Source organism: Marmota flaviventris, chromosome 10, assembly GCF_047511675.1.
Source record: "Marmota flaviventris isolate mMarFla1 chromosome 10, mMarFla1.hap1, whole genome shotgun sequence".
NCBI classification, from domain to species: domain Eukaryota; kingdom Metazoa; phylum Chordata; class Mammalia; order Rodentia; family Sciuridae; genus Marmota; species Marmota flaviventris.
The window spans coordinates 11588538-11708394 of record NC_092507.1 but is presented as its reverse complement, the minus strand read 5'-3'; the positions used below and the strand labels follow the sequence as shown (position 1 = coordinate 11708394).

General features: G+C 47.3%; 5 protein-coding genes and 2 long non-coding RNA genes across 16 annotated transcripts in view; 3 read left to right on the top strand and 4 right to left on the bottom strand.

Annotated features, from left to right (window-relative positions):
• Positions 1 to 659: 659 nt before the first annotated feature.
• LOC139707435 (uncharacterized) lies at positions 660 to 5761 on the top strand. The gene is made up of 3 exons (XR_011709003.1): positions 660 to 763; positions 886 to 1057; positions 4909 to 5761. It is a non-coding gene; the product is annotated as an uncharacterized lncRNA (long non-coding RNA).
• Positions 5762 to 20638: 14877 nt separating this feature from the next.
• Agmat (agmatinase (putative)) lies at positions 20639 to 30522 on the top strand. Its single transcript, XM_027951965.2, has 7 exons — positions 20639 to 21090; positions 22992 to 23194; positions 25130 to 25178; positions 26649 to 26844; positions 27433 to 27612; positions 28454 to 28538; positions 30139 to 30522. The coding sequence occupies exons 1-7, from the start codon at positions 20819 to 20821 to the stop codon at positions 30210 to 30212; spliced, it is 1059 nt and encodes a 352-aa protein (XP_027807766.1). The 5' UTR covers positions 20639 to 20818; the 3' UTR covers positions 30213 to 30522.
• A 449-nt stretch (positions 30523 to 30971) lies between these two features.
• Positions 30972 to 70195, bottom strand: Dnajc16 (DnaJ heat shock protein family (Hsp40) member C16). 8 transcript variants are annotated; one of them, XR_011708763.1, is made up of 16 exons: positions 70102 to 70195; positions 68118 to 68302; positions 63734 to 63800; positions 60310 to 60646; positions 49616 to 49800; positions 47107 to 47211; positions 45936 to 46094; positions 42377 to 42507; positions 40270 to 40453; positions 39043 to 39225; positions 38804 to 38880; positions 37469 to 37549; positions 37211 to 37309; positions 35313 to 35483; positions 31894 to 34632; positions 30972 to 31038 (listed from the first exon to the last, which is right to left on the bottom strand). XR_011708763.1 is itself a non-coding variant. In XM_071617370.1 (15 exons), the coding sequence occupies exons 2-15, from the start codon at positions 68282 to 68284 to the stop codon at positions 34233 to 34235; spliced, it is 2346 nt and encodes a 781-aa protein (XP_071473471.1). In that variant the 5' UTR covers positions 68285 to 68302; positions 70102 to 70195; the 3' UTR covers positions 30972 to 34232. The 8 variants fall into 8 exon arrangements, 5 of the variants coding, with proteins under 5 accessions (XP_071473471.1, XP_071473473.1, XP_027807753.1 ...); XR_011708765.1 differs by having other exon boundaries at positions 33164 to 34632; XR_011708764.1 differs by having other exon boundaries at positions 30972 to 33373; positions 34178 to 34632.
• A 1720-nt stretch (positions 70196 to 71915) lies between these two features.
• On the bottom strand, positions 71916 to 75508 carry LOC139707212 (uncharacterized). The gene is made up of 3 exons (XR_011708766.1): positions 75421 to 75508; positions 72832 to 73038; positions 71916 to 72543 (listed from the first exon to the last, which is right to left on the bottom strand). It is a non-coding gene; the product is annotated as an uncharacterized lncRNA (long non-coding RNA).
• A 291-nt stretch (positions 75509 to 75799) lies between these two features.
• Positions 75800 to 103367, top strand: Casp9 (caspase 9). Of its 3 annotated transcripts, XR_011708762.1 has the most exons (10): positions 75800 to 75980; positions 79013 to 79364; positions 84510 to 84544; positions 85342 to 85518; positions 85920 to 86009; positions 87194 to 87341; positions 91500 to 91679; positions 92216 to 92325; positions 93317 to 94270; positions 101807 to 103367. XR_011708762.1 is itself a non-coding variant. In XM_027951880.2 (9 exons), the coding sequence occupies exons 1-9, from the start codon at positions 75849 to 75851 to the stop codon at positions 93404 to 93406; spliced, it is 1314 nt and encodes a 437-aa protein (XP_027807681.2). In that variant the 5' UTR covers positions 75800 to 75848; the 3' UTR covers positions 93407 to 96361. The 3 variants fall into 3 exon arrangements, 2 of the variants coding, with proteins under 2 accessions (XP_027807681.2, XP_027807680.2); XM_027951880.2 differs by lacking the exon at positions 101807 to 103367 and having other exon boundaries at positions 93317 to 96361; XM_027951879.2 differs by lacking the exons at positions 93317 to 94270; positions 101807 to 103367 and having other exon boundaries at positions 92216 to 93030.
• On the bottom strand, positions 94406 to 107493 carry LOC114105412 (chymotrypsin-like elastase family member 2A). Its single transcript, XM_071618579.1, has 8 exons — positions 107454 to 107493; positions 107079 to 107233; positions 102124 to 102221; positions 100890 to 101015; positions 100259 to 100395; positions 98299 to 98444; positions 97441 to 97593; positions 94406 to 94494 (listed from the first exon to the last, which is right to left on the bottom strand). Exons 1-8 carry the CDS (start codon positions 107491 to 107493, stop codon positions 94477 to 94479), a joined length of 873 nt encoding a protein of 290 aa, XP_071474680.1. The 3' UTR covers positions 94406 to 94476.
• Positions 107494 to 119669: 12176 nt separating this feature from the next.
• The window catches only part of LOC114084391 (chymotrypsin-C), a 5489-nt gene continuing 5301 nt past the window's right edge, over positions 119670 to 119857 (bottom strand). The window contains exon 8 of the mRNA XM_071618685.1: positions 119670 to 119703. Within this exon, the coding sequence (XP_071474786.1) occupies positions 119689 to 119703 (15 nt within the window). The 3' untranslated portion in view covers positions 119670 to 119688. The remainder of the gene's footprint in view (positions 119704 to 119857) is intronic.

Sequence of the window (119857 nt, the reverse complement as noted above, 5' to 3'; positions counted from 1 at the left end):
AATCTGTGTCTCCTGAGTTGGAATGCCAAAGACTGCAAATAAACTCCTTTTTACCTTTGCAGTTTCTAAGTTTGGATTGATCAGTAATATCACTGGCTTAAACAAATAAGTTTATTTTCTCATTGGGTAGTAGGCCTGTAGTTAGATAGCTGCATTGGTTCAGTGACTCAGTGATATCAGGGTGAATACTTCTACAATTTTTTTGGCTTCTCCCTGAGGGTTACAGTATGGCTGGCAGCCTCTAATCCATGCGTCATTTTACTTGTTCAATACAGGGGCTTGCCCAGAAGTAACTCAGCAGATTTTTGCTTGCCTCTCACTGAACAAAACTGTATTACATAGATGCAAGAGAGGCTAGGAAAATGAGTATTTTGCCTTTTCAACCTATGTCCCCCTTTTGTGGCACAGGGGATTAAACCCAGGGCCTTTGCACATGCCAGAAAGTACTTACCACTGAGCTCCATCCCCAGCCCCCTTTTCAACCTCTTCAATGGACATTGTCAAGAGAAAAAGGATTTGTGGGTACAGAAAAGATTGAAATGACCATTGTAAGTTGAAGTAAATTGAGCACAGAAATTATACAGGATTTCCAGGTGGTGTCAGCTGAAGTTGGAATAACAATTGATTGATTTCTCTATTGTGTTTTTTTCTAGTAGTGCTCAGGTTCCTAGCTCTGGCAGAATTAATTTTGCAGACAGGCACAACAGTATCTCCCATCCTGTGTGTTCTTCCTGTAACGTGGTGACATTCCTCCCATTTAGAGGTAAGGCTTATGTCCTTCCATTTAGATCATGACAGAGTGACCCTGGCATAAGTGACAATGTATGATTTCTGAGACTAAGTAATACATTTTCTCCTTGCTTCTTTTGGAACACTTGATCTCAGAACCAGAAGTTTTGCTGCGAGGGAACCCAAATTACTCCATGCAGTGAGACCACCGTGCACTGTGTATAGATATTCCAGAAAACAGCTCAGCTGAAGACAAAACAGGTTATGAGGAAAATCCACCAAGTCAAGTATATGAGTAAAGACACTCTCAGATGAATCAACCCCAGCGGTGAGTCATCTCCAGCCTTTGAGTCTTTCCGGTTGAGACTTCAAACATCATAAAGCTGCTTTCGGCTGTTCGCTCCTTCATATTCTGACCCGCAGAATTTGTGAGCATAAGAAAATGTAAATGCAAATTAAATCAACAGTAAGAGACTACTCAGTCCTATTAGGGTGACTATAATAAAGAAGTCAGATGATACAATGGTGGCGAGGACATGGGAGGTCTGGAACCCTAATACACTGCCACTGGGAATGTGAAATGGTGCAGCCACCTTGAGATACAGTTTGGCAGTTCCTCAAAATGTTAGCTAGTGGGGGTAGGCGGGGTGTGGCTTGCTAGCATGCTGGAAGCCCTCAGTGTAAACAACTCAAGCCCAGTTTGGTGGTGCACACCTGTCATCCCAGCAACTCGGGAGGCTGAGGCAGGAGGATCACAAGTGCCACATCAGCCTGAAACTCAAAAAACAATACCCAGTCAGCATGTCTCAGGAACCAAGATGTACTCTGTGTTAAAACAGGATACAGACCCAAGGTCCTAGTGTGTGGAAGCAGGGGTATATTCTACAAGCCTTCCTACCTAGATCCACCAAGCTCATGTGGCAGGGCCCTCTGCCAATAGCTCTGCTCACTGGTTTAATGGCCCTGAACTCCCTCTTACCTCTTAAGAGAGCTACTCTGGAGCACAGAGTTCCCTCAGCTCCTCACCAGTCAGCCCCTTTCCTATTTGGACTCTGATCAGTTGCCTCCTGGGATCTGGCTCGGAGTGTGAACTTTTCTCTCACTGCCCCTGAGATAGACTTCACACCTCTATTACCTGCAACCACTAATGGCTTGAGAAGTTTCTAGTACTTAATGCCAAATCAGGATGGGGTGGAGTGGGGTAGAGGTTAAGAGAAGGGAGGTCTCAGAATCTGAAATCCTGCTCTAGACCAGCAGGGCTACAAAGAATGGACCCTGTTAATTGCTCACTGCTGCCAGAGGCAGTGGTGCCTGCCTGGAATCCTAGTGACTTGGGAGTCTGAGATAGGAGGATCACAAGTTAAGGCCAGCCTCAGCGATTCAGGGTGACTTTCAGCGTCTTAGCAAGACCCTGTCTCACAAATTAAAAGGGCTGGGGATATATCTCATGGTAAAGCATCCCTGGTTCAATTTCCAGTACAAACAAAGCAAACAACAACAACAAAAACACCTCACTACTGTGTGTCAGGCACCTTGCCAATGATTGCTGACATTTACTGAATGCTGTCTTCTTTTCAAGCACTGTTCAAAGCACTTTGTGTTATTTAATCCTTGTAAAAATCCCATGAGGTAGTATTTCTATTTTACAGATTAAGAATCCAAGGCATAGAGAGGGGATAGTCACTTGCCCAAGGATCCAAAAGTAATAAAGGTCAGCTTCAGGAAATCTGACTGGAGCCCACAGACATTTTCCTTTCTTTTATTTGGGGGTGGTGATGCTGGGGATTGAACCCAGGGACACTCTACTACTGAGCTAGCCCTTTTTATTTTTATTTTGAGACAAAGATCTTGCCAAATTGCCCAGGCTGGCTCACGCTCCTGAGTAGATGGGATTACAGGCATGTGCCACTGCACCCAGAAAGCCCGCAGTTTTTGTTTGTTTATTATTTTGGTCCTGGGGATTGAACTCGGGGGCACTCAGCCACTGAGCCATATCCTCAGCCCTATTTTATATTTTATTTAGAGACAGGGTCTCACTGAGTTGCTTAGCGCCTCACCATTGCTGAGGCTGGCTTTGAACTCGCCATCCTCCTATCTCAGCCCTCCAAGCCACTGGGATTACAGGTGTGCGCCATCACACCTGCCAAAAGCCCACAGTCTGAACCACTTTGTTACACTGCTACCATGTAGGATCTCATGTTATTCTTTTAAATGCCCTCAGATGGCATTGTGTTCATCAGTTTGTGGTCGCTATGACCAAACTGCAAGATACAAGCTACTTAAAGGTGGAAAGATTCATGTTGGCTCACAGTTCCAGTTCATGGTCAATCCATTGCTTTGGGCCTGGGAAGAAGCAGAATGTCATGGCAGAGGGTGTGGTACAGGAAGGCAGCTCACCTCCTGACAACCAGGAAGTTGAGGGAGAAGAGGAGGGGGCCAGAGACAAGATCTAGTCCTGAAGGGCATGCTCCCAAGGACCCACTCCCTCCAACTGGGCTCTACCTCCTGCAGTCCTCACTACCATCCACTAATATCATCAGATGACTAATCTGTCAATGGACTAATCTGCTGAGAGCCCTCAGGATCCAATGAATTCTCCTAAATCTTGCATTGTGTTGGGGAACAAGCTTCCAGCAAGTGAGGCCTTGAGGGACATTTCAGATCCAAACTGATACGGGCATCCTTCCCATTTCATAGGTAAGGCAACTGAGGCCTGGGCATTTGGATCAATTTACCTGTGTTCACAGGGTCAGTGAGTGGCAGACTCCTCACACTGGAAACAACTTTAAGGGCATAAACATTTATTCCAACCTTTTATCTAGAACCCAAATGCTCTGCCTATGCATGTGTGTGGAGTCACCTTGTTCTGCTCCCAAACCCTTTCTCACCATGGTGACCACCCCAATCTTCCATCTCTGGGGTTCTTGCCTAATTCTTTTCTAGTTGAAAGAACACACGTCAAAAAGGCATCTACCTCAGTTGATTTTTAACATGCCTATAGTACTATAGTAGGACCTAAATCTCTCTAACATAGTCATACTTGGTTTGGTATTTGGGAACTGTTTTTTTTTTTCTTTAGGCAAGTATATATTGTGTAGAATTTCCCCTTATCATCATTTCCTGGTTATGTTGCTCAAAGAAGCCTCTCTCAACACTGTACTATTCCTAGCATATTAATTGACAGCATATAGAGCTTCATTTTACTGGTTTTACTCTAATGCAAAAACTTTCTGTTTCTTTGGCCAGAATCATGTGATTCTGTTTAAGGTGACATCTCCTCCCTTTCCTACTTATCTTTCTGAAGATCCAGTGGTGGTTTAGTCAGTTCCCAGGCAGCCCCTCCTTTCCAGTGTTCCTGGAATCATTTCTTATCAAAACATCTTGAGTAACTATGGACTTTTCTCACCTCTGAGTTCAGGTCCCATGATCTGCTGACTCACATGTTTGGGGCTAGAAATCAATATGTAGGATTGCGAGAATCCGCCCTGGGCAAAACGAGAAAATAGGCCAAAGTTTGTCCTTGCACGCTCAACTTTGTGCCCCCTCCCCCTCCCTGGACTGTCTCACCTATCAGTTTCTGAGTTCTTACTTTCTTCACTTTCATTTTCATTTTTTTTTTTTTTTAGTTGTAGGTGAACACAATTCCTTTATTTTATTTATTTATATGTGGTGCTGAGGATCGAACCCAGGGCCTCACACATCCTAGGCAAGCGCTCTACCTCTGAGCTCCAGCCCCAGCCCTGCTTTCATTTTCAAAAACTTCTCTTAAGAAAGGATCTGATCCTCAGCACCACGTACAAAGATGTTGTGTCTGCCGAAAACTAAAAAAATAAAATATAAAAAATTCTCTCTCTAAAAAAAAAAAAAAAAAAGGATCTAAAAAAAGAAAAAGAAAAGAAAGGATCTGAACTAACATTAGGGTATTAATGATTGCTGAAAATATGATTGCTCTTAGGTTACTTGTATTTTAATAGGGGATAAAGTTGTCGATCATAAGCTACAGATTTCTAGGTTTCAAGGAACTTGGGGAAGGTAAATTTTCCCGAGAACCTTCTGGATTGAACAAGCCTACTTCACTCACTCACTGTTCCTGAGAAGGGCTTTGTTGATCTATTATTGACACATCTAGTTCATACCTACCTTCATATTCAATTGTTCTTTTTCTTCTCTCTCTTCCAGAAACATTTCATTCTTTACACACAAAGAAAACCTTGGGTGTCCTCTTGGAACACCACGTCATAGTTATGGAGGAATATCAAGGCCAAGATTATAAAGAACCAGCTTTAAAGGTACAAAGTGGATACAGAACACTCTGAAGTGGACACTGCCAGTATTGTTGGAAGCCTTTTACCCACTTGGAACATGGGTCCACTCAACATAAGAAGTAACAGAACCATATTAGGTATAGAACATTTATGCATATCTTCAACAATGATTAACACCTACTACATGATAAACATTGTCCTAGGTACTAGTAGTTCAACAGGGAACAACTGTCTATTCAGGTGGAATTTACATTCTAGTAGGAGGTGATGGACAAAGAACATAAAAATGTGTCAGGTGGTGATTAAGTGCTATATACCAGGGGGAAAGCAAGGAGTGAAACGCGGCATGGAGGTGGGTTGACAAATGGAGGCAGTGGAGTAGTTGCTACTTGGTACAGGGTGGTCAGGGAAGGGTCCCTTATAAAGTGACATTCAAGCTGGGCACAGTGGTTCATGCCTATAATCCAAGCAACTCAGGAGGCTGAGGTAGGAGAATGGTAAGACCCTCAGCAATTTGGCAGTATCCTGTCTCAAAAATAAAAAGGGCTGGGGATTTAGCTCAGAGATAGGGTGCCCCTGGGTTCAATCCCCAGAACCATAAATAAATGAAAAATATTCAAGTAGGTGAGTGAAGTATAGTATAAGACAGGTGGACATCTGGGAAGATGTAAAAGTAAAAGTGAATGCAGAGACCTCATGGTGTTTGCCCTGTTTGAGAAACATCATCAAAGGCAGCACTTTTGGGAGAAATGAATTAAAAGGCAAGTGGATAGGAGTCTGTGGGACCAGATTACCATGTAAGTAATTGTGAGGACCCTGACTTATTGACTGAAATAAGAAGCCACTGGAGAGAATTTGTTGTTGTTTTGTTTTCTTGTGCAGAGGATCAAAACTAAGCAATGCTGTACCACTGAGCTACACCTCCCACCATTTCTGGAGGGTTTTGAGCAGAGAAGTGATATGATGTGGCTTGTGTACTAAAAAAGATCTCTTTTGGGTAGAGCATGGGCTTTGCATGGTTCAGTAACGAGCACCAAAAAAAAAGAGGATAAACCGGGCGCCACTGTGCTGGCCTGTAATCCCAGCTACTTGGGAGGCTGGCTGAGGGAGAAGGATCACAAGTTCTAGTTCAGCTTCTGCAATTTAGGGAGACACTGTCTCACAAGAAAAGATAAAAATAGCTGGAGATGTAGCTCAGTGGTAGAGCACCCCTAGGTTCAATCCCCAGTACTGAAACACCAAACACCAAATACTTCTCTTGCTCCAGGTGAATCTCTCTTCAGAGCTGAATAAACACTGCCCAATTCATTATCTTTAACTCCTTGTCTTGAAACATCGTATCACTTAACATTTGCGGCGTTGAACCCATTGGTCAGAACTTCCTCTGTTACTAGAGGAAGCCTCTGACATAGCTGTTTTTATTTTCTTTTTTCTTTTTCTTTCTTTCTTTCCTTTTTTTTTGGAGAGGGTTGCTCGGGATTGGACCCAGGAGTGCTTAACCATTGAGCTACATCCTCAGCCCTTTCTGTTTTTTAATTTTGCGAAAGTGTTTCACTAAGTTGCTGAGGCTGTCCTTGAACTTGAGATCCTCCTGCCTCAGCCTCCCCAGTCGCCAGGAGAACAAGGCGCCCACGCGCCTGGCAGAAGTCAAGTCTTATTCAGAGGAAATGCTCCTCCACGACCAATTCAGGACCCTTTCACGCCTAGCCACGGCGGGCGCATAAAGGCCTCGGTGGCCACGGCTGCTTCTCTGGTCCTATCAGCCGAGGCCTGGACTCTGTACCATGACAGGGCGAAACTGCACCAAGCAGCTTCTCTAAAGGACCTCGGCGATCGCGATGGGTGAGAGGTTGGCAGTGCCGCCTCACGTGACCGCCGCGCCCTCTCCTAGTGGACAGTGGTGCCTGCTCACGTGATGGGAACTGGCCAATGGCTGGCCTCTGCGTGCTTGGCTCCTGGTTGCTAGGCGACCCGGTGGCGGCCGGTCCTCCTCGGCTGCGGACGTGCTGCGGGAAGTTTTCGGTGGCTGTGGAAGTTCCTTGTGGCTGCCGCTTTCGCTCCCGCGGGAGTCCCGGGTGGCAGCCCCTTTCCAGGCTTGAGCCCAGGCTTCCCGCCTCCACCGTCAGGCGGGCGCTGGATCCTGGAGGCTGACCTGGCGGCCTGGGTGCTGCAGGGGCGGGGTAGCCAGGGTCCACCCTGGGCCTCTCAGCTCAAGGGAACGGGTCGCGCTCCACGTCCGGCAGGGACTTGGCGTAGGCACTGGCGGGCAGAAGTGCTAGGACTTGGTAGTAGCGCCAGGCGTGGCTTCCTGCGGCTTCCTTGTTGTGCAGGCCAGGGCTCTTGCCTGGGCTGGAGGAAGTGCGCGATGGGGACTCTACACAATGCTTCCATTAAAAAAAAAAAAAAAAAAAACCCAACTTGAACCCAGAGGTGTAGCTCAGTAGTAGAGTATTTGCTTAACATGTACAGGGCCCTGAGTTCCATCCCCAGCACGCAAAAATAAATAAAAATGAAAATAGTATTCAAAGCATCAGATAAGGGCAAATCTGATTTTCTTTTCTTTTTTAAAAATTTGTTCTTAGATTTACATTACAGCAGAGTGTATTTTGACATACACATACACGGAGTATAAATTCTCATTCTTTTACATAATGCCGAGTTACTGGTTCCGCTGGTCATGTATTCATATATGAACGTAGGAAAGTATGGGATTCATTCCACTGTCCTTCCTATTACCATCCCCTCGTCCTTCCCTTCATTCCCCTTTGTCTAATTCAATGAGCTCTATTCTCTGACCCCCACCCGTTATTGTGTGTTAGCATCCATATATGGAAACATTTGGCCTTCGGGTTTTTGAGGATTGGCTTATTTCCCTTTGTATAATAGTCTCCAGTTCCATCCATTTACCAGCAAATGTCATAATTTCATTTTTCTTTATGGCTGAGTAATTTTCTATTGTGCATATATACCACATTTTCTTTACCCAGTCATCTATTGAAGGACACCTAGGTTGGTTCCATAGCTTAGCTATTGTGAATTGAGCTGCTATGAACATTGATGTGGCTGCACCTCTATAGTATGCTGATTTTAAGTCCTTTGGATATATGCTGAGGAGTGGGTTAACCGGGTCAAATGGTGGCAAAATAGTTTCTGAATACAAAGACAGAGCAATGAAGGTTAGCACACTTTTGTTCTATTTACAAGAGAAGAAATTTCTCAAATTATATAGGAAACATTTGGGTATCCAGAAACCCAGTGTAATGATTTATAGGCTTGATGGGATTTCATTTATGTAAAAGTTTACTGGAAGGAAAGTGACCACAACACTCGGAGAGACCAAGAGATCTTTATTACAGCAGTGCAACAGAGGAGAAGAGAGAGAAAGAGAAGGAAAGAGAGAGAGAGAGAGAGAGAGAGAGAGAGGGAGAGAGAGAGAGAAAGAGAGATAGCAAGAGAGAAAGCAAGAGAGAGAGGGGGCCCGGCAAGAGGGAGTTTTTATAGCCCAAATCTAATGAGGTCTCTGGGTCTGCAAGCTGCCTGTTGGCACAAGGGGGGTTAAGTGTTCGGCCTTGAGAGGGGGCTTGGGCGTTTGGGCTTGAAGCAAATAGTTGATAAAGAACCAGACAGAGGGTTTGAGTGGCCAGGTCATCCTGCAGCTAACTTTGTTTGGCATGCCCTGCAGACAACTTACTCAGCCTGTCCTGCACCTAACATTTACAAAAATCATTATATTGGAATTATGAAATTCAAATGTCTCAAGTAAACTTTGACTCAGATAAAGAACTATGGTTTTCTTACAGTTTGTTGTTCTTGGAGTTCACTGAATTGTTTGAATTGCTGAGGTTTTAATTTTCATCAAGTTTGGGAGAAATTTGAGGTCTCCAATTGCACATGCATTAGGCCACTTGATCTGACCTTGAATTCAATGATGCTTTATTCTCCCTGCCTCCTCTTTCTTTTGTCACTCACCAACTCTTGGTATCCTCTATTACTGTGCTTTTCAAACTTAACTAATTTTATTTCTGTTTGTGGTGGGGTCTCTCCTGGGGCCTCATACATGCTACGCAAGAGCTCTCTCTCTCTCAGTCAGACTTACTGAATTTTATTTGGTTTTGTTCTGTTTTGTTTTTTCCTTTTGGTTGTGGGGTTGAACCTAGGGCTTTGCACATGCTAAGCATAGACTCTACTGATTCCCAGCCCAAACCTACAATTTTTGGGGGCAGTGTTTAATCTACCTTTAATCCTGTCTCTTGTGGTTTCAGATATTATAGTTTTCATCTATAGAAGTTCAATTTTATCTCTTATGTCTCTATTTAACATTTGGAACATGAAATATAGTTATGGTAACTTTCAATGTCATTGATGCTAATTCTAACATCTGTGTCACTTCTGGGTCTCTCTCTCTCTCTCTTTCTTTGATACCAGGAATTGAACTCAGGGGCGCTTAACCACTGAGCCATGCCCCCAGCCCTTTTTTATTTTTTTGACACAGGGTCTCACTAAGTTGCTTAGGGCCTCACTAAGTTGCTGAGACTGGCTTTGAACTTGGGATCCTCCTACCTTAGCTCCTGAGCCACTGGGATTACTAGCATGTACCACTGCACCTAGGGTGTTCTGGGTCAGTTTTAATTGATTGCCTTGTCTCTTCATTATGGGTTATATTTTCCTATCTCTTTGTTTGCCTGGTCATTTTTTATTAGTTGCCAGACATTTTGAGTTTTGAGTTGTTTGGTCCTGGGTATTTTTGTATTCCTGTAGATCTTCTTGGGGATGCCATTAAGTTACTTGGAAAATTTTTTACTCTTTTGAATCTTTTAAGATTTGTTAGGCAGAACCAAAGCAATTCAAATTATTTTCCTAAGGAAGACCTTCATAAGTATTTTTCCCAATGCCCCATAAATTATGGGATTTTTCCAGTTCAGCTGGTAGTAATAGGTGTGATCACCAGACACCCTTCCCTCTAATCCTATTATCTCCTCCTCCTCCCCCCCTCCTCCTCCTCTCCCTCCTCCTCCTCCTCCTCCCCCCTCTCCTCCTTTTACATGGTTCTTGTCTATTTTGCAGTGCTGGGATTGATCCCAGGGCTTTGTGCATGCCAAGCTCTTGCTTTCCCACTGAGCCCCACAGTAGCTCTTTCCCAAACCTCAGCTTGCTTGCTTGCTTGCTTCCTTCCTTCCTCTCTTTCTTTTCTTTCTCAGGATCTTGCCATGTCGCCTAGGCAGGCCTTGAACCCTCAGACTCCTGAGTGACTGGGATTGCTGTTGTGCACCACCATGCCTGCCTGCTGACAGCCATTGCCAAGTAGGAATGACGCATGGTAATTTCTTTGTCAGACTACCCCATGTTGCTTAGAGGAAGGACTCTCCATTGTGGACCTAGGTCATTTGCAGTGACATTGCATGTATGTTTGAGAAAGGTGACCTTGCTCAAGGACCAGGGCGGATCTGGGTTTAGGGAGGATCAGGGTTTAGGGAGCATCCTGCTCCTTGGGTTTAGGGCGGTTCCAGGTTTAAGGTGGACCCTGCTGGGAATAGGGCATATCCTGCTGCCTCAAGCGCCCTCCCGTGCCTTGAGTTCCCCTTGAGTTCTCGCGGGATTCAGAGAGTATTTGGGATTCAGACCACGGTGGAGAGGTGGATTTCCCCAGAACGTGCGTGTAGAGGGCCGGTGAGAGTTCGGGAATAAAGAATTGCTGTTTGAATCTACAAGGCTGTGAGTGGCTCGTGATTTTGTGCCCAGCCAGACTGCAGCACCTGCCCAAGGCGTTTTCTTACACACAGGTGCCCAGCAGTGGTCTGCTGAATTCTAGAGGCATGTACTTTACCCGCCTCTGGGGTTCTCTCCTGACCTCCTCCTCTCTGATGCTCTAGCTGCCTCTGCCTCCTTGGACTCTCAGCTCTGCTCAACTCAGGGATTCCACCGAGTTTGGCCTCGGTTTTCCTTCTCTGCACGGTAGCCTGGAAACTCTCAAGGCAGTGAACTGGGACAATAATCGCACTGATCTTATTTGTCATCCATTTTCAAAACATTACTTTCCTCTGTGGCCCAATGTCCAGTGGGTCTCTTTTTTTAATTGTCTTTTGTAGTTGTAGATGGACAGAATGCCTTTATTTTATTTGTTTATTTATGTGGTGCTGAGGATTGAACCCAGGGCCTTGATAGACCCAACCTGATCTTTTCTTAAAATTGGGCATCTCGCCTCAAAGCCATGAAAAGATAATTTCGGCTTTACTATAAATTACTGCAAATTCTGAACCTGCTTGGAATGCCTGCCCGTGCCTTGAACTCACCCATGCCTGGCTCTCTGACCAGATAGCAGCCCTCTCTGAAACTTTAGTGACGCCTCACAAATCTTGGCCTTCCCTGGCCAGACAACGACCCTCTCTGAGTCTCTAATGGTCCTCTTAAATTCTGATGTTGGGGCCAGCAAAAATTGTAAACTACCATTAGTGTGATGTTTGTCAGAGTTCTGTTATCTGTAACCCCCCCTTTGTGTAACTTTCTGGGCTATAAAGCTGGGCTGTAGGAAAGCTGGGGTGCTGTCTTGTTCCCGCCGTTTTGGGAGGGAGAGGCAGCCCGGCCGGTCGAAATAATAAGCTTGCTTTAATTTGATTTTTAATTGGAGTCAGTGGTCTTTTCTTGCGTCCTGGTCTAACAGCCTCACGCGTGCCAGGCAAGTGCTCTGCCCCTGAGCCCCAGCCCCAGCACCAATGTCCAGTGGGACTTGAAAACTTTTTTACCTTTCTTTCCTTTTTTTCCGTCCTTCTTTTCTTTGTTCTAGGCAGCAAAGTAAATAAAGTCTGTTTCTTTGTCTCTATTTCTAAAAGCAGAAGTCCAAATATCTTGCCCATCTGCAACACTTTGAACACCCCCAAATCACTGCATATTGAAATTTCTTTTTTTTGTTTAGTGTATCTTTATTTTATTTTATTGTTTTGTGGTACTGGGGATGGAACCCAGTGCCATCACACATGCTAGACAACTGTTCTACCACTAAGCTACATCACCAGTCTGTTTTTCTTTTGGTTTTGAGATAGGGTCTTTTTATGACACCCAGGCTGACCTCTAACTTGAGATTCTCCTGCCTCAGCTACTTGAGTAGCTGGGATTATAGGTGTGCAGCACTGCACCAGGCTGAAACTCTTTTTAAATTGGATTATATACTGTTGAATTTATAACCAGTTATTTCCAGGGGAAGAAAGCTTTTGTCCTGCTTTCTACCCCTGGCAGACTAAACCAATGCCTGGCACTTGGCTCATGCCCAGTGAGAGCTGGACTAGATGGATAAACTATTTTGAGCAAACAGCTGTTGATGAGCTTATGGTGTTTTCTTGCAACATTTGCTGATGGGCTTTTGCAATCTTCTTCTTGCCTGCCAGCAGAAGAATGAAAGCCAGGCAAAATGGAAATTTCTGAGATTTGTTATTCATGATTGTAATTATCTACAAAAATGTACCCTTTAAGAGCTGGGGCTGTAGTTCAGTGGTAGAATGTTGAGGGCCACAGCCTAGTTGGGATGACCATGGCGTTCTGCCAGAAGGGAGTGGTTGAGAGGTGACGCCAGGGAGCCATTGAGATGATGATGGTTATGTTAAGCTGTGTATTCAGTTGTATATGGACCCATGCTGTCTGGCCATAGGGTGGCTCCGGGTGGTTCCTGCTGCCTTGGGCGCCCCCTACTTTGGAGTTCTCCTGGAGGTCCGAGTGGGGTAGGCTCGGAGGCCGGGGGAATGTGCGTGAAGTGCTGGTGGAGTTCGGGCAATAAAGTTTCCTGTTTGAACATACAAGTGCTTTGTGGTGGCTCGGTGATTTGTGCCCAGCCAGACTGCAGCAGTAGAACTTTTGCCTACCATGTGCAAAGCCCTGGATCTGACCTCAGTACCTGCCCCCGCCCAAATAAAAAACCAACCCAATCAAAAACTGCTTCATTTTAGCTTGGTGCTGTAGCAGCTACTCAGGAGGCTGAGGCAGGAGGATGGATTGAGCCCAGAAATTCAAGGCCAGCCTGGGCAACATGGCAAGAGAAGTCTACAAAAAGAGCTCCAAAACAATTTTGATAGTAGCTTTGGGAAAGGTGTCAACACCGGGGATCCTTTTGTCCCCTTCTTAGTTCTTCAGTAAGTGATGAGGCTCCTTTTCTACCAATCACTCTGACCTAAATCAAACAGGTAAGGCCATCTCTAATTGTCCTGGTACAATAACATCATTGTCTTAGCATTTCAGTTTCTTATCAAACATAAATATTTTACAGGGTAATCGGAAGTACAAATGAAAGTATTGTAAGGGTAAGAGAAATTGAAGTTAAAGTGTAAAAGACTGGGTGTTGTAAAGTTTCTAAGCTGCAAGGCCTGAGTTAAAAAGTAAAGGACCAGGTATTGTTAAGTTCCTATGCTACACGCAAAACCTGAAATTCCTGTAGCTGTTAAGACAATACTCGGAACTGCCCAGTAAATATTCCCCCTGACCGCCTGGTTGTTTAATAACCTAGGACCCTGTGCGACCTTGCACGTAGACATCGCAGGGCCTAAACCAATCAGTTTGAATGTGTACCCTGCTTTAGAACTGACCTATCACCCCCGCCCGACCTGTTTCCGCCAATGAATGAACTAATCATGTTTAGGAGTTGTTGTTTGATTTTCCCGCGGTGTATGATGATTTGTTAAAGGAGACTGTGATGTATGTAAAGTCCCTGCCCTCCCCAAAAAGTGTACTTAAGCAGTGCTCAGCCCCTCCTCGGGGCTCTGGGCTGCTCTCCCTTCCTGAGTGAGCACGGAGCCCCAGCGCGCTGGATTGGATCCTCAATAAACCCCTTTTGCTGTTGCATGAGCCACGGTCTCTTGGTGGTCTCTTCCTCCAACGTTCGCTGGACCCTTACAATATGTCAACCGTTGAATTCAGAAGAAATTGAGATGTAAATGCAAGTCATAAAAGAGAACAAATATTTTATGGTCTCACTGATTTTATTAGGCCACAGGACACATTGTCTCACAGGCGCTTGATTTATGTGAACCCTCTATCTGAACTTCAAGCATTCTTATCCTCCAAGCACATACGATGTTTTCTTCCTTTTTATTGCTTAGCACACATTGGCTTAAAGAGGCATTTTTGTCTAAAACACAGTTTCCCATGTGTCCTTTAAGTTACAGTCCCTTTAATCATCAATTATTGAGTATTCAGTCTTACTAATAACTTGAGTCAGATCTATTTAGCCAGAGTATATAGTTTAAAATTAATAATCATCCTTTACATTTGTCTAATGCCTTTCTCTCTAAGGAGCAGGTTGATGGTGACAGTATGTCATCACTGGGCAGACAGGAAGGATAAGTGGCAGTTCTCACTCTGCAGACAAGAGGAGCTACTCAGAAGTAGCTAATTTAGGTGGGTGTGGTGGTGCATGCCTGTAATCCCAGCCATTTGGAAGGCGGAGGCAGAAGGATCCCAAGTTTGAGGCCAGCCTGGGCAACTTATCGAGACCATGTCTCAATAAACTCAGTGGTACAGCACACCTGGGTCCAATCCCTAGTACCAAGAGGGGGCAGGGAGAAGCAGCAACTGAAGTCCTTACACTCATGGAGTGCCATCTAAAGCAAATGTGTCTGAGACTGGCTGGAGCTTGGGAAAAAAAAATCTCAGTGTTTTCTTCAAGAAAACTTTGAGAGTGGGTGCAGGGGTGCACACCTGTAATCCCAGTGCCTTGGGAGCCTAAGACAAGAAGATGGCAAGTTTGAGGCTAGCCTGGGCAATTTAGATAGACCCTGTCTCAAAATAAAAAAAATAAAAAGGTCTGGGGATGTGAATCAGTGGTTAAATGCCCCTGGATTTTGTCCCTGGCTCCCCCCCCCCCAAAAAAAAAAAAAAAAAGAAAAAGAAAAATTAAGGAAGGAAGGAAGGATAAGCCTAATTCCAGCAAAGCAATAATAAACAAACAAACAAACAAATAAATAATAGTTAATTAAAATAAAATATTAAAAAAATAAAATTTTAAGTGGTGCAAAGACTACATTAAGATAGCCCAATGTGTAATAAAACTACCGAGGTGTCAGGATGAAGTCAGATGACTCCGTTATTTTTCTGGATGGTTTGAGAGGCGTCCAGTCTTTAGGGTCTCTCCTAAAGTTACCTTGTTACCATAATCTCAGGTGTCAGTTGAAGGGGACAGATGTAAATTGTGTCATAACTGTGATATAAACTGTCACCTGATTGAGTGAGGGAGAGCTCTATCCACTGTCTGAATTCCTCTCTTCCTCTCTGTTAGCAGATCAAGCAGAGGTTTTCTGGGCCCTCTCCTGGCTTGACATTGAAACTACGTAACAGTGATTTTTCCCCCCCTTCAGGGATGGGTCTTTAAATAAATCCATGTTCTTTCCTCCCTTTCTCTTGCTCTAGGAGGCTTATATTATTGTTACTTTGTGTTTTTTCTTTCTTTCTTTCTTTTTTTTTTTTTTTTTTTTTTTTTTGGTACTAGGGATAGAACCCAGGGGAGCTTAACACTGAGCCACATCCCCAGTCCCTTTTTATTTTTTCAATTTTGAGACAGGGTCTTGCTAAATTGCTGGCCTCTAACCTGGATCCTCCTCCTCAGCCTCCTAGGTGGCTACATTTACACATGTAAATGAATGGCAGGAGGCTCATTTTAGAGGATGAGGGATAGACAGGGCCAATTACTTAGTATCTGGAGAAAAGTGGTGAGATTAATCTGGTTTCAGATGTTCATGGGTCATGCTGAACTGAGACTGAATAACCAATCACATGTTCAAATAATGCACACTACTCACTACTCTCTCTCTCTCTCATATATATATCTTTTTTTTTTTTTTTTGTACCAGGGATTAAATTCAGGGGCACTCAACCACTGAGCCACACCCCCATCCCTCTTTTGTATTTTATTTAGAGACAGGGTCTCACTGAGTTGCTTAGCTCCTTGCCATTGCTGAGACTGGCTTTGAACTCGAGGTCCTCTTGTCTCAGCCTCTTGAGCCCCTGGGATTGCAGGTGTGCGCCACCATACCCGGCACACACTGCATTCTGTATTAAAAATGGTATTGTTGGAGGTAACCCCATGTGAGTTTGTGAACTATACCATGAGATGTATTATAGGCAAAATAAACAGCTTTGAATCCCAGACCTCACTCACGAATGCTAGGTAAGCACTCTATCACTGAGCTATATCCTCAGTCCTTCTTTAAAAATTTTTATTTTAGCCTGGTGTGGTAGCACATGCCTGTAATCCCAGCAACTATGGAGACCAAGATAGGTAGACCTCAAGTTCAAGGCCAGCCTTGGCAATCTAGCAAGACCCTATCTCAAAAAATAAAAAAGGACTGGATGAAAAGTGGTAAAGTTCGGTGGTAAAGTGCCCTTGGGTTCAATCCCTGTGGGAGACCAACCTCACATGTGATTAAGTTAACTCCCCTGCTGGGGGATGTGGTGTCAGGCACCCATGCTGCTAGACTGCCTGCTCTTCTAGGGTTCTAGTGACTGTCTTCTTGCCTGGGTGTGTCTTGCTACAGCCCCATGGGTGGAGCTACGCTCATCTGTTCCTTTGTAATATAACCCCTTGCCACGTTTAGGATAGAATCTTCCACGGAAGTGCCTTGTGTGTGTCCCCTTCTCTTACTGTGCCCTTGGGTGTGGCCTACCCAGGTGTCAGTCAACCTGCTGACAGTGGACATCATGAAGATACTCAGCCCCCGGAAACCTAACCCCTTGCCTCATTTGAACAGCTTCTCCTCAATAAAAGGGGTCAGCGCGAGCTCTCGCTCTCTCTTCCTGTGGACCCTTAAGGTCAGAGGAGCCATCACAGGGACCCCAAAGAAAAAGGTATTTGTGTCTCTTGTGTGGTTATTTTGCACAGCCCAGTCAGCCCAGTTCAACTGGAGTGACCCCTGAGCCTTTTAGTCGAGAACAGAAACCCTGCAAATCCCCAGTACCAATACAACCATAAACAAACAAACAAATAAATAACTTTGAGACAAGCTCTCACTTAAGTTTCCCAGCTAGCCTCAAACTTATGATCCTCCTGCCTCGGCCTTTTTTTTTTTTGGTGGTGCTGGGGATTGAACTCAGGGCCTCACACATGCTAGGCATTACCTTAACCTCTTGAGTCCCTGGGATTACCAGGTGTCCGCCACTGTGCCTGGCTGGATTTGGACACACTTGGATGTGACAGATTCTTTGCTTGGTCAAACTTTATTCAGGTTTCTGAATCATCTTCTGGGCCTTTTTGTGTATTTTCTTATAAAATCAAGTTTTAGCAAAGAACCCTACAAAGTCAATTTAGCAAGAACTCCATACTGTGGATATCTGATCATTCTCAGTATCCAATCAATTCCCACAGGTGAAGTCTGCTCTCCCCCTGCCTGTCTTCAGCGAACATCCAGCTAGGTCGAGTGAGCCAGGACACTCCTTACCCTTGGTAAAGAGCATTTCCTCTTGGTCACTCCATCGACTGTCCCCCATAACCCGCTCCTTGGCTATAGCCACTCACCATGCTGTATTGACTGGAGCGCGATCTCTGTCTCCTCTCTGCAGAACCCTATTGCAACAGTCCCGTACCCATTTCCACAATCCTAAGTGAAGTCTTCCTTCGCACGCCTTAGCAAGTGTGACTGAATTTTTTTTTCTTTAACATAGGCATGTATTCCAAATGGCATGGTTTGGATGTGGTTCATCCCTAAAGGTCTCCAGTGGCCATGTTAGAGGTGGCAGCAAAAAGGTGGGGGTGTATTGGGAGGTAATTAGGTCATTTGGGGTCACTGTGAGAAGGGATTAATGTAGTTCTGATGGGACCCAGTTTGTTCCCAAGAGAGTAGGTTGTTATAAAAGAGCAAGACTGGCTTCCTGTTTCTTGTTCTACCATTGCGATAGCAACCCCTGTGTAGCCCTCAGCACAGGGCTAACCAACAGGTATGTCCAAGCTGGTCTCTCAGCCTCCAAAACTGTGTGAGTTTTCTTATAAGTAGCCAGCTTCAGGCATTTTGATATGAGAAAATGAACTAATACACTAAACATGATAAAAAAAAATATCAATTTTTTTTTGGCCAAGGGTACAGTGGTACAGCACTTGCATAGCTCTATCAGGAGTAAGAACATGATACACTCAGGACAAACGATATGAAAGAAATAGTAGAATCTGTGTCTGGGATTGGGGTCTCTGGTAAACTGCCTGATTGTGGCCTGCTTGGTGACTAGGAAGTTTCTGTGCAAAGACACAGGATGCCTGGCTGCTATAGCAATGTACTTTACAAGGAAACTCTGTGTTGGAGTCTTATCAGTTTCGACCTTCACCTCAGGCACACAGCTCCTGGGAATATAGGGACCTGTAGGTATTCTGGCCGTGGAAATGTACAGGGAAGCGTTTCTCTGGTGAGCAAACTCCGGGGCTGGGGGGGAACAGGTGCTCTGTCCTCCACCCTCGGAATGCCCAGCAATTTCTCTTTGAAGCTAGTAAGATAACTCTACAGGTGCAGTATCTAGTTACTATGGTAATGTCCTTAGAGAAAAGGGGGCTGTCTTAAACAGCCCGGACTTTGGTCTCAATTATCCAGCACCTGGGATTAAAGGAATACTAAATAATAATGTAGTCACGGTACTAAGGAGCTATGGAACTTTTGATATAAAGAAACCTGGCTGCTTGGAGGGACAGCCACTCTTTTTCTCTTCTTCCTGCCTCTGCATCTCGTCTCTGTGTCTCTTTTTATTTGCCTTATGGAAAGAAAAATCAGGAGTAAGAAAATGATACACTTAGGACAAATGATATGAAACAAATAGTAGAATCTGAGTGTTGACAATAACAGAAATTGTTGAATTTGTTCTGGAAAATGGTCAGGACTCGCCAAAAGGTCTCTTGCAACAATGAACTCATTATTTACCACTAGAGAACTTTGTCCTGGTCCTGCAGAGTGGAGGCTGGGGTGATGTGGGTTCAATGTGTCATCTTTGTATAGAGGTTACAATTTAATTCAAACTTGGGCCATCCAATGTCAGAGATTAAAAAAAAAAAAAAAAACACTGAATGGGTCACATAATTCATCACAGTCACTCCTTTCCTTTCCTTCCCTGGTGTATTTTTCTTCTTAGAAATAAAGAGGATAGCAGATTAGTGGACTTTTGGTTCTGTGCCCTGTCCCAAGTCCTTTTAAATCTTTTAATTAATTAATTAATTTATTTATTTATGCGTATGTGGCACTGGGGATCAAGCCCAGGATTTTGTGAATACTAGGCAAATGCTTTATCACTGAGCTACACCCTCAGCCCTCGTTTTAAAAAACAAAGTTAGGGCTGGGCACGGTGGCACATGCCTGGTAATCCCAGTGGCTAGGGAGGTTGAGACAAGAGGATCACAAGGTCAAAGCCAGCCTCAGCCACAGCGAAGCGCTAAGCAACTCATTGAGATTCTGTCTCTAAATAAAATATGAAATTGGCTAGGCTGGGGCTGGGGCTCAGTGGCAGAGCGCTTGCCGAGCACTGGGTTCAATCCTCAGCACCACATAAAAATAAAACATATTTTAAAAATACAAAATAGGGCTGTGGATGCGGTTCAGTGGTCTGTGAACTTTGTCCAGAACTTTGTCCTGGTCCTGCAGAGTGGAGGCTGGGGTGATGTGGGGTTCAATGTGTCATCTTTGTATAGAGGTTACAATTTAATTCAAACTTGGACCATCCAATGTCAGAGATGAAAAAAATAAAACCACTGAATGGTTCACATAATCCCATCACAGTTAATTTTGGTACCAGTTCAATCTCTGGTACCAAAAAAAAAAAAAAAAAAAATTAGCTGGGCACTACCCTGCCTGTAATCCCAATGGGGCCCCGGAGGCTGAGGCAGAAGAAAAGAAAGTTCAACACCAGCCTCAGCAAAAAGGGAGGCACTAAGCAACTCAGTGAGACTCTGTCTCTAAATAAAATACAGAATAGGGCTGGGGATGTGGCTCAGTGGTCTAGTGTCCTTGAGTTCAATCCCCAATAACCACACCCCCTTGCCCCCCAAAAAAGTTAGCCAGGCATAGTGGCACACACCTGTAATCCCAGCAACTCCAATAACAAGTTTGAGGCCAGCCTCAGCAAATTAGCAGGACCACTCTCAAAAACTAAAAATATATAATGGCCTGGGGTTGTAGCTTAATAATACAGTGTCCCTGTGTGCAATCCCCAGTAAAAAATAAAAAAAAATAAAAAGTAAAGATTAGACTGCTTCCTGAGAATTCCTTCTTCTTTTTTTTTTTTGCCTGTACTGGGGATTGAACCCAGGTGTATTCTACCACTGAGCCACATCCCCAGCCTTTTTTATTTATTTCTTTATTTTTTCAGACAGGGTTTTGCTAAGTTGCTGAGGCTGGCCTCGAACTTGGATCTTCCTGCCTTGACCTCCCCTGTCGCTGGGATTACACGTGAGCGCCAAAGCAACCAGCTCAGACATGTCTTGATACATTATTGTTTAAAAAATGCATTTCCATTTCCATTGCTTAATGAAAGATCTCTTTTCCTTCAAACCTTTTGGGCTTTAAAAATAATACTCCGAATGGGAGAAGAGCCTGCCAGAGGCCAGGTGCGGGGGGGACGCAGGGCGCAGCTGGGGCAGGAACGGTGGCAGGAGCTGGGAGCCCTGCTGGCTGTTTACCGACGGAGCCAGAGGCTGAAGTTCAGCCTGCGCTGGGGGCAGAGACGCTGGTCCCGAGCCCTCCCCCGCCTTTGATCCGCAGGGCGCCCTGTCTTTTGAGCCCTGCGGCTCCCTCCGGGCTGGCACTCTCGCCTTGCGGGCTAGTGGGACCCTTCGGGGGCACTCTGGTCCGGTGGCCTCGCGGGCTCGGAAGCGGGCGGGCGACATGCTGCGTCTGCTGGCGACCCGCTGCACCCGGGGCCTGGGGTCCAGCGTGCCTGCGCGTCCTGCCACCGGGCTCTGCCTCCCGGGGCGCAGCCAGAGCCGCCGAGCCTCCGACATGCCCCGGAACCACCCGCCCAGCCCCGAGTTGGTGGCCCGGTCGGTGGGCATCTGCTCCATGATGCGCCTGCCCGTGCAGACGTCCCCGGAGGGGCTGGACGCTGCCTTCATTGGGGTGCCCCTGGACATTGGGACCTCCAACCGGCCCGGTGCGAGGTAAGGTCCCCGGCGTCGGGGTTGGGACGTTTTGGCTGGGACTGATTATGGAGCGTGGAAGGCGCGCGGACAGACACTTCCGCTCACCCTGGGTAGGTTGGAAGCTGGTGGCCGGCTCCAAAATGGTTTGAGAGACCTTTGATTCCCCTCCTTCCTCCACAAGCGGTCCAGGGCTCAACACGGGACTGGAGGGCTGGTCCTCTCGTGTCATCATTGGTCAGGAAGGGTTTCTGGAGCCCCCTCCTTGGACCTTGCTGGGATGGAGGATGTGGGTACCTTCTCTGCTCTCTCCACCCGGCCTTACAGTGGAAGGTGACATTTTGTTTGAGAACAGAAACTGGCTGCCCCTTCCCCAAATCTCTAAGTATAACTGACTGGGGGTGGCCGGGAAGCAAAGAAGCTCGAATTAAGGAAATTTTCTCAGGATTAAATTAGAGAAAGTAAAACTCCTTTTCCTAATTATTGAGCATCAGCAATTTCTAATTCAGCTCTTCGAATCTGATTGTAACTGTCTGAATGGTCAAAGCCTTATTTTATTTATTTTTGTAGGTACTGGGGATTGAATCCAGGGGCACTTTACCACTGAGTTACATCCCCAGCCCTTAATTGTTTGTTTTTTTGAGACAGTCTTGCTAAATTGCCAAGACTGGTTTTGAACTTGTGATCCTTCTGCCTTATTTTCCTGGGTCACTGGGATTACAGGTGTGGCCCATAGGCCCAGCTCCAAAGCCACCATTTATTATTTAAATGTATGTCCCCACCGGCAGGACACATCAACGTGGGCAGCGAACCTAGATGGGGAGGAATGAAGGGACAAGAGATACGAAAGGTGACAGCAAGACAGGAGTTCTGATCAAGCTGCAAACTTTTATTGTTCACACAGGGGTATTTATGGGCTGGGAATGGGGGAGCTCTCTTAACGGCAGTTGCTGGATGTCTTCACAAGGTGAGATAACGCAGGATGTTTCAGGAAGACAGATGGCCGCAGGATGTCTCAGGGAGATGGATGGCTGCAGGGTGTCTCCCAGGCAAGATGTCTCCCAGGGGGCTGTTTCTTGTAACTGTCAGGCTATTCTTTGAAGGAGAACTCCCTTCTAGTCCCTGGGACTGTCAGGCTATTCTTTGAAGGAGAACTCCCTTCTAGTCCCTGGCAAATGTAAGGCACTTTGCATAGATTACCTAATTTCTTAGAACAAGGATGTGAAGTAAATACCATTATTATCATATGGATTTGGAAACTGAGTCTTGGGGAGATTAAAATATTATCTAATGTCATTTAATAAGTGGTGATGAGTGGGCCCCTAACTCTGTGTTTTTATTTATTTGCAGAACTGGGAATTGGACCCAGAGATGCTCTACCACTGAGCTATATCCCCAGCCCCCCAGCCCCATTTTTTTGAGGCAGGGTCTTGTTTGATTGCCTAGGCTGATCTAGAATTTGTAATCCTCCTATCTCAGCCTCACCAAATTGATGAGCTTATAGGTTGCGCCGCCATGCCCAGCAAATTTGTGCCTTTAATTTCTTTAATATACAAACTAGGGCTGGGAGGTAGACAGCTTACTTAGCATGCACAAGACCCTGTGTTTGTTCCCAGCACCGCAAAAAGAAGAAAAAAAATTAAATATATATATATATGATCAGTGGTTCTCAGTAGGGGTGGGTTTGTACCCAGGGGACATCTGGCAATGCCTAGAAGTATTTTGCTTGTCACAACTTGGGGGAGAAAGTGCTACTGACATCTAGTGGGTACAGGCCAGAGAAGCTGTTAAACATCCTGCAAGGCAAAAACCCGCAGAAGAGACTACTTGAATGTCAGCAGACCCGAGCTGTTAAAGCCTGGCCTAGCAGAGAGAGCCTTCGCACCTGGGCATGGGGCTGACAGGTGATTCTTTTCCTCCAGATTCGGACCCCGACGCATCCGGGAAGAATCTGTGATGCTCCGGACAGTCAATCCTAGCACAGGGGCCCTGCCCTTCCAGTCCCTCACAGTAGCTGACCTGGGCGATGTGAATGTCAATCTTTACAACCTTCAGGACAGCTGCCGGCTAATTCAAGAAGCCTATCAGAAAATAGTAGCAGCTGGTTGTGTTCCTCTGACCTTGGGTAATGTCTGCTAGGGTGAGGGGAGTTCTCTGGGCTCATTTGTCATTCGCTTGAGTACTGCTACTTCTGCAGAAGATGGTAACAGTAGGAAAGAGAACACTCTAATTCCTTTATTTTAGTCCCTGGGGACAGGATATGTAAAATATTGGAGTAGTGTGGCCGGTAGGGCTGGTGGACTAGGGGAAGGCGGATGAGGCCTTTGCTTTGGTGTATAATTTAAAGGATGCAAAAAAAAAAAAAAAAAAAAAAAAAATCAGCAATCAAAATCAATATGGCAGGATAAATATTACCAATTTTTCTTTTTTGCCTTTGGCTCCAGCATGGCTGGAACAGCATGGTTACTGATCTTGTCTTTATTTTTATTTTTTGGTCATCACAGATTTTTTTTTTAAATCTATTGTAAGGTTAGGGGTGGAACCAAGGGCCTTGTCAATGCTTGGCTAGTGAGAGTTCTACCACTGAGCTATCTCTGCAGCCCTGCATTGATTTTGATCTTCAACAATACTGTGTTAAGCTTGGCATAATAGTGCACATTTATAATCCCAACAACTTGGGAGGCTGAGGCAGGAGGATTACAAGTTGGAAGCCGGCTTCAGTAACTTAGTGAGACCCTGTCTCAAAATTAAAAGTAAAAAAGACTGGAGGTATAGCTCAGTGGTGGAGCACTCCTGGTTTCAATCCTCAGTACAAAAATAAACAAGCAAACAAACAAACAAAAATCTGTGTTAAAATAGGGTCGCTCTTTTACTAAGTGCTATGGCTTCCTTTAAATGTTATACCCCAGTATGTGTCTCACCATCCCAGGCCCGGGGAAGGCTGCCAGTAGGGACTCCCTGTGACTTTCCAAGGATTTCAAAGACAATGTTCATCATGACTGTGGGGAGAGCTGCAAAGGGTGTCTGTCCTGGTCAGGATCCTAATCAACCCGTAGGGTAACTTTCCCTTCACCCTCCTCCACTCTCACTTTCTTATTTCTCTCTTCTCTGTTTTGTAAATAGTTAAAATGACCCAGAACTTTTTCTAAATATTCCAATTTATTTTTGCCAAATGAGAGGTCCTAGTCTGCACAGCATGGTGGTAGGGACCTTGGCTTCTTGGTGGAAGGTTTGAAATCTCAGCTCTACCTTTCACTAGCTGTGTTACTGTATCCACTGCTTGGTGCCTCATTTCCTCGTTGTGAAATGGGCATAGTAATAATGCCTACCCATTGTATTGTGGAAGAAGCATATAATGAATGGGCATACAAGATGCCCATCCTAGCTGGGCATGATGGGGCACACCTGTAGTCCCAGCGACTCAAGAGGCTGAGGCAGGATGATTGCACCTTGAAGACAGCCTCAGCAATGTAGTGAGGCCCTAAGTGACTTAGTGAGATTCTGTCTCAAAATGAAAGGGGCTAGGGGATGTGGCTCAGTAGTAGAGCACTTGCCTGGCATGTGAGAGGGTGTAGGCTTGATTTCTGCCACCACAAATGAACACACAAACTGCCCATCATTGTGCCTGGCCTATTTTAGGCTTAAATAAACGTTAACTATTGATTATTAATAATTATCAATAGTAATACTTTCCTAGGCCTGCACTGCTCAAAAGGGTAGCCATTAGCTACATGTTAAGTTTAAACTAATTAAAATATGCAGTTCCTCAGCCACCATATTGGCTAGCGCAGACAGAACATTTCCATTATCCCAGAAAGTTCTCTTGGACAGAGTTGTTCTAGGGAATTACTTGTAAGCAATTCAATTCATAGATTCATCTAATTTTCTCTTTTCAGTGACATGACATCTTAAGCATCCCTCTACTGACCAAGATCGCTCTTTGGCTGTGTTTTTAAACCTCTAGTCCAGCTGAAAGGGAGGCAGAATTGGCAAACTCGGGGTTGTTGCACATGATCATCTTACTCATGTTCCAGATGTTTCTCTATTTTATGCTTTGCAGGTGGAGATCACACAATCACGTATCCCATATTGCAAGCACTGGCAAAAAAGTAAGTCCCAAATGGCTTGGCCAAGTGAGGTTTCAAGATTCAGGAGCTAAGGAGCAGCGGTTTGCTGCCAGGTGGTATTGGGTGACTGCTGTGGACTCAGGTTATTGGGAGTGACAGGAAAATCCCAACCAACTTGCTTTTGAGATCAAAGTTAAGGCTGAGGGGCTGGGGCTGTAGCTCAGTGGCGGAGCGCTCACCTAGCTCGTGTGAGGCATTGGCTTTGATCCTCAGCACCACATAAAATAAGTAAATCAAATAAAGGTATCTACAACTAAAAAAATTTAAAAAAAATTAAGGCTGAGCTCCAGGTGTGTCTGTCAGTCTCTGGCCCTTCCCTTGGCCCAGACCTGCTCTGGTACGCACCCAGCCCTCTCCACTGGCCTGTTGGGGAAGGTGAGCCCCTCGTGAAATACACAACCCCAGTTCACTTTGGTTTCTGTTTCGCTTCAAGGGCTGAATCCAAATTGTGGCGGGCACAGCAGTGAAGGGCCCCTGTTTTCTCGTGCCAGGGCCCCTTTCCCAGGCAGTGTCGATGAACACACAGTGTCTTTATTTGTTTTTATGTGGTGCTGAGGATCGAACCCAGTGCCTCGTACATGTGAGGCAAGTGCTTTACCACTGAGCTACAGCCCCAGCCCTGACAGGCAGTGTCTTTTCAGGGATGAAGTCAACCAGGGACTGACCAGCTTTGGCTAATTTAGTTGGAGGAGGAAACAGAGGGCTGAGGCAGTGGGTGGCAGCTCCAGAATTAGTTTTTGGGAAGGGCGTATGGGCAGCTTTGCGGCTGGAGGTACATGGAGACAGATCCTGTCTCCAAGCCGCGCCTGCCTCCCACTGGCGGGGACCACATGTCCCCGTGGGGAGTCCTCAGGGTTGCTGGTGGTTCTGGAGAAGAGCCGGCTCACAGCTCCCTGTTGGTTCCGCAGTCGGAATCGCCGTGGCTGCTTGGTCTGGCCTTTAGCTGAGCTCTCTCCCGTCCTCCCGGCCTCTTTTATTTATCCATTTAATTTTGGTTGTGGAGGTTGAATCCAGGGTGCTTTACTACTGAGCCACACCCCCAGCCCTTTTACTTTTTCATTTTGAGTCAGGGCCTTGCTAACTTTCTTAGGGTCTTGCTAAGTGGCCAAGGTTGGCCTTGAACTTGCATTCCTCCCGCCCAGCCTCTGGAGTTGCTGGAATTACAACTGCCACCCTGTCCAGCCCTCCAGCCCTCTGAAGGTGCAGCAGTCCTGGATGGGAGACCCTGGGTGGTAGCCTAATTACATGTCTCTTTCTGCCTGGCTGCTCTCTGTTTACCGCTGCTCTGAGATGCTAAGTGATTTGAAGACACAAACCAGTTGGCATGTGGGTAGTTGAGGCCAAGTCTCTCCTCTGTGACTCTGAACTGTCATCAAGTTTTGGCGACCTGAAGGGTGGCTGTGCTTGGGCCCCACAGGGATGTTTGGCCTCTAACTGTCCTGGTGTCCTCAGGTATGGCCCTGTGGGGCTGCTGCATGTGGACGCCCACCTGGACACAGCCGACAAGGCCCTGGGGGAGAAGCTCTACCATGGGACACCCTTCCGGCGGTGCGTGGAGGAGGGCCTCCTGGACTGTCAGCGGGTGGTGCAGATTGGCATCCGGGGCTCTTCCATGACCCTGGATCCCTACAGATACAACAGGAACCAGGTGACAGACTGAATGCCCCCCAACTCCTCTCCGTTGCCTATCATGTGGCCAGGGCTTTGCTAATCAAGTTCAAGGTAGGGTCAAAGGGCTGATTTTCCTTCAAGAGGGTCATGTGGCAAAGAGGAGTGAGGGTGCTAGTAAGGCAGAGGAGGCCTGTTTGGGGGCTGGGGAGGCCAAAAGAAACAACCAACCTCTCAGAAAAGAGGTGGGGGTCCCAACACAAGGCAGGTTGCTTCCTTCTGAGTTCTCATCCTTACCACTTGGTAGAGTGGCTCTGGGGTCAACACAGGATAAAGATCCAAGTGGGAAGACACCTCCCTTGCTGTTGGGGCTTGCCAAGGCAGTGTTCTGGACAGAACCATCCAGAAGGGGCTCTTGTGGGCAGCCCAGGTTCCGTCTCTTGCCTTAGCAAAGCTTCCCTCTGCTCCCTGTTCAGTGCTTAGCTTTGACCCTGCTCCCTCCCCTTACCTGTGAGCTGGGGACAGCAGTTCCTCCCTGTGGAGGCTGAGGGTCGGATGTGATGTGCCCATGAAGAACTGAGCAAGGAGCTGGCCTTGACCTCCAGCTCTTCCATTGCCCCCTCCTCAGGGCTTCCGTGTGGTCCTGGCTGAAGACTGCTGGATGAAGTCGCTGGTCCCTCTGATGGCGGAGGTCCGGCAGCAGATGGGAGGCAAACCCCTTTACATCAGCTTTGATATTGACGCCTTGGATCCTGCCTATGCCCCGGGGACAGGGACGCCTGAAATTGCTGGTCTCACCCCTAGTCAGGTAAGGAGCCTTCCCCAGGAAGAGTCCTGGGCCAGGGGAAACTTGACACCCCACTCTTCTAGGACTTGTAGTCTTTAGTATCAGGAGAGGATTTCATGGAACTGGACTTGAATCCAGGGGTGCTCTACCACTGAGCTACATCCCAGTCCTTTTTATTTTTTGAGACAGGTCCTCACCAAGTTGACCAGGCTGGCCTTGAAATTGCCAGCCTCCTGTCTCAGCCTCCCCAGTAGCAGGGATTACAGACATGCAGCACTGTACCCTGGCTGCGGTACCCTTAGAATTCAGAAATTGGAAGGATTTCTGAAACAAAATCCTCACCCTCTGCAGATCCTCCTTCTGGGCTTCCTGCCTGCAGGATGGAAACCCTTTCCACGCCATCTTCCTACCTGCCCTCCCTTGTCCTGTCTTCAGACCACACCTCACTACCTGGGCTCCTCCCATCACGGTGTCTACCCCTTCTTTCCCTGGGCCTGGGATGTCCTTCTTTTCCACTTGAGCTTAGCCAAGGCCTTGAAATGTTTCCACATTTCGGAAGCCTTCCTCCTCCTCTCCTCTCCAGGCTGTTACTTGTGCTTTTTCTATTCTGGGCTTGCTTTTCTTAAAGCCCTTTCATACACGACATTGAACAGATTGGCCTGTCTCATCATCAGTGAAGTGCTCAGGAGCAGGGACCGGGCACTAGTTATTCGTGCCTCTGGGAGGCCACCGGTGTGGCTGCAGGAATTCTAAGGATGGGCATGTGCCCGGAGCAACCCACGGAATCTTCTCCACTGGTCATTTTTCTTCGTTAATGATTCCAGTAATGACAACTTACTAGTATGGTTCTCATCTTGGACAGGCTCTGGAGGTCATCCGGGGCTGTCAGGGCCTAAACGTGGTGGGCTGTGATCTTGTGGAGGTTTCCCCGCTGTACGATCTCTCTGGTGAGTAAGCAGGAAAACTGACCTGTGGGCAGCTGCTGGTTCACGTTTTCTTTGGCATGGAGGATTGAACCCAGGGGTGTTCCACCAAAGAGCTGCATTTCCTCAACACCCCACCCCCGGCCCTATTTTTTTTTTTTTTTTTTTTGAGAAAAAGAAAAAGAAGATTTACTACTTTGCTAGCAAAGGAGAAACACAGGAGACTTCTGTTCCAGAGGCTGATTCTGCCCATCAACAGGAAATGGGGAGGGGGTGGGTGGGAGGGTTTAAGGTGACTCTAAGGCTACAGTCCACTGGTCTGTTGAGTTGTAATCCACTTGTTGACTTGGGAGATAGTCATTTCTGAGATCTTCTGGTACCAGCCCCAAAGCCTAGATTACTTCCTTCCTATGGTGGGTGTGTACTCAGGGACAGAAAATTGTGCCTAAAATGGGGAAGAAAGGCAATCCCTTTTCCCCTGAGATTAGGGAGGAGCAGCGAGGGGAAGAGAACCACATCCATTTAAAAAATCAAGTTGCAGTGGCAGAGCAGCAAGGGCTGTATTCAGAGCATAAGATGGCCCACTGTGGCATCTCCGCATCTTGCCAGTTTCTACATTGCATTTCTATGGAAAAATGGGAGACTACGTCTCCAAGCTGCTTCTTGCTGAAAGAGGGTGAAGTTGGGGGAAGTACCCCAAAGTCCTTGTTCTCTATCAGTGGGGCACCTCCCTGCCTTTTTTGGAGTCAGGGTCTCATTAAATCACCCAGGCTGGCCTTGGACCTGTGAACCTTCTGCCTTAGCCTCTCGGGTAGCTGAGGTTAGAGGTGTGCACCACCACCTCCAGCCTGGGGAACCTGCTGAGTATGTCTGACAGGGGAGAAAATAAGCCTCTATAAATATGAGCAGCAACCCCGATAAAACTCTGGAGGTGCCAGGTATTAATAGCTTGCCCATATCAGGAGGAGATGGGTGCCATGATTTGTCCTCCTCTGATACTACACTTTTTTTTTGTGGCGCTGAGAATCAAACCCAGGGCCTCATACATGCCAGGCAAATGCTCTATCACTGAGCCACAGGCCACATCCCCAACCCTAAATTTTTTTTTTTTTTTTGTGGTGCTGGGGATTGAACCCAGGGCCTTATGCATGTGAGGCAAGCCCTCTACCAACGAGCTCTAAGTAAGTTCTCAAAGCATAATGTTTACACACAGTGGGGCGTTGTCTGGTTAAGATCTTCCAAGCAGGTGCTGTCCTAATAATTTTAATTTATTTTTGTTTTTTCTTTTGGCGCTGGGGACTAAACTCAGGCCCTCGTATGCACAGGCATGTGCTGTGCCACTGAGCTACACCCCCAGGCCAATAATTTTGATTTAGAAAAGCTCATAAAATTAGGCCTGTTAGCCTCAGAGGATAAATATAATATAGTACATGCCATTATTATAAAATTTCCTTTGGGGGAAAAAGATCTAAGTGTAAACCAAGAAGCTTCTGAATTTTCAAATACTATTTCTACTTGTTGCTTGAGGAGGGCAGAGCGCCAGGGGGGCACCCCCAGATGGGCAGCAGGGAGGGCGGCCATGTGCTCCACTCACCCGGGTCTCACTCTTCTGATTTTGTCCTAGGGAATACAGCCCTCCTGGCGGCTAACCTGCTGTTTGAGATGCTGTGTGTTCTCCCCAAAGTGGCAACTGCCTGAACCTTGTCTCTTCTAGACAAAATGGATGCACTGCCGACCACTCCTCAGGAGCTTACTAGCGAGCAGTACTGAAGAGGGTAGGCCAGGACAGCTTGCTGCTCAGGGTCGTTGGTGGCTATAGAACAAGGACATTCAGAATTCTAACCCAAACACATTTCTAAGGGTTTCAATTGACTTTAAAAACTGAGGCACTTGACACTGCTCAGATTTTTTTTTTCTTTGATGAAAGATGGAGGAGGAGAGGAAGTGGAGGGAGAATTTCACTCAAGGTCATCTAAAAATGGGATGAAGGAATAAAAAAAAATTATGAAAGGATAGTGCACAAAGACTCCACATTTCAATACTATCTTCCTTTAAGATAGAGCTCCTTTGAGGAGCTCAGAGCTGCATCTTGGTTTATTTATTTATTTGCGGTGCTGTGATTGAACTCAGGGCCTCACTCATGCCATCACTGAGCCACATTCCCAGCCCCGCATCTTGGTTTTAGGATCACTGAAAACATAAATGATCTTTGAAGAAAAACAACATGCAGTTCCTAATAAAGAAATGTCCCCAGAAGCCCAGATAACATCAGCTGAGCCCTTGATGAACCTTCTAATCCACTCTCTAGGAGACTCAATTTTGCATTATTTACTTTAAGGCAACACGCTCTTCTGGCCAGCAGTTCCTGAAATCTGCAGCTGGGCTGTGCTGATCCCAAGCGTTGCTGAGAGAAACTTCAAGATGATCATCTTGCAGTTCAAGAGCTACCCACAGTCATCACACATTAAAATAGTTTATTTGTTTCCAGTCTGTAATATTCTTAAAACAATATCAGCTTCAGTGCCTGTTCACAATACAAAAAACAAAACTTAAAAAACAACAAACAAAAAACCCTAAAACATAAAAAAGACACAATTTGCCAAATAAGTTATTCGTTCCTAAGGGTATCAAAAGTGCAAAATAGTCACCTTCTTAGATATGTCTCCCAAGTACCATCATCTTTCTGAATAAACTCAACAGGGTCAGCAGCTGCCATATGGCGTGTGTTTTTCAAGAGACAATGTAAGTTGAGGCTAAGAGTGTTTTGCATGTTTCTTTATTTTGCAGTGCTAGGGTTGTAGGCAGGTGTAGCCACTCCCCAGGCCCTGTATCAGCTTTAGTAGTTTTTTTTTTTTTTGTGTGTGTGTGTGGTGCTGAGGATTGAACCCAGGGCCTTCTGCACTAGATGCAAGCACTCTACCTACTGAGCTGTATCCCCGCCCCTGCATCAGCTTTTAAGGAGTTCTATTTTAAAGGGACCCAAAACAAAACAAGGCTGGGTGTTTGTTTCCAATTTCTATTCCCAAACAAAGCAAATCACTTAACAATAGTTCCCCTGTCTTTCTACACCAGGGGAACTCTTAAGCACTAATGGCAGCTGCAATAAGTAACAGGCTAGAGCAGAAGAGGATGTGAATCAGGAGGAGTTCCACCTATTTGAAAACCACAACCCAGCTCTCCTGGGAGACCAGGATGCCTCCCAGGCGGGGCAGTCCTGCTGGTGGAGAGGAAGGGCCAAGGACGTCAGTGTTAGACAAATACCTGAGCGATAAACAAGTATTTCTGAGATGGGAGAGTATTCTACAAAGACTCACTTCAGGCTAGTTCTCATTCCTCTGCTAAACATGATGCACAGTCTGTACAGACCAGAAATACCCACCTCTGAGAACCTCTGAGAACATCAGCGTTGATATTTGAAGACTAGAGAGTTACACCCCAACTGGGTTCGGTGATTACGTACATCAGAATGAGAAGTGGTGGCACTGGCTGAGTGTGACAACGGCTCATACATTTGACACAAAATAAAACTCATGGAAATAACATTCAGAAGGAAAGGCTTGCATGGTTAAGGATAAAATTCAATCTAAAAAGCTCCCTAGCGTCCTCGTGGAACACATCTATCAGCCCCTGACAGAGCTGCAGAATTTTTGGACTGAAATATTTGCCGGGATTATTGTCAACTCCAATCACCATTTTCCTTTCCTAGTGCAAATGGAAAGTGCAGTGGTCTGTAGGTTCTCTTCATTTTAATGGTACAAAAAGGGGGGAAAAATCGGGGGGAGTTTTTGGTTTTCCATTAGTACCAGACATTAAAAACAAAAGCCTGCCAATGGAACAAAGCACTGTTCACATGAGCAATAGGCCATAAAAAATCCAGACAACGGCAGGGCACAGCGCACCTGTGATCCCAGTGGCTCCAGAGGCGAAGGCAGGAGGATCACAAATTCAAAGCCAGCCTCAGCAACTTAGCGAGGCCCTAAGCAACTTAGCGAGACCCTGTCTCAAAAAATAAAAAGGGCTGGGAGTGTGGCTCAGTGGTAAAGTGTCCCTGGGTTCAGTCCCTAGTATCCAAACAAAACTCCAGAAATTAATTTTAAGGACTGGTGTATCAAAGAGTTAAGGAGCTCTCGGGGCTGGGTGCCACAAGACAGGGATTCCAGAGTGAGCATCCACTTCCAAAGGATCGTGGGAAGAATGAAGCCCTGGCAGTGATTTATTTATATTTAAATAAAGCTCTAGACTGACTCCATGAAGCTGTATGAATTCCTGGGCTCATATGATTTATTATTTACCACTGTAGCTCAAGGTTTAAATTATTCAGGATCCAAGTGGCTTGGTTTAAAGCAATTATGATTAAAGAAATACTAACTTAGTAAATGACCCATCCCTGATTTTTGCCCTTTACTCTACAAAAGGGCATTTGCTTTGACAGACAGACCACTTTTGGAAATTGTCCAAATTCCTGATGGTCTGGCCCTAAAAACAAAGGCCTGCCCTCAAGGGGCCCAGAGCCCGTGTAGAGTGTGCAGCAAACCCAGAGCTGACCGTCAAGGGAGAGGGTAACAGCGACAAAGCCGCAGTGCCAAAGCACAGCCAGAGGCGGAAGGCAGGCTGCTTGCAAAATGGGCCTACAGTCCGTCTGAGCTCACCTGTCACAAAAGACGACTTGAAGACAAAGCATTTTTTGTGTAACAGTGTTCAAAATACAGTTGTTGAGGGTTTAAGTTCCTTGATACAAAGATGTGTCTAGAGTGTTACTAGACAGACGCCACCGGAGTGAAGAGCTTCCTCCCCGACTCTGGCAGGCAGGAATAATCTGTTTTCAGTCTGACATCTACTGGCTTTATATAGCAGCTTATCTACGTTCAGAGAACAAGATCACAAGTTATGGCTCCTAATATCCACACCCTACAATCGACAGGCAGAAAGGCATCTGAGAACGTACAGGTCAACGGCTCAAAGTCATGACAGTGCTCTTGCTGGGCAGACTCCTCCCCGGGATGGAGGGGTGATGTGATGCTCACAAAGGATCCCTCCAGCCGCTGCCCAGACCTCCCTTCCCCTGGCTGGGGAGGAAACAGGCTCCTATGCGGAGACCCCACTAGACCCTTTCCTTTCAAAGCTGTGGCTGGCAAACTGCTGTGGGGGATCCCCCGCAAGATGCACTTCTTGCCACTGACTCCCAGAACCACCACTGTGCATGAGACTGCTTGGCACCAGGCCTCGTTCAAGGGGCAGGCCGAGAAGGCAAGGTGGTGGTCAGGGTGGGGAGCATGCGCCTGGGCAGAAGCTCAGCAGGGGCCAGCGTGGGCCTGAGGGTGCGCAGGGGCAAGTGACTGGACTTGTGGGACAGGCTCCTGAGGTTCCGTCTGGGTGCCGCTGTTTCTCCAATGAAGGGCCAGGAAGGGGCAGGTGGTGTGAGCCCGGGACAGGGGCAGCAAAGAGGAGGGAATGAGCAGTCTATTTAAATAGTGCGGCATTCAACTGAAGTCAAAAAACCCAAAGGGAAATATTTTGATCTAGAGAATTTGAACCTGTAGCGTGTTTCCCTCCCAGGTGAGGACGGGAGTGAGGGCCGGATGGAGAGGTTCTTCCCACCACTGTTCTAAAAGAGGAATCTAAAATCTATGCTTTGTCCGTGGTGACTGAGTCCTGAAAAATACCTGTTCCTGGGGCATGTTAAAAAGCTGGAGAGTTCACATCTCTTTTTGAAGCCTCTCAGTCTAGCTCGGGCCAGGAGGGGATGTAGAACCTCTGCAGGGACCCTTCCAACAGGCGCTCCATCCACAGGGACAACTTGCTCAGCTTTCCCTTGATGGGCCGGGGTCCCAGGCCGCAGGAGGGTCTCCCCCGAGACTCGCCCAGGGGGAGGGAGGGGTCGAGGTCACCGCAGGACCCCATGGCTTCCTCCTCTTCCACTGTTTTTTGGGGTTTGAAGAGGCAGAAGTATTTCTTGTGGCCGTTCAGGGCCAGGACGTAGCCAGTGTAGTCCCGCTCCAGGAAGTGCTTGTCATACTGGTTTGGGATCGGGGCTGCGTCTTGAGCAAATTCCAGTAAGTATTCCAGCCACTCTCTGTGCTTGTCCAGGCTCAGGAAGGAGAAGTGCAGGCAGCTGCTGCTGTGGGGAGAAGGGGCAGACTCAGGGCGCTTCCCACGCCAGTCAGACTGGAAAGGACAGGAAAAGGAGGGGCCTGGACACAGGAAGAAGCCGAGGGCCTGTGACAGTCCCTTGTCTCACTCACCCGCCCCGACCCATTGCTGGCTCAGAGAGTGGTGGGGACAGTCTGTTTTCTGAAGGGCTCAGGGAGCAGCATGGATTTCAAGCTCTGTTCTGAACAGAGAGATCATGAAAGTTGAGGGGGAAAAGAGGGCCCCCGTGATGGCCCGAAGTGTCCAAGACCTTGCTGCATGGATCAAGCCCACAGCCACAGAGGAGTGGGCACGGTGGTCCCCGGGGGCCCTTCACCCAAAGGTGCACACCTGCTCCCTCTCTCCCTGCCGCTTCCACACCCCCGCAGACTCCTTGAAGGCGGTAAACTTACAACCCCTCAGGAAAAAGGAAACTTAGGGCTCTGACCTCTCGTCATTTCCCAGATCTGCCCAGGTTCCCGTGACCCCCAAAAGTATCTGACCAACTCCTCCCCTGATAGGCGCTAATAAACCCTACACAGCTCGGCCCTTGGCCGTAGCCAGTGCCAGTTCCCTCTTGAAACTGTGCCCCTCCACCGCTTCACAAAGTATCTCTGATCCGCTGAGGTCTTTTCCTTTCTGGGTTCTCTTTCCTCACACCGCGCTTACCCAGTGAACGAGTACACCTCCAGGGCAAACTTCTGCAGCAGGCTGTTCTTGGTGGAATTGGACAGGATGAGGACCACGTTCATGTGGCCTGGCCTAAGGCGCACCAGGTTGCTGGTGTATGTCACATCCGTGAGTTCTGTTACCTCCACGAAGCCTTTCTTAGGAATCTTGCTGTGGGGAAACGGGGAGAAGTTAAGATGTTACCAGGGCAGCTGATGCCACTACTTTAAAAGGGAACAGGTTGAATGATACACTGTGTTCTTTTTTTTTTTTGTACCAGGGATTGAACCCAGGGGTGCTTAACTACTGAGCCACGTCCACAGCTCCCTTTATTCTATTTTTATTTTTAGACAGGGTCTTGCCAAGTTGCTTAGGGCTCACTAATTTGCTGAGGCTGGCTTTTGACCTTGGGATCCTCCTGCCTCCATCTCCTGAGCTGCTGGAATTACCGATGTGTGCCACTGCACTTGGCTGAGAGGCTGTATTTGAACCAGACCACGTTATTTAATAACGACTCTGATGTGGCAGGACAAGACGACCTTGATTTAGTAAGTAGCCCTTGGCCTACAGCAGCCCTTCTCCCGAGGCTGAAGGGTGGCGCTACGGAGGCAGCCATTGGTCTGCTTTGTCGCAGAGACCCAGGTCCCTCGATGTTGGTTGTGTGCTCTCAACAGATCAGTCATCCACACTGTTATGAATTATGGTGTCATGCCACTCTGCTTCTGGGTAATCTACCACCTTCCTGGTTGTGTGTACATGTGGGTTGCAGTTTTGGCCTCCCATGTGCTGGGCAAGCACTCCTACATCTCTGGTCCTTTTTACTTTCTGAGACAGGCCTCAAACCTATGAGGCCAGGAGGCTGGCCTCAGCCTCCTAAGTCACTGGGATTGCAGGTGTGCGCCACTGTACGTGGCCTGATGTGCTTTTTCACTTCCTGCCTTCATTATTACATCTGTGACTGAGAAAGCAAAGTCCCAGGGCATAAAGTAAGTAGGTCGTATGTCTAGATGCCTAGGAGGTCTTAGTGAACACGAGCCAGCAGCTGCCTTTCCCTGGATAGGCTGAGTATCCTCCATCTGAAATACTCAGGACGAAGCGTTTCAGGTTTTAGATTTTCCCATGTTTTATTTATTTGTTTGTTTGTTTATTTATTAAAGATAAACATCACATTAAAAAAAATTTTTTTTAGTTGTAGTTGGACACAACACCTTCATTTATTTATTTTATGTGGTGCTGAGGATCGAACCCAGGGCCCTGCATATGCCAGGCTAGTGCTCTACCACTGAGCCACAACCCCAGCCCTAGATTTTTCCATGTTTTAAAATATTTGCATACATATAATGAGATATCGTAGGGCAAGCTCCCAAATCTGCTTTTTTTTTTTTTTAATACTAGGGATTAAACCTAGAGGTGCTTTACCACTGATACACATCCCCAATCCTTTATACTGTTTGAGACAGGGTCTCACTAAGTTGCCGAAGCTGGCCTTAAACTTGGGATCCTCCTGCCTCAGCCTCCCGGGCAGCTGGGATTACAGGCGTGTGCCACTGTGCCCAGTTACACCCAAATCCAAACATGGAATTAACCTATGTTCTGTGTACCCCTTACCCACACAACCCAGAGGGAACGTCACACTGTGTGTCTGGTGCACCCGCATTTTGACTATGACCCGTCATACAAATCAGGTATGGAACTTTTTACTTGTGGTGTTAAGTTGGTGCTAAAAAATTTCAGATCCTGGATCATTTCAGATTCTGGGTCTTAATCAGGGGCGCTCAACCTGTATTCCCATCTCCCACTCAGGAGCGGAGCCAGCCACTCTATACACTTGTGTCCTGACACTGCTCGGGGATCTGCGGGGCGGGCGCCCAGGGCAGCGGAGGTGGTGTGGGAGAAACCTGCTGTTCTCCTTGGTGAAGCTCGGCTCAGTCTTCCCGACCTTCTCAGGGGCTTCCTCTTTGTCTGGAGGGTGGGACTCTCGCTCGTCATTAGAGTCACTAAAGAAGGAAAAAGGATATTGTATGTATAAATGAACACGCGATGACCCCCAACATGATGACAATAATAATGCACCAGCAAAAAATGTGGGGAAAAACAATGAGAAGAAATTTTATGAAAAAAGAGCACATAAGCTGTGGGCAGCCCTCTGCACTCACCTGAAGGCCTGGACGATGACCGTGCCGAAGAGGATGAAGAGGGCAGAGAAGATGAGGGACAGGAGGGGCATCATCTCCCGCCTGAAACCAAGAGCACAGCTGGGTGAGCGCCTGCGCGGTGCCGGGCTTTAGTTTCTTCTCTCAGTTCTCAGAAGAAACAACCCAGCCCAGAAGCCGTCATCCCAGCAGACAGCGCTGCTTCTGGGGCGGCGGGGAGGGGGAGGTCCTCCGAGTCCTGATTCAAACAGCTCATTCAGGAAGTCTGACTGGGGATCTCAGCATAATGGGTTGTGCTTAGGAAGCTCTGTGGCGGACACGACAGGATAAAAAGGATTTAAATTGTAAATGTGGACCAACCTTCTGATGCTGAGATATCAGTGATTAAAATGGCTGTGGAATGATCTCAACTTTATTATATGTGTATATTTTACATATTTATTATATATTCTTAACCTTCATTTATTTCTATGTGGTGCTGAGGATCAAACTTAGTGCCATACAAGTGCTAGGCAAGTGCTCTATGCTGAGCTATAGCCCCAGCCCATTATATCTCTGTGTGTGTGTGTGTGTGTGTGTATATATCTCCATATCTATATATATCTATATATCTACATATATATATACAGATAGGTAGAAAGAAAGAATAATCCAGATGGGGTTAAGGCATGGAGCAGGGAGGGAATGATGGTTTTTCATGATTTCCCCCAGGGCTGCTGTTCTAAAACTCTATGCTCTTGCAACACCCACCAAGGGCATGCCATCTTTCAGGGGGCCCTGCTGGGTGCCAGGAGTTAGAAGTGTGAATTCGAGGTAGTTCTGCCCTTCAGGAGAGGCAGCGTGGGCATCCTGCTGTGCCCACTGCGCTGCTTCACTGGTGCACCTGCAAACGGACTCCACGTGCCAGGCCCTAGCTCTGCTCTCTGGAAGGGCAGTGGGTCATCTTTTCCCAGCCAATGGGAAAGGTTCATTGACAAATTTTTAAAAAAGTGAAGTTGCTGAAAGCAAGCAGGTGAGCAGTGAATGGAAACTGTAAAAGTTCTTCCACTTGCTATGTTAAGTGCACACTGAAATCAAAGTAGGCCGGGCATGGTAGTGCACGCCTGTGATCCCAGAGAACATCAGGCTGAGGCAACTTGGCAAGACCCTGTCTCAAAATAAAGTGAAAAAGACTTTGGATGTAGCTCAGTAGTAGAGTGCCCCTGGGTGCAATCCACAGCTCTGCAATTAAAAAAGAGAAAGAAATAGAACTCAAGGGAGGATGGGCTCTTTCCAAAAGAAAATGGGTGACGCCGGTATCAGCAGATGAAGGGCACCCCATCCCAGCATCATTCCTACCAGTTGCTATGGAATATGCCGTCCCAGCAGTCGGCCAAGTAGTCAGAGGCAGAGTAGAGCCACCGGAGGAGAAAGATCTATCAAGGGAGAAAATGGACATGGTCAGCACTGACCAGAGGAGGGTCCCCACCCCACAGCACTGAGCTGTTGTGACACTCTGCTCTTAGCAGGACTTAGTCGCTGGCCCTGGCAGCCCATGGGCCCCCTGGCAGCCCACCCTCCCTGGTGATGATGCTCACGGGAGCAAGCTCGTCCATTAGGTCGGGGAGCACAGCCTCAGAGGACAGAAGAGCTGGATCTTTCCGCAGTTGGTCGAGGTAACCCAAAAGGATAAATTTATCACTCTCACTCCCAGTCCAGGGATCTTCCAGGGTTTTATACACCACCCTTCCTGCCGTGTTACGTCTTTCTAAAATAGACACCTGGGAGACAAGGAGAGAAATATCATGAGAAGTCTCAAAAGCATCATAAGTTATAGTCGTTTGTATTTTTGCAGGGAGGATGGATGAGAGAAGTCACAGTAGGCTCAAACATAAATGCTAAAGAGTCTAAAATATTTGCAAGAGATTGAAATCTTTCTCATAAAAGGAGCTGTTGTTATTTTTTGAGACAGGTGTCTCATTATGTTGCTCAGGTTGGCTGTGAACTCTGAGGTTCAAGTCATTCTTCTGGCTCAGCTCCCAGAAGAATCATTTTCATGGTGAATTTTCAAAGCTTTTGTCAAAAGTTAAAGCTCTTTCTTCCCCCTCAATAGGCTTCGTTCTATAATTTAATAAATGAAACCTTAGTGTTTTTTTTTTTTTTAGTTGGCAATGAACCTTTATTTAATTAATCTATTTATGTATTTGTTTGTGGTGCTGAGGATCGAACCCAGTGCCTCACGCATGCTAGGCAAGCGCTCTACCACTGAGCCCCAGCCCCAGTCCCCAAAACCTTAGTTTTTTTAGACAATTTTTTCATGATTACCAAAATGAGGACAGAGAAGAATTTCTTTTTTCCCCCAGTGCAAGGGATGGAACCCAGGGCCTAGGTAAATGCTCTACCACTAGCTACATCTCCAAGAGGAGAACTTCATGCTTCTGGAGAAGAGGGAAAAAGGAGAAATCCATTAGGATGAAGCGGAAAAGGCAGAAGGCGGGGGAAGTTGCCAGGAGTACCATCAGTGCCTACGGGTTTGTAAAATCTGGCATCTTGGATTCTGCAGACCAGATCTGGGCAACCTGATGAGATGGACCGATGTACCTTAACCTTTACTCGTAGGAGAGATGCCTTCTGTGGAGGCCTAGGCTGACCTCTAGGAGGTGAAATGACCACGTGGAAGACTGTTGTCAGGGTAGCCTTACAAAACAGGGCCCGGAAGGTTCCAGATTTTTGGAATCTGTAGTCAACGTCCCCCAGAAAGAAGGAAACGGAAGCGAGGGCAGTGCTTGTGAAGGGGCTGGGTCAGGAGAGAATCCGTGGCTCACCGCTGACTTCCCCTGAAACACCTCGCTGTCCGGCAGCAGGGTGCGGGCAAACTCCTGTTGCCGCCCACTGTGGACGTGGACGAACCGCACGGTGTCCTGCGTGTTTGCCAGGGCAAAGGACAGGAAGGCCTCGAAGGGTCTGCTCAACTTGGGAGCCTCGGCAGTCAGTAAGACCACACAGTACCTGCATGAGAACAAGAGAGAGGACTATAACCAGTTCCTGGGCAGGGCCAGAATCTGTAGGAGGAGTCACTTTGCAGAGTGAAGAAGATACTGTGCATCAGGAGAGCTGCCATCTCTTTTTTAAATTTATTTTTTTGTGATCCTGGGGATTGAAAGTGGTGTGCTCCACCACTGAACTACATCCCTGGTCCTTTCTTTTCGTTTTTTAAATTCTTTTTTCTTCATTTATTGCCTTCAATATGTTGCTGAGTCCACCCCAGGGGCAGATTTTTTTTTTTTTTTTTTAATGTGGTGCTGCGGATTAGAACCCAGGGCCTTGTACATGCAAGGCAAGCACTCTACCACTGAGTACATCCCCAGCCCTCTTTTTATTCTTTATATTGAGGCAGGGTCTTGCTAGGTTGCCCATGCTGGCCTTGAACTTATAATTATTTTGCCTCAACCTCCCAAGTAGCTGGGATTACAGGCGCCCATCATCGTGCCCAGTTTGCGAGCTGCCATCTCTGAGACTTCCAAGTCAGTAATGACCTGTTCCTTTTCCAGACTAGTAATGTTCTCCCCACACCCAACTCCATAACATCTAGGAATTTCTTTTAGGCAATTGGGCCTTGATCCTTGATGCAGAAGGTCCTTTTAAGGAAGCCATCTTGTCCCAGTTCTGCTACCACAGGGAAGACTAGTTGAATCTATCTTAGGACAGCGGCCACCAAACCTCATTCTGAAGGAGCTTCCTTTGCAAGGTTCCAATGTAAGCTCAGCCATTCATTCTCCTGAACACTGACTGAGCACCTGCTACATGCCAGGGAAGACAGGACTTCCTTGCCCTCAGAGCTCACGTTTCAGTGAGGAAGACAGACAACAAACAGATTTCACAATAAACAACCAGTGCTCTAAGAAAGAGAGGAGAAAGGGATATAGAGAGGCCAGTGTTGGGGGAGGTCATGGGTTGGTGAGGGAAATGGCACCTGAGAAGGTAACACTTCTGCAGAGACCTGAATGAAGTATGCACGAGAGGCAACAAGGCCAGAGTGTCCTGGGTAGAGAGAACCACAGCATGGAGACCCCAGGATGGAGAGTGATGGGTTTGGGTGTTTGAGATCACGGCTGGTGTGTGAAGAACCCGCCTGGAGCAGAGGAGGAGGAGACGGCGCAGAGGCGAGCAGGAGGCTGCATGGGAGGCGGGGCCTGCTCCAGGGCCACAGCGGTAAGGAAGCCAGGCGTGTGGGTTTGGAACACGTTTTATGTAAATGACAATCCTTATAGTTCAGGACACTCTTTAAAAATCTAATTAACGTCTTTTTTTTTTCCTTCCCTCTCAGACTATAAAGGAATTGGCAAAGTCTGAAAATACAGGGGGATTTTTAAAATTTAAACAATATTTTCAAACAATATGATCAGATACCTTTTACAGATAAAATAATCCTAAATTTAAAGCCCCACTGATTCATTAATTGTACCTATCTGAAAAAGGTATACGAGACATTTCCCTGTATTTCCAGGCTTTTTAGACACTCTGCACAATCACATTCCACATTCTTTACTGAAATCACAGGCTAATCATTCTGACATTTCCTCTGCACCCTACCTCACTTTCCCTATCATTTAACTATTGTCCTGGCTCTCTCCAGACCTCCAGGGACTCGCCCTGCATGCATGCTCTGCAGGGAGAGGAACAGTCATGCTCATGCTTCACTAAGGGACCTGCCTCCTGACACCTGCTAACATCTGCTTGTCTGTCAGGTTCCAGCTAAAGTGTTACATCTTGGTGTGCTCTGACCCCAAGGCCAGGCTGGCACAACCAAAAATTTGGCCCTAAGGTACCCTAAGGTACCTTCATTGACAAATGAAGAATAAATGCTGTCACCAGGTGGGTGATCAGTTCCCCTGTAGTAAACTCCAAGACAGGAAAAGCCTTGGGCCTTACTTCCTCTGTCGGTGAGATCGTTTCACTGGGCAGAGCTCATGGAACAACTTCTGGCTGGTAAGCCTGGCTGCCAATAGGTACTTGTTTTGGGTTATAAAGTCTTCAATGACCTGCTTCTTCAGACCTCGAGCCTGGGGGAGAACCAAGAAGCAATTAACTGGATTCAGTTTTCTCACTGCAAGTTGACTTTACTTAAAAGACTAATAAAAACCTGGTGGACCCTGGCTAAAGTAAGAAAACCGGGTTAGATGGGCCAGTCTGAGTAAATGAATACAGTGACCTAGGCCAACCATGCAGGATGAGAGGAATGACGTTGCTATTCCGGTCAAAGCAAAAGTCAAGGGGTCTTTCCACAGAGAACTTCTGTAGGTTGTTTCATGCTGACAATTTAAAAAGTCAGTCACTTTGAATTTTAGGCAAATATATTTCCATTCAGGATCTGTAGCAAGCTGTACAATTAAAAATAAACTCCCAAGTAACAATGTTACTTCACATTAAAGACAGACTACAAAATCATATGAGGGCCAAGTGCAGTAGCACAAGCCTGAACACCTGAAATCCCAGTGGCTTGGGAGGCTGAGGCAGGAGGATCGCAAGTTCAAAGCCAGCCTCAGCAGTTTAGTTGGGCACTAAGCAATTCAACAAGATCCAGTCTCAAGACAAAAATAAAAAGGGGTGAGGATATGACTCAGTGGTTAAGTGCCCCTGGGTTCAATCCCCAGTACCAAAATAAAAAAAAATCACATGACGACTGTTTTATACATTTTGAAGGACTGAAATCAGAGGCAGCAGGTTCATAGAACATAATGTGATTAAACTAAACCTTAATATGAGATAAGCTTGGGTGCGTTCAGAGTGGCATGGCCGCAGACTAAAAATATGAATCAGACTAAAACTTAATATGAATATAAGCCAGAAATCCATTTTTATGTTTGGAAATTAAACACACTTTGAATAAGCCATTTACCTAAGAAAAAAGCCTATCAGATATTAGAATACATTTAGAATTAAAAGGAAAATACTGTCAAAATTACTACTTGGGAGGCTGAGGCAGGAAGATGGCTTGAGCCCAGGAGTTCAAAGCCAGTCTAGGATCTAACAGATGTGAAACACAGCTCAGGATAAGAATCTACAGCATTCATGGAGGAACTCAGTCACTAAGGAACAGAGAACTTCTTGAATCTGATAAAAAGTATCTCTGAAAAGCCTTCTGAGAAATACTTATTGGGGGACTGCCAAAAGCAGTTTAAGATTAAATACAAGGTGCCCCTCCCGTCACGCCACTTCTCATCTATACCAGAGCTCAGTGCAAGAAAGGATCAAAAAAAAAAAAAAAAAAACCAAAAAACAAAAAAACGGGGGGTGGAAGAAGCAGCAAAATTGTCATTAATCTCAGATGATACAATTGTGTACTTAGTAAATCCAAAAGATGACAGAGATCAATTTTTTAAACCAGTAAGTGTTTGGCAAGAATGATGGATGATCATGCAGCATCAGTATTTAAAAGTCAACTATATGTTTTATGCCAGCAAACTGAAAATGTAACAAAAAAGATTCCCTTTCTAATAGCATGAAAGTATGAGGTATCAGAAATAAGTTGAGAAAAAAATTTCTTCACAGGGAAAATCATAACACCTTAGGGAGACACACACACAAAGCACCCAAGCAAATCCCACAGAGTCGTCATGTTTACGGGCTAGAAGGCTCAGATTTGTAAAGATCGATTTAAAGAATTGGTACAAACTCCCCAAACCGATTGTGTTCAAACTGATTTAAACAATCAGTACAAACTCTCGAAACCCCAGTAGATTTTTTTTTTCTGTTTCTTTTTTTTGTGTGTGTGTGTGTTTCTTTTGATGTAACTTGGTGGACAGAATTTAAAATATATATAAAAAAGTACAAAAGACTAAAAATAGCCAAGATGCTTTTTGAAGAAAAACAAAAACAAAACAACCCCCAAAAACTCTCTCAAAAAAAACCAAACAAACAAACAAAAAAAAACACCCAAACTTCCCCGGATGCCAAAACAAAGGATATGATTTTCATATCGACTTTCACATTTGTTCTGACGAACTTTGTGTGTGTGTGTGTGTGTGTGTGTGTGTGTGTGTGTGTGAGAGAGAGAGAGAGAGAGAGAGAGAGAGAGATATTAAACCAGGGGCACTCTATCAATAAGCTACATGTCCAGCTCTTTTTAAAATTTTTTATTTTGAGGGGCACTGAGGATCAAACCTCAGGTGCTCTACCAGTGAGCCACATCTCCAGCACTTTCTAGTTTATTTTCAGACAGGATCTTGCCGAGTTTCCAGGGCTGGCCTTGAACTTGTGATCCTCCTACCTTGACCTCCAGAGTCACTGGGATTACAGGGTGCAGTGCTAACATTTTATTAGGCTCAATATCCCACCCCACTGATTGCCAGGGCTGAAACCCTACTTCCCACAGATAATACAGTTGGAAAAGGGAGGCTTGTTTTCAGATATCTGTGACTAATCTTTGCTATATCAAAACTCAATTAATGGTAGTTTCTTTAGGGTTAATTGCTGCGTTGATACAATAAATGCTGGATAGTTTATCAATTACCTTTTACTTAGAATGGATATTTTTTCATGTTCTATTTTAGTAACACTCCTGATTCTATAATATCATGCATTGGTCATTTGGAATATTTGTTCAATGACTTTCAGTACATTGATATGGTTAATTATACCTATCGGAAAAAGAATCACATCGCATTGATGGACCAATCTAATCAGAAAGTTCTGAAGAGCTGTCAATTTGCCAATATAAATTTTCTGAACTTCAAATTTTCTTGGAAGTCCGAATTTTATCACTGGCAATGGATGCCATCAGTTGTTTTCATCAAGTTCCAGCCTCACTCCACTCATTTTTGCAGAAATGTTTTACAGAGCCCTGATTCCTGCACAGGTGCTGACAGCTTTACCCACTGCTGTTTGTCCTGTCAGTGCAAATGTCACCACAGTGAAATAGGCAAATTATGTCTTGGTGTTATCATGAAGTCAGCTTTCACCTCGGATTCCCTCTTAAAGGGTCTTTGGAACTCCCAAGGCCGTGACCACATTATGAAACTGCTGTCCTGCTGAACTCAGGTGCAGCAGGGGATGTATGATATTCATGGCAACACTGCTCCTCAAAGCCCCCCAGTGGCCACTGACAGAAGTATGAATTAATAAATTATAACGTAGTCAAACTACAATATAGCCGGGAAAGCAAATTACTTAGACTACAGGAAACAACTGTTGCTACCAGTGTTACTTATGCTAAGCAGCTTGCCTTGGGAGAGTTTACGTTAAGTATATAGTTCTTTTTTTTTTTTTTTTTTTTTAATTTAAATTACCGGGGATTGAATCTAGGAGTGCTTTACTTCTGAGCTACAGCTCCAACCCTTTTTTTGGAGACAGAGTCTTGCTGAGTTGTGGAGGCTGGCCTTGAACTTGCAATCCTCCTGCCTTAGCTTCCTAAGTCACTAGGATTACAGGTGTGGCCACCAAGCCCAAGTAAATGTGAAGTCTATCTTGAAACATGGAGATTCTCACATACCTGGATCATGTCAGCCGGCTTGTTTATGTGCTCTTTAAAGATCAAGATGGTGGGGGCATATACATTGATGTTGTACTGCCTGGTCATCTCCTCCACCCCTCTCAAACCGACATATACATATCCAAATGACAAATAATCTTTGTATGCAAAAGCGGTCAACTGTGAGAGCATAAGGGAGAAGAAAATGAAGTTTATATATAGCATGCCATCTAAGGTACAAATCAAATGGCAAGTTGACATCAATGGGTGGAGATGCACATCCCCACACAGACCTACCAGGTCTCTTACACCCTCCCACACCTCCCGAATGTCATGGCGTTCCAGCACAAAAACTGTACCAATAAAAGTAAACAGCCTTTTTTTTTCCCCACAGATAAAAGTAAAATAATTATTTTATTGATATTTGTACTAGATCTAAGGCTGGGATGTTTGGAGAGTTATGTCAGAAGGCAGTGGCTGTGCCAATGGATGGGCACTTTCCTCTCATCTCAGGTCACAGTGATGACAGAGGTGAGTGGGAAGTGTAGTCCAGGGTCTCACAAAGAGCAGGTGTGCAGTGAGACCAGGGGCAGGCTGGATGTCTGCCTTGAGCCTCAGCGTCTTGGTCTCTAGAATATGGATAATATTCCTACCCCTAGATTCCTCTAGGGACGGAGGGCACCTGGGGGCGGAGAGCACTCGCACATGAGGTGACCAGCACCATGAGGTGCTCCATGGGCACTGGTGAGGAAAATGTCTGGGCTTCAAACATTTCTCATGCAATTAACTAGCACAGGCTGAGCGTCCCTTGTCTGAAATGCCTGGGACGAGTGTTTTGGATTTTTTCAGATTTTGGAATATTAAAATATGCACAGTGAGACAGCCTGGGGGCAGGGCCGAGCCATGACACACCTGATTTGTTCCACAACCCCTGGACACACACAGCCTGACAGTAATTTTACGCAGTATTTCTAGTGCACCTGCATTTTGACGGTGCCCTATCCACCAGGTCGAGTGTGGAATTTCCCACTCCTGGTGCCATAAAAGTGCTCAGAAAGTTTCTGATTATGGAGCTTTCAGATTTTGGTTTTATGGGTTAGGGAGGCTCACATTCACTTAGTACTTACAAAAAGACACACAGGTTACAAGTGTTCCACCTAGAATATAAGAACACTTTACCAGATATAAGTACCTTGTACAGCAGTGGCACAGTAGGCCCCTGGTCGAACAGAAGGACGTGAGGTTTATTCTCTTGCTGCCAGCCAGAGAGGAATCGGATGTAATTTTTATTTGTAACCTTAAATTGAAAAGAGGACGTTAGTTTCAATATTTATTCTTTTTTTTTTTTTAAAGAGAGAGAGAGAGAATTTTAATATTTATTTTTTAGTTATCGGCGGACACAACATCTTTGTTTGTATGTGGTGCTGAGGATCGAACCCGGGCCGCACACATGCCAGGAGAGCGCGCTACCGCTTGAGCCACATCCCCAGCCCTCAATATTTATTCTTAACAACTATATTATACTCCAGTCGTAAAATAAATTAAAAAACTAGATATGTGTAAAAGATTGTCTGCAAAACGTAAAAAATACAGACAACTTTTTTCTTCCCCGGTCCTGCAGATTGAACCTGGGGGTGGGGGTGGGGGGAGTTGTGTTCAAGCACGGAGCCACTTCCCTAGCCTTGCCCTTTTCATTTTTTATTTTGAGACAGGATCTCACTAAGTTGTGCTGGCTGGCCTCGAACTTCTGATCCTTCTGCTTCAGCCTCTGGAGTTGCTGGGATTACGGGCATGCACCATTGCACCCAGCTGATTCTTGCTTAATGGTAGAATGTAATTTTTTTTTTCCATGGTGGGGATTGAATGCAGGGGTCTCCTGCATGCTAATAAGCAAGCATGTACTCTACTACCAACACCTGAGAGTGTACTTCTTGATCTACTAAAACCAAAGATATTTGATACTTGCCATTTTATTTATTTACTTATTTTTTGGGGGACAGTACCAGGATTGAAATCGGGGCACTCAACCACTGAGCCACATCCCCAGCCCTATTTTATTTAGAGACAGGGTCTCATTGAGTTGCTTAGCACCTCGCTGTTGCTGAGGCTGGCTTTGAACTTGTGATCCTCCTGCCTCAGCCTCCCAAGCCGCTGGGATTACAGGTGTGCGCCACTGCGTCCGGTTGATACTTGCCATTTTTAAATGGCATAAATAAAAATAAGGTAGCCCATCCCACTGTACCTCAGGTAATTTCACTTAGAAGTTCCACATTTGAATTGTTCTTCCAGGTTTCTTGCAGGGCCTGGAGGTACTCTGAGGCTCTCCCAGCCAGGTTCCTGTAAACCCATCTAACCCGCTCACCAAGGAGCCTGCGGCTCACTCCCTCCTTTTCTCACCTTACCTGCCAAACTCACTATAGGTACCATTTCTGTAAAGAAGCCTTTTCCAATTCTTAGGATGGGCTCCAAAACACTGGATGGAAATACGCAGCTCCTCTAGCTCAGGAGCTGCTCAGAAAGTGTCCTCAACACTATTCTATACCTGGCACTGAACAGATTTTTTTTTTTAAATACATTTTTTAGTTGTAGATGGACACAATACCTTTATTTTATTTATATATGTGGTGCTGAGGTTCGAACCCAGGGCCTCACACATGCTAGGCAAGCACTTTACCACTAAGCCACCGCCCCACCCCAAGAACAGATGTTTTATAAATGTCTCAGAACTTATCGTAACAACCTCTCATCTTTTTAGGAGCCTGTGATGCTCTCTGACCTTTTAAGCCAACTCCAACAAATCTTTCTCCTGTGGATAACCCTGGTGGGACAGTCAGTAAACAGCCCAGGTAAAAATATTATAGAAATTTTTATAATTCCTCTCTGGTATTGTGAATGAATGAATTATTTAAAGTACAATAAGAGCCCTTTCCTAGTTGCTTTGATCCCTATCCTAACACACTTGGAAAAACATTAAGGTGCTTAAATATACAAATCAAAAACTAATATGAACTGTATGTCTGTTTCTTTTTTTTTTTTTTAATTTTTTAGATGTTAATGGACCTTTATTTTATTCATTTACTTACACATGGTGCTGAGGATTGAACCCAGTGCCTCATACATGCAAGGCAAGTGCTCGATTATTGAGCCACAACTCCAGCCCTGTATGTCTGATTTCTTTAGATCAAGTTTTTCTTCATGAATTTCATCCATATTGTTGTATCACTGTAAGTTTTCAGAGACCCCAAAACAATAACTGAGTTCATGGAATCTGGTGTTTTCTATAGATATGAACATTCAATGCATGAGCAAATGTAATTTTATTTGAATATTTTCACAAGACAAATAACTCTGCATGAACCAATTCATGAGCCACAAAGAAATCTTTTATCCTATTATGGGATCTAATTTTTTTGTTGTTGTTGTTGACTAGAAAACAAGTCATTTTGGCTCAAATGAAATTTTACCTATAACAAGGTAAAATCTGCAAGACGCTTATTAACATGAATGAATTTGTTCAGTCTCTGTACTTCATCTGTTTCAGTCTCCTACAGTTTTCATTTAAATGATTCATTTTAAAGTGATCAATTAATATATCTTATCCTGTTCAAAATGAAACTCAAGTCTGAGAGTGTCACAGGTAGACTGTGGGCAGCCAGGCACCTGGTAAACCACTTCCTGCCATATTCTCCCCAGATACTCACCTTCTCCACCAAGTTCCCTGGAAGAAGGCTTTCTACAAACTGCCGGAGGTTCTCACGAACAACTGCATTGTGGAAGAAGGAGATTTTCCCATTTATGATTCCTAGGATAGAGGGTGTGCTGTGTGCTCCCAGGTGATGGGCCAGGCGTCTCTCGTACCCAGCATGGACCACGCCGATTCCCACACCTGCAAAGTATGAAAAATCTACATGTAGGCTCTGTGTGTCCCACGGCAGCTGGGAGAAACACTGACAAGGAAGTTTTCAGTGTGAAATTAAAACTGACTTAGCAGGAGAGAATTTCCTCTCCCTTCCCTTCCTTCCTTGGTACTGGGGATTGAACCCAGGGGTGCTCTACCATTGAGCCATATCCCCAGCCCTTTTCCTTTTTTAAGACAGGTCCTGCTAAGTTGATAGGGCCTTACTAAGTTGCCCAGGTTCACCTTGCTTGCAATCCTCCTCCTGCCTGAGCCCCTGGGGAGCAGGGATCACAGATGTGCACCACTGCACCCGGCAGGAGAGAGCACCATTCTAACAGACTGGCTTGTATTTTCATTGTTGAAATTCTAGATTGGTCAGTTTTTCTGCAGAAATGGCAATATTTATTTATTTGCTTATTTTTTAAATATTTTTTTAGTTGTAGATAGACACAATATCTTTTTAAAAAAATATTTATTTTTTTGTTTTAGGTGGACACAATATCTTCATTTATTTTTATGTGGTGCTAAGGATCGAACCCAGTGCCTCGCACATGCAAGGCAAGCACTCTACCACTGATTTACAAACCCAGTCCCACAAAATGGCAATATTAAGAAGCACATATATCTCAAGTCTGTTACTTCTAATTTTGGGAATCATCATCATCATCATCATCATCATCATCATCATCTTGGTACTGGGTAGTGAATCCAGGGTGCTTAAACACTGAGCCACATCCCCAGTCCTGTTTTGTATTTATTTAGAGACAGGGTCTCACTGAGTTGACTTAGGGCCTCGTTAAGTTGCTGAGGCTGGCTTTGAACTTGTGATCCTCCTGCCTCAGCCTCAGGAGCCACGTGGATTACAGGCATTCACCACCATGCCTGGCTTATAGAAATTATTTTATTGAGATATTAGTAAAATACAGATTCCTGGAAAAGTAAAAGAAACTATAAAGTTAATATCACTTGAAAACCCACATCCCACTTGACCTGTTAATATTTTGGTATCTGTTTGTCGCTGTTCTGTATGTACAGTATGCCTAAAATAAAGTGGGGGTCATCTAATCCTTATTTCCTTAATAAGAATAACTTCTCTTGTTCTTTGATTCAACCAATGTATCTAGAGGGCTAGTATTCTGCTACTCACTGGAAGATTAATCTACTCACGTGAAAGATTAATGGCCAACAAATAACAAGTGAACATTTTCATTTGGATGTTTAATAGACTTTTTAAATTAATTAATTAATTTATTTTTGTGGTGCTGGGGATTGAACCCAGGGCCTTGTGCATGTGAGGCAAGCACTATACCATCTGAGCTATATCCCAGCCCCTAACAGACTCTTGAGCTTCAAAGCGCAACTCCTGATCTATGACTGTTCAGCCCACGCCTCTGCCACTTCAGCTGGTGACTCCCTCGTTCCTGTTACTGGGGCCACACATCTGAGGAGTCATCTTCCACTTCTCCAACTTCTCACATCCCACGTCCAATCTGTCAGCAAGTCTTGATGGTTCTCTCTTCAGAGTGTGGCCAGAATTTGACTATTTTTTTTTTTTTTAAATCGCTTCTATTATCCCGAGTCACCCCCCTCTAGCCTGGGTGGCTATACTAATCTCCTAGATTGCCTTTTGGTTTTGCCTGCTTTTCTTTTTCTTTCTTTCTGGTTCTGGAGATTGCACCCAGGGGTGCTCTACCACTGAACCGAATCCCCAGCCCTTTAAATTTTTTAAATTACTATTTTTTTTTTTTTGTAAGAGTCTTATAGTTACACACAGTTGTTGGGTTCATTCTGACAAACTCATACATGCATGGAAGCCCTTTTTGATTTTTATTCTGAGACAGGGTTTTGCTAAGTTGCCCAGGGCTGGCCTCAAGCTTGTCATCCTCCTGTCTCTGCCCCTTGATGGCTGGATCACAGGCCTGCGCCACATGCCTGGCTCTGACAGTCTATTCTTAACATAGTTATTGGGTGGTTCCTTCTAAATCATAAAAATGGTTCACAATGCTCTTCAGCTCAAACCCTGCAAAGACTCACTCATTTCACTCAGAATAAAACCCACGATCCACAAACAGGCCAACAGAACCCACTGTGCTGTGGTTCCTGGTCCCCTCTGCCTTGGGTCTACTCCTCCTACAGCTTGCTCCATCCCTGCACTTTTGCTCCTGTATGAACGCTAGCTAGTGTGTTCCTGCCTGGGCCTGGCGCTGGGGGCGCTTGCTGGGGTGCCCATCTTCCCTCTCACTCCTCATCAGCTTCAAGGAGCTGCCCTTAGCCACGGGTCAACCTGGCCCAGTGTGTGAAGCAGCACTCCCCACGTGCAGGGCCCTGCACCCTGCTTGCTTTCACTCCTGTCACAGTGCTTACTCTATCCTGTGTTCTTCCCCATCCCTGCCCCCCCCCCCCCCCCCAGTATTGGGGATTGAACCTAGAGGTGCTCTCCCGCTGGGCTCCACCTTCAGCCCTTTTTGACACAGTGTCTCACAAAGTTGCCCAGGCTGGCTTAGAACTAGCGATCCTCCTGCCTCTGCCTACGGAGCAGCGCAGGCTTACTGTTGTCTTTTGTGGTGCTGGGAATGGAACTTAGGGCCTTGCAGGTGCTAAGCACGTGCTCTACCACTGAGTTAGACCCTGGCCCCTGCTCCCTTCTTCTAACATACAACAGGTGCCACCCTTTTCTGTTGATTTTTATTTATTTATTTATTTTGGGGTACTGAGGATTGAACTCAGGGGCACTCGACCACTGAGCCACATCCCCAGACCTATTTTGTATTTTATTTAGAGAGGGCTTAGCACCTCGCTTTTGATCAGGCTGGCTTTGAACTCATGATCCTCCTGCCTCAGCCTCTGTTGATTACTTATTGCCTGCCTTTTCCTTCCAGAACAGAGGCCTCACGAAGGCAAAAATCTTTGTTTTGTTCACTGACGTGTACTTAGCATCAGAAGAGAGCTGGGCAGAGCAGGGCACACTGGAACTGGGTCATCAAGCTACTTTGCTAGTGCCCTACTGTTATCTACTGAAGTTATGAAAGCGAAAGGAAACACAAACTGATTTCCCTACTCTCACCCCTACACACATGTGTACTGCACTTCCGATGCCAGGTATTCAGGGGTTTCCTTAAACAGCAAGAGATCTCCAGGGGTCACCAAGGCGGGGATCCTATAATTCAAACCAGTTCTGATGCCACCTCCCTACCTGGAGAGCAGGAGCTCCCACAGGCTCAAGGCCAGGTCCCACAGCACTGCTCCCACGTCAGATGCCAGCTCAAAGCCCCTGGCTGTGATCTGCATCCCTGCCCGACTGGCTCTAAATCAAGGGTTCCCATGATCCTGACCTTCAGTTTGATTAATTTGCTAGAGTGGCTCAGAGGACTGCTTACCTATTTATTACAAAGAATACTATAAAGGCCACAGGTGACAAACTGCAGGGAAGTGACACAGAGAGCAAGGCATGGGGAAGGGGTATGCAGCTACTGCCTGCCTGGGCGTGCCCTCCAGCACACCACACGTTGGCCCCCAGAAGCTCAGGGGCTTTATGGAGGATGGAGGGAGGGCTAAAGCTTCCAAACTTGTAGTCATGGCGTGGTTATTTTTGTCCAGCCCCCGTCCAGGAGTCCACCCAGAGTGGCCGGGAGACGCAGCACTGTTCTAACAGGGCCGTGAGGACTGGCAGGACTTAGGGTCTCAAGTCACAGCAAACAAGTTTCCCCCGACTCCTCTATCTTCAAATTCTCACACTAAGGATTCTTTTCCTTTTTTTGGTGGGCACTAAGGATGGAAGCCAGAGCCTCTCGCATGCCAGGCAAGCACTCTGCCACCGAGCTACCCTCCCCGCTCCTTAACTTCAGGATGCTGTGCGTGTGTGTATGTGACACTAGGGACTGAATATAGGTTGCTCCACCACTGAGCTATTTCGACAGCCCATTTTATATTTTTATTTTGATATAGGGTCTCACTAATTGCTCAGGGTGGCCTTGAACTTGCAATCTTCCTGTTTCAGCCTCCTGAGTTGCTGGGATTACACACAACTTCAGGATTCTTAAAACAAGTTGACGGGGCTTGGGGATGTGGCTCAAGCGGTAGCGCGCTTGCCTGGCGTGCGTGCGGCCCGGGTTCGATCCTCGGCACCACATGCAAACAAGGATGTTGTGTCCGCCGAAAACTAAAAAATGAATATTAAAATTCTCTCTCTCTCTTAAAAAAAAAAAAAAAAAAAAACAAGTTGAGAGAGGCCAATAGCAAGTGAAATCATTTACACATACTTGTCCTGATTCAGCAGGATCTGGCTAGATGACAGACAGACCTGCCCAGAGGCCAATAAACTTGAGCAACATAGCTTTTGTGTATGTGGTGCTGAGATCTGGGTTTGATCAAACCCAGAGCCTCCCACATGCTGGTGAGTCCTCTGCCACTGTGTCACCTCTAGCCCTTAGTAGCAACTTAAAAGAAAAAAAGTACAGGGGACGTCTTTCAGTGATGTTGTTTTTCATATGGACCTGTGTTTCTGGGTAATTTGTATGCCCTGGGAAATTAAAAACACCATATTTTCTCCTCTTTTTGAGAGCCTTCCTTCTGAGCAGTGCTCAACCTCTCGGCTACGCCTGTATTTTGAGGTGCCAAGTGATTCTCATGCAATTGCGGAGCCCCACACACGCAGTGCATCCTTCAGGGATGTTCCTTCCCCCACTCAGTACACTTACATAAACATTTATTTTTTTCCACCTCTGAATATGCCTTAAAGGGCCAGTGGAGGAATCCACCATTGTCAAATCTGGCTAAAAACAAACCTGCTGCTAAATAAACTATGAAGATGCAAAATTTTGTGAAATAAAACCAAGAAAACAGAATTAATTGCTATTAAAAAAAAATATATATATATACATCAATTTGTACACAAATTTTTCTCCTAGATTATATGAGATTGTTATACACAGCAAATACTTGAAAGAGAGGAATTTTTTGCTTTTTATTTTTGGTACTTGGGATTGAACCTAGGGGTGCTTTACCACTGAGCCACATCCTGAGTCCTGTTTGCTTTCATTGTAAGACAGGGTCTCACTAAACTGCTAGGGCTGGTGATCCTCCTGGTGAGCACCCTGAGTAGCGGGATTACAGGTGTACACCATCACACCAGGCTCTTCTTTTTTTGAGACTAGTTCTCATTATGTGGCCCAGGCTATGAGCCTCAGGTGATCCTCCTGCCTCAGCCTCCCAGGTAGCTGGACTATAGGCATACACCACCACCCCTGGCCAATTTTTTCATTTTAAATAAGAAGTCATGGTGAATAATCATTGCATGGGCATCCAAATGGGGTCTCCCTGCATTGATATTTAATTTCAAGGTACTCAACCTAGAAATCAAGTATCATTTCATTACTGTCTGCAACTCCCAGCAAGTACTAGTGTGCTGGGATGTTTTTATCTCTTGAATTTCCTGGGAGTACATACCAGGTCTTCTTTCTCTCTCCTTTTTCTTAAATACCAGGGATTGAACCCAGAGGTGCTTACCCACTGAGCCACATTCCCAGCCTTTTTTTATATTTTATTTAGAGACAGGGTCTCATGGAGTTGCTTAGGGCCTTGCTAAGTTTCTGAGGCTGGCTTCGAACTTGTGATCCTCCTGCCTCAGCCTCCCAAGCCTCTGGGATTATAGGTGTGTGCCACCGTACTGGGCCGGACTTTCTTATTTCTGAATCAGTGCTCACAGTGCGGTGTCTAAGAGGGTGAGACTCCTGGGTCCTTACCCACCATTGTTGTTTATTGATAGTGTGACCTTGAATCTATTCCTTAACCTTCTTCTGCCTGTTCTTACATTCATAAAATAGGGATAATAATAGCCTCTCCCTCACTGGGTTGCTTTGCAGATGAAGATAATCCATACAAGTGTTTAGCACAATGGAAGGTAATGAAATGCTCAATCAGTAAAATTATTATTACATATTCTTCAGTGCCTAATGTAATAATTGGCACACAAAAATTGATCAAGAAAAAAGGTTTAAATGAGAATATAAACTGGGTGTGGTGGCACATGCCTGTAATTCCAAGGATTCAGGAGACTGAAGACAGGAGCATCACATGTTTGAGGCTAGCCTGGGCAACTTAGTAAGACCCTATCTCAAAATAAAAAACGAAAAAGGAAGGCTGGGATTGTGGCTCAGTGGTAGAGCACTTGTTTGGCACGTGCGAGGCCCTGGGTTTGATCCTCAGCACACATAAAAATAAAATAAAGATATTGAGTCCAAATGCAATTAAAAAATAAATATTTTAAAAAAAAAGGACTGAGGAGATGCAGCACCTGATTCAATTCCCTGTACCAAAAAAACAAACACAAAAAAACAGAATGTGGGACAAATTCCCTGGTCCCCTCACCTACTCCTCCTTCAGCAGTATGTTGATCTGCATTTGCAAATGTGAGGTCCATGTTAATTCTCTGCATACACTAAGGGGTGCACTCCCTGAGGCCGGGGATGGCGCTGACCATTTCTGGGCCCTCCTTCCGGGGGCAGCTGTTGATGGCGGCTGCTTTTCTACACTGATTAATTCAACGTTGCACAGCTGTCGACTGACCCTAAAGAGTCGTGACACCTCTGCTCCAGGCAGAACTCTTCTACTTCCTCCACACGCTGCATTTTAGGGACCAATTCTAAGATGATGTCCAAGCTTCCCCAGATCACTCAGCTAATTCTGAGACTGTGTTGCTCCTGTCGATTCAAAATAGAAATATTCTCTCAGCAACCTCCTAAGGTGTGGTGTTACCTCATAGATGGGGAATAGCCATGGGGACGGTCCTGACCTCATCTCAACGTCACCAAACTACAACCAAGTAGAACCAGCTGTCAAGAATCTTCAGCCAGGGCTGGGGATGTGGCTCAAGCGGTAGCGTGCTCGCCTGGCATGCGTGCAGCCCGGGTTCGATCCTCAGCACCACATACAAACAAAGATGTTGTGTCCGCCGAAAAAACTAGAAAATAAATATTAAAAAATTCTCTCTAAAAAAAAAAAAAAAAAAAAAAAAAAAAGAATCTTCAGCCAATCTGAATGTTCCAAAAGGGAAAATGTTCTATAAACCTAATTAATCTAACACATTTTTAAAATTAGTTGTTGGTGGACCTTTATTTATTTTTATGTGGTGCGAGAATTGAACCTAATGCCTCACATGTGCTAGGCAAGTGCTCTGCCACTGAGCCCCAGCCCCAGCCCCTAACCTAACACGTTCAACTTCCCGTCTTCCAGAGCTGTTGTCTAATAAGAGCTGCACTGATAACGACACGGGGTGTGCGGCACACTTGGTGTACAGCACACTTGGTGTACGGCACACTCTGTGGACGCGAGCTGGCGTCATGACTGTGCCTGTGTGTGTCACGGTGACCACTCAAGCAGTAGTTACTTCTGACCACTTCTCCCCTGCTGACTCGGCTCTCGACTGTATTCCCTGAAACCTGGTAGCTCAAGTGCAGAGTCCACCTTGACCCCTTTCTCCTCTTTTCTCATGTCTTACATTTCAATGGTTCCAGGAGAGCCTGAATTTTCCATCTCTCTCCCTGCTGCCCTGTCCAGGTCAGTGGCTGCTCTCTTGCCAGGGCTGGAGCACTCCCTGCCTCCATTCTTACCTTCCTCAAATGCCCTTCAAATGGCCTTCCCAGCGGGCTTTCTGAAGTGCAGATGTGATAACGCCACTCCTCTGGGTACAGACCCTATCCTGTACTACTGGCCTTATTACACACTACAGCATCAAGCCCAGCTCCCCTGGCCTGGAGTCCAGGCTCCTTCCTGCTTGGCTCCTCGCTGCTCTTCCTGCTTCCTCCTCTTCCACCCATGCAGCCTCGACTGGCCGCGATGCTGCAGCTGGTCTGTGGGTGCTCCTGTTTCTCTGCTGCCCTGCTCCTGCGGCTGGATGCCAGTCCTCACTATTCTGCCCAGCCAGCTTCCAGCCCTCTTCAAGGCTCAGTCAGTTCAACACAAGTCAAAAGCCGTGCTCTGCAGTTAATGAGCTTGAAGATAGTGGAGTATTCACCTAAGAGTTTTCAAAAGGGGTTTGTAAAACAGACACTTAAAAAATTTTTACTCTGGGGGCTGGGGTTGTGGCTCAGTGGTAGAGCGCTCACTTAGCATATGTGAGGCCCTGGGTTCGATCCTCAGCACCATATATAAATAAGTAAATAAAATAAAGGTATTGTGTCAACTACAACAAAAAAATATTTTTAAAAATTTGTTTTACTCTGGTACAAGGCATAATGGTGCATGCCTGTAATCCCAGTGACTTGGGAGGCTGAGGCAGGAGGATCCGAAGTTTGAGACCAGCCTCAGCAACTCAATGAGAGCCTGTCTTAAAATACAAAGGACTGGGGATGTGGATAAGTGGTGGATAAGTGGACTCAGTCCCCAGTACCACCCCTGCCCACCTCCAACCCCCAAATTTACTTTGGTAAACCATAAAACCCAGTTAATCAGAAATTCCCTAAGTTTCATTTATTAGGTGCTTAATATCTATTAGGCACTTGGCATAAGTTTTTCTCATTTAATCTTCATAATGATATGGCTGGTTTGACATTATTGCTCCTGCTTTAGGGGTGAAGAAACCTGGGTTAGATAATATTTCAAAAGGATATAAAGACAGTAAATGACAAGTTGACATGTGAACACTGGTCCACCTGATCTCTAAGCCCATAGCCATGACCACTGTGCTGTGCTGCCTCACACCACCTATGTCTGTCTGGCATGTTTAAAATGCAGTTTGGGCCCTGATTTGATTTTGGTCCAAACCATGCAGTGGCTTAGTGTTTATGCTCTAGGACAACATCAGCTCCTGGATTGGTTTTCAGTACACCACTGAGCATGGCATAAGACATATCTATGCCTTGTGATGAAGGAGCTATTTGATTCTGTGACTTCCACCTGATTCATTCACAGTTGGCCACACTAAGCATCCACTGACAGCCCACCACACGCCAGACCCTGCTACGCTCTGCCCCTCAGCTTCTTCCAAGGGCAGCTTCAGTCAGTCTCAGGAAAGCACCCCACCAAATCTGAGTACCCAAGTGCTTCTGGACAACAGGTTCAATATCTATTGTAAAATAAATGAACCAATGATTTTCAGCAGTCTGCTTTCGCCAGAGAAATCCAGGCCCCTCAGCCCCTAGGGCTGAGTTTGTTCCCTTTTAGGTACTGAGGAACTGGTCTGCTAATGCCTATAAAACACAGCATACACATACTTAATTCAGTAATTCCAACTTTTAGGAGTTACTAAAAGAATCACCGTCTTGAATCACTACTATCTTCCTGGCACTAAGAAGTAAATATGGGTGAAAGAGAGGTTAATGTGTACCCTACAGCTATTGCAGACTGCTATGGGCTGAATGTGGGTTCTCCCCAAATCCTTATGTTGAAGCCCTCATCCCATTTATGATGCTATCTGGACAGGGGCCAGAGGAAGAAAATTAGGTCATGAAGGGAGACATCTTCATGATGGGATTATTGGCCTTATAAGAAGAGATATGAGATACAGCAAGATGGCTGCCCACAAGCCAGGAAAAGAGTTTTCACAAGAACCCAACCAAGCTGGCCCCTTACCTTGGACTTACAGCCTCCAGAACTGTGAGAAAGAAACCTACTGTTTAAGCCACCTAGCCTGTAGTGTTTTATTGTGGAAGCCTGAGCTAAGAGTGAAACTTTTAGAAGAAATTCAGTGAAACTGTGCCCATTAAGATGAGCTCTAATCCGAAATGATGTGTCCTTACAAGAGGTAAAGATACAAAAAAAGATGCTCAGAGAGATGACCATGCGGCCCCACAGTGAGAAGCTGGCCATCTGCCAGCCGAGAAGAGGTCTCAGAAGAAACCAAATCTATTGACACTGGGATCGCAGACTTCTAGCCTTCATAACTATGAGAAAATAAACCTCTTCTTTAAGCCACCCAGGCTGTGGCATTTTGTTAAGGCAGCCCTAGAAAACTCATGCACAGTGAAATGACAAGTACCGTAGCATCTGCAGTACCCACTGGCATTAAAATTGATGCTTGAAAATAGGTGTGGTTGAACATACCTGTAATCCCAGTGACTCAGGAGGTTGAGGCAGGAGGATCACAAGTTTGAGGCCAGCCTTGGCAATTTAGTAAGACTGTTTCTCAAAATAAAAATAAAAAGGGCAGGGTGTGTGTGTGTGGCTCAGTGGTAAAGTACCCCTGGGCTCAATGCCCAGTACCAAAATAAAACAAACCCCAATACTGGAGGCTGCTTTAATCAACCATAATTAATTTGTTAGTTTCTTCATGTGTTAGGTAGGCATCTAATGTATCTATAAAGCTTCCAATCAGTAATGCAAAATCAAAGCAGCTTACACATCTACCCGCTGCAAAAATGCACCCTTGGAAAGCACTGATCACCATGAACCTGTGCTGAGAGATCACGTTCATTGCTCCCTTCCCCCAGAGACCCATAAAATCCAAGAATGATAAAAGTCACCTGGTGAATAAGTCTCCCCCAATGGAGAGAATTCTCTTACCCAATCCTTCCAGTTCTTGGACTACTTCTTTCCAAACAGGCTCGATATGGATACAACTGAAGCACCAATCCGAGGTGATCTTAATGAGGTAGGGTTTCTTGAAGCTGTCTGGAACTACTTCGTTCACATAGTGGGAAAAGTGCAATAAATACTTCTCATCGATGGAGTCCCGCCGCTCAGAATTGAAAGGAAAGTGAAAGAAGGATTCATCAAAATAAAAATTCTCATGGAAATGGCGGAAGCGATATTCTCGCTGCTGCTGCTTCTGGTAGTCCTGGCTCTCCCCAGCATCGCCGTAGTGGTCATAGTGGGATCGCTTTTCTTCATTGGAAAGAATCTATAAAGAAAGAAAGAAAGAAAGAAAGAAAGATGAGAAATCTAATCCACAAAAAGGTTAAACCAAAGGACTTTTCTTAAGCAGTTTGAGAAGCAGGAAGAATATAAATGTAGAGAATAAGACATGATTAGACACTCTAAACACACAGTCTCAACATATGAGAAACTTCTCTCAAGAGAAACGGGGCAGGGTGGGGTATGGTGGAATGAGATGGACATCATCACCCCTAGGTATGGGTAATAATGGTGTGACTCTACATCATGTACAACCAGGGAAATAAAAGTTGTGCTCCGTTTATGTAAAAAAATAAAATTAATTAGAGAGAGAGAGAGAGAGAGAAAGAAAGAAACAGTGAAGAAAACTCAAGACCGACGTGTTTCAGGTGTTCAGATACTCATGCCTGTGTCGGCATTAAAGACTTTGATCTAGGCAGTGAGCCCTTCAGTAAAACAGATCAAACTTAACATAGCATTGACCCCCAGGGTTCAGTCACAGGAAAACTAACTTGGTCATACTTTAGAGGTTGGAAAGTTCAGATCAAGGTAGGGAAAGCTGTGACTCCCAAAGAGTAGTCACAGAATTGAGTCCAGGGCCTGTGGGTTGGTTAACTTTGTTTTATCTAAAAATGCCTTTGACATCTAGCATTCGAGAATCTGTTCAGGAAGATGAGTCAGGCTGAGACAGGTGGGCTCTTAGGGATGGAGCAAGAGAACCTTACTAGATGGAGACCCGGATCTATGAGCATGACCAGCCATGCTTGTCACTTTAGTTAGGTGAAGAAAACCTCTAGGGCACATTTGTACCAGATCAACCAGAACAAAAACATAATCGATATAAATGTCACCAGATCCACAGACCTACACAATGTGCCCACAACTGATTATGGCTGGACTGCTTACACATGAAACACCCTGAACCCTGGATATCAAATGACTGACACAGAATTTGATTTTTACAAAAGTATGCCTGGGAACCCGCACTTCTCTTCCCAGGAAAATCCTCCACATAGAGGGCTCATTCCTCGCCCTGCCCCTGCTTCGCTGCCCTTTGACCAACCTTTGCCTGTGCCCTCCTTCCCACACACCCTCAAATTCCTGTTTTCTGGGCTATAAGTTAAGAGTCCATCTGGGAGTTGGAGAATATCATGCTAAGCAAAGTAAGCCAATCCCCCCAAACCAAAGGCCGAATGTTCATTCTGATAAGTGGATGCTGATCCTTAATGTGGAGGAGGGAGGCAGGGAAAACGGAGGAACTTTGATTGGGCAAAGGGGAGGGAAGGTAGGGAGGGTGTGGGGGCAGGAAAGATGGTGGAATGAGACAGACATCGTTACCTAAGGAACATGTGAGATGCTACATTGTGTACAATCATAGAAATGTAAAGTTGTGCTGTAATTGTGTATAATGAATCAAAATGCAACTGTTGTCATATATACCTAGTCAAAAACCAAAAAAACAAAAAACAAAACTCCTTGAAAGCAGGGAGTGTTTCATTTGTCACTGTATCCCACACTGAATAACAACCTTAACATGGATGAGGTCTCAGTAGATCCGATTAAATGAATTAATGCCTATCCACTGAATTCATGACGCACATTTCTATTTATGTTGCTCCATAATGTCAAACATCTCACTTCACTTTCAATATCTGGATAGATAATAAATATGTCCATTCAAAAAAAAAGGTCGGGCTGGGTTTGTAGCTCAGGGGTAGAGAGCTTGCCTTGCATGTGTGAGGCGCTGGGTTCGATCCTCAGCACCACATAAAAATAAATAAATAAAATAAAGATATTGTGTTCATCTAAAAACTATAAAAATTTTTAAAAAACACACTAAAAAACCCCAAAAAACAAAACAAACAAACAAACAAAAAGTCTATCTGGGCCAAGTCAAAGTTACATTCTCTCAGAAGGGACCTCCTTGGAACCATGTCTGGTAACAAACCTAGGGGCTCAGTTGTATTTGCTGAAGAGCATCCTCTTCATTGGGAAGCCAGGGAATTCTCTGTTAAGCTCATCCCAGACCAAGCTACTCGAGCTGCTGTGCTGGAAGATTAATGAAAACCTTGTGTTTAAAGGTATCTGGGCACTGTGTCACTGTAATAAACATAGGCACAATGGTGGCGATTCTTTTTGTTGGTACTGGGGATTTAACCCAGGGACACTTAACCACTGAGCCGTACTCCCAGCCCCCTCCCCCCTTTTTCTATTTCAGACAGGGTTTTGTTAAGTTGCTCAGGGCCTTGCTAAGTGGCTGAGGCTGGCATGAACTTGTGATCCTCCTACCTCCCAAGCCAACGGGATTATAGGCGTGTGCCACCACACCTAGTGGGTGTATGATTCTTTAAGGTAAGTTTCTACAAAGGTAATAAAGACACGTTCTGGGTAATTTTACAATTCTAATTAAACCTTTAAAATAGGCAGGACTTGGGCTGGGGCTCAGTGGCAGAGCACTTGCCTATCATGTCTGAGGTATTGCATTTAATTCTAGCACCACATAAAAATGAACAAATAAAACAAAGGCATGCTGTTCATACACAACTATCAAAAATTAAAAAAAAAAAAAATGCAGTACTTAGCAGGGCTCGGTGGTCAAGATGGTGCAGGCAATCCCAGCGGCTTGGGATGATCAAAGCCAGCCTCAGCAACTGCGAGGCGCTAAGCAACTCAGTGAGACCCTGTCTCTAAATAAAATACAAAATAGGGATGGGGATGTGGCTCAGTGGTTGAGTGTCCCTGAGTTTAATTCCTGGTACCCCACCCCCCAAAAAAGGCAGGACTTGGGGTTGGGGCTGTAGATCATGCACAAGGCACTAGGTTCGATCCTCCTCAGCAACGCACAAAAATACATAAACGAAATACAGGTATTGTGTCCCTCTAAAGCTAAAAAACATTAAAAAAAAAAATAAAATAGGCTGGACTTTTTAAGAGCTGATATTCAGGCACATGATTCAACATAGTGGATGTGGCAAGTAGGTTTTCTCCACCATTTTTCAGAAACAGGGTCGGAGCATGTTTTTCAGAAAGGACATTCTAGAACTGACCACCCAAGTCAAAGAGCTTGTGGGTGCACCACAGGTTGACAGAGTACCTCATAAGCCTTGCTGATCTGAATGAACTTGTCTTCTGCTCCAGGGTCTTTGTTTTTGTCGGGATGCCTGAAACACAGACAGGCAGCCAGTGAGACAGGGTTTCATTCTTTACCCACAATTACTTAACATCCTTACATACACAGTTCACCACATCAGAGGCAAATGGAAGACATTTTGTTAGGACAGTTTCCTAAAATAAATGGTAGAAGCAATCATTTGCTTCACATGGCTATAATAAATGAAATTTTGAAATAGGCAATTTCCTCCCAGCTGGGCAAATTTTCAAAGTGCCAGATAGCATGGCACTTCGCTGAGATGGGGGACATGTGCCTGTCTTTGCTCTGCTCCCCAACGCTGCTCAAGTGGGTTCAGGCTAAATCACTTATCCTTAAAGAACAGGTGTTCTCTCTCAGGACAGCAGTGTTCCCTCATGTTAGCTTGATACTGATGCAGGTGTGTCTTGTGACAGCGCAGTCAAGCCTAAGAAACGGCTTTAAGGTTCTGCGATGAAAGTAATGCAGGTTTCCAGTAGCATCTTGCTGCTAACTTTCAAATTAGAACACTTTAGTGTTCATCAGTACTCTGGTCGTCCATTCTGCCTTCTACCTATGAAAGGATAATGACTTTCCAAGGTCACGTGTTTAAGCTGTGAAAACGTCTATCATTCATGCAAGGTTACTTCAACTGATATGAACAAAATCTTCAACATTTGCTGTTATTTACAGCTGGTAATGAACTGTCTCATCTTCTTAAAGTCATGCAAATAGTATGGCATGGCTGACCCTTTTGTGCTTACACTAATTCCAGCTTTGGGGCTTTTAAAGCCCTGGGGAGTTGGGGCTAAGTTTACTTCCATGCAACCCACTAAGATCTAAATCTGTGTTTTGTATAGATTAATTTTTCAATGTCCGTTTTATTAAGACACCCTGTATAACAAGAGTTTTATTCTTTATGAAACTTTGTTTGCTAACCTCTACTAAATCTCCCCTAGCAAAGGTTCTGGAAAGGAAAATAATTCACAGGAAAGCAAATGACTAAAACACATCACGTGTTTTGGAAAAATATTTTTTTAAAAAACTACAATTTGACAAACTTATTCTAGCCAGAATATGCTTGAATTAATTACACTACATATTCTGGTCTCTCTAAAAACAAGGAAACTTCAAAATGGTTGACTCTTGAATGAGGACATCATGCCTCCTTCACTATTTAACCTTTGTTATGGATGTTAGTCAGGGAAAAAAATCCTGGCTAGGCATAACGAAAAGAGCATGACTTAAGGAAGTGAGAGGTGACTCCACAGAAGGGTTCTGAATGACAAACAAACAAAAAAACACAGTGTTTCCAATTTCAAATTCAGGCTAAAGGCTGAGTAGATAAGATTATGCAGTCATACAAATGATTTAACAAAAAGAATTTGGGGGAGAAGGGTAGAAAGGGATTTTTTGGGAGACGGAAGCAGAATCTCAAGGATGGCTGGCTTAGGGAACATGGATCCTGCGACAAGGTGGCCAAGGCTTAAGAACCAGGGAGAGCACAAGACAGTGTCAGCTTAGAAAGAGCATTTTCCTAAATGTGGGAAGATACCGCAAAGTTGAAAACACTTAAAAAGGATAAGGTGAGCCTTAAGAAAGTATCTTCAATGCTGTTTTCAATGAATATGAAATTATCTCATGAGCTGTTAACGATAGGCAACCTTTAAATTCCAGTGAAGAGAACAGTGTGCACGGTACCTCCTGGCTATCGAGGAGGTACCTTTGCCTTAAACACTAAAGGAATAAAAACAAAGACAGAAAAATACAGCAGAGAACAAGACGAAATCATTTAATCATGCAGTTGCCTGAGCCATGCCATACCAATTTGTTTTTCTTGGGGTAGAAGGACCCTTTTATTTTGCTAATATGGATGACAAATGAAAAGTACCTAGGAGAAAACTTAATTATTGGGAAAGAAACATAATTTTCTCTGAGAGGAAAAAGGTAATTTCAAGTGGTTTCACCAAACAAGGGAAGATTCTTGTGAAGTCTAAGAAATGGTTAGTAAAACACTTAGTAAAATAAGATCTAACAACCACTTCTCCCTTCTACAAGGGAAACACAGCTTTTTTCAGTGTATATGAAACCATTGTGAAGTGAAATGGAAACTGTTCCAAGTGATAAAATGCTGCCATGACCAAAGCTGCAGAAAATAACAGTATAGTAAAGACACAAAAGTAAAATAAAATTTTAGATTTTCACTAGATGACACTATATATTTGTATGGTGATGAATTACTCCTAGAGAGAATCTAATTAAAGAAGAGAAGCATATGACTCATTTAATTAATATCATAACACCCCTTTCAGCTCTGGAAGACAGAAAAGTCAAAGCAGTACAATTTAATAGGTCCCATGTCCCCAAGCTATCTTTTCTGCTCTGAAACTACTATGCGAGGCTATGCCCTGTCCAAGTGTGTACTTATGGATTAACTGCAGATTTGTATACTTTGCCTTAAACCGAAGCAAGAGTTTGAAATGTTATTGAGAGCAATATATGTGTATATATATGTGTGTGTGTGCACGCACACATGTACACACACACACACACACACATGTATTGGTACTGGGGATTGAGCTCAGAGATACTTTACCACCGAGCCATATCTCCAGCCTTTTAATTTTTTGAGACAGGGTCTCACTAAATTGCTTAGGGCCTTGCTAAATTGCCGAGGCTGGCCCTGAACCTGTGATCCTGTCTCAGACTCCCAAGCTGCTGGGGTTATAGGTGTGTGCCACTGCATCTGGCCCAAAATCTTATATTTTAAACTCTCTTTTACCTTTATTGCAACCAGGCCAATTCTAAGATACATCTGCTTACTGAAGAAGAATGGTGCCAGGCAGAGTCACATGCCATCACCCCCACGTGGCAGCTCTGCTCCTGCCCAAGTCCCTCCTCCCCTTCAGATCCTTCCCCTACAAACACTAACCCACTCACCCATACTTTAAATGATTAAAAGCAAAAAAAACTGCAAAAAGACCCCTCTCCCCAAAAAAATACTAATGGCGCAGAGATCAAACCATGGAACTGAGAGGTAATGTACCTTTACCAACCCAAGCCTTGATTTTCTCATCTGTACAGCAGGGCAAATGATATCTTCTTTCATGGGTTAATGATAAGATTTCTTTTTAAAAAAATATTTTATTTATTTATTTTTATGTGGTGCTAAGGATCGAACCCAGTGCCTCATACGTGCAAGGTAAGCATTCTACCACTAAGCTACAACCCCAACCCCAATTATAAGATTTCAATGAAATAAGATGCATAAAACTGAAGGCTAGTATACAGTAGGTGCTCAATGACAGCACCTATTACAAACTTTTCTTCACTGCTGATGGTTGGTTCAACCTGTGTCCTTTCTAACCTTTTTTCTGCTGCTCCCTGATAGCTACATAACCAACAATTCTTCTATGTCATAGCCAAACCTTTGGTGGGAGAAACCAATGATGTCTATCCAAAATAAGTTTTAGATTTACTGTTATTCTGCCAACAAAAGAAAACAATTATTTTACTAAAAATTTTTTCTTAACAGTTATATACTCAGTTCCTGAATATTATTTTTTGAAATGAAGGCAAAAAGCTCTTGAAACTTTCTCTATTTTTGTACTGGGAACTGAACCCATGGGTTTATCAGCTACAAGCCCAGCCCTTTTTTTTATTTTGAGACAGGGTCTGGCTAAGTTGATGAGGGGCCTTGCCAAGTTGCTGAGGCTGGCCTTGAACTTGTAATCCTCCTGCTTCAGCCTCCTGAGTCACTGGGATTACAGGTGTGCCCCACTGTGCCTGGCTCTAAACTGTTTATTAAAGCTGAAAAATTAATAACTTAGGGCTGGGGAGGTAGGTCAATGGTACAGCACTTTCTTAGCATGTGTGAGGGGTCCTGGGTTGAATCCCTAGCACTTTAATTTTTTTAAGTGAACATGATATTTGTGTTCCCCTTAGCAATTATACTAATAAAGAATTGATTTATGAATAACATATCATGGGAAGGTTAGCTTACCCATTGTTGACTGCATTTTTTTTTTAAATCAAAGTTTCTTCTTACTTTAGTTTAACACTAAATATGCTAACAGTACTAAGGGAAGAATTTAAGCCAAGCCAAAGTATTCCTAAAAGGGAATTCATAGTAAATATAATCTTGAATCTTACCACTAAAAATTATAGTACATAAACATTAGTTCTATGTAAATATTCTAGACAAATATGTATATGTATATGTGTATATATATATATATTATTTTTTGAACATAGAAACAGAGACAGATATAAGCCAATCATGAATGAGGCTTCATTCCTTTGCTGAGACTTCTTAGCTTATATTAAACTTCCATTTCTTTGTTTCACCTACCATTCCCGGGCGAGCTTCTTATAAGCCTTTTTAATATCAGCCTGACTGGCTGTTCGGCTGACCCCTAGGACTCTGTATGGGTCAAAATCCAACGCAGACAGAATTTGCAGGATCAGAACCAGAACTATCAAGAACTGCCAGGAAATGCTCAATTTTTTCACTTCCATTTCTCTTCCTTTCCAGAGCTGAAATGATTGAAGAGGCAGTAAGTTTTAGTGGTAGAAACCTGGACAGTCTTGCTTTTCAGGTAAAGGTATAAGATATATAGATGAAAAACAAAATAAACAAAACCTGTTTTGCGGGAAATATGTCAAGCTGTTTGACTATATCTTTTAAAATCAACAATCTCACTACCACTCTTGAATATCACAATTAAGAACGATTATAGATGAAAAGATAACAGCAACTCTCTAGAATCCTTGGATTAGAAAAGCTTTAAAAATGACTGAAAATGAGATGAAGAAATAAGCGAGTGTGAAAACATTAGTAAGATAATCAGGGTAACTATACCTCAAATACATTATTTCATCTACCCTGACAGAAAACTTAAAATATGTGGTTTAAGATGACTTCACTGAATATGTTAAATAAACTCATGAAGTCACAAGATTTACCATGTGCTGAACTATAGAGTGAAATCACTATGCTGTTCTTGGGCTTTCAGTAAGTACAAATATAAAAGTGAAATACTCTAGGCAAGTCTCAGTATGCCTCAATTTTATGTTTTTCTCATCATGTCCCTTCGAACTAGGAAAAAAAAAATCAAACTGCTTTTTAATTTAATCATCACCAATATGGTCATTACAAATGAAAACTTCAGATGAGAAAAAGCAGCTGCTATTTAGTTTTCTACATAAAGGAGAAATAATGGCAAAGAGTGAAGAATAGGCCTGGGTCTTAAAATATCTTTCGCTCTATCTCTGGTGAGTGTAGTGATTGAATTCATTGTAGATTTTGGAAATATTCCTGGCGGTTTCTTGAGCATGTTAGGGCTAGTATCACAGACATTCACATCCCAAGATTATGATCTGTGTTTACAATGCTTTTTCCATGGGTCACATGTGTCTTGACATCTCATAAGCTACTATGTGTTAAGGTTCAAGTGTGTAATGTAATGCTTTACTCAAAAGGGGCAAAGTTTAACAGCAGTGGATTTTTGATAAGTGGAAGACTAATGCTGCCTGGGAGTCCCCACAAAATTGATTAATCTGATGACCAATGCTCAGAATTGCATGCAAGCCGAATCAAATCCTAAAGCAGTTTCTTCCTAAAGACAACCTCTTATGTCCTAAAGCAAAAACAAACAAACAAAAAAGCAAAGGCGAGGTGGTTACTGGTTAAGCACATGGGGCTTGGGAACCAGACTCTACCGTCCTCCGCCACTCTGTGACCTAGGGCCACTCTGTGACCTAGGACGACTTACTTAAACTTACTAAGCCTCAGTGTCCTTATTCTTAAAACAGGAATGAATATCACCACCTGGAAGGATCGTCACGGGGGGTTAAACGTATGTAAAAGACGAAGTAGAGCCGACAGTGAGGGGTGGCATTAGCACTAGTTCTGCCACGCAGGGCTGCGCTGCCTGATTCAACTGTGTCAGTCCAGTCCCTTCAGTTAGAGGTGCGGGGCGGGGGCTGTGAAGTTCTCTGCTGACAGTCTCGAGCTCCACGGTGCGGGCCTCAGGGCAGGAAACCACCTGCCCAACAGGTAGGATGCCCGCCCTCGGGGCAGCATCCCCCGACCAGGCGGCGGCTCCCGGGGACACGCTCTAGGTCTCAGCCGGGCCTCGAGCCACAGGTCGCAACCTTCCAGGAGGCGGCCCCCTCCCCCGCCGCCCCCGAGAGCCCTGGGCTGGGCCCTGTCGGCTCTCGGTTCCCCCCGGGCCCAGTGGGGACCGGAACGAGAAGGAACTGACGGGAAATCCCTGAGCCTGCCCGGCCCCGCCGCGTCCGCGGCTCCGCGCGTCACGCCGGGAAGGAGTTACCGGGAAAGGGCACCGGCCCAACCGGCTGCAGCGTCCGCACTCCAGCTAGTCCGCCGGGCCGGGAGCTTCCCGTCCACACCAGCGCTCACCCCGGCCTGGGGAGGGGAAAGAGGCGGGGACCCGGCAGAGGGAAGGCACGTGATACTTAAAGGGCCCGTGCACCAAAGCCAGAGACTGACCTGAGTTAGATATGCTATTTTGCGAATATATTTTGACCCTTTCTACCCGCCGTGGTCGCATGGACCTGGCGCGGTTGCTATAGAAACGAGGCGCACTCTTTGGCTGGATCCGAAGGGTTGATCGTGACCAAAGAGACCGAGACGTGCCTCCTAGCGAGGCGAAGTCGCTATGCATTATGGGATGCCTGGAGGACCTCCCGGATTCACAGAGGGGTTTCCACTCCTACCAGGAGATGGCCCTCGTCTAGCAACAGTTACTAAGATGGGGAAGCAATAGCTGGTCCCTGTTCTCTTTAACCCTATTCATAGAATCCTGGAGCGTCAGAGTTGCAAGAGGCCTTAGGGATCCTTTTCTAGTCTGACTCCTCCGTATGCTGAGGCCCAGAGAAGGTCAGGGACTTAACCAAGTCCTAGAATCCAGGACTCCTAGTCCTGTGTACCTATCGGGAGCTCCACTCTAGAATGTGGAGGCACAGGTGAATGACGTGAACTTTTTTTGAGCCATCAGAGGTCCTTTGGGGGCACGAAGAAAGCTTTCCCATTTCCCTGCCCTGTTCTTGTTGTGGTGTGGACTAATCAATAAAGTCAATAAGAGTATAAGTTGTAGGTATAGGTTATAGACTGATCCTGGGTGTGTAAAGCAATTGCTGTGGTAAAACTACCTGATCACTTGTAACAGTTCCCTCCTTGCAGGAATGGAGTCATTATGGCTATAGGAGCAAACAGGTGTGGCTGTAGGGACTCCATCTCAGCTATTCTAGGCTCCACCTTAGTTTTTCTGTTATAGCTTCCGTGAAGAGACAGTTGCAGGACCCATTTCTGGGAAAACAAAATGAAAGCTGTTTTCTGCTAAATTCAAAAAAACATATTGTCTTCTGTACTTTGTTCCCCACAAAATGTACTCAACCCAGGATATGGTGGTCTTGGTCACCTATATGACTTTGAAGTAGATTCTCACCCCAGCTGACCACCTGTTTGACTGTTGTCTAGCACCTGCTGGACCCAAGATGAGGTTGACTGAGTTGTTCTGCTAACAGCTTTCTTTTTAAAATTTAAAACAATTTTTTAATCTTATTTTTTTTAGCTTCTGTAACTTGCTTGCTTGCTAACTGAAAAATTCCATAGGATGTGGTTTTCATCCTTACATAGCAAATTTCCCTCAGAGGGGGCTCCTGTTCTTTCAGAGGGTCACTTGGACTCTGCTAGACTCAGCCCCTGGACAGGTGTAATTGGCAATATAGGTAAAATAAAAATTCTTCAAATGATTTCAAATTCGGATTTGGTGTATTTTCTGAGCAGTCTCTTCACAATATTCTTAGTTTTCTATCATTTGCATTTATCACTATTTATCATGCTGTACCTTTTATTTGTTTATAATTTTTATGATCTATCTCCCTACTGCAATGTAAGCCCCTGAGGCAAAGGTTTTATTTTGTCTGTGTGGTCCTGGAGGGGGATAAAACTCAGGGCCTTAGATATGCAAAGCTCTGTCCTGAGCTACCTCCTCAGTCCTTAAAGGATCTTATCTGTATTGTCTACATCTATATTCTTTGTGCCTGCACAGACCTTGGCACATGCAGTCTCCAATACTTGTGAAATATGTGAAAGAATGGAGCTGCTTTTGATTTTCTCCAGTATTGGGGACTGAATTGAGGCTCTCAGTCCCATGCTAGGTAAGTGCTCTAATCGTTGAACTACACCCCAGCCTCTGAGCTACCGTTCTGCAGCTCAAGTGGTTTCATTTGTTAAGCCAAAATTAGTTGTTTTGGACTGAGCATGGGTACTAAACCCCAACAGATCAAAACAGTCTCTGCAAGCAAAAGTTTTGCTCAAAGGAGGAGGGCTGGAAGTGGGAAGCAGGCCTCAGATCTGCAAGCTCTTTCTTATTCAACGGCAGAGTCAATAAGTTGAACAACTTGTGTGGCTCATTTTCACGGTGGAAAATGGTGAGGGCTGAAACAAGGGTCTGGGTTATCCTCAGGATGGCAAACTTGCGACCCTAAGGGATGTCAAGGGGAGACATGAAGAATGTTCATGTGCTAATGCTGTTTTCAATGCTTAAATCACTCAATACAATTTGACTCTATAGGTTCTTTTTTTTAAAATCATTGATTAAGAACCTAGTTATGAACTTAATCAAGATTAAGAACTAGATTATTAATCAAGAAAATGAGGGCTGGGGATGTGGCTCAAGCGCCTGGCATGCGTGCAGCCCGGGTTCAATCCTTAGCACCACATACAAAGATGTTGTGTCCGCCGAAAACTAAAAAAAAAAAAAAAAAATTAAAATTCTCTCTCTCTCTCTCTCCTCTCTGTCTCTAAAAAAAAAAAAAAAAAGAAAAAGAAAAGAAAAGAAAATTACAACCTTTAGTGCTGGGCACTGCAATAGACATAATCAATTCAAAACAAACAATTCTAAGTTAACTCTAAGCACTGCAAACACACTTAATCATGACAGACTCGTGCCAGACATTCTCTCTGCATGCTCAGCTTAAGTGTCAAGTCTAGAGTCTCAAGTCTTAGGGTTTAAGTCCAGCAGATGCTCACTCACTCAGGCTGCAGTGATCAGGTCAGGAACTCATGGAGGCTTCTCCTGGGGTGGAGTTGACGGCTGGCTGAGGAGAGAGTCCTAAAGAGGAGTCACCATTCTCACCAGGGTCTTCACTCTTGGTTTTGTCAGGGTTGTAGAGAGTGACTTGTCCTTATCAGGCTATGCCTGATTCATATTGGAGGGCTCTGGAGGCTGTGCCTGGTGGACCTGAAGGTTTATTTTAAACCGGAGTTACTTAGGCTAAGGCCATTGTTAGGTTAAGGCCATCCTTACAGTTATATAGGCTTCATTTGGTGGTGACAGGAGGGTAGTTTCTGGGGTTCATTGTATTGGGTTGGCTGATACCTTAGGGTGGGACAGGAGTGTGAATAGGGAATTTCCTGGGGCTTATGGTATTGGGGTCTGGTGCCAATCAGGTTCTTTTTGTGCTGAGGCCTGGACTTTTAAATGACAAAAGTTTCAATTTTACCCCAGAGAAGGAGGACAGGTGGGGGAACAGTTGCAAATAGTGGAAATGTCCTTGGACTTATTATTCTGAATATCCTTCAGTTTCTCCAGCCAAAATTCTGACACCAAGCCAAAGCTAAGCTGTTTATCTGACCTGAGAAATCAGGAGAGAGATAATAGCCAATCCCCAAACAGGCCAGTTTTAGCCAACATGATAAGTCTCCCTTTTGTGAGTGTGAGTGTGTGTGTGTTGCTGGGGATAGAACCCAGGGTCTTGTGCATGCAAGGAAAGTACTCTACCAACTGAGCTATATCTTCAGCCCCAAGTCTCCCCTGTTTTAACCTGTGTAAGGAAAGTTGATGAACTCAGCCTAATTCCATCTTAAGACTGGGAGCCATCTTGTCACAAAGTCATGAAAAGATAATTTCTATTTTATTATAAATTACTGAGATTTCTAAACTTGTTTGGAATTCCTGGCCGTGCTCTGAATTCACCCATTCCTGGCTCCCTTTAATCAGATAACAACCCTCTCTAAAACCTTAGTGGTGCCTCATAAATCCTGGCTCCCCTTGATCAGATAACAACTCTCTCTGAAACCTCAGCAGCACCTCATAAATTCTGATGTTAGGATCTGAATTTACTTCCTACCTTGAAATATCATGCCATGTAGATCATTAAGCTGCTATCTGCCCTTGTAATATGTTTGCCAGAACCCTGTTGGCTGTAAGTTCCCAAGACACCCCCCTTTGTCACTTTTTATGCTATATAAACCTTTTCTTTCCTGAGAGCTGGGCTGATCTCTAGCCAATCTCTAGCCCGGCTTTGGAAGATACAGCCGCTGGCCAGCTTTTGTGTACACAATACAAGCTTGCTTTAATTTGATTTAAAATTGGAGTCAGTGGTCTTGTCTTTGCGTCCTGGTTCAACAGAGTAACTTTGAAACAACGAATCTGCTTTCTGTTTCCTCTTTCTGCTTTCCTTAACTTTGGTTTGTCTAGAAAACCAACCTCCCCTGCTCAGTTTATCAGAATGTTCATTCCATTTTATGGGATGAAGTGTTTCCTGATTTTAGAATCATGAAGCAAATTGAGATCTTAACATTATTTTTGTGTTTTGACATATTCCAAAGTGGATTCTTGGTTAAGAGTGTAGAGTCAGCTGGCCGCAGAGGCACATGCCTGTAATCCCAGCAGCTCAGCTCTGGAGGCTGAGGCAGGAGAATCTCGAGTTCAAAGTCAGCCTCAGCAAGGTGAGGTGCTAAGTAACTCAGTGAGACCCTTTCTCTAAATGAAATACAAAATGGGGCTGGGGATGTGGCTCAGTGGTCGAGTGCCCCTGAGTTCAAGCCCCAGTACCCCCCCCCCCCACCAAATGTGTAGAGTCAAGTCCAGTGTAGTGGTGCACGCCTGCAGTCCCAGAGACTCAGGAGGCTGTGGGGGATCTCAAGTTTGAGGCCAGCCTGAGCAATTCAACAACCCCTTCTCAAAATAGAAAGGGCTGGGGATGTAGCTCAGTGGTAGACCTGCGTTCAATCCCCAGTACCTTAGGGATGAAAGTGTGTTGAGAGTCAGATTAGGGTTTGAGTTCTGCATATCTCTGCCTGTCTTTGACTTCTCTTCCCTGAACCCCAGTGACTACATCTGTATATTAGGCAAAGATTTTTTTCTCTGGCAGGACTTAGTCAGGAATAAGTGATATAAACCTTGTAAAGTGAGTAGTACAAAGGTGGCATTTAGTAGACGCTCAACAGAACAACTAGTTTTGAAAAGTAGGAAGAAATGAGCACAAGAAAACTATTATCGTTCAGAAAACTAGATTTCTGCCAGTGTTTTTTCTTGGTGGGATGTGCTACGGTGGGAGGGAGGGAAGTGGGGCTTGGATACTGTGTAAGGTAGGCTTGGTCGGATGAGACACACGCCTTTGGAAGGTAAGCGCCAGATTCGAGTCTCCGGGAGGAATGGGAGCGGAGGCAGGCGGCTAAAGGGGAGTCTCAACTGGAGGGGGCTGAACGCGTCAGGACAGACAGGGCTCTAGGCCGGGCTTTCCCTTTTGCTAGTCGTGTGAATGCCCGAGTCTCCATAAAAGAGGGTCATCGTGCCGAAGGCAGGGAGAGGTGAAGGTGCAAAATCGCTTACAGTTACCTGCACGCGGCGGCGCGGGCCGCAGGAGGGCCCCCGAAGGGAAGCCCCAACTCAGGGGCGGAGCAGTGGCGTCGGGGTTGACCCGAGGGCGGGGCAAGGGTAAGTAGGCGGCATCGGTGTAGTGACGTAACCGCACGCAGGGGGCGGGGTTAAGGCTCAAGGGCGGAGACTGACGTGGGGGCAGGTCCTGGGCGGGGCGAGGGCGGAGCAGCGTCATGGGTCGGGTTGTGGGGCGGGGCGATAGGCTGGGGGCGGAGCCAAGTGGGCCCGGAAGTAGCTGTGGCTCGGCCTAGGGGCGGGCTCCCGGGAAGCGGTGCAGTGCGGGGGCGGGGCCTGCGGAGGGCGCGGGGCGATGGAGGGGCGGGGCGCGGGGCGCGGCCCCGCTGCCCGGAAGCTGGCAGGGTCCCGGGTCCAGCGTTCTGCCGGCCATGGATGAAGCGGACCGGCAGCTCCTGCGGCGCTGCCGGGTGCGCTTGGTGAGCGAGCTGCAAGTGGCCCCGCTCTGGGACGCCCTGCTGAGTCGCGAGCTCTTCACGCCCGACATGATCGAGGACATCCAGGTACGTGAGTGTCCCTGCTCGTCTGCGTTCTCTGCTCCTTGCGCGGCGCGTGGACGTTTACGTCTCTGGTGGGAGCCGCGAGGATGTGCCAGGAAGGCTGTAGAAGCCACCCCTTGGCTTAAAGGCCCCGCTCCCGCCCTCCTCTCTCCGCGTTGCACATCGGTGCCCATCCCTCTTGGGGAGCCCCCGAAATCCTGCAATGGAACCAGAGAATCCCAGGCCCCCCTGGTTGCGGGTCTGCTAAGGCGATTCGACGCCCCTCACGGTCAGCGCTGCCACCACGCGCGTGTCTGGTGAGGAGGAGGAGGCTGTGTGTTTTCATTCGGTAGCACAGAGGTTCTGGACGCCCACTGCTGTCCTCTGAGAGAGTCCGATCCTCTGAGAAATGGGGCAGCAGTGATATTGCCCGAGGACGAAGCGAAACAGTGTGTGAAATGGGGCGGCGCCAGGCGCAGACAGTGTGCCCCTGCCCTCTTCACCCACCTCCTGCATGAAGTGAGAGGTTTTGAAAATGACGGGCCCTGATGCGGGAGATGGATGGACTAATAAAGGCAAACTTGAGGCTTTCTAAACAAGCACTTTCACATCTTTGCCCAGTTTGAGCCTCACCACAGGCCTGTAAAGATACAGGAAGGAGTATTTCCCGCCATGAGGTGAGGTGGGTGTGAATGGCCAGCTGGAGGCCCCTGGCTGGTGCCCCAGGGGCTGCTTTACAGGCCAAGGCTCCATCCTCTGCATCATCCAGGAGCTTGGCCTGGTCCTGAGAAGGCATCTTTAATAGGATAAAGTGGTCCAGTGTCATATGGGTAATTACCAATTAATAATAAAAGAAGTATCAGGAGAACCTATTCTGTGGCCCATACTGGGCAGTGAAAGTGGTTCGAGGCCATAGTCCTTGCTTTCAGACACATGCACAGGGACCACAAGCTAAAGGGAAGGCCCACAGGTGGACACTAGAGCAGCCTCTGCCCTCAGCCTCACTCTAGCTGAGTGTTGCTACCTTTTTCAAATTTTGAGAGAGGCTGGGAATCTCAATTTCTGTCATTTTTTCTTGACTTAAAATGTTAGCAACAAATTCAAATTTTTTTCAAGTAACCAGAGGTGGCCATTTTGCCACCACTGGTATGGCTGGTAAACACACAGGCTTAGGACCTAGATGAATCTGGACCCCCATTATGGCTTTGTTACATGCAGGTTGAATCAATATCTTGTATCCAAAATGCTTGGGACCAAAATGTTTTGGATTTTGGATTTTGGGAGATTTTTGAAATACTTGTATGTACATAATGAAGTACCTTGGGGATGGAACCCAATTCTAAATAAGAAGTTCATTTATGTGTCATATATATATATACCTTATACACATTGCCTGAAGGTATTTATTTTCCTAAAGTGATGCACAATTAAATAATTTTATTGTTGTTGACTATGTCATTATTATTACATTAAATATATTTTCTTATGTATATGAAACTTTTAATATACATCAATAACATGCTCATTAAAAAATCATATAATAAATACCTGTGTACTACCCACTTTAAGAAATAAAATAACCACTATCTTTAAAATACACATTCATGTCCTTCTCCCCCAAAGGTAATTTTTAACATAATGTTTTATGTAATCTTGTGCATGAAATAAAGTTTCATAATGTGAATTTTTCCACTTGTAGTATCATTTTTGGGCTCCAAATATTTAGGATTTTGGAATGTTTTTGATTTTCAGATTAGGGTTGCTCAGTCTGTATTAGTGAATAGCAAAAGAAACTAAAACAAAAAAGTTTTGGTGACTCAGTTTCCCTCACGAGTAAGGTGAAAAGTTGTAACTTAGCCCTTTGAAGTGGTTGAGGGGGGGAAATGAAATGATGCATCTAATATCGCCATTAGTGCCCAGAGAAATCTCAACACCACTGTCTGTTTGCAGGAAGCCATTTTGCCAGAGACACTTATCCTCCCAGTAACATGGAGGGCTATTGTTCAGTTTAGCAGCCATTGGCCACATGTGGCTATTTAAATGGATATTAAGTAACTAAAATGAAATAAATTAAAAGTTGGGTTCCTCATCTATTTGTCCCAGGCACTCAACAGCCCCAAGTGACTGATAGCTGGCGTGTCAAACAGCTCAGGTGCAGATTTGCAGCACCATGGAAAGTTATCTTGGACAGTGCTGCAGTAGAAATTTTGAGGACAAGATGGTGTCATATCCCTGTGGATCTTGAGGTCCCACCTCTATTTTTGTCCTGAAGAACTTGTCCAGTGTCAGGTCTCCAAGAAAGGGCAGCAGATAACCAGCGTCTTGTCTTCCGCCTGTTCTGTGTCAGTCTTGATCATTCTGTCCTCACGTCCCACCCAGTCAGTGCCTATGTCCTGTGGATTCTCCCTCCTGATCTGTCCTCTCATTTCTCTCCATTCCAGCCATTTTTGGCACCTCCCGGTGTGGCTGTGGCTCACTCCTTTCCGTTGTCCTCCCTGTCCACAGGTGACTTTTCAAAAGTCAGATCTCACTCTGTTGCTTTGATTGCTCCTCACAGCTCTCAGGATGAGTCCTAGGCCTGGCCACACAAAGGTCTCATCCCTCACCACTACCCACCTCCTCCCTTCGGTTTCTGTAGTTCACTGTTCATTCTTCATCTTCCCTGGGGTCTCAGCTAAGCCTTCCCCTTCTGGGGCCTTTCCAGCCCCCAGGGCTGAGTTGGCTGGCAGTTGTACCCTGACAGCCTCGTGGGCTTTCCCTTGCTGTGTCACCGGTGCTTTTCCTCCCTGTACCCCCACTAGATGTTTGCACCTGAGGACTGACCCTGTCCCTGCTGTGCTTTTAGCACGTAGCACCATGCTGGGCAATAGCATGTGCCTCTGAGATGCTGCGTGACCAGATGAGCAAAGGCTGCAGAGGAGTGTGGGCTCACGTGCAGCTCAGTTTCTGCCTGGTGGCCTGGTTGTCTAGACTTCTGCTAGGTGGGAAGTGGGGCACAGGTGAGGGCCACATGAGGGTGCCTGGGGTAATGTATGTCTGATATTTCTCTCCAACAGCTGGCAGGCTCTGGGTCTCGCCGGGATCAGGCCCGGCAGCTGGTCATAGATCTTGAGACCCGAGGGAGGCAGGCCCTTCCTTTGTTCATCTCCTGCTTAGAGGACACGGGCCAGGACACACTGGCTTCATTGCTGCGGACAAGTCGGCAAGCGGTAAAGCGGGATCCTGAGGCCGTCAGATCCCTGGACCTTGTGCCAGAGGAGCTGCGTGTGATGATGCTGGATCCAGTGAAGCCAGCCTCAGGAAACCTCACCCCAGTGGTGCTGGGGCCCAGGGAGCTCCCGCCAGCTAAGCTCAGGCCAGAGGTTCTCAGGCCAGTGGACGTTGGTTCTGGAGAATTCAGGGATGCCCGTGAGTACTGAGAGGGTGGTTGGTGGGTGGGCATGATGTGTGGTCACTGGGTACAGCTAGGTAGGCTGAGGTCAGAATTCAGTCATGGTGTTGCCTTACTGAGTGCTGATAGGTGGAACATTCTAGTAGGTCTTCAAAGACATAATTTTGGCAGGTGCTGGAGTCTATTTTGGGTGTCCCTGTTTTTGATCAGAGTGTCAAAGCCCAGCTGTTCTGGATTTGCCTTTGGGTAGTGGTGAGTAGCTTGGACTAGCCCATGGCTTGTGGCAGAAGGGGGTCAGCCCAGCGTGGCGTACACCCTGACCTCCTTCCCTCACAGCAGCCCTAAAAGGCAGTATTTAGTGCTGTCTGTCCTGAGGGACAGGAATGAAGCCAGGTCCAGGGAGGTGAAATAATTTGCCTGAAGTCACAAGGTTACATCCAGTAACATGCATAAATCCCCGGAGTGCAGCTGGATGATTCTCTCCACACAGGTAACCACTGCCCAGTTCGTCATGGTACAGAATATTCCAGTGTCTTAGGAGACTCTTCTCTTTCCGTCTGTCCCCCTTCTCAGCCTGAGGTAGTCATTGTTCCAGTCTCTGTCATCACTGATCCCTTTTGCTTGAAGTGCAACGTGAGTGACATCCCACGTGTGAGTCTGGAGTCTCTGGCTTCTTCCTGTCATACCTCTGTGGGATCCAGTCACTGTGCTGTGCGGGTCAATACTTCATTCCATGCGGGTGGTGGCAACTCCTATTCTGAACAGCTTAGGGTTTATCTAACCTCCTGTTGGTGGTTTATTGTCAGTTAGGGCTTTGCCTCCAGGGATATTTCATGTCCCCCACCCCTATCTCCAGGCACTCTACCACAGAGCTATTTCTCTAGCCCATTTTATACTTTATTTTGAGACAGGGTCTAAGTGTCCCAGGTTGGCCTTGAACTTAGGATCCTCTGCCTCAGCCTTGTGTGATTACAATGTGCACAACCTCACCTGGCATGTGCTTCTTCTTCTGTGACTGCCTGAGGGACCCCTGCGTGGCATTGAGCTAGTAACAACAATAGGGTTAGCGTCATCCACTACTTGCTGTCTGCCAGGCCCTGTTCGCCGCACTTGCATGATTTAATTTAATCTTTCCATCTCGGGTGAAGCAGGTGCTATGGTTTTCCTATTTTACTGTTGAACAGAGTAAGTTATAGACTTGGAAATGATTGTCCCCAAATCACACAGCTGGTGTGAGGTGGAAATGGAAATGAAATGGATTGCTGCCTAGGCCACCCTGCTCTGCCTGTACTGCTCTCTAGCCCTGGCAGTGGAGATAACACCTGAGCTTCCCGGAGGTCACGCTGTGTTCTCAGCTCTGTCTGTGTGAGAGGATTTCAAGCAAGACACAAGACTTGATCAAAGTATAGTGCAGTTTATTAAAAGAGGAAGAGGATGGGGAAAATCACCCAGGGAGAGTGACAGCTCACTTCCTGGTGTCCCAACTTTTATTGGGGAAGGAGGGAGTTTGTTAGATCCTGCCCAGGTGTCACCTCTGGGCTTGGGGTTGATTACAACCGAGGGCATCTCTTGGTGGTCTTGGCCTGGCTGACAGGTCCTAATTGGAACTGGTTTTGCAGAGTTTATGGTGGGTGGGCTCCATCTCCAGCACCAGGCTTTCCCAGGTCTGGGAATCACTGCTCTGTGCTGCGCAGGGTGGTGTTAAGAGGTCTAGGCGGTGTGCCCTTCTGAGCAAACATACCTTTGTCCTCCCTTGACTATATATATCTCTTTCTCTTGCTGTTAGAGGAATAGATTATAGGGCTGAGGTCAAACCAGGCGTCCTGAGATAGCTACCTTTTCAGACCTTAGGTGCCACCAAAGCAGGGCTGTGGATTGACCAGTTTGTTCTGTGCTAAGTACTCAACTCCTGTAGCTTCATGTGGGCCGCTGTGTGTCATTTGTCCCACCCCTCCTGGCACACGTCTCTCTCTGACAGGGGATGTTGTTGTGGTGCAGGTTGCTCAGAAAACACATGAAGTCCCAGTTTTGTCCAAATTGAAGAATCTTTATTTATCTGCCTGGCCGTGACTGCTCCCCCACAAGACCCATAAGTGTCTCTGCAAGGAACAGTCCCGAGCCTAAGCATTTTAGGATAGTTAAAGGCAAAAACCACATCCGGGTTGCCGTAGCTGCAAGCAAGCAGGTACAGAAGCTGAGCTGGGCAGTTAGCGAGACAATGCAACGGGTACATTGGTATTTCCCACAGGACTTTCCAGGTTGGCATGGCAGCAAGCCAGCAGAAGGGAAGGGGGTCAAAATGACCCTAGTTCAGTACATGTTAGAGAATGGTTACTAATGTCTAGACAGTCAATCTTGACAAGGTACGTTGCCCAAGAAAAATGGAAACCAGGGGCTGGGGATATGGCTCAAGTGGTAGCACGTTCGCCTGGCATGCATGTGGCCTGGGTTCGATCCTCAGCACCACATACAAACAAGGATGTTGTGTCCACTGAAAACTAAAAAATAAATATTAAAAAATTCTCTCTCTCTCACTCTCTCTTAAAAAAAAAATGGAAACCAAAGAGAACAATTTTACATTGTATAAGAATTGCTATTTTGTGTTGCCAAGTATGCTATGCTGGGTGACTATTAGTGGGAACAGAGGTGGGCTTTCCCACGGGAGAAGCCTTTCGTACATGCTAAGGAGTCTCAGGGTAAAATGGAGTCTGTGTGGTCATTGCCCATATAGCCTGGCCCATAACAACGTGTATCTTCAAAAGAAATCGTGGTTATCCCTCTGATAGATGCTACCAGCTTGGCTTTCAAAAATGTGTTTTATAATTTCGTGAAATGAGGGTAGAGGTGATCCTTCCTCCACGTCCTTGCCAACAGTGACACCCTTTTTGATGCCTTACACGTTTTCCTGTGAGCCGTGTGAAAAGTGCTGTCTGTCCTGATGACTGTGACTTCAGACAGCCTGCTAAAGCAGGGCAGCCAACAACATGAGGAAGTGAGGTGTTGGAATCGTTCTTATGCATTATTGCCTGGCTAGGGAAGAGGCAGGCAAAATACAAAGTTCCCATGTTGCCGTCTGGTTCTGAGAAGTGTCCGTTTGAGTCATTTAGGACCAACGGTCTAGACTTGAAGTGTGCTGTCCTACGGGTAGATAGATGATACTAGTGATAATAGGATCACCTTAAATATGAACATCACTTTACTATGCATGCTGTTTTTTTCTAGGTGGTCTAAACTGTGCCATGGCCATATGCGGTGGTGCACACACCTGTAATCCCACAACTCAGAGGCCGAGGCAGGAGGATCATAAGTTGGAGGCCAGTCTGGGCAACTTAGTGAGATCTTGTTTCAAGATAGAATAAAAAGGAACATACGTTATATACAGAGATATGAAAAATTGTGCTCTATATATGTAATAAGAATTGTAATAAAAAAAAAGATAAAATAAAAAGGGCTGGGATGCAGCTCAGTAGTAGAACACTAGGTTTCCATCCCCAGTACCAAAAAACAAAAGCCCCAAAACACTAAAAATCCTCAAGAAGTAAACAAACAAATGTCTGTAGTGGCGGGCAGGGAAAGCCCCTCTGTTATCATCTCCAGTTTGTAGGGGAAGAAGCGGGTCTCTGAGAGCAGGTCACATGAGGGTTCCGGTGCAGCACTGGGCTCTGACTTCTGGTGCTGGTCAGAGTTGTCCTTTTTAGGTGCTGGGCGTGAGGTCATGGGCACTGTCCAGAGGGTTTCCTTAGGTGGATTTCATTCTGCAGTCGAGGGTAGGAACATCTGGGCTACGGCAGCAGGGCCACCACAGGACTTCACAGGGCCTTTGCTGAGTCGGCCCGGGAAGGGTGCTATAGGAAGGTCAGTGTGTCTGAGCAAAGAGCAATTTTTATTTTGTCCCCTTCCCCAGGGATGTTTGGCAGTGCCTAGAGGTACATCTGGTCATTACAGCTGAAGGTGAGTGGGTGCTGCTGGCATCTGGTGGGTACAGGTTGGGGATGTGGCTGTATATCCCATGACACATGGGACAGCCATCCAAAATAGAGTAACCCAGCCCAAAATGTCAGGGTGCTGGTTAGTACCCCTGCTGCTCTGGAGCAGGAGTGTGAATAAAAACAAAAATGGGCACACTCAGTGTTACTGAGCTGTCGATTATGGCAGGACTGGTGTGCCCATCAACTGGGAACTCACCACAACCCTGATGCTGGCAGCTGCTTCTCTCATCCTGGGATACAGATGGGGGAACAGAGGCTCAGAGACTCTGAGCAACTTGCCCAGGGTCATGCAGCAGATAAGTGGCAGGGCTAGGATTTGAACCTTGGCTCCAAGATCTCACTCACTCCATCTACTGCCTCAAAGAACAAATGGCTCATCTTCTTTCTTGTCTCCGTTTGTGTGCCACCAGAGCGCGTGGCTTTGTCTGTGTACATTGGGGGGAAATGCGTTTGCTTCAGAATGGAATGAGCTTTTAAAATGTGATGGCTCGGGTGGCGGGTGCTGGGGTTGTGGCTCAGCGGTAGAGTACTTGCCTTGCATGCACGAGACCCTGGGTTCAATCCTCAGCACCACATAAAAGTAAATAAGTGAAATAAAAGTATTATGTCCAACTACAACTAAAAAATAAATATTAAAAAAAAAATGTGATGGCTCCTGTGTGGCTGCTTGTCCCGGCCAGGGCCTCCTGCAGCAGGGAGCTGGGAGAGCTGTTGGTGGCCATATCAGGCAGTGTGCCGGCTTTCTGTTCTCGCGACTAAAAGGCTCAGGGGTCACTCCAGTTAAAGTGGGCTAACTGGCATTCTGACGCAGAGCCTGTTTTAAGGCCTCCTGTGGCACCGCGTGTGTGGTAGCCCGTTCTGTGGTGGGCTGTGTGGCTGCTTGTCAGTTTGTGTGTCCATCAGCCTGTTGTTGGGTTGGTAGCGTCGCTCGGGGGCTTTATGAGGAGGCCTCTTGGAGATGTGGCCAGAGGCCCAGGGTCTGTGTGTGTTCGACTTTGTTAGAAACTTCCACTCAGTTCTCCACGGTGGCTGTGCCACTTGATCCCATCACCAGCAGAGCTTGGGGTCCCGAGTCCCGGCTCGCTCTGTTTTGTGGGAGCTCTCCCCACGTGGTCCCTTGGCCTTTTCCTGGGGCCCCAACACTCACGTTTCTCTTTCTGTCTGTCTCTCCAGATGCTCAGGAGCCGTCGAGGGGAAACACAGATTTGGTGAGTCTCCATGAGACTAGGGGCCTGTCCCTCTCATCAGCCTCGCCCCTTCCCTGCAGCCGTCAGGAGTCCTGGGGACCCAGCCCAGTTGGGGAATGAGGTTCCGGCCCCGCCGTCCATGGCTCTGACCTGGGTTTGGTGCTCACTGGAGCCATCGAGCAGGCCTGCTTCACCCCAGCGGTAGAATCAGGTCCCACCTAACGGGACGTCGTCAGCACCGGCCGTGGTGCTGTTCCATGCCAGGACACTCGTGCTCTTGTCCCCACCTGTGTATTGTTGGGTGGCTCCTGGGCGCTGCCCTGGGATGGAGGCCACAGGGAGCCCTCAGTCTGGCCTGGCAAGGGAAGGCGCAAATAAAGGGCAGCAAGTCCCAGAGCAGGAAGAGGCAGCTGTGGGAGGGTCGCGGGGGCTGGGCCGGGGGAGGTGGCCTCGGCCTCCGGGGCCAGGCCTGGGCGAAGTCTGCGGACGCAGCTGCCTCACGACCGCCAAGTGCACCTGGGTGAGAGCCACCGACTGGTGTGTGGCACCAGTGGGTCACAGGCTTTCTAAGCCAGCTGCTCCGTCCCTGAGCACAGAGTCGGAAGCCTGCGTCTCTCTGTAAGGGGCAGCCAGTGCCCGCCCTGTGGCTCCCTCGGTCCCTCTGTGTCCTGGAGTCCCAGGTGGGGCCTGCAGTGGAAGGGATCCCCATGCCTCTCCCACCTCTCAGCTGTCAGCCCCTGAGTGAGAAGCAGGGTCACCTCCTCCAGGAAGTGGGACAGCCCCGCTCACATTGGTCCTGTCCCCTGTCCCTGGGGCAGGCGTACGTCCTGCGCGCGGACCCCTGCGGCCACTGCCTCATCATCAACAACGTGAGCTTCTCCCGCGCATCGGGGCTCAGCGCGCGCCTGGGCTCCAATGTGGACTGTGAGAAGATGCAGCGCCGCTTCCGCTCGCTGCATTTCACCGTGGAGGTGACGTGCAACCTGACTGCCAAGGTACAGTCACCTGTCACCGCACGTGGGGGAGCCGAGGCGAGTGGGCAGTGCCCTGCAGGAGACCCTGGGAGCAGGCTGGGGACTTTCCAGATGAGCACTGCCTCTGTAGGACCATGGGGTGTGTCCCAGGGTGACACTCAGGAGGGCATGCGGCCTGCTGCCTGCATGTGACACGTGCCTCAGTGTCCCTGTCTAGAAGGCCAGAAGAGTCCCCTGGGGGGCTGCTGTGGGATTACAAGAAGGTGCCTGAGCTCAGACCTTTTCCCCTGAGCATGGGGCTGTCGTAACGATTACCTCAGAATTGGCCCTTGGAGGCAGGGCGAATGCTGGGCCCTGCCCTCTGCGGCAGGCAGGTGGCCTGATGGCCAGTGCTCTGGCTCACCTGCAGCCTTCCCTTGTAGAAGATGGTCCAGGCTTTGGTAGAGCTGGCGCAGCGGGACCACCGTGCCCTGGACTGCTGTGCGGTGGTCATCCTCTCCCACGGCTGTCAGGTAGGAGGCCTCTCCCCGACCCTGCTCCCCGTCAGGCACAGGCGAAGCTGGGCGAGAGGCCCTGCAGGACTCCTGTCCCTTGTGTCCACCGCACCCTTGGCTTTGTGAAGAACCGTGCAGCCCTGTCCACCTCTTGCCGTTCTCCCAGGGGGCCCCGGGTGGGCAGCCTCCCGAGAGAAGCCCACAGGACACGAGGGAGGGGCGAGCTGTACTCTCGAAGCTTCCACCCGGTTCTGTGTGGAGCTGTGTGCGGCACTCAAATCCTCAGGCCCCGCAGGGTGTTCAAGCCCTTGCTCTGGGGGACTCAGGCACCGGGACATGCTCAGGGCTTGGCCAGTGATGTGCTGACTCACTGTGGCCAAGCCCCTGCCGGGCCTTGGAGTCCTCATCTTTTATGCTGGGGGTTGGACAGCCCAACAGTCACCCCTTGGCCTTCGCCCTGTTTTCAGAACACATAAAAATCAGGATTGGGCTGGGGATGTGGCTCAAGCGGTAGCGCGCTCACCTGGCATGCGTGCGGCCCGGCTTCGATCCTCAGCACCACATACAAACAAAGATGTTGTGTCCACCGAAAACTAAAAAATAAATATTAAAATCCTCTCTCTCTCTCTCTCTCTTTAAAAAAAAAAAATCAGGATTTCCCCTTCTTGGAAACCATCATGGTTTGGCCTGCCAGCCTGCCATCCTCCCAGAGCAGAACTCTGGCCTGTTGCCAGCAGGCGCAACCTTTTGGGCCTTTCACTCACAGTGTGGCAGCAGGGGTGTCCCCTGAGCCCTCATGAGAAGCCTCAGGCCCTAAGTGGACCTGTGTCCAGAGCTTTGACAGGTGGCCTTGTGGTCCTGTGCATAGGAAGAGCCCTGGAGCAGCGGCTCTGACTGCTCAGCGCCTTGGGAGGATGAACATTTCCTGAATGTTCTGAGTGATGCGGATGCTGCTGGTCCAGGGATCACACTTGTGGTGGGGGGGCCTTCTGGTCTAGCGGCAGCTGCCCAGCACTCTTGATAGCTGGCCTGTCCAGGGACAGATGCTGCTCAGGGCCCTTCCAGGATCAACCTGCTCTGTCACAGTCAGTCCAGAGCCCCAGGGGGACCTTCTGAGTGTGTGGCCCCCACAAAGCCTCTGGAAAGGCCGCTGGATTTCTGCCACGGTGTCTTGGTTTTAACCAGGGTCCTTGGTCTTCTAGGCCAGCCACCTCCAGTTTCCGGGTGCTGTCTACGGCACAGATGGATGTTCTGTGTCTGTCGAGAGGATTGTGAACATCTTCAACGGGACCAGCTGCCCCAGCCTGGGGGGGAAGCCCAAGCTCTTTTTCATCCAGGCCTGTGGTGGGGGTAAGCAGCTCTGATGGGGAAGGAGCCTCTGCCCCTCCTGTCCCCAGCAGCACCTCCCGTGTCCACAGGGCCGCCCCAGGCAGTCAGAGTACCAGGCACAGTTCCTGCTGCAGGGTGGCAGTGCTTCAGCTGTCCAGAGGAGACCCAGGCTTGTCCGCTCTGAACAGGGTGGTCTTCATTTTACACTGCAGTAGCGTCACAGGCTCATGTGACTTTGGCAACTTCAGAATTTTGGTAAAAACAAAGCAGTGGAGAGAGTGGAAAACTGTCTTTCTGTTTTCCTGGTCGTCTTTCCTCTGACCTTCGTTTCCACTGTGGGGGGGAGAGAGGCCACAGCTGAACGACAGGGAGAAACCGAAGAATCTAGCCATTGGGATTCCCCAGAATCCGGATCTTGGTGATTTAAGAAACCTAAAGGATTATTTGTAGTTTTGCTTTATGCTGTGTCTCACTCCATTTTCTGTTACGTAATCAAATACCACACACTGGGTGATTTATAGAGGACAGAGGTTTGTGTAGCTCGAGGTTCAGGAGGTAAGGAAGAGCAGGCTGTGGTGCATGGGAGGGTCTTGGTGCATGTCACCCTGGCGAGAGTGTCAGAGACAGAACAAGCATGCTAGCTTGGGTCCCTCTCTACTTCCTGATTTTTAAAGACTGGATCTCGATAGATTGGTCTTGAACTTACGTGTTCAAGTGATCCTTCTGCCTGTGCCTCCCCAGTAGTTGGGACTACAGGTGTATGCTGCTGCTCCGACTCCTCCCTCCCTTTCTTTCTTCTATCTTTCATATCCGGGATTAAATCCAGGGGTGCTCTACTACTAAGCTACATCCCCAGAATTTATTTTGAGACAGATTCTCACTAATTTCCCATATTGGCCTCCAACTTGTGATCCTCCTGCCTCAGCCTCCCAGGTACCTAGAATTATAGGCATGTGCCACTGCACCTAGCGTATTTCCTGGTTTTCATATAGAAAAGAAGCTGGGTGTAATAGCAGCACCTGTAGTCCCTGCTACTTAGGAGGAAGGCTAAGGCAGGAGGATCATTTGAGGCCCAGAAGTTTGAAACCAGCCTGGGCAATATAGTGAAGCCCATCTCAAAAATCAAAACAACAGACCAAAAAAAAAAAAAAAATTAAAAAGACAAAAGAGGAGTGCTGCTTTCCTGGCTTGGTTATGGTGGAGACAGTGGGGAACGCCAGAAATTCGGTCCCTGGTGTCCCTTCTGCCTGGACTCTCCAGGGGTTGATACAGTTGGAAGGCCTGTCATTTCCTTGTCCCTTTGCCGGACCTGATAGAGAAGTGGGCACCATCATCCCACACAGCTGCCCAGCCCACCCAAGGGGACTCTACAGCATGGAACCCGCCACGAAAACAAAGCGGACCCTTGGCAAGTTTCTTTTCTGCTGCCTTTCCCCACCCGCTCTGCTGCCTGGTGTTCAGAGCTGTTGCCACACGGTGGCGCCACATCAGCCGAGAACAGAAATGCAGAACTGTCTCCATTCCTGGCAGGGTGTCCTTGTTTATGTGCGTCAGAAACCCTGCCCTGCATTTTGGTGACTTTCGTAATGCTATTTTAAAACTCAGTTATAATTTAAGATAATTTTAAAATGCCACAATGTTATCCACCCCTTCATTCAGAGGTGGCACGGCTCCAGGGCTGAACAGCGGGCCGTGAAGTCAGTAACTTGGTGTGGAGTCAGCGTGACACAGCATGACACGTGTGGTCCACGTGACGGAAGCCAGGTGGCTGCCTTGATGATGTCCAGCTGTCAGTTTTGGGGTGACCAAGCTGAGAAGGCAGACAGCAGGCATGTGTGCCACCTGGTTGTGGTTGTGGGTTGTGTGTGGAGGGAGCCCTCCTCCTGCTGTGTGTTTATTCTGTGGGGATTAGTCTTGCTCTATAGGGAGTTTTGAGTTAACGAGGCTAAGAACCAAGCTGTGCCTACAGTGCATAACCCTGAAGGCCAGGCCTTCACATCAGATTTGCAGTGTGAAGACAACACATGTGTGGAGATGCAGCTGGCATTTCTGTATGACTCAGCCTCTCCCCTTTCCCGCACACCCGTCTTTGAGCCCACTTTGTCCTTTCATTTTCACACAGTCTCTGCTCATCCCTGTCTCCCTTGGTCCTCCTTATGGTCTCTCCCACATATTAGTCAGTTTTCTGGTACCATAATAGAATACCTGAGGTTGGATATTTTATAAAGAAAAATGGTTTACTTGGCTCATGGTTCTAGATTTTGCCCTATGTTTTCTTCTAAGAGTTTTATACTTTTAGGTCTTAAAATTAGGTCTTGATCCAATTTGAGTTAATTTTTTGTATATGATATTAAGGAAGGGTCCAACTTCATTCCTTTACATGTGGCTATCCAGTTGTCCTAGCGGTGTTTGTTAAATATTGTCCTTCCCCCCTTGAAAGGTCTTGGCACCCTTGTGAAGATTCACTGGACTGCGTTGAGGCTCTCCATTCTAGTCTGCTGGTCTATGTGTCTGTCTTTATGCCAGCACCACTCTGTTTTGATTATTTTAGTTTTGTAGTAAGTTTTGAAGTCAGGAAGTTCTCCAGCTTTATTCTTTTTTTATTTTCCCAACATTGTTTTGGCTCTTTTGGAATCCGTTGAGATTTCTTTTGAATTTTAGAATTTGTTTTTTTATTTCTGCAAAAAACATCATGGGGCAGGGTTGAGAGCTCAGTTGGTAGAGTGCTTGCCTCGCATACACAAAGCCCTGGGTTCAATCCCCAGCTCCACCAAAAAAAAAAAAAAATCATTGGGATTTTGACGGGAATTGTATTTAATCTATAGCTGTGTTGAGTCATGTTGATGGCCTAACAATATTGTTCCCTAACTCATAGCCATGGGTAGTATTTCTATGTATTTATGTTGTTTCTAATTTCTTTTATTTAAATTTTTTTTTCAGTTGTTAATGGTCCTTTATTTTTATTTATTTATATGTAGTGGTGAGAATTGAACCCAGTACCTCATGCATTCGAGGCAAGCGCTCTACCACTGAGCTATAGCCCCAGCCCTGTTTTTAATTTATTTCAGTAGTGTTTTGTAGTTTTCATTGGTTAATTCCTAATTTTTTTTGTTTTGATGCTAGAATTGGTTTCATAATTTTCTTTCCTGATTGTTCATTATTTGGTATATAGTTCACTGCACGTGTGTGTGTGTGTGTTGACTTGTACCCTGCTCCTTTGCTGATTTCATCTTTATCAGTCCTAACAGTTTTCTTGGTGTAATCTTCAGGGTTTTCTACTTAATTAGATCAAGCCTTCTGTGAACAGAGAAAGTTTCTACACAGCACGCCTTTTCCTTTTCTTGCCTAATTGCTCTGGTTAGAGTTTCTAGTACCATGTTGCGAGGCAATGGCAAAAGCAGTCATTCCTGCCTCGTTCTTGACCTTGGAGGAAAAGCTTTCAGTCTTCACCACTGAGTACGATGTTCACTGTGGGTTTTTCACATGTGGCTTTTTTGTTTTTAGACCTTTTTAATTGGTATATTACTTGTCCTAATGGTGGGGTTTGTTATTATATATTCGTGTGCACAAAATACAATGTCATTTGGCTAATGTCACTCCCCCGCTTCCATCTTCTCACCCTCTGGGTCCCTTTCCTTTATTCTGCTGATCTCACATGGCTTTTATCATATTCAGGTAGTTTCTGTCTGTCCTTAGTTTGTTGTGTTTTTATCATGAAAGGTTGTTTGTTTTATCAAATGTTTTCTTCTGTGTCGTGGGAGAGGGTCATGTAGTTTCTCTCCATTCTGTTAGTGTGCTGGGTTACACGGATCGGTTTTCAGTGCTGAGCCATCCTTGCATTCCAGGAGTAACTCCCCCTTGGCCATGGTGTGTGATCTGTTTACTGTGCTGCTGAATTTGACTTGCTAGTTATTTTATTGAGGACTTTTGCAGCAATGTGCATAAGGACTATGAGTCTGCAGTTTTATCATCATATCTTAGCACCTGGCTTTAATATCAGGGGAATGCTGGCCTTGAAGAATGAGTTAGGGAGTATTTCCTCTTAATTTTTTGGAAAAGTTTGAGGATTGGTGTTAATTTCCCTTTAAACGTTTAGTATAATTCACCAGCGAAGCCTTCAGGGCCAGGGCTTTTCTTCTGTGTGTCTTGGTGATGAGTGCTTGTTTCTGCTTCCTGCAGAGCAGAAAGACCATGGGTTTATGGTGGCCCACGCTTCTCCTGGAGACAGGGCCTCTGGCAGCAACCCTGAGCCAGACGCTGTCCCCTTCCAGGAAGGCTCGAGGACCTCTGACGAGCTGGATGCAGTGTCGAGTTTGCCCACACCCAGTGACATCCTTGTGTCCTATTCGACCTTCCCAGGTGAGCGCATCCTTGGGGGTCTTCCCGTCTGCCCCACAGGCAGCCATGCTGTGAGGTCCTGGTTCTGACCTTGCTGCTTTTGTGACCCCAAGCAAGTTACTTCACTTCTCTGAGCCTCAGCTCAGGGCGAAGTGGGTGAGATGCCTGAGGTGCACAGCCACTGGGTTGGGGTGCTTCTGCCTCACCCTCCCCCAGCTCTGCCTCAGCCTCCTCCTCTTTACAATGGGAATAGTAATCCTACCTTGGGGTTCTTGGGGATCATCCAAGGGGCTGGTGCGTCATGGGGCACAGTGCCTAGCACACAGGAGGAAGGAAGGGCTGACTCTGCCCCGTGAGTCATTGGGCTCTCAGAGCCTCGGTTTCCTTGCTGGGAAGACAGTCTCAGCCAAGCTCAGGAGGTGATCACGAGGTTGAAGTAATGCCACCGGTGTACAGGGCCGTGGGGACGTGGCTCCTTCCGCCACATGCAGATGGGCCCCTGTCCGGAGGTGGCCCCCACAGCTCTCCAGTGGAGCTTAGCTCTCCTCTTCCCGCAGGTTTCGTCTCCTGGAGGGACACCTCGAGCGGCTCCTGGTACATTGAGACACTGGACAGCGTCTTCGAGTGCTGGGCTCACTCTGAAGACCTGCTGTCCCTCCTGCTCAGGGTGGGTGCCATTTCACTTTGGAGGGCAGCATGTCCTCCTCAGGGCATGGGCGGGCGCAGCACACCAAGCCCACACCAAAGGCAAGGGACAGGTGGGCCTTGTGTGCTTCTGAGCCTTGGGCTTTGATTCTCTCTGCCTGCAAGGGTCACGCCCCCTCGTTCCCTCAGAGTCCCCGTTGACATAGCTGTCCTTGTTGCCACAGTGGATGGCTCAGTGAAGGCTGGTTGTGGGCCCCCTGTCCCCTCCCCCCATGGCATAGTTTTTACTCTTGACCCTGAGGAATCACGATGCCCCTGCAGAGCATCCAGGGATCCAGGGAGTGACAGACAGGGAAGGGCAGGGCTCGGCCCGCTCCTTGGAAACCCCATCTGGAGCAGCTGCTTCTTCCAAGGGTCCCAGAGTATGTGGTTGCCTCTGGGTCCTCCCGCTCTGCCCTGGTGTTCTGCACCATGAGAAGGGGCTCTAAGGGTCGTGCTTGCTTCTGAGGGAGGTTCTGGCCTGAGCATGGCCGAGCAGAGCCAAGGCCGCAGACAGCCACCTCCCACAGTGCCGGGGTGTAGGCGCCACAGCCCTGGGTAGGTGACCCCCAGAGGCCACCAGGACTCCTGGTCTAGTCTCTTCTCTCGACCTTTCCTCACGTGAAGCTTTTGTTCTGATTTGAACTTTGTGAAGTTTTGGGTTTTGAAATTTTGCATTTTGTGCTCTTTAAACTTATAGTAGTCCTGGGTGTGGTGGCCACACCTGTAATCCCAGCGACTAGGGAGGCTGAGGTGGCAGAATGGCTAGCTCGAGGCCAGCTTCAGCAACTTAGACCCTGTTGCCAAAAAAAAAAAAAAAAAAAAAAAAGTAATAATGAGCTGGGAGCGTAGAGAGGCGGTCCAGTCCCAGCTCTGCACACCACACACCCTGGGCCCGTTTGGTGCTCACCTCCCAGCCTGGCTTGCTTCAGCTGAGAACTGAACTCTGATTCCCTGTGCTCTCCTTCTTGCAGGTGGCTAATGCTGTTTCAGAGAGAGGAATTTACAAACAGATTCCTGGTTGTTTTAATTTCCTCCGGAAAAAACTTTTCTTTAAAACTTAAAGGGGCCGGGATGCTCACCCTGCCTCATCGTCATCCCAAGACCTTCTGCTGCGGTCCTGGAGGCGGAGAGGCCTGGCCTGCTACAAGTTGAGGGTTCTGTGGCCTGTGCAGGGCCTGCTCCTTCCCGACCCCAGAGGGCAGCTTCTGGTCTGGAGGCAGATGCCAACTGTGTGGAAAGGAGCAGAAAGTCATGGGTCCATAGGACCTCTTCATCAGTGGCCAGTCCTGGATCTGTGACCCCACGTTCTCCCTGGAGCAGTGCCTCTAGCCCCACACTGGTTATTTGCAGGGCCAAACGGCCCTTTGCTGTGGGCCTTCCCTGCCCCGTTCCTGGCTCCCTCCCTCCAGATACAGGAGCATCCCTCCCCAATCCTGAGTCATGCCAACCAAAAATATCTTCAGACATTGCCAAATGTGCCCTGGGGGACAGAACCGCCCACGCTTGAGAATAATCCATCTGCAGGGATTTGGGGCTACAAACCAGCCAGCATCTCTCTTAAATCAACAAGCTCGGGCTCTGGACTCTGGCAGCAGGGGCCTGTGAGTTCTGAGTGGAATTTCAGAAATTTATTGCATTATCTAGTCTTCACAAACAGCTCTCAGGTGAACATGGACCCTCTGGCCTGTCTCCCCGTTTTGCTCTGGTGCTTTGTACTTCCTCATAATGGAGACTCTGCCTGTTTGAGAAAGTGGTCTTATTCCACTTAATCCCCCCTGCATCCCAAGGGGAGGGGTGAGACCACAAACGCAGAGGACAAGTCTCTTGTCCAGGGGAACACTGTTACCAGATCTGGCCAGATCCAGGTCTTCCAAGTCCTGACCCCTGCTTCCCACGTGCCTTCCTTGCTGAGGGACCCCATCCAGGTAAGATGACTGTGCTGTGCCCTGGACAATGCTGGGCTTGCCCAAGCCTGCCCTGGCCCTGAGCCCTGCTGTCCTTGTTTGCAGGACCATGAGGTCTGGATGGTCTGCTAATAAGTCACACCAAGATGTGAATCGTGGTAATTGCTACTTTATTAGTATTTTGCTTCTGCCTTCTTTCCAGTTCTGAAGTCCAGAGGCTTCTTTGGTTAGTTATTTGCAATGACCTGCAGGACACACACAAGAAAATAAGCCAGTGGCCCGTGCGGCAGTGTCTCCACCTGAGGAATTCTGATGACATTTGGGAGAGAAACGGGAGACCACAGCTTTTCATTGACTCCTGGGGTCTTACAGTAAATAGGGGTCTCAGCCTGGAGTCCTGTTTGGGCTTTAGATCAGGGGCCTATCAACCCTTCAAAATCATATGCAGATGGGCGTGGGCTTAGATTTTATTTAGTTTGTTTCTCAAATCCAAAGTGCTGTTTGTGAGGCACCTGCGACCTGCCTTCAGAGAATGTTTCCCAGATCCTATTCAGGCTTTTTTTTTTTTTTTTTTGGTGCTGGGGATTGAGCCCAGGGCCTCTCACCTACTAAGCACCTGCTCAGCTACTGAGGTACACCTCTAGCCCCTGAACACTTTACTATGATGATCCAGGACCCACTGAAGCTTCTGGATCTCTGCAGCACAGATCCTCAGGCTGGTGTGCGGGACGTGTGTGCAGGGATGTTCACCGTAGCGACATAAGGGTGAGAAACAGGAAACAGAATCCCCTCTCCTCATGGTGGGAGTGGGGAAACCAGTTACCACTCAAAGGAGTGACATGGGTCAAAATGTGACAGGGGATCAAGTGGAGAGCTAAGTGGCAGATCAGGAGTTGGACCCTGGTTTTGGTTAGAAGTCTGGGAGCATCGTTGTACATCTGTAGGTATTTTTTATATGCACACATAGCCCAGGTCACGAGCCTGCACTGTTAGCAGTGACGATATCTGCAGAGTAGAGACGGAAAGTGTGGGAACGTCATCTTTTTTACCTGATGCCCTCCTGTTTTATTTTAATATTTTTATAAAGAAATGTTTTACCTTCTGAAAAAGAAAACAAAGCTAGTGACTGCTGAAGGTTCATGTGTTGCTGTCATCCAGGGGACATCTGTTGAGAGGGTGGGAGTCCCGGGCCATCTGTCTCCTCCCTGCACCTGCCTCTGGGCAGCTGCAGGGAGGAGACAGATGGGCAGCTCCTGACCTTGACCCACCACCTGTCTAGGTTCACCCAGCAGGTGCTCCCAAGCACCCCCGGGCCTTAGCTGTTTGTGCCTCCTGCTGCTCATGGTGTGTCCCTGGCCTGGGACCCCTGCAAGGTGCTACCAGCCTCTTGCAGCTGCTGGGACACCCTTTGCCAGGGGACAGCTGGCTGCCTGACTGTCTACTCCGGAACCCGTGGCTGGGCATTAGTGCCACCCTGGCTGCTTTGTGGTGGATGCAGCCTCCATCCAGCTGCCACCCAAGGTTGGCTTCCCATTGATCCCCCTGCCATCTGGCCCGCTCTGCTGTGCTGCTTCTGGGGCTGGGAACAGCTGAGGCTGGGCAACACATCAGAGCAGTTGCCCTGGGCCCTGCTTTGGGTCTAAAGGTGCTGCCAGGCCCAGCTGCACAGACTCACAGGGCAGCTGGGGCTGGAACAGCTTCCTAGGCCTTGGCTGGGCCAAAGCCCCGAGTGCCCTTCCATTCAGTCAGCGAGGCCCTCAGCAGTGCTGGTGGCTCCTTGAAAATGGCATGCAAGTGTCCTGCCAAATCCAGTCCTGGCTCTCTAGTCAACAGACAATGCCCCAGCATCAACACAACCTTGAAAATCAACTAACGTTTTTGGAATCTCTGGGGCCTGTGGCCACTTGGCCAAGCAGAGCCCAGAGGTGGACAAATGAACATGGAGCCACCAAGCAGTCTGGGCCAACTCGGAAGCAGCCACCTGCTCGTTTGGACAGCATGGTTTTCCTCATGTGGACAGGCTCACACTGCAATTTCCTATTTTGTTTTGTAACAGAGTGACAATTTAATTCAACTGAACGGTTTCCTGCAGATTAAACTTAAACGAGATCAGATGCCAGCTCCCCTCCTTTGCAGGCTCTGCCAGAAGCACCGCAATCCCCACTTGCTCTTCTGTAAAGTCCCACTTTACAGAAGAGCAAACCAACTTGGTGGCAATGCTGGGGTGGCTTAAAACCTGCCTCCATGGCAGTCTCTCTCCCTCCCGGCTTTGGTCCCCAGACAGTGCGCCTCCTCCACTTGCCCCCAGAGTTCCTTTCTTAGGGATGAGTCTTCCTGTCATCCAGCTGCTTCTAATCACTGGGATGAGGATGATTATTTTTTGGGTACGGGGGATTTAACTCAGGGGTGCTCTACCACTGAGCCACAACCCCAGGCCTATTTTGTATTTTATTCAGAGATAGGTTCTCACTGAGTGAAGACCCCTGCTATTGCTGAGGCTGGCTTTGAATTTGTGATCCTCCTGCCTCAGCCTCCTGAGCTACTGGACAGTGATTATTTTTTAAATTATTTTTAATGATTTTTATGGTTATTGTAAACAAATTTGTTTGTTGTACTAAAAAATAGAAATTGTTGTGGAAGCTCATAGGAACACAGCTCTCTGGGGACATGTTTACAGTCACAGGAGGACCAACTCGGCCCCATTTGCCCACAAGCATCCCAACCCAGCCCTGAAAACGCTCATCCCAGGAACCCTCTCAGTCCTGGCAAACCAGGATGGTTGGTCACCCTACAGAATACTCTCCAGGGGGACTAATTTCTAATGATTAAGGTTGGGGGGTGTCTCAGACCATTAGGTTTGAGCTTTGCAAATAAATATGGTCATTTATAGCACTGGATGGTGGGGTCTGGGCCCCCACACTGATAAGCAAAAATGAAATATCCCACTAATCCTAAGGAACCCACTCAAAATGCCTGAGGGGTGTCCTGTGTCCAACCTCCTTGGACAAACTCACCCTCTATGTTGCTTTTCACCCAATTTGACATGCAGAAATTTTGGATGCGATTATGCAGCTTCCTCTGAGGGCCCCCCCCACACTCTTGAGGGAGGGAATTCTAGACCCTAGGTGGCATTTGTGGGGCCAGGTGAGCAGGGCAGGGCCCATGGGGCTCAGGACTGGTCTGGTTCTTACCGTATTGATCCAGTCTATGTAGTTGGAGACCCTGGTGAAGACGGAAGGCTTGCGGTAATAGTTGCAGCCGAGAGAGGACCCGAAGCTGACCACGCCGTGCACTTGCCACTTGCCATCAGCCGCCTGGCAGTTCAGGGGCCCTCCAGAATCGCCCTGAACAAGAGTCAGATGAAGGGAAGGGAAGGGAAGGGGCTGCCCAGGGGGACCCCTGTTCTCAAGGCACTCATGCTGCTCTGTCGTGGGTTGCCACAGCTCTGGGTGCGACGGTAGGACTTACAAGAGCTGCATTTGTCCCTGGGTGTCCTGAGCTGAGCCAAGCACTTTATTGGCCTCATCTCCTTACAAAAGCTATGAGGCAAGTGTTGTGAGTACCCAGTTCACCTGAGAGGAAAACCTGGGGTGTTCAGAGGCTGCACCTTGCTTGAGGTTGTCCTGGCACAAATGACCCTGCGGAGCTGCACACCAGTTAGGCTGCTGAGCTCTTATTCACCACCAGCCACCTCCTCCCATGACAAGGAGTTTCCTGGGGTCTCTATGGGCAGATTGAGGGCACACTTGGTCTGAAGGACATGAGAACCCCTTCCATCTCAGTTCCCACTCTATTGCAGAGCCCAGTTAAGACACCATCTCGGGATGGGATTGTAGCTCAGTGGTAGAGCGCCTCTCTAGCATGCCTGAGGCGCTGGGCTCATCTCAAGCCACCTTTTCTGGAGATTATAAGGACCAGATTCTGAAACGTCCAGAGGGGTTTCCAGTGCTCTGTCGGGAGGGATGAGAACGGATGCTGGGAACTTTGGGACCTCTCCTCGTCCCCAGTCCCATTTCACTGTCGAGGGAGCCCTGGCGTTGGATACTCACATTGCAGCTGGAAGTCACACCGTCACCCCCAGCGCAGACCATGGTGGTCTTCACGGAGCTGCCCCACCAGCTAGCGCTGGAGCAGGTGGCGTAGTCCACAACCAGCAGCAGGCCCTGCTGCAGGATGTCGGGAGAAGCCCCATTGGCTGAGCGAGACCAGAAAGAACGGATCAGAGGGACAGAGGGACTCCTGAGTAAGAAGGAAGTGGTGACACCTGTTGGGCTGTCCCTCTAGCCTCTTTCGCTGTGGCCCTTGTCACTTTCTCCCATGGCTCTAATGGGAGCAGCCATGTTTCCTATTCTGTGCCCTCACAGTTGATTGGTCAGTGTTCTGGCCGCTGCTGATTGGTTCGGGGGTGAGCACCTGACTTACACTAAGCCAATGAGCTTCTTCTCCTGGGAATTGGAGTTGGAGACTAAGAATTCCCGCCCAGGGAGGTCTCAGCAGTGGCTGCCATTTTTTTTTTTTTCTCCATGGAGAAAAGCTTCAGGGGAACCCACCCAGGAAAGAAATTCCTAGGGCGGGCTCATGAATTTCTTCCAGGCTCCAGTTCCTGGTTCTGGCCTGTTCCTAATGGCTGGCTGTGTCTCTCTGCCCCAGGGTTGAGACTTTTCAATCCTTAAAATCTTAAAGCACACTAGTTGGAAAAAATAGTTGGTGTGATCAGGGCAGCACTTTCCTAGTAGCCCCCTATGACACTGCCACCGTCACATACTACCCCATCAGCGTTACCGCCCCTACTAATGGAGAGGATAAGGAGTATTTTCATTCTTGCCCTTTACTAGGCTTTCCAAAGAGGCAGTCCTCACAGAAATATCAATAAATATTGTCTGATACATGGGACACTGAAATCAAGAGAAATTAAGTCCCTTGCCTAAGATCACTCTCACTGATATATAATTAACACTCGGATAACACCTGGCACGTTATCACACATGTCTTCTAATCTTCACCAACAGAGTTTCCACTTTAAAGATGAGGAAACCAAGGTCCAGAGGGGGTTGCTGAGGTCACATAGTGATCTTCAGGCAGGCATTTGGACATCCCTGGCCATGGCCACTCCACCATCTCACCATCTCCCTGCCCTGGGGTTTTCTGGATAACAAACAGGTGGGCACACTTGTATCTGATTTGCATGAGACGCCCCCTCCATCCTCCTGCTTCTGCACAGTTTTTCTGTGCCCTTGGTTTTGAAGACAAGCTAGTCAGGAGGGCCGTAGTCATTTCTCCGAGTGCATCAGTGTTGATGTACTCATCTGTCACTCATAGATTTATGTCATTATGAAAAAGAAATCCCTCTTCTGCACAGACCTCCCTAGAATCTTCCAAACCTCTGGTGATTTTATAAGGGACAGGTAGGTGCTCTGTCCCTTTTGGTGTCATGGGATTTCTGACCCTTGGGTTTATGTCAAAAGAAGACTCACGATCAGCCATGTTCTCAGTAGCAAGACCAAGTGGCGCAGGAGACAGGTTTGGATAAGGGGGGGGGGTGTCCATGCGGGCTCCAGGGACCTCTGTGGAGCTCCAGAACCTTGAGGTCCCAGAATCTGTGCTGTTCTGGGCCCATCTGTGCTATGCAGAAGTGTCATATGGTCTCTGTACTGCTCATTCAATTCCAGTGACAGTAACAATTAGCACACAGCAGCTACTATGTGCCCTTGCTTTTTGGTCTGAGTGCCTCCCTTGGACTATCTCCTTCAATCCTCTCTGTGATGTAGGTGCTGTTATTATCCTTGTTTTACAGATGAAGAAACTAGCACAGAGAGGCTAAGTAATGTGCCCAGGGTCACAGAGCAAATAATGGGAGAGCTGGGATTTGAACCCAGGCCGGCTTAGAGAGATTATCCTGTCTCTGCGAGATAAACACCCTTGGATGACTAGTGGGGTGAGAGACCCAACCTGACAGGTGACAGCACCTTCCTTCCCTGCCTGGCCTGGGTGCTCCCGGCCAGCACTTACTCTGCAGCCTGCCCCAGCCTGTGACATAGCAGGGGTAGTTGTTGGGTAAAATGGTGCCGGCAGGTGGGAGGCAGGCCAGTTGGATCTTGTCAGTCAGGGTGACGGGTGTGGCCAGTTTGAGCAGGGCAATGTCATTCCTGGTCAGGAAAGAGGCAGAGCTCAAGAGCATTAGCCAAGCAGGGCTTTGAAGAGTGCAGAGAGATTTCCCCGGGGAATGTTCCCTGGGCTGATCCCCAGGGAGTGTAGCTGGGCATCTTTGAAAATGTAAAAGACCTTGTTAGGAGGCTTCAGGGTCAGGAAGTACAGAGGGACTGTGTCCTGCTCCACTGAGATCACCATGCCTGTGTCCCTTGTCACGGACTAGACACACATGGTCAGTGATGGCCTGGGGCACACGGGCCTACAGGCTCAGGAGGCAGGAGACCCAGGTTGTTCCCTGAGTCTGCTCCCTGCCCCCCATCACCCCCCACCCAGGCAACTTGTGCACTGGCCGCACCTCTATGAGGTCAGAGCCCTTCCCCTCCTTACAGAAGGATCAAAGCCATGGGGGTGGGGGTCAGCCCATGGCCTTGGTGACACCCCGTCTGTGCTCCTGCCACCTCCACCCGGGGAGCCCTGAGACAGAGCGTACCCTTGGGCCAGATTGTTGTTCCACTTCTCGTGTACGACAGCCTTGGAGACCTTGACGGCCAGTGAGCCCGCCTCCTCGGTGGAGAGGCTGTGCCGGCCCAGCACCACGCGGTAGGTCCTGGAGGAGCTGGGAGGGCCAAGCACAGAGGGTCAGTCCCTTGCCCTTAGGCGCCCCAGGCAGGGACACCCAGGACATGTGCCACTTGGGATGGGCCCAAGTAAGTGACGGCTGCATGAGCCACTAGTGGGGCTTGGGACCTTGTCTTTCCTGGGAGCCATCTGTTGGTTACTAGGTAGCATAAATGCCATAACATAAAACCCATCACTGTGATAATTATAACAACCCCAAACTAACTATAAACTGACTTAATAAAAGTTGTAATAATAGAAATCTTATACTACTCTGGAGGGAATGAGAAAAATAAGAGTCCCTTTTTAGTTTGATTCTCCACCCTTATTTTCTCCTGGGGAAACTGAGGCCCAGGGAGGGGTAAAGAGGCCAGAGAGAATCTAGAAGTGGAGCGCAGGTTGCCTGGTTACCCGGCCTCTTTGTTTTTCCCACCCCCTCTTAAAGCCTATACATCCGTGGGGGTAGGTTCAATTTCAGGACCAACCCACGACAACCCAAGTGGAATGCTGAAGAGTTCCAGCCGATGTGAGATAAGCCGCGGACATGGGGAGGAAGAGGGTGTCCTCTCATTTAATTCACACTACATTCTGTTATGACTGCCAGGCGCCTGTGATCCCAGCCACCCAGGAGGCTGAGGCAGGAGGATGGCATGTTTGAGACCGGCTGGGACAATTTAGTAAGACCTTGTCTCAAAAATTTAAAAATGGCTGGGGAATGTGTCTTAGTGGTAGTACTGAAAAAAAAAAAAAAAACCAACATTCTGTTATCTCATTTTTTTTTTCCCCCAGGGGATATGTTAAAACTTAGAGAAGTTATTTACACTGTGAAGTGGACCCAGTTCCAGATGAAGAGGCCACATCTGATACTCCCAGGAGGGCAGAAACTGGGCCTCCCCGTCCTCCACACCGTTCCTCAGTCCAGCCAAGATTGTCAGTCGACCACAGACTGAATTACAGGTCATCTCAAACTTGTGCCTGGCCAGGCAAGTGGTTATTTGCAAGGCCCCTTTAGAGTGTGGTTCAGGCCTTTGGGTCCCCTCTCTTGGAGGTGAGCACTGGCTGGTGGGGCGAGCAGCCTGGGTGACCTGGGAAAGGCAGTTAGTTACCTGATGCAGTGGGCAGCTGTCAAGACCCAGTTCTTGGCCACCAGGGACCCTCCGCAGGTGTGTCTCCACTGGCCATAGGCACTGTACTGCAGGGAGACCTGTGGAGAGGCACCTGTGGGCTTAGTTCTTCCGCTGAGAGCAGGTGAGGTGGCACCTCTCGCCCCAGGTGCAAAACTTAAGGGGTGCCTGAACCTCAGTCATCAGGGTAAAAAACCCTTTAGTGCTTTGTAGAATATAAACAGTCCAAATCTACACAAAAAGCCCTGATTAAACAATATTGAAAAGTTAAATAGACTATTAAAAATTAACTTCTGAACATCTTTCTGGGATATGCCCCTTCTTCGGAACTATTTCCTTAGGACACGGCCCTCCAATTTAATGTGTCCAAACCCAAACTCTTAATTTCCCCCAAACCTGTTCCATCCTCAGGTTTCCCTGCACGGTCAATGCCACCTCTACTTTCCTGGCTGCTCAGGCTAAAATCCTTGGGGCCGCCCTGGGCCCCTTTCTCCCTTACCCCTCACTCAAACCCAAGAGCGAGCCAGCTGGGTGGCCCACACCTGCAATCCCAGAGACTCAGGAGGCTGAGGTGGGAGGATCACAAGTTTGAGGCCAGCCAGGGAAACTGAGAGACACCCTGCCTCAAAAAATAAAAAGGGCTGGGGGTGTAGTTTGGTGGTCAGGTGCCCCTGGGTTCAATATCCCATACCAAGCAAACAACCCCAAAGAAAACCAAACCCCATCAGCGGTGACTTTATACACGGAGAGAATGCTTCCCTTGTATCTTGACTCTCTGTCCCAGACGCCTCATCCCTTGCCTGGATGATATCCTGGTTTTCTGTTTTTTTGGGGGGTGGTGGTGGTGCTGGGATGGAACCTGGGGCCTCACACATGCTAAGCACCCACTCTACCACTGAGCTGTACCCCTGCTCCTAGTCGCCCATCTTTCTTCCAGCTCCCACCTTGGCCCACCCCTCACCCCAAACACACAGCAGCCAAAATGATCCTTTCTACACATAAATCTGATTATATCTCTGTTCAGAACCTCCAATGGCTCCCCCTCTTGCCCAGTGGAAACTCAAAACTCAGGTGGTCTACTAGGTCCTACATCACCTCTCTGACCTCAGCCTCCCACTCCCCTCCCCTTGGCCATGCTAACCTCCATCAGTTCTGCAAATATACCAAGCCTACTTCTGCCCCAGGGCCTTTGCCCTGGCTTCTGTTTATAAAATATTTATAAAATATTCCTGTTTATAAAATATTTATAAAATATTCCTGTTTATAAAATATTTATAAAATATTCCTGCTGCTGGAATATTTTTCTCCCAGGTATCAACCTATCTCCTCCACTTCCTCTGGGTCTCTCTTCCAGGTTACCTTCTCCTCCTGAAGCCTGCGTGACTTTGGGCACATTTTGGGTCCTGATCGCTTTATACGGAAGATAGGGCCCATAATGTTCACCATGCAGGGCCCTCAGGATGATTAATAATCATAGTATCCAACACTATGAATTTCCAGTAATTTGACCGCTCACCTTGTGCCCAGCACCGCCCTAAGCTCAGAGTGTGTATTGGCTCATGTCTTAATTAAGGCAGCTGTGTACAATGTGGTCTGTGCCGTAAAGACTGTTAACTATTTCTAATATGATGTGTGCAAAAAGGTCAGTTTACTTGTTCCAGGTCATCCAACAGTACTTGGCGGAGCAGAGAGCTGAGCCTGGTCCCCGCTCCTGAACATTTTTTTGAAATGGATGGATCCGGAGACTGTCATGCTAAGTGAAATAAGCCAGTCCCCCCAAATCAAAGGTTGAATGTTTCCTCTGATATGCAGAAGCTAATCCAAAATAAGGGAGGTGGGGGTAAAAAAAAAAAAAGAATAGAGGAAAGATCAAAGGAGTAGACAAAGGGGAATGAAGGGAAGGGAGGAGGAATGGGATAGGGAAAGACAGTGGAATGAACCTGACCTAATTTTTCTATGTACATATATGAACATACCACAGTGAATTCCACCATCAACTAAAAGTAAATAGCAGAAAGATCAGTAGAACAGAGGGAGGGGAGTCAAGAACTATGTAATGTTTTGAACAACTAATAATAAAAATTGAAAAAAAATAAGAGAGCTTAAAGTCCAGTGGATATGGTCAGGCAATTAATTAACATTGTGTAACTCACTACACATGTCTGGGTGGTGAGGGAAGGGGACCTTAGTATTAGATCATTTATGTTGTTGCTATATTAAGTGGAAGATCAAAATGTTATGGGCCAGGCTGTGCAATATTGCTTCAAAGTAAAAGATAAAAAGAATAAATCCCATTTTTTCCCCATTTAAAAAAAAAAGAAAAGAAAGAAAGAATAGAGGGAGGGGAGGGGGAGGGGAAGGGGAAGTACTGGGGACTGAATTAGAGCAAATTATAGCCCATGCTTTTATAATTATGTCAGAGTGAACCTATTGCTATGCAGAACGCCAAGAACAAAGTAAAAAATTCTACTTTAGTTCTAAAGTGCTTAATGGTATTTCTGAGCATGCTATGGTTTGGATTTAGGGGTATTGACATAGGGCCATAGACTTGGGGAGGGTGGGAGAGTCCTCTCAGGCAGTAGACTGCCAGGCACATTAATTAATCCTGGCTTTGTTTAAAGTTCTGACATTTTGTTCATCCTGGATATTTTTGCATGGTTTGATTTTAAAAATATTGCATAAAAATATTACTCATTCTGGGTACTGAGCCTTGTGATATCCCCTTAAATTATTCTCCCAAATTGAGGGATTTACTTGCCTCAACTGAAACTCTACTTGGGTTAGATCTGGCCGCCCGTCCCAATTAAAAAAAAAAAAAACAAACACCTCCTCAGGGAAACAGAAGCAGGAGGGGCGGGAGCTCTCCAAGACTAACATTAATTGGTTCCCAAGGCAAGGATCGTACCAGGAAGTATTTTATGCAACATCAATTGGTTTCTCAGCACAAATACACTCTGGGTTTGGGGATCCCATAGGGGAGGGGCTCTTGCCCGTCTTCCAACTTCCCACAGAAAACAGTGTGAGACGGAAAAAGGTGAAAAACTAGCAAAAGTACCCAGAGCCATGAGTGCAAATTGGGGAATATCAGGCACCGTTCTGTCATTGACACTTTTTCCTTTTTGCTGTGCTGGGGATGGAACCCAGGGCCTTCTGCATGACAGGCAAGAGCTCTGCCACTGAGCTATGCCCCACACCCCAGTTGTCACTTCCTTAACCTAGATGCCATTCCCTCGATGAAATACGCACCTGCTGCATGGGACCCCCTGGGCACTCATCTCTGACAGGTGTTCTGACCACCTGGGTTAGAAATGTGCCCTGATCCAGCTGGGTCTGTTTCCATCAGTTACACTTGCAATTAATGTGTTTTGATAAGACACAGAGCTGATGAAATACGAGTTCAAAAATAGAGCTGTGGGGGCTGGGGTTGAAGCTCAGGGGTAGAGCGCTTGCCTAGTGTGCATGAGACACTGGTCCCATCCTCAGCACCACATAAAAATAAATTAAATAAAGGTATTAATTTTTTTTTTAAATAGAGCTGTGATTTATAGAGAAACTAAATTAAATGCTTGGAAGACACTGGCTAATGGTGACTCTTAAAAAATGGCAATCCCCCCCCCAAAAAAATAAAAGGCTATTGAATTAGGTGTCTGTGAAAAAAGTGGAAAGAAGGGGGTAAGGGGTGGGGATGGGGCAGAGATGACAAAAGTCAGGACCAACTCATTACTCAGATTGCTTCAGGAGCAGCTTAAAGTTCTTCTCTACTTGGGATAGGGAGGAAGAGCATGAGAAGAAAACTACCACTAAATAGGGAAGAGAGGTGGGAGGGAAAAGGAGGGAGAAGGGGAGTTGCACGGAAGATGGAAGGAGAGCCTCATCGTTACACAGAATACAAGTATGATGTTATGAGGAGAAAAAGAAAAAAAAAGTGTGTCACATTAGATTGGATAGAGAGAAATGATGGGAGGGGAAGGGAGGGGAAGGGGGGATAGGAAGGGCAGCAGAATAGAATAGACAATATGATTGCTGTATGTATATAGGTGACTCTATGACCAGTGTGATTCTGCAATCTGTACAAGCCGAAAAATGAGAAATTATACCCCAATTGTTTCAAATGTATGAATTGCCAAGATCATTGTAATGTCACGTGTAGCTAAAAAAAAAAAAAAATTCTGCTCTACTTGAAAGAAATGGACGTAGATGCCATATTACAGGGGTTGGTTTTTATAAGAAAGTTAAGAATTCAAAAGATTGGTGAACATCTAGATAAGTAAAATGGGTATTAAGCATTTCTAAATCAAAGTAAAATGTTTAAAGCATATATGTAAGATTGAAAATGATCTTTCTATACCAACTTTTCAATCACTCAGTCCCAATTATGTCAGACAGGAGAGTTTCCTACATTTGTTTAAGCAATTGTAAATTCACTCATCTTTGTGTGCCCTGTCACTAACAGTCTATAATGTGGGCCTGTGTCCCATACGGTGTTTCAGTCTTGATTTCTGTATGATTATGTCAAAGAAAGAAAGCATTTGTATTCATTGATAACACGGAATTGAAGATTAATTTGCATAAGCAGCACTGATTGGTTTCATAAAGCATGGACGTTTGCATAGATGGTGATGAATGGCTCATAAAAATAACAGTACATGTGTAAGCAAATGTCTGATTGGTTAACACAGTGAGACTATTTAGGAACTTGGGTGCAGATGTAGTGGGGTGGCGCAGCTCCTTATGGAAGCTGGAAAAGGACCCTTTCCCCAGCCCCAAGGTTGGCCAAGGCCACAAATTTTTTTTTTTTTTTGGTGAAGTTGTCCAAGCTGCCTTCTGAGGTCCCACCAATCCTCATCTCTGCCAGCACAACAGACCCCGGGGTGGGAGGGCAAAGGGGGGGATGAGAAATGATGGGATGGGAGGGGGGTACAGACTGGTTGACTCACCTGCCAGGGCCAGCTGTTGGGTGTCGCCTCTTCACCTCCAACCACCCTACTCAGTTGGGGCAGGTGAGTGGGGAGCCCACAGCTGAAAGCTGTGAAAGGAGAAACAGTACAGGAAGTACAGGAAGCAGCGACCCAATCAATGGAGACTATGCTTTCTGCACACCCAGCACCCAGATAGAAAAGCCTTGCTCTAGAAGGACCCCAGAGGTCACAGTCCAGCCTTGCTTTGCTTCTCTGAAACTCCACTCCAACCTTCCTATAACTACACAGGTGGAGTGCAGTGGGAGAGGGCCAGGCGGGGATGGAGGGCAGGGAGGTCCCCTTCCCAGTCCCACCAGGGGTTGGGAGAGTGGCGCCTCCGGGTGATGGGGTTACCTCCAGCCACCAACACAGACAGCAGTAGGGTCCTGATCATGGTGAGTCCGTGGGAGTTCTGGAAGCCCGGCCGTGGCTGAGCCCTTGTTTAATGAGCTGATTATCAGCAGGCGATATAGCAGGAGCTGCAAGATGGAGATTTTCCCAAAGCTCAATGGAATAAAAGGTTGGCGTCCAAATGTTTTTTTTCCGTCGTCTTCTACCACCGTCATCCTGAAAACACACTGATAAAGATGCCAAAGGTAGCTATTGAAATGTGAGTTCTATCTACTTTCAAGAGGTTATGTGTGTGTCAAGAGAAGAAAATTATGGGTTATTGGTTCTTGGGGTTGCATTTTTCAAAGAAAAGATGAAACTGGCAAAGAGCACCCGGGCCCGTGGTTCTCGGGTTTAGCTACTGGGAGACATTGGATGATGTCTGGAGCTGTTTTGGGTCATTGGGGCTGGGGTTGGGGTACTCTTGGAATCTGAAATGTAGAGAACAGAGAGGCTGATAAACACCCTACAATGCACAGGACATAAGAAACTGTCCCCCTCCCAGCATCAGTGGTGTTGAGATGAAGAAACCCTGCAATGCCATGGCTTGTGTGTGACCCAGGTTGAGTCATGTAAGCCTCTAGGACCAGGGTCACCTGTTTGTGAAACAGGGAGGGAAACATGTATCTAGCTTGGCTCAGAGCATTGGAGGATTTGCAAAGCATAGGGGAACATGCTTAGGAGAAGGGCAAGGTGGACCCCCACAGTTGGGGTTTAGCAGTCCCAGTGATGGGACAGAGGAGAGTGCTGGCAGAGGACAGCGTCACTGGGGTGGATCAGATGTCTTTTATTGTCTGCTCCTAAGACAACAGTGGTTTGCATTTTTCCAAACTCTGTCTTCCAAATGGGAACAAAGCAAGAGCTTCTTAGGGGAGCAAATAAAGGCAGACCCGCTGACACTCACCAAGCACCTTAGATGCAGGCACATTTCTTATTTAAACCTTAGACAACCCTGCAAGAAAGTCCTTTATTTCAGATGAGGAAGCTGAAGCTCAGAGAGGTGAAGTAACTAGCTCAAGACCACAGAGCTTCTAAGCAGCAGAATGAAGATTCAAACCCAGGATGGTCTGATTCCAAAGCCATGGTCTAATTACTTGAGCCACTGAAGATGACATTCTGCCTGACATCTCAGTGCTGTAAAAGCCCCCTGTTGGCAAGAGAAGGGTGGAGAAAAAGAGCAAGTTTTCCTGATGGTCTTTCCTGCTCTTCCTGGGGCCTTAACTGCTGCTGTGGGCAGAGCACAGTGCCAGGCAGTGCCGGTGCTGGTGAGGTGGCCCTGCTCTGATCACAGACTCTATTTCTTTCTCCAACCAGAAAAGCAGAGGGAAAAAAACTTCAGACATCAGCTGTAGACCTGGATCAAGTCTTTGCCTGCCAGTATTTTGTGGGATTGTGTTATGTGTTAGAATCTGGGGGTGCAAGAACTTGGTAACCTCCCAAGGATCACACAGGGTGAGGGGACCTGGGCTGCAGAGTCCCCCTTGGGTTGGATGTCAGAGGACCTGGCTTCTGGTCCCAGTCCTACTCCTGACTTCCTGTAACACCTTGGACCCTTAGACTATGGCAGCCAACTATTCCTGAGGCCTCATATTTTATCTTAAAGGTAAATGTGAATGTGGCATTCTGTATATGTTTGTTTTAATATAAAAACAGAGTTTTCCTGTGTGAGTCATTGGACAAACACCAGGTGACACGTGCCGGGGACTTGCTGTGTGACCTTGGGCAAATCACAGAGGCGCTCTGGCCCATTTTTACAAAACAAGCATTATGGTTTAGATGTGAGGTGGCCCTAGGAAGGAAAGTGACCATGATTACTTGGAGTGACCAAGAGATCTTTATTGAGAAAAGGAGAGGGAGAGGGAGAGGAAGATGGAGGGGGAGGGGGGGAGGGGGCTGGCAGGAGAAAGTTTTTATAGCCCTTTGGTGTGCTGCTTAAGTCTAATAGGGTCCCTGGGTCTGCAATTTGCCTTGTTGGTGTGCACTGATGGGGTCACACAGTGGTTGCTAAGGGTGTCATCTTCTGCTTTCAAGTGGACTGAGCATAGGCTAGGTGTGGGTTGCAAATTGAAAAGAGGAAGTAAAGGGAAAAGGTGCCAAATAACCCAGAGGGCTAAGGAAGGGTGGGGCTTGGGTACTCAGTTTACCCTGCAGCTAACAGCCCCCAAAAGCTCGGGTGTGAGACAATGCAAGAAAGCTCAGAGCTGAAGTGACTGGGTTCGGAGAGTCTTGACCTGATCCCTGATGGGGATTAACTGGGTATCTGTAGGCAGGAGGGTGTGGCTGGAGGAGATGGGTCCTTGGGGTTGAACCTTTGGGGTTAATGTTTTGTTGTGGTGAGAACTCTCTCTGTGGTTCCTGGTGGCCTGTCCTGACCTACTTTCTTCTACATACTTTCTCCCCGTGATGTTCTGTCTCATCTTGGGCCCACAGCAATGGGCTGGCCGTCTTTGGACTAGGACCTCTGAAACTGAGAGCCCCCAGATCAACTTTTCCTCCTTAAAATTGCTCTTGTCAGGGGCTGGGGATGTGGCTCAAGCGGTAGCACGCTCGCCTGCCATGCGTGCGGCCCAGGTTCGATCCTCAGCACCACATACAAACAAAGATGTTGTGTCTGCCGAAAACTGAAAAATAAATATTAAAAAAAAAAATTGCTCTTGTCAGGTCTTTTGGTCACAGCAGCCAAAAAGCTGACTGAAACAGAAATTGGTAGCTTGAAGCGGGGTTGCTGTTGTGACTAGCCTGGCCATGCGGTTTAGAATCTTTAGGAGGTTTTTGGAGTTTGTGGGAGGAGTTTTGAAAACTTTAGAGATGCAAGCTGGAAAGGTTTTGGATTGTTGTAAGCAGAGTTTAAGAGGTGATTCTGGTGGGAGCCAGAGGACCAGAATGCCAAGAGGACTGTGGACAGTCGAGACTGGGGTCATGAGGCTTCAGAGGAGGAGGACTATTTTGGAAATTGGAGGAGAGGCTATTCATGTCAGGTATTGGTTAAGAAGTCATCAATTTTTGCCCATGACCTGAGACTTTCTGTGAGACTGTGTTTAAAGGTGATGGACTAACTAATCCGGCAGAGGAGATTTCCAGGCAGCAGAGCATTCAGGCCGTGGCATGGATATGGCCAGCAGCTTTTGGCCAAGTGTACTGTGATAATCAGGAGCAGAAAGCAAAGCATAAAGGTCTGAAAAGTTTGCAATTTGGCCGGAAAACTGCAAGTAAAACTGTGGCTCAGGAAGTTGGATTTGTCAGACATTATAGCTACTAAAGAAATGCTAAGTTCTTTAACCTGAGACAATAGGTAAAATGGCTTGAGGACATCTCAGGAACCGGCAAGACCACTCCCATCTCAGGCTCAAGGGAATAAAAGTAAAAATTCCTCAAAGAGACCAGTGGGGACCCTGCTTGCACAGGGGGGCCTAGGAAGTTGCTTCACCAGGCCCAGCCACCAGGCACTCAGAGGCTGCTGCAGCCCTGGTCCCTGGAGGCTTGGCTATTGCTCAAGATGGAGGGAAACCTTGGCAGCAACCATGGGGTGCTGGTTCTGTAGGAAAGTGGGATGCTGGGGTCAGGGGGTCATTGGAGGCTTAGGCCAGGTGCAGCAGGGGTGGATTCCCTGCAGGCTGCTCCTGAGAGGGTGACGGGTGGCGATGTGAGGAGGAAGCCAAAGCTGCGGTGGAGACCCCTCCTCCCCAGATTAAGGAACGCCAGTCCTGAGGGACGTCAGCGGAGGAAAGCTCCAGGAATCAAGCGAAGACAAGCCAAGAGAGAGGCCATGTGATGCCAGATTCGTGGGACCCCAATAGACCTCCAGGAGCCGAATCCAATGCAATCACACCCTTTATTGCAAGCTCGAGCCTGGACTCACCACCGTTCCCAAGGCAGCGGTCTCAGGGACTGAGTCCTGGTCCTTTGTTCAGTGAGATTTTATAGGTTCTTGGGGATACTCTATGTGTCAGAACGTCACACAGCAAATCATTTCACACCGCGGGAAAATCAAACAGCAACTCTTAACGTTGATTAGCACATTCACTGGCCGGAACAAGTTGGGTGGGGGTGATTGGTTAGTACAAGAGGGGGATTCCTTTGAACTGATTGGTTTAGGCCTCGAGGGGTTACAAGAGTGTATATGCTAAACTGCTGGGTGGCCTAATCACGTTATCAATCACCGAAACTACTGGGAGGGTCACCTGGCATTTCAGATATGTTCCCTGTCTCACTCTGATTGGTTGTTGCTATGGTCCGAAATTAGGCCTCAAGCATTCTTTTGGTCTTTTCAGGAACTTGCATTTGCTGAGTCAAGGACTTACGACCAATGACTCAGCAGGGTAGCTACATGCCTAGGAACCTGGGTCATCCCTGCACCCCCACCTTTGGACAGGCCCTGCTCTGAAGTAGAGGCTGTTTTTTTCAAAAATGGAGTCACATCAGTTTCTCAGCCTGGTGGGCTGCAACCAGCAAAGCCACAGGGGGGAGCTACACAAGCCCTTTGGAGAGAATGTCGTCATGCCATGTGCCCCAGATGCCTTTGGTCTTGTTTTGATCCCATCCCTTCTTTCTGTGTCCCTATTTGTCCCTCATGGAATGGGAGTTTGCCCTTTTGACTTTTGGGAAATCTTGAAGATGGACTGACTATATTTTGCATTGTGAGACAGGCATGAGCTTTTGGGGGCCAGGGGCAGAATTATATGGTTTAGATGTGAGGCGTCCCCAAAAAATTCATGTGTGAGACTGCTGAGAGCCATAGCCCAGTCCGAATGACGCATGGCATTTTTGCCAGAACGGAGTGGTTGAGAGGTGACGCCATCAAGCCATTGAGATGATAATGGTTATGTTAAGCTGTGTATATTAGACCCCTGCTGTCCGATTTGGCCTGCTACTTTGGAGTTCTCGCTACTTTGGAGTTCTCACGGGGATTCCCGGAGAGTTCTTATTGGCTGGGGAAGTGCCGGAGGCAGGATTTCCGGTTGGTGGTTCCTGGAGGAGCCACATGGCGTTTGGGAGAGTTCCTGGGGAGCGTGTGTGGAGTGTGCTTGTGGAGTTCAGAAATAAAGTTTGTTCCTCTTGAGTGGCTCGTGATTTGTGCCCAGCCAGACTGCCGCATGAGACAATGCAAGAAGGGTTAGAGGTGAAATGACTGGGTTATGAGAGCCTTAGCCCCAATCAGTGTGTTAATCCACTGACAGGGACTAACTGGGTGGGAACTGTAGGCATGGAGGTGTGGCTGGAGGAGGTGGGTCCCTGAGGGCATGCTTCTTGATGGCCGTGACCTGACTGGCTTTCCGCTGCCACTCCCTTCCACCAGGATGTTCTGCCTCCCTCCTGGAGCCCTGTGGAATGCAGCTGGCTGTCTATGGACTAAGACCTCTGAAACTGTGAGCCTCCAAATCAGCTTTTCCTCCTAAAATTGTTCTCATCAGGTCATTTTTTGGTCATGGCATTGAAAACGCTTGACTAAAACAACAGGGAAAGGAACGTTTGCCCTGTCTCGCCACATTGCTGTGAGGATTTGAAAGGGACACAAAACAACACCCATATGGGCATAGGCCCAAAAGTCACTCATTGGACCCCAAAATGGAAATCCAGGAGCAGAGCTGGTTTCAGGCACAGCTGAATTCAGGACTCTGATGTGGTCCCAGGTTTCTCTCTGCTTTTTGTCTCTACTTTCTCAGGTTCCATCAAGTGGCCTGTGGCAGCACCAGCTTCTGCCTTCCTTTGGGACCAGATCACTGCAGAAATCTCTGGCCCAGCCTTTCTGAACTGCAGCTCTGAATTTGGGGCTGGATGATTGTTAGGGGGAGTGTCCTGTGCACTAGAGGATGTTTGGCAAGGTCTCTGTCCCCCACCCACCGATACCAGCACTATCACCCACTGCAGTCTGTGACAACCCAAACCGTTTCCACACATTACCAAATGTAGGGGGGCGTTTCAAAATCAACCCTCTTCCAGCGTTCTCCCCATTTCTCTGCTGCCCACCCACATCCCCTGAGGGCAAAGGGTCACAGTCTTCTGGTTGCTCCCCGCCCACGGTCCTGCAAACTCTCTGATTGGACCGGCCTCTGGTCACATGACCATCCCTGAACCAATTGTTGTGGTGCTGGAGAGACCGCAGCGCATCGCGCATCCATTGGCTAGACCTGGAGCACATGCTCCCCACTAGGTCCTGGGCATCCAGGCCCCGCCCAGACCCTGGGTGAAGCCGGGCGGGGGGCGCCCCCCCCCCCCTTCGGCTGGGACTGCCAGCCCCCGCCCCCCAGCAAAGTGCCAGGCTTCCGAGGTGGGAGGAGAGGCAGCGGAGGCTGCAGAGGGGAACAGCAAGGAGCCGCTGCAGCCCTGTTCCAGTCTGGGATGCAGTTCCCCAGGTTATTTGACGGTGTGGCAGTCTGTCAAGTTCTAAACTGGGCTGCAACCTTGGGGTTTCCGTGGGGGCAGATGTGAAATTCTCATGGGTTTATGACTGATTCAGAATGAGGCTTCCAAGCCACCTAGCTCGGGGCTCAGGGCTTGGCCTTACACCCAGAGCTTCTGCACAGTGACTGGATTGGACCCTTGCATGTGGCCTGGTGCACAGGAGCTGGGTGGAGATGCAGCCCCCCCACACCCGATCTCTGCCTCCGCGTCTGCAGTGTATCAGTTCTCCAGGCGGCCCTGCTCCCCTCATGTTAAGGTTTGAGAAGCTCTGCACCAGGTCGCGGCTGGGTCCCTCTATTCCTGTCCCCATCCCCCCACCCCCACCTGAAATAGAAACAATAACAATGGCATGGAGCCCTTCCTGTGCTGGCTAGAACTGAACACCTGTTATTCATCTAAGGCACTCAGGATAGTAAATGCACAATAAATGTCCATTCTTAGTTCCTTCGTCAGGCAAACCTCGAGATCAGAATAGCACACAGTTCTTCAGACTTTCCCAAGAATCCCCATGGATAGGAGTGGGCAAACGTTTAGTAGAAAGGGCCAGACAGCAAATATTTTAGGTTTGCAGGCCACACAGTCTCTGTTGCATCCAGTCAACTTCGCAGTGGTAGGGCCAAGGGGCCATATGGGCATAGCCGTGTTCCAATAAAACTTTAATTACAAAACTGGGTTGGTTGTAGTCTCTCATTTACAGCAGCAACAGTGACCTGGAGTCAAGCACGCAGAAAGCACAGCGGTGAACTGTTTTGGAAAAAGTCTCATTCTTCATCTCAAAAGCTTAATTTGAATTTGGTGACTTTTTTTGAGGGGGCGGGTGGGTACCAAGGATTGAGTACCAAGGGTACTCAACCACTGAGCCCTATTTTGTATTTTATTTAGAGATAGGTCTCGCTAAGTTGCTTAGTGCCTCCAGGTTGCTGCGGCTGGCTTGGAACTCGTGCTCCTCCTGCCTCAGCCTCCCTGGCCACTGGGATTACAGGTGTGCGCGGCCTCACCCAGCTGAACTTGGCGACTTTGTCATAGAGCTGGGTTTATTCCATTGTGAAGTTCATTCTCTGCCTTCATGTGGCTCCTTAGCCCATTGCCACGTGACTCTTTGTAGACACGTGTCTCAAGCTGACAAGAGTGAGCTTCTGGGGACAGTCCCCATGGACGTGCTGGAGGCTGAGGCCTGCTGGGAATGAGGCTCCCTCTCCCAGGGGACAAAGGGCAGGGGGAAGACGTGAGACCAGGGCTTCAGGTGTGAGGCTGTGGCGGCAGTGAGTCCATCAACGCACAGCACTGTAATTTCATTATCTCCCTAGAGGGACACAGGGCAGGTGTCCACTTGAAGATGAGGGGACCCGAGGCTCAGAAAGGTAAGTGCCTTGGCGGCTGACACTGCCTGTCACCATTGGGGTTCAGAGCTACAGCCCTGGGGGTGCCCTCTCCTCTGCCCTGCTGTAATGTATACTGTGAGTTTGGGTCAGAGGTGACGTGGGAGTGGCAGGTGGCCCTGCTGCACCCCTCCTATCCATGCCCTTTGCCGCACCTCAGCACAGTGGCCTCCAGGGGTAAGCTCGAGAGACGCAGAGCCCAGCTGCCCAGGGTCCCACACCAGGCAGCCAGCCCCAGCAGACTACCAGGCAGAGAAGCGAGGCCAGCCGAGGGAGCCGGGCAGCCTCACTGACCCCTGGTTGGCCCCAACAGATACTCACCGTGGCCCGCCACAGGGGCCTTGTGGTCGGGTAGTTGCACCCCACAGCAGCTGATGAGGTGGCTGGAAGCCATGTGGAGCATTCTCCTCCCGTCTCCGTGTCCCTGGGCTCCCTGTCTGCGTCACTGAAGTTGTCAGTTCCCTCCAGCACCCCCCCCCCCAACCCCTGTCACTAGAGGACTTGAGCGTGGGCAGGTCACTCGTTGGCTGCACAGGCCCTGCAGTTACACTCCCTGGGTTTAAGTCCTGGTGTCCCGTCACTAGCTGTGTGATCTGGGGTGAGGTTTTAAATCACTCTGAGCCTCAGTTTCCTCCTCTAGAAAGGGGGATAATCATGGGGGTGTTTGTGAGGATTAGATGAGATAGTGTAGGCGAGGGCCCTGGGTGGTGCCCAGCAAGGTGTCCAAGTGCTCGGTACACACTAGTTATAGCAACCACAGCTGGACACCTAGTGGCATCGCAGTGGACCTTTGGCACAGGGCTCTTGGCACCCTGGCCGGACCCTCCTCTCAGGCAGGCGATGGAGGTGGAGGTAGAGGGTTGGTCTCTCTGCTCCCTACCTTCCAACAGCCAGATTATGACCTCTTGGATAAAGTCCATGAATCCCAAAGGTCCCAGGAAGTCCTTCCTGAGCCTGCCCTCCCCCTCACCCAGTTTCTCTGAAAGTTCCTTCCAACCCAGGAGGGTGGCTCGTGCCTCAGGAACCTGCTGCTGCTATAATGAGTCACCCCGGGTGCAGTGTTGCGACCACGCCAATTTATCATCTTCCAGCCCTGGAGATCAGAAAGCCACTATTTCATTGGACCAAAGTCAAGGTGTTGGCAGGGCTGTGCTCCTTCTGGACCCGGGAGGGAGGGCCCCACCTCCTCCAGCATCTAGAGGTCACTGTGCTCCTTGGCTGGGAGCCTCCCTCCCTCTTCAAAGCCTTTAGGGAAGCATCTGCATATCTCTCCCTGACCGACTCCTGCTTTGGTCCTTAGGTGTCTTCCTCTTCCTCTTCCTTCTCCTTTTGGTACTAGGGATTGAACCAGCTCTACTGCCGAGCTACACTCTCAGCCCTTTTTACTTTTTAATTTTGAGATGGGGGTCTCACTAAGTGGCTGAAGCTAGCCTCCAACTTGTGATCCTCCTGTCTCAGCCTCCCCAGTTACTCAAATTACAGGTGTGCATCCCTGTGATCAGTTCAGATCTCCTTTGTACAAGGACCCTGGGCCCAGCCATTTAATACAGGATAATCACCCCTTCTCAGGATACCTGGTCATATCTGAAAAATCCCTTTTTGCCATGTAGCATCATGTGCAAAGGTTTTGGGGCCAAGGGCATTGATTCTTGGGGACAAAGCAGCTTTTGTCTCTAAGCCTGAGAGTTTCATACTCTTGTTAAATGAACAGGACTGTGGCTCATGATTCACTATGTATTAGTTACTAAATAATAGTTTCAATCATTTGATCACATTCCCAAAAGTTTATATAGATTTGGGGCTGGGAGCTTTCTCAACACTTCAGTTTGCACCTCTTAGATAATGACGGAATCTCCCTTTCTCCTTTCTGTTACTGCTTCTGCCCAGGCTACATGTTTTTGGTTTACACCAATTGCAGAAGCCTCTTAACTCGGCCTCCCTGCCTCCACTCTTTCCCCTCTTGCCTGCTCCAAGCCACCCTCCACACGGTCATCAGAACACTTCGTTGTTCACATGACTTCAGCCTTTACCTCTCTCTTTGTGTCTTTGTGGGGCTGGGGATTGAACCCGGGAGTACTTTACCACTGAGCTACATCATCCCCAGTCCTTTTTATTTTAATTTTTTGGTTTTGCATATTGAACACCCAGGGGCAATTCACCATGACCCACTTCCCAGCCTTTTTTATTTATTTATTTTTTTGAGACAGGGTCTCACTAAGTTGTTGAGGCTGGCCTTGAACTTGCAATCCTCCTGCTTCAGCCTCCTGAGTTGCTGAGGTTACAGGCTTGCACCTTTGTGCTTGCCTCAGTCCTCACTTCTTTGTCTAAAACCTCTCCATGGCTGTCCTCTGAATAAAACCCCAACACCTCCTCTGCTCTGGCAAGACCAGCTGCTAGAGTTCTTTCTGTGTGGTAGCTGTGGCTTTGCTCAAGTTGTCCCCTCAGCCAGGAAAGTGACCTCTTCTGTTTTTTTCCCTCTGATATGAATCAGGAATGTGTTGAGCTGCAAGTAACTGAAAGCCTACTACAGTGGCAAAAATGAATCAGGTTTGTTTGTTTGTTTATTTATTTATGTAGCAAGACATTTAGGAGAGTCAGATTGCTGGCCTTGGATCTGTAACATGGTGGGGTCTGAGCTGACGTCCTTGCAGTTCTCTTGGCCACAAGGCAGCTTCCCTGGCTCTGGCCATCACGACTATATTCAGGACAAGAAGGGGAAGGCATAGCAGCAATTGTATCAGGCCCCTGTTAGCAGGAACCATTTACTTTTCTAGCAAACTTCTCCTTACACAGCAGGACGGTGCAGCGTGGTAGTCAGATACATGGGTTTTGGAGCCAAATTACGAAAGTTTGGATCTCAGCTCCACCACTTTCTAGTTAAGCCACGCTGGGAAGTCACTGGCTTTCTCTGACCTCAGTTTTCTGATCTGTAAAATGGCGAATGTTGTTAATAACAGTCTAACTCATAAGGTTGTTTTGGGGGTATAGAGATGAACGTAAAACCTACAGAAGAGAGCCTAACACATACTAAGTGCTCAATCAACATAAGAGATTAATTGTGCTACCCTAGGTCAGAGCTGGGGACAGTCAATATTTAGCATTTATGATCTCCAACAGAAACAGACATGAGAGAAGGTGGCTGGGAACGCGGTTTTGGTGGGGCAATCAGCAGTATCATCTGTACACAGATATCCTCTAATTAAGTTTTAAGACTCAGCTGGGGTGTCACCACCTCCAGGAAGCCATCCCAGACTCCTCCTGCCAGCTGACACTGGCTTCAGTGTCTCCGGGTCTCTTGTTCTATTTTTGCATGTGTACCGAGGCATGCAGCAATCTGCTCCCTTAGCAGAACAGGGATGTTGTCCAAACAATCCTTGGATTCCCAGAACCAAGCAGGTGCCTGGCTCCTTGTGGAATCCATTTCTTGCTGAGTAAATAAAGTCTTTCCTGACAATCTGCTAGGCATCATGGGAGGGTGGGAGGCAGGTCCCAGGTCCTGACCTCCAGGAGTTGAAGTCTGATAGGGAAATGGAATAATTTTGGACCAATCAGAAAAGCTGTAGCTAAGGCTCTCCTATGAGGCCAGAGTCTAGGGCTGGGGACCATCCAGTAGATCAGCACTTTCCTAGGAGCACTAAGATTAGAAGCCCCAGTGGCCAAAGGAGGGTGCATGCCCACCTCGGCTGTCCCTCACTGGACACTGGATTGCTTGCGTTTGTGGCCCTCCATCGGCCACAGGAGAGCTCCTTTCCCGAGCTCCTCAGGCTGTGTGTTCGGGGCCCAGCTCTTCCTCTGGGGGCCTCAGTTTCCCTCCCTGTCTCACATAGTGAGAGCTCCCCCTGGAGTCCCTGCAGATCTCACCCCGTCAGGGCTCACCACGTGCTGCTCCAAGCACAGAGCCCAGGCCAACATCTCCCTGGGACTGGGGCTGGGGGAACCTGATGGGAGCTCCTTCCCCAAGGGCTCAGTGGGGTCCTGAGCTTGTGCATCCTCCTGGGGCCTGGCTTCTCTGGGCTGGGGAGGCTGCTCTTGGGGAGAGCCATGCTCTACCTGCAGCTGGGGCCCTTGAGGCCCCTCCAGAGTCACTATGGCGGCAGGACCAGAGGAGCCATTAGCTGATCAGAGCCACCTCATTCATAGCTTGGTCAGAGGAGGGGAAAAATGTTCCAAGTGTCCTAATCCTGGCCCCTCAGGTACCCACGCTGCCCCAAGACTCCCTTGCCTCCTTCCGAGGCCTTGCCAGCCTGGCTGAGGGTGTCTCTCAGTGGGCCCCTGTGTAGAGAGGGGCAGCTCTTGGGGAGCTGGCCAGGCAGCAGGGAAGGGGGGGGGGGGACAGAGATCAAGGTCCAGGCCACTTTCAGGGAAGGAAGTTTATTATTGCTCTTGTGGGATTGGCTGCCGCGGTTCCCAGAGGCGAATCACAGCTGCATTTTCTGGAGGAGAGGGGACAATATTAGGCCTCTGAAACCTGCCACCTTCTGGGACAGCACGAGACTCTGGGGGTTCGGTGGCCTGGGGAGGGGGCGTGCATGGCACAGCAGGCAGCCTCTGGCCCAGACAAGCCACCCTGGTCTCTGCCCCAGGACC

Excerpts from the sequence above, each read along its gene's own strand:
- Dnajc16 (XM_071617370.1), bottom strand. The coding sequence starts at position 68,284 with ATGGAAGTGAAAAAATTGAGCATTTCCTGGCAGTTCTTGATAGTTCTG. Across the intron at positions 63,801-68,117 it reads AAGAAGCTCGCCCGGGAATG|GCATCCCGACAAAAACAAAG; the intron begins GTAGGTGAAACA and ends TCTGTGTTTCAG. Across the intron at positions 47,212-49,615 it reads CAGGGAACTTGGTGGAGAAG|GTTACAAATAAAAATTACAT; the intron begins GTGAGTATCTGG and ends TTTCAATTTAAG.
- LOC114105412 (XM_071618579.1), bottom strand. The coding sequence starts at position 107,493 with ATGATCAGGACCCTACTGCTGTCTGTGTTGGTGGCTGGAG. Across the intron at positions 101,016-102,123 it reads ACAGCTGCCCACTGCATCAG|CTCCTCCAGGACCTACCGCG; the intron begins GTAACTAACTGC and ends TGGCCCTCCCAG. Across the intron at positions 98,445-100,258 it reads AGGCTGGGGCAGGCTGCAGA|CCAATGGGGCTTCTCCCGAC; the intron begins GTAAGTGCTGGC and ends GGTCTCGCTCAG.
- Agmat (XM_027951965.2), top strand. The coding sequence starts at position 20,819 with ATGCTGCGTCTGCTGGCGACCCGCTGCACCCGGGGCCTGGGGTCCAGC. Across the intron at positions 21,091-22,991 it reads TCCAACCGGCCCGGTGCGAG|ATTCGGACCCCGACGCATCC; the intron begins GTAAGGTCCCCG and ends CTTTTCCTCCAG. Across the intron at positions 25,179-26,648 it reads TTGCAAGCACTGGCAAAAAA|GTATGGCCCTGTGGGGCTGC; the intron begins GTAAGTCCCAAA and ends TGGTGTCCTCAG.
- Casp9 (XM_027951879.2), top strand. The coding sequence starts at position 75,849 with ATGGATGAAGCGGACCGGCAGCTCCTGCGGCGCTGCCGGGTGCGCTTG. Across the intron at positions 86,010-87,193 it reads TCCTCTCCCACGGCTGTCAG|GCCAGCCACCTCCAGTTTCC; the intron begins GTAGGAGGCCTC and ends TTGGTCTTCTAG. Across the intron at positions 91,680-92,215 it reads GTCCTATTCGACCTTCCCAG|GTTTCGTCTCCTGGAGGGAC; the intron begins GTGAGCGCATCC and ends CTCTTCCCGCAG.